The sequence below is a fragment of the Ursus arctos genome, unplaced genomic scaffold (assembly GCF_023065955.2).
Source record: "Ursus arctos isolate Adak ecotype North America unplaced genomic scaffold, UrsArc2.0 scaffold_11, whole genome shotgun sequence".
Classification (NCBI taxonomy): domain Eukaryota; kingdom Metazoa; phylum Chordata; class Mammalia; order Carnivora; family Ursidae; genus Ursus; species Ursus arctos.
The window spans coordinates 29,788,947-29,933,125 of NW_026622775.1; the positions used below are offsets into that span (position 1 = coordinate 29,788,947).

At 38.1% G+C, this 144,179-nt stretch overlaps 4 protein-coding genes across 7 annotated transcripts in view; 2 read left to right on the top strand and 2 right to left on the bottom strand.

Moving 5' to 3' along the window:
• Window positions 1-2,242: 2,242 nt before the first annotated feature.
• Window positions 2,243-13,827, bottom strand: MGARP (mitochondria localized glutamic acid rich protein). The gene is made up of 4 exons (XM_026499370.4): window positions 13,719-13,827; window positions 9,729-9,832; window positions 4,757-4,850; window positions 2,243-3,066 (listed from the first exon to the last, which is right to left on the bottom strand). Exons 1-4 carry the CDS (start codon window positions 13,798-13,800, stop codon window positions 2,615-2,617), a joined length of 732 nt encoding a protein of 243 aa, XP_026355155.2. The 5' UTR covers window positions 13,801-13,827; the 3' UTR covers window positions 2,243-2,614.
• A 7,267-nt stretch (window positions 13,828-21,094) lies between these two features.
• Window positions 21,095-26,317, bottom strand: NDUFC1 (NADH:ubiquinone oxidoreductase subunit C1). Its single transcript, XM_026499373.4, has 4 exons — window positions 26,142-26,317; window positions 25,510-25,613; window positions 22,754-22,833; window positions 21,095-21,236 (listed from the first exon to the last, which is right to left on the bottom strand). Exons 1-3 carry the CDS (start codon window positions 26,206-26,208, stop codon window positions 22,774-22,776), a joined length of 231 nt encoding a protein of 76 aa, XP_026355158.1. The 5' UTR covers window positions 26,209-26,317; the 3' UTR covers window positions 21,095-21,236; window positions 22,754-22,773.
• Window positions 26,318-31,217: 4,900 nt separating this feature from the next.
• NAA15 (N-alpha-acetyltransferase 15, NatA auxiliary subunit) lies at window positions 31,218-110,503 on the top strand. Of its 2 annotated transcripts, none has more exons than XM_026499371.4 (20): window positions 31,218-31,620; window positions 61,838-61,922; window positions 63,869-63,973; window positions 66,834-66,991; window positions 67,806-67,940; window positions 69,165-69,318; window positions 72,949-73,068; window positions 74,415-74,510; window positions 74,661-74,767; window positions 77,025-77,097; window positions 79,958-80,127; window positions 81,339-81,491; window positions 82,019-82,147; window positions 83,213-83,426; window positions 92,290-92,483; window positions 96,786-96,894; window positions 99,058-99,156; window positions 103,994-104,140; window positions 105,998-106,095; window positions 108,060-110,503. In XM_026499371.4, the coding sequence occupies exons 1-20, from the start codon at window positions 31,567-31,569 to the stop codon at window positions 108,258-108,260; spliced, it is 2,601 nt and encodes an 866-aa protein (XP_026355156.2). In that variant the 5' UTR covers window positions 31,218-31,566; the 3' UTR covers window positions 108,261-110,503. The 2 variants fall into 2 exon arrangements, with proteins under 2 accessions (XP_026355156.2, XP_026355157.2); XM_026499372.4 differs by having other exon boundaries at window positions 31,237-31,620; window positions 103,997-104,140.
• A 26,611-nt stretch (window positions 110,504-137,114) lies between these two features.
• Window positions 137,115-144,179, top strand: part of RAB33B (RAB33B, member RAS oncogene family) — a 19,659-nt gene continuing 12,594 nt past the window's right edge. Inside the window, exons 1-2 of one of the 3 annotated variants that reach the window (XM_044384329.3) lie at window positions 137,115-141,125; window positions 141,320-141,587. In XM_044384329.3, the coding sequence (XP_044240264.1) occupies window positions 141,339-141,587 (249 nt within the window). In that variant the 5' untranslated portion in view covers window positions 137,115-141,125; window positions 141,320-141,338. The other 2 variants (XM_026499374.4, XM_048212297.2) reach the window with 2 other exon arrangements.

Sequence of the window (144,179 nt, forward strand, 5' to 3'; positions counted from 1 at the left end):
CAACAGTGTGTTACCTTCCACCTAAAGGCATACGTCGTTTTATTGTGCTTCATGGATATTACATTTTTTACAAACTGGAGGTTTGTTGGCAACCCCACAACGAGCAAGTCATTCACCATCACTTTTTTTTCATTTTTCTTTTGTAAGATTTTAAAATTTTATTTATTTATTTGAGGGAGAGAGGGACAGGTCGCACATGAGCTGGGGGAGGGGGAGGGGCAGTGGGAGAGGGAGTAGCAGACTCCCTGCTGAGCAGGGAGCCCAGTGAAGACCTCGATCCCAGGACCCTGGGATCATGACCTGAGCTGAAGGTAGATGCTTAACCATTGAGCCACCCAGGCTCCCGCCACCATTTTTTTCAACAGCATTTACTCCTTTTTGTGTGTCTGTTCACATATTGGTAATTCTTGCAATATTTCAAACTTCTTCATTATTATTAGATTCGTTATGTGATCTGTGATGAGTGATTACTACTTATTGAAAGCTCAGATGATGATTAGCATTTTTTTAGCAAAAAAAAAAAAAAGTATTTTTTTAAAGTAGGCTTCCCACCCAACATGGGGCTTGAACTCACAACTCGGAGATCAAGAGTCACATGCTCTACCAACTAAGCCAGCTTGATTTCATGACCCTGAGATGAAATCAAAAGTCAGACTTAACCAACTAAGCCACCCAGGCGCCCCCAGACACAACTTTATATGCACTGAAACGCCAAATATCCATTTGACTTGGTTTATTGCAAAACCCACTTTATTGCAGTGGTCTGGAACCAGACCCCCAGTATCTCCGAGGTATGCCCATATATTCCATCCTAGTTCACCATGGGTGAAAATCTCGGCAATCACATTGCACAGAATGCCAGGAACCAGCAATCTTCCACCGACCACCAGTTTATGAGGTCCTTGTTACCACCTAGCTGAAGAGTGACACAATTCCTGAATCCTTTTCTTAGTGTCTGCTCCCTAGGACCACATCTAGTACCAATTATCTTAGGTGGAGTTCCCTAGAAACAGAGCCAGAATTTGGGGGCAAGTCATCTATTGAAGAGGCGCTGTTGGGAGAATAATAGGGAGGAAAGCAGGATAGGACAGGAGAGAAGAGCTAAGCAAAGATCTAATCTAGATTGGAAACCAGCTTCAACCTGAGCCCCCGGGGAGCTCTGGAGCATGAGTTGTTGCACAGAGTTGGCCCCACCTTTTGTACCACTGTGGCAGTCAGTCATTGGTTGTGAGCTGCTGGGGTGAAGGAAGGTGTGTGCGTGTGTACCACTCACAGAAGCTGGGACTAAAGGGCTCAGTAAGGGGACCCAGGCAGAGCATCAGCAGGATCCACTACAACACCCCAACTTACTCCAAGTAACAGCCCAAATAGTACAAGACCCTGCATGATACGGCCCATCCCTGCAGAACCATTGAATTCTTTCTGAGATCATCTCCAATTACTCTCTCTCCTTTTCACTTCACTTTAGCCACTTGGCCACCTTACAATTCCTCAAATTCTCTAGCATGTTCATGCTTCATTTGGATCCTTTGCACGTCTCAATTCCCTCATCTGGAATGACTCTTCTTCCCCTATCCCCCCATGTCTTCATGACTAGGTCCCTTGTACATCCTTCAGGTTTTTACTCACTAGACAGCTTCTTAGTAAGGCTGTCTCTGGCCATCCCATCTAAAATTACACCTTCCACCCCCAGCCAACACTTATAAATCCCTTCCCATTCACTACCTCTCTTTTTAAACACCTATCAGTATCTAACATACTATATAGTTTTCTTATGTAGCTTGTTTATTATCTGATCGTATTCTAGAATATAAGCTGGGAAGGTAGGATTTTTTTGTCTTTTTTTTTTTAACCTCAACACTTAAAACAGTGCCTTGTTGGTTATAGGTGCTCACTTAGTATCTGCTGAATACTTGAATGAATGAATGAATGAATGATTCCTGGCACTAAGTATAAATCCTCAGTAAACATTGTTTGAACTGAAATAAACTGAAATCAAAGATGTTGGCACAGTCCCCCATGCAATGTAGACAGAACAGACATGTCCATTGCTATAGGCAGAGCTGTCCATAGACGATATGTTTTCTTTGTTCATGCGCTGCTGTATGTTAATCTATAATCAATACTATAACATATTTTATTATATTATACATGATCTTTAATATTATAGACTATATATATATATATATATATATATATATTAGCAAATAAAAACAGAGGCACTACAGATTTTCCAATTTTATTTAAATGAGTTCAAAGCAAAACTCAAGAATCCAGATTACCATACACTAAGGTACAGGCGCAGCAAAATTAAAGTGAATGCAGATTGTACAGATAGCTCAATTCCTATGACATAAAACTTAAATGCAAAGATGGGACTCCGTAAGCTCTTTACCGCAAGGTCATAGTCTGACCTCAGAGAGCAGGAAACTATTGGGACATGTAAAACCTCAAGTCTCAATCCCCAAATCTATCTGTAGATACCAAAAATCTTCAAGGCACATTCAAGTTTTCTAGCAAAGAAGACCACTTTAAAACTACGATGACCGAAACTACAAAAGCACCTATGAGACACTCGATGGCATTTTTGCCTGAAGTGTCCATCAGCAAGACATTAGCCTTGGGCCGGGGTGGCGTCGGAAGCGGCGCTGGCTTCCTCCGGTAAAACACCGCCAGTAGAGGCTTCTGATTCCACGAGAGAATTCTTTTCTTCCCGTTCAGCGTTTGCACCAGGGCACTCCTCCTCCGCTGTCCCTTTGTCGTCATTTCCGGCAACAGCTTCAGCCAAAGCTGCATTCTGAGCCTCTGAGGGCATTTCAGGGCCCACGTCTGCGGCGGCGCCCAGCGCGGCCTGTGTCACCTCGGGCCCAACTTCAGCGCCCACGGCGTCGCTCTCGGCCGGGGCGGCCCCCGCATCCGCCGCACTGGCTGGAGCCTCTTCTCCCGCGGCCGCAACTGTAGCGACTGCAGTGTCTTCGGCATCGACCTCCGGAACTTCCGCGAAAGACACCGCGCAGACTTCGGAGGAACTTGCTTGCTCAGCTCCTGCCACGTTCTCTTTTTCACCTTTAAGATTTAGTCCATTAAGTAAAGGGTTAAAGAGCATGAGAATACAGTGGAAGTCTGCGCATTTTTAAAAAATGAGACAAATCTATCGGTACTGATACGAAATGGTCTTCAAGACAGCCTGTTAAGGGAAAAAAGCAAGGAAGAGAGCAACGTATGCCGTGTGGTCCTATTTGTGCTAGGACAAAAGGGGGTAAGATATACCTAGATACTTTTTATTTGCAAAGACTCCCTAGGAGGATACAAAGAAGCTGGAATTATTGATTGCCTCTGGCGAGGGAAAATGGGAATCTGCTTTTTCATAAATGCTTTTGAACCTGTTAAACTTAAAAAAAATTACAAATATTATTTATTTAAATGCAAGGAACATGAAAATAAACAGCCAACCTTGCATGTGAAATAGCATAGAAAAGAAGCCAACATACTAGTTGATGACTGAGCAATCACTAATCCTCTCGCAACCTCAGTTTTATCAACTGTAAAATGGGACTATTGATAATATCTGCCTCAAAGAGCTATTGTGAGGATTGATTAAAATCATGCGTGTGATAAGGGGTTTAAAACCAAAAGTGTGGGGCACCTGGGTGGCTCAGTAGGTTAAGCACCTGACTCTTGATTTTGGCTCAGGTCATGATCTCAGGGTTGTGAGATGGAGCCCCTCAGTGGGCTTGGGACTCCCTCTGCCCCCTCCACTCTAAATAAATACATACATACAAACATACATACATACATACATACATAGTGCTATGGAAATGTTGTATTTCGTTATTATTACAACCAGCCTTCTCATCATTATATTCAGTAATGTTTATTGATGGTATTCCATTTCTTACTATTGTCATGACTAAAAGGTTAAAATTGGTTCATAAGTAGCAAATATCTGTCCCTAAATAATGATCATAGTAATTGATAATAATGGCATTATAATTGAGATGGAAAAGCAAGCAGTTTAAGGCAAAAAACATACATTAGGGTGAAAATGTAAAGTTTCATGTCTAGTAGTTGCCATTTTATCAATCAGATCAACTGCGGGACTTAACAGACAGGATTGATTATGCTAATGTCAAGTGTGCTTTGGGCAAAGACACATGGGTGATCTTAGCCAAAACTGAAACAAAAATTAGTTTTATATGGGGTGCCTCGGTGGCTCAGTCATTAAGTGTCTGCCTTCGGCCCAGGGCGTGATCCAGGGTCCCGGGATCGAGCCCCACATCGGGCTCCTCCCCTGGGAGTCTGCTTCTTCCTCTCCCACTTCCCCTGCCCGTGTTCCCTCTCTCGCTGGCTGTCTCTATCTCCATCAAATAAATGAACAAAATCTTTAAAGAAAAAATAGTTTTATGATTTAAAAAAAATGAGGGAAATGAGAGGTGAAGCTGCTGAGAGAGACAAATACTAAATTACGCCCGCCTGAATGGAAGCCTGAGTAGGGGAAAAGTAATATTAGCACACAAAGACTTCAAAGCCACTGGTCAGCAGTACAAATGTAGAATGTTTCATTTATCTAAAGCACTCACCCAAAACATATAACAATGTTCTTTAGGTTTTGTTGGGATTTCCCTTTCTGAGTGAACTCCTGCCCAGAGCCATTCTGTCAAGTTAGTAAAGAAGCCAAAAGCAAATAGTGTTCATTGCTAGGCTAAGATCGTGGAAATCAGTGCCGCAAGGGAAAAAAATAATAAATTCACTTTACCTTGAAGTGGATGTAACTCTGCTTTGGTTTTTTCTTTCAAATTTGTTCTATGTTCCGTGTGTTTGGCTTGCTCTGATGTGACCGTCTTGTAAGTCTGAAAGTAAATGTGTGCTTAAGTTTATTTCTTGAGCTCTAAGACTCATCATGCCAAGTTCAAAGGCATATACAATTCAGGGGCGCCTGGGTGGCACAGCGGTTAAGCATCTGCCTTCGGCTCAGGGTGTGATCCCGGGGTCCTGGGATCAAGCCCCACATCAGGCTCCTCCGCTGTGAGCCTGCTTCTTCCTCTCCCACTCCCCCTGCTTGTGTTCCCTCTCTCGCTGGCTGTCTCTGTCTCTGTGGAATAAATAAATAAAATCTTTAAAAAAAAATTTTTTTTTTAAAAAGGCATATACAATTCAAAGACGAGAAACCAATGTATACCAGCTATTCTTCTGCTTCCCCTTTGGAAACTTTTGCTATTAAGTAGAACACTTTAAAAAGGAAAGAAACAAATGCTCTAACAGGAGTCAAAGATAACAGAAAACACACAGTAGATACAAAGATGAAGACAAGGAAGAAAAAACAAATTATGCTAGAATCAAAATATTCTGACAGGCATTTGCAGATATCCTCTGGCATTTATCCCAGAGAAATAGGAACACAAGAGTTCATGGTTGCTTTATTTGTAGTAGCCAAAAGCTGGAATCAGGCTGGGTGTCCCACAACAGGTGAATGGTTAAGCAAACTGTGATGCATCCGAACACGGAACGCTACTCGGGATTAAAAAGGAATGAACTGTCAATACAGGTGTAACAATTTGGATGAGTCTCCAGGTAATTATGCTGAGTGAAAAAAGCCAGTCTCAAAAGATTATATACCTTATGATTCCATTTATGTAACATTCTTGAAATGGAAAGTTATAGAACTAGAGAACAGATCTGTGGTTCCCAGGGCAGGAGGAAGGGAGGAGAGGAAAAAGAGACTGAAGGCAGTTATAAAGGGCTACACAAGGGGTCCTGAGTCTTGGCAGTGGTGGTGAATACACAAATCTACATGTCACAGAACAACCTGGAACTAAACACACACACACACACACACACACACACACACACAAGTGCAAGTAAAAGTCGTGACATCTGAATAAGGACAATGGATTGTATCAATGTCCATTTCCTGGTTGTGATATTGGATTATCACTATATAGGGTGTTAATCACAGGGGGAAATGAAGCGAAGACTATATGAGATCTCTCTGTATTAGCTCTTACAACTGCATGTGAAACTCAATCATCTCATAATAAGTTTAGAAAAAAATCTTCCAAAATAGCATATTTGTAGACCCTAATGAAGATTCCTTAAGTAAGCTAAGGTTATTCCTGCAGCACTATGACCTGACCATCGGTTATTTCAGAAACAGAATCGGGAATAAAGCTATCTTCATCACAGATCCAATGTGCAGGCTTCCTTTCATTTCATATTCAAGTAGTTGTCTCTGACCGATATGCATTTTAACCAATGATATCTTAAAAATGGAAATCTCACTAGTTAGATAATATTGTTTAAATTAGCTCAGCTTTAAAAAAAAATAGGTAGGGACTGATCTCTTAGTAGTAGGATTACAGATTTTTAAAATTTGTATATTTATATATAGTATTCTCTAAATTTGTAATAATCAAAACCCAAGCATCTTATTAAAAATTATACTTTGTAAATTATGAACCATTTTATACCATGTTAAAATTAAACTGTGAGGGGCGCCTGGATGGCTCAGTCGTTAAGTGTCTGCCTTTGGCTCAGGGCGTGATCCCAGAGTCCTGCTTCTTCCTCTCCCACTCCCCCTGCTTGTGTTCCCTCTCTCGCTGGCTTTCTCTCTCTCTGTGTCAAATAAATAAATAAAATCTTAAAAAAAAAAAAAAGAAATCTAATCTTAAAAAAAAAATTAAGCTGTGAAAATGGAAAATCTATAACCTCAGGGGTGGAAATGATAACGAAGCGGCCCTAACAAATCCCCCAGAGTTTGGTGAATTCAGACTTGAATCATCTGGGTTTGAAACCTGCAGAGCAAACAGAATCACCAGGAATGAAAGTCCCCATTTCTGAATAAGAGCAGGGAATACTTTTCTAGTAGGGTGGGAGCTCCTGATAGATTAAATCACTATGCTGAGTCGACCCCCTCCGTTCTCAGTACACGAAAGCTGAGTCTGGGCAGAGGTTCGCATTTCTGAAATGGCCATCCCAGCAGTGACATCCCAAAGAACGTTACTTTTTTTTTGTTCAAGGGGCTAAAACACAAGGTGAGAAGAAAGACTAGTTTAGGCAGAATCGAAGAGATGATATTAGAATGATTCATACTCGTGGCCGAAAGAGTCTAGCTTTTCCAAAGCTAACGTGGTCCAAACAGAGTAGAAAAAAAGGCCTATCAGAAAAGGCCTTTGGAAAGCCTCAAATCTAGACTTTGGAAGTTATTTCCAAATGATTTTCACTTATTATATTGTAAGCATTTTAAAATATCCCACAAATATCTCAGATCCTCAAAAAACTGACGTGACCTGGCTTCTCTTAGATTCTATGAGGCCCTCATAGTAGAAGATTTTACTTGGAAACGAAAAACTGGCTTATGAGCATCTGTGCATTCAATTCAGACAGATCTAGTGCAGGACTTATTTCAGTACAGGATAAGGAAGGGAAGGGGGGCTACTTGAATACAGGTTTTCAGGTGCCTCACATTCTGTATTTCGTCCTGACAAGAGCCTAAGATTCTTGGGAATTAAGGCTTCCACCATTCAAGAGTAAAACCACATATTCTTAGAGGTGGAAGTTTTGGAGATTATCGCCTTGTCTAACTTCCGCTCCCATGGTGAGACAACAAGGCCAGAAAGGGCTCGAAGGCACAGCCCATTTATAACCTTCCAGTTTACAATTGCTTTTGCAAAGAAAGATTTAGTGGACTGGAGAGGTTCATGTCTGGCAGTAATAAACATAATTATGGGTATAGTGAGTTCCAGATGAAATTCCATCTTCCAGCTCCCCACATAATCACTTGGCCCAGGCCAATCTCTGTTTCTCAAATGGCCTACATCCAACCATAGTAGCCCTGGGCCGTGAATTCAACATCAAGCAGTAGATGGTAGAAGGGAAGGAATCCGGGTATGAGTGAAAGCTGATGGATCAGTGGAGGACAATAATATAAGTGACATATTTGAAGTTTCCTAGTTTCTTGAGGCTGTTGAAATTCTGAAGATTAGAATAAGTTATTTTGGTTTGGCCATCTTACATAGAAACTGCTCCTAGTTATGCCTAAAATCCCTTTATGCATATTTCTGTAGGGTCTAACCAAAACGTAGTGACTCTTGTGTACAAGATCTTAGGGTTTCCAAAGAATTTATATTTATTTTGCTTTTATTCACAATGAAGATTAAATTTTGATTTAGAAAGTTTATGACAGGGGCGCCTGGGTGGCTTAGTCGTTAAGCGTCTGCCTTCGGCTCAGGGCATGATCCCGGAGTCCTGGGATCGAGCCCCACATCAGGCTCCTCCCCTGGGAGCCTGCTTCTTCCTCTCCCACTCCCCCTGCCTGTGTTCCCTCTCTCGCTAGCTGTCTCTCTCTCTGTCAAATGAATAAATAAAATCTTTAAAAAAAAAAAAGAAAAGAAAGTTTATGACAAAATGGAGAATGATTTAATAGACTTATCTTATTTAATGCACAAATACGTCATCATTTTAGTCCCAAAATTATACTATCAAAAGCTTTGTTTTACAGTGATTACCCGGGAGGAATGGGTAAAGAGACCAGGAAAGAAAACATTCTTTTAATTTTGCATATGTCTATTTTGAATTTTTAAAAAATATATGAATAAATATTACCTTTTTAAAATAATGAAAGTAAATAAAGATATATAAAACTAGTAAAAACTACGGAGACAGTAAAGAGATTCGGGAGGAAAGAATGAAGAGGTGGAACACAGGGAATTTTTAGGGCAGTGAAAATATTCTGTATGATACTATAATGGATAGATCATTGTACATTTGTCCAAACCCATAGAACGTAAAATACCAAAGGTGAGCCCTAATGTACACTATAGACTTCAGTTAGTAATAATGTATTGCTACTGAGTCATCAGTTGTAACAAATGTACCACACTAATACGAGATTGTTGATGGAGGGAATGTTGAGAGGAGGTATGAGAAGTCTGTACTTTCTGCTGATTCTTCTGTAAACCTAACATGCTCTAAAAAGAAATAGTCTATTGGGCACCTGAGTGGCTCAGTCAGTTAAGCATTTTCCTTCGGCTCAGGTCATGATCTCAGGGTCCTGGGATCTAGCCCCACATCAGGGTCCCTGCTCAGCAGGGAGCCTGCTTCTCCCTCTCCCTCTGCCCCTCCCCACTACTACTGCTCTCTTGCTCTCTCTCAAATAAATAAATAAAATCTTTTAAAAAATGGTTTATTAATTTAAGTTAATCTTTCAAAACAGTTCTTGTTAAATGTTAATAGTACCTACCGTACAGAATTGCTGTAATTATTAAATGAGCCATGAGTCTGTCATGTGATAAACACTCAAATGTCAACTATTATTATCAGTATTTATAATAACAGCATTTTTACTGAAAGTCACCTGTACTTGGCAGTGTATGTTGTATAAGAAATGCTGATTTTACTTAAAAAAAAAATCTTCATAGGGGCGCCTGGGTGGCACAACGGTTAAGCATCTGCCTTTGGCTCAGGGCGTGATCCCGGCGTTATGGGATCGAGCCCCACATCAGGCTCCTCTGCTATGAGCCTGCTTCTTCCTCTCCCACTCCCCCTGCTTGTGTTCCCTCTCTCGCTGGCTGTCTCTATCTCTGTCAAATAAATAAATAAAATCTTCAAAAAAAATCTTCATAATCTGGTATATTTAATTAATCCCATGTCCTGACCTTGATAATGTTGAATTTTACCATAGGTTGTAAATTATATGAATTCCTGGACATTATGGTTCCTTAAACACTTACGTAATATCCACCAGCACTGACTGTGACACCCACAACCAGATAATAGATCATATTTGATCCAGGTGATCCAGGCAATTTGTTAGACGACATCCAGCGAAGAGATGCTAGGAAAACAAGTTGAAACACAGTTAGCTACACCACTTAAGCAAAACTATTTAAAATAATTATATCTTCAAACATTTTCCCCTTCAGTGAACTTAGAGTCTCTTAACATCAAGTGATTTTAGCCTAAGGGAATACGGTATCACAAGGTAGGGTAATAATTCCATTTGACATTTTCCCAATCTCATTTGATTACTTACGAAACCTGTCACCTTCGTGCTTTAGCATCACGCTTTTCTTGGAAAGAGTGCAGGCGTGGGTAGGGAGAAATGACAAAGGCACTGAACAATTTTTTTTTTTAAAGATTTTATTTTTTATTTATTTATTTGACAGAGATAGAGACAGCCAGTGAGAGATGGAACACAAGCAGGGGGAGTGGTAGAGGAAGAAGCAGGCTTCCAGTGGAGGAGCCTGATGTGGGGCTCGATCCCAGAACACCGGGATCACGCCCTGAGCCGAAGGCAGACGCTTAACGACTGAGCCACCCAGGCGCCCCTCACTGAACAATTTTAATAGTCAAACAAGATGCATAAGAAATCCATTTGGTAGATGTACTCTACCACAGGATTCAGTGGAAAAGATTATTTTTTTTCCAAAAGTTGAATTAAATATATTTGTACTTAAAACTTACATGTTAAATAAAACGTGTTGAAATCCAACACATTTCTGTAAGTCTATAATACAAATGTATATGTAGGCAGGAATCTTAATTTTTCTAACAAAAGCCTTTAAAGATGGGCAGATATAAGCTTGTTTAAGACAAAATGTGACAACATGGTCATGTCTGAAACAGTACAATTCTGTACAGACTAATAGACATAGGTAAGAGTACTGTATTATTACATCTAAGTATATAAAACTTGTATATACCATATGCCCTGGAATTGAAATTTTTATAATAGACTCAGAGCTAGAAAGTGCTTAAAGTTCATATAGCTCAAATTCTTTATTTTAAAGATAAAAAAGTAGACACATTTATTTATTCAGTCAACAGAGTTGAGCACCTACTATGTGTCTGGCCTTGTTAGAATCATTAAGGATAGAACTATGAACAAGACATACAAGGTCTGTAGCCTCAAGTAGTTCACTGCCTAGAAGGTGGGAACAAATGTACAAATAATTGTAGACAAATTACCGCAACGCAGCGTGACAAATATTGGAACAGAAGCAAGTAGAAGTTGCAACAACAGCATGAAAATTCAGGGAAAAACCTCAGCTAGTTGGCCCAAGGGACCTGTCAGAATTGGAGAGACATGACCTGGGTTTTGAAGGAAAGTAGAGGAGACTGTCAGATAAATAAGGGGAGAGAAAACTGCACCGGAGGCAGAAGGCACAGCACTGCAAGAGCCGGAGAGCTGGACAAGTGCAAAGTAATTGGATGTGGCCTGACACAGAGGATGGGTGTGAGGACAAGGAAGACGTTTTGGCTTGCGGAGGGCAAATATCAAGACATTTGCACTGATTACAAACCTTTGTAGTAGCAATACTGGAAAGATTTCCTGTATGTGTTTCCAGTTTGGATATAAGGACCATCTCTGAGAAAAAATCTTTTTTCCCCATAAATGTACCCAAAGAGGCTATCGTAAGGGGGTATGGCTTTGACTTGTAGTGGGGCTTTTGTTGGTTTAAAAATACAGCCATTACTAAACAGGGAATATGTTCTGTAGTTGTCAACCAGACATAAATATCAAAAAGATTATTTTAAATAGGAAGCAAGAAAGAAAATCATCAGAGATTTAAGTAAAGACTTAAACACAAATACAATTATGATAGTTATTTAAAGGAGAAATGAAATGGGAAATAAATATTTAATAAAGATTAATTAGTTAAATTTGAGCATATCCACACAAAGTGAAATAGCTATTAGAAGTTTTGCAGGAGAATATTTACTTACGTGAGAAAATATTTACAATATATTAAATGCAAAGTTATAGCAGAATACTCTATACAGGACTATCTCAGTTTTTGGAAATAATGTGCATAAGAATAAAATCCAAGGGGGAAAAAGGTCTGGACCGTTACATACACTAAAACGTAAATGGTGGTACTCCCTGAGTGGTAGGATTACAGGTGACTTCTATTTTGCCTTTCTGCGTTCCTTCCAGTGATCTATTACGAACCCCAATTATGTAGTCATAAAAAGCTAGCTTTAAAAGCAAAAGCCAGAGAACACAATGTGATGAGGCACAGCTAAAATTTTACCCTTCAATAAAACTGAAAGTTTTCTTTTTCGTCAAGACAGAAAGCACCAATAAGAAGGTCAATTAATGTCCATGACCAAAGCCAGATTCCCGGTCAATAATAGTTCTTAAAATACACAAACAAACCAATGCTACGAAAAAAGTAATTAGATGAAAACTAGAGAAAGAACAGTGCTGCAACAGCCAGTATTGCCAACTACCGATTGAGAATTTGTAACCTACTCTTCCCTTACCCCAAGCTGGGGAAGAAATTATCTGAAACGCGTCGCTACAAAAGAGGTGTGTGCGTTTGCGCCTGAAGACCGCGGTGCCTGCGGGAGATAACGCCCAAGGCCACGGTCGCGGGCTCATCTTTCTCCCCTCCCCACCCCCAATCACAACGGCCTCGTTATCTTCAGAACCTTAAAATTAATGGCTTCTCTCTATTTCGTCAGTGAAAAAAAAAAAAAACTGCTCTCACTTACTCAGTATAAAGATCAAGGAAAACGAAGATGCCTTATTCTGTTACTAGTGAGGCAAGCATTTTCAGAGAAAAATAAAGCTAGCTGGACAGACCTTCCTTCCCTCCCACCACCACCATCACCGCCACAGGCCTAATCAAAGTGAATTAAAAAATGGCCCATAGAATTTTCCGCATGAGTGTTTCCCTCTCGGCTCGAATGCACGCTCTGGGCGAAACTAACTCACAAGCCTCAGGAAATGAGGCGAAGTGCAGGGAGAACTGAGAACTTTCCAAGAGGCTGTCGAAGAGCCGCTGGGCTAAGCAGGATGGAAAAGACAGGGGCGCCGGAGGAGGTGTGGGAAGGAGCCCCCGGGAGGGAACCGCGCGGGAGCGCAAAGCCGGCCCGCGGGCCGCCGGCAGCAGGGAGGACAAACACGCGTGCCCACACCTGTGAAGCCCCTACGACGTTCCAGGCACTACAGCCGGCGCGTTCGTCTTCCTCAAGTTTTAGCTCAGTAGCTTCCAGCTCGCACTGCAACTTCCCCTTTAGGAAATTTCTGAATACTAGCTCTCTTTCCATGCCTCCCCAATCTGAAGGCGACAGACACCGGGACGGCTGCGTGGAACCGCTGGATAGCTCCAGGTTTTGGCGCGGCCCCAGGGAAAGTGCTTCGAAGCTCAAGGAGTTAGGCTGCCGAGCCCCGGGCAAGCCTTGAGTTTATTTACTCGGGAGCAATTTACCCAACATTTACTGGGCCCGCACTCCCTCCCGCGCCCTGCCTGGCTCCCTCGTGCCACCCGTTTCCTCTGCCTCCTCGTGAAGCTGGAGAGCGCACGGGTCCCTGTACTAATAAAGGAGTAGGCTACGCGGGCGTTAGCCAGGCACTTTTCTAAGCGCTTTTAACTGCGTATTAACTCATTAAAATTCACAACAATTTCTGTCCCCAGTTTCGAGATGAGGACACAGGCGAAAGCACTTGCCCAAGACCAAGATTCGAACCCAGGAAGCCTAGTTCGGATGCCGAAGCCGCGCTGCAAAGGTTCCCTACTTCCCAAGACTTCAAGAACTTCGGGGCGTCTTCCCTGCGACTTTCCTCCATTTCTCCCCCATCCTCAATCCCAGGCTTCTGCAGCTCGGGCCGGTTCGGCCCACCGGGTGCCGGCAGGTACCGGGGCACCGGCAAATCCGCGCGCGAGGCGCCAGTCCTCTCCAGACTTGGACGCCCGGGTCCGCGCGGCACTCACCGTCCTTCCGGAGCGGCGCGGGGCCGGAGGGCACCCTCAGCGGCAGCGCCAGCGTTTTGGACACCGCCCTGCGCAGATACATCGCGCCCGCTGCCCGCCGCCCGCCGCGCTGAAGACTCCGCAGCCCCGCGCGCACTCGGGCGCGGGGAGCCGGGGCGACCCCGCCCCGGGGAGGAGCGCTGACCCCCGCCCGGCCCCGCCCATGTGTCCCCCCCCCCGGGGGGGGGCGTTAGTCGCTCGCTTCTTCCTCGCCTCACCCAATCTCCAGACTTTGTTGCTTTCTCCGCGGTCCGAGAAACTAGCTGATGGCGCCTTCTCAGAAAAGGAATCGGGAACCGAGAAGTCACCATCACCTGCCTGCCGCGTACTGTTCCACTGAGTGGAACTCCACCGAATAGGCCGGAATTCGCATCGTGATTCGCACCGTGAATTAGATAGATATGGTTCATGATGCTGGATGAAATCTGAACCCATTTTAAGTCGGACTCCCCGTTACCTTTCCTGGGAGTGGAAAGGGTAGCTGGAAGTTTCTTGGAGGTGGAATGAAGAGAGCAGTAGCCTCAGCCTTTCATTAGTGCACTGGGTGATGTTCAGAAGCGTATGAAAATCCCCAGGAAGAGTTGAATCTCTAGGCAATTCCTGTTACGAAAACTTTAAAAATAAAAAATGCTGTATATTCTGTACGGGTTGTGAAATTAGTATTTTCACATGAACTGAGAATGCTGAATTAATAGTTTCTTCCCCCAGATTTCAATTTCTTGTTTCATTGTGGCTACAAGAATTTGTCATGATCCGAATATGGAAACCAATAATTTATGCTTATAGCATTTTCTAAATGATTAATTTTTGGAAGGCACATTTCCTCCTATAATAATCCCTCATATGTGTTTGGTACTTGATAGTTTATAAAGCACTTGCACATATATTATCTTCTTTAATTCTCATTTCAACCGTCTGAGGAAGAGGGTAATTATTACCTTTAGCAAATGGCTTGGTGGTAGGGAGGAATGTCCAAGGACTGATGGTCATGAATTAAAAAATAAAGGACATGATCATAGTTCTTCTAGTTTCAAGTTCTCTTGGCATGATACAGGCACATCTGCACATTTGCTATGTGAATAAACACTACTCGGAGGTTCTACTTCTGCGCCCAATTCTAGTAATATTTAACATACTCCCACTTGAAGAACCCAAAGTCAATGGTTAGAACTGGTTTTTTGAGGGGTGCCTAGAAGTTTAGTCAGTTAAGTGTCTGCCTTTGGCTCAGGTCATGGGCTCAGGGTCCTGGGATCGAGACCCGCATGGAGCCCTCTGCTCAGTGGGGAGTCTGCTTTTCCTTCTCACTCTCCCTTTGTGCTCTCTCTCTCTCAAATAAATAAATAAATAAATAAATAAATAAATAAATAAAACCTAAAAAAAAAAAAAAGAACTGGTTTTTTGATATTCAGAGTAGCTAGCTATCTCTAGTGATTAAACACTTGAATAAGAGCAATTAGGTAATCTGTAGTTAATGAGCCATCAAATTTAGATTTCCAAGCAGTGCAAGAAGGGGCTAGGCCTCCACCAAGTTGGTAGTCCTGAAAGTAGTAAAATGTGGGTTAGTGCACTTACTACCTTGACCAGCATCAAGTATACATCTCTGGCAACTAGACATGGGCTATCTCCCTGGGGTGTAGAATTTTAATGAGCTGCTAGCAGCTAGGAGTAATGGACAAATCAAACCAAATCGGCCTTCCACTATGGCTCTTTCATTCCCTGGTGTACTTGGGGATGAATTTTTCCTTGGCTGCCAGGGAGAGGAAGTGAATGCATTTAAATGAATTAATGTATGAATTATACCGTTATTTAATGCGTTAGAAGCTCCCCTAAAAAGGATTTTTTCCAAGTAAATATTTGTAAATGATGGTGGCTCTTAGGACACTGTTCAAGGCTCCTTTTCGGAATCCAGTTGTATTCTAGTTCTGGGTGTAGTCTGAGTTCTTCCAGATCACCTCCAGGTTGCATAGTAGCCACCCAATCTCAGTCAGTTAAACTCTAAGTATCTGTCAAAATGCTTACAAGATGCTTGGGACCATGCTAGATGCCGGAGATTGTTATAATTTATTTCAAAAATATTTATCAAGTATCTATTATGTTAGGCACTGTTCCAAGGCATTCTCCAATGAACAAGATAAAATTTCTGCTATCATACGGTTGTTATACTTGCAGGTACATGAGACATGGGACCAACATCTTTTCTCAGAGGTAGGTACCAAGCCCACCATCAATGGGGCAAATGATCACAAACCTCTGATCAGATATTAATAATAAATGTAATCTAAGGCCTTTGGTTAAAACCAAACTAGTTTTAACAATGCAAACTGATTGGTTTAAACAATGCAAGCATAACACACATATACAGGCCTTTAAAAGCTTTTCCCAAAGTATTGTCTCATCTATTTTTATACTTTATCCTCTGAACAATCCCAAGGGATATTGGATAATGCTGATTACCCCTATAACACATATGAGAAAAACTGGGGTAGTATAGTACTATAGTTAAGAGCATGAATTTGGGAGCCAGATACCTGGTCTATTTAACTGGTCTGAGTAAAATACGGACAATTCCTTTATTTATAGGGTTGGTGTGAACTCTAAAGCACATTAGGTATGAAATGTGCTCCCCTAGTTGGAGGAGGCAGTGCAAGATTCTGACTTCCAGCCCAAGCTGGAGCTCAAGGTTCCTTTTACCATATTCTGCTGCCTTTCAATGCACACATGACAGGATCCATTGTATTCCACTCTCTTATCATACGGTAAGATCTAGTGGGGAGCCTATCATGTCCTCTAGGTTGGATGTGGCCATGCCAGCTGGGAGAGGCAGGAACTGTGAGTTAAAGAGTGACACTTTCCAGGTCGTATTCGTCTTAGTTAAAAGCTCGAAGCATTTCTTTTTTCCTTTTTTTCACATAAGCTCCGTGTGCAATGTGGGGCTTGAACTCACAACCCTGAAATCAAGAGCCTTACGCTCCGCCGACGGAGCCAACCAGGCACCCCAAGCTCAATGTCTCTTGGATCAAAGAGAATTTTCTACCCATTCTACTGCTCCTGTAGAATATGGGGCTTTTCATTTTGATGGCAAACTCTTCACATCTTGGTGAAACACTTCCCATAGGACATGGGAGGACATGCCCATGGGTTGTCAAATTCACTCTGTGGCAAGCTGTTTCTCCCAAATGCAAGAGAATTTTAACATAGGTCTTTGCTGTAGAAGACTGAGAAGCTCAGACAATAATTTCCCAGCTGTTGGTTACATTGTTTATAATACTGCCCTTGAGCACATCCTTGACATTTTTCTTGGTCTGGTTGGGAAAACAAGAATCAAGGGTCAGGGACAATTTGGCTTACCTAAGATGGACTCCACCTAATCGTGATTGCTGACAAAGAAGATATTAATCTTGAAAACATACTGTAAGGGTCCTCTACTGGCAATATTAATCATACTTACTCAAGGTTTAAGTGCTATAAATTAAAAGCAATTTTCAAAGACTAAGTGATTTTCTGGGCTCCAACAAAAGTTAGAAAAAGCTTTTTTTCTTTTTTAAGATTTTATTTATTTAAGAGAGGGAGAGAGAACACTAGTGGGGGGAGGAATAGAGGAGGAGGGAGCAGCAGACTCCCCGCTGAGCAGGTCCCAGGACCCTGAGATCATGACCTGAGCTGAAATCAGATTAACCGACTGAGCCATCCAGGCACCCTGTTGCTTTGTTTTTCTTAACACTAAATCCTTGGGGTATAATCTGTACAAATTTGGATGGCTTAGGACAACAGAAATAGATTCTCACAGTTTGGGGCACTCCAAGTGTGAAATCAAGCTGTCAGCAGGGCCACGCCCACTCTGAAACTTGTAGGGGAGAATCCTTCCTTGCCTTTTCCAGCTTCGGAGTTTGTCGGTAATCCTTGGCTTGTGGATGCATCACTCCAGTCTCTGCCTCTATCATTACATGGAGGTCATCTCCCTGTGTGTCTATCTTCTCATAAATATGCCAGTCATATTGGAGTAAGGATCCACTTTAGGCCTGTATGAGCTCATCTTAACTAATTACATCTGCAACTACCTTATTTCCAAATAAGGTCACATTCTGAGATACTGAGGGTTAGGACTACAACATATCTTTTGGGGGGACACAATTCAACCTATTACTTCCTATACTTGAAACTGAGTTTATATAGCCTGTTTTTTCCATGGCAACTTAAGAAAATAATTTAGGGGCACCTAGCTGACTCCGTCAGAAGATCATGCAACTCTTGATCTCAGGGTTGTGAGTTCAAGTTCCACATTGGGTGTACAGCTTACTGAAAAATGAATGAATGAATGAATGAATGAATGAATAACTAAATGACTATCTCACAGGTACTAAATCTGAAAAAAGGTCTACCTTTTAAAAAAAATTATTTATTTATTTGAGAGAATGAGTGAGAGAACATTGTGGGGGGGGGGGGAGTGGGGCAGAGGGAGAGGGAGAAGCTGACTCCAGGCTGAGCAGAGAGCCCAAACTGGGGCTTGACCCCAGGATCCCCGGATCGTGACATGAGCTGAGGGCAGATCCCAGGACCCTGGGACCATGACATGAGCTGAAGGCAGATGCTTAACCACTGAGCCACCCAGGCGCCCCTGATTTTGATCTGATAAAAATCTTGACTCTATTTGACAAAGGATTTTGTCTGCACCTTCTTTTTTTATGGAAACTCTCCTACATTATTACTAAAGAAACCATAATTTGGCCACAGTTCCTCTTTGGAATTTAGAGTCAGAATGATTCTTGTTCAGTCCAACTACACTCTTCAACTTAGATGTAAATCTAGGAACTATTGACTGTGGCCTCTTACAATGTGGATTGGGTTAGAAAAGAAAATTGTGTAAAGAAAACAGTTAGAGGGGCGCCTGGGTGGCTCAGTTGTTAAGCGTCTGCCTTCGGCTCAGGGCGTGATCCCAGCATTCTGGGATCGAGTCCCATGTCAGGCTCCTTGCTGGGAGCCTGCTTCTTCCTCTCCCGCTCCCCGTTTGTGTTCCCTCTCTTGCTGGCTGTCTCTCTGTCAAATAAATAAAAAAGAAAAAGAGAAGAAAGAAAGAAAGAAAGAAAGAAAGAAAGAAAGAAAGAAAGAAAGGAAGGGAGGGAGAAAGAAAGAAAGAAAGAAAGAAAGAAAGAAAGAAAGAAAGAAAGAAAGAAAAGAAAAGAAAGCAAGCAGTTAGGTAGCAGGGCTAAGAGCAAGAGTTTTGATAACATTTGAGTTCCAGACCCCTTATTACTGGGCTCAGGTGCATTCCTGTTCTTGGTGTCTGTGGGTCACTCTGTATGCTCATAACTTTTTTTTTTTTTTTTTTTTTTTTAGCTTCACACAGTTTGAGTTAGGTTTCAGTATTTAACTTAGAAATCATTTCCACCAGTGCCACTATATGCACAACTCTAGGTTACTCAAAAAATAATCTGCATCTGTGCTATCCAATAAAGCAGCCACCAGCCTCATGCGGCTATTCAAACTAATGAAAATGAAATATTCAAAATGCGGTCACATTAATCACATTCCAAATGCTCAATATCCACATGGGACTAGTGGATAGCAGAACATTTCCACCAATACAGAAAAGTTCTTTTGGACAGCCCGGTCTTCAGGAATGGCTCCCCCTGGAGTCATACAGGCATAGACAAGATGAAAGTCTGCACAGGGTAGCTATGTTTGCAAGGCCTGACATACAGTTGATATTGTTTATAATTTATTTTCAACTGAGGTTACCAGTTTCTGGAATTTCAAGTGTCTTGGAGTTTTCAATTCCCTTTTGGGAGCTGTATTTTTAAAAGTTTCTTTTAGTGGAATGTGCCTTGATTTGGGAGCTGATACCTGACTTCTTGTTTTTTGTTACCATGTGAGGACATTAGTCCCCTACTGCTGCTACAACAAACACTGTTTCAAAACAACACAAATTTATTATCTTACAAGTTTTGTTTTGTTTGTTTTTTTGGGTGAGAAAGCCAACACACTTCTCATTGGGCTAAAATCAAGGTGTCAGCAGGACTGTGTTCCTTTCTGGAGGCTCCAAGGGAGAATTTATTTGACTTTTCCATTCCTTGGCTCTTGGCCCCTTTCCACCTTCAAACCTAACAATGGCCAGCTGAGTCTTTCTCACATCACATCACTGACACACTCTTCTGCCTCCCCCTTCCACTTAAAGGATACTTGTGATTTCATTGGGCCCAACCAAATAATCCAGGATAATCTCACCCTCTAAATGTCAGACAGTGATTAGCAAACTTAATTCCATCTGTAACCTTAATTCCCCTTGGCTGTTTAATCTAACATGCACAGATTCCAAAGAGTAGGCGGCAGTCATCTTTGGAATCCAGCGTATCTACTACAGTGCTGGGGGGCAAATCATTCACCTCTGGTTTTTGCATTTGTATAATTGATGAGATTGGTCTGTATAACCCCTAAGGTCCTTTCCAACTCTATCAGCTACAGCTCCAAACTAACAAAAGTTCATAGTAACTATTATATCTCGCTTTTCACTGAATTTGCATTAAATAATTAATCTGAAATAATGTTAATTCTGAATTTATGTTCAGACGTGACTTCGAAAGTTATCAGGCCGTGAATCTCCCAGAGTAAGTGTTGGCCACAGGCCCAAACACACACAAAACCAATTCCAATGCTGTCTTTCCACTTAACATCAGAATGGAGACGTAAATAATGAATTTTCAAATGTGGGATACACTAAATGTTTAACTCACAAGTGAAGGAAGTGGCACATAAGTAAGTTCTAGCTGATACACAAGAAAGTTTCTTTTTCTCCCACAAGAAAGGATTTTAATCAGGGATAAATGAATTTTGTGTCTATTAACCCTCTCTCCCTTTTCTTAGGAGTTTGCCAAGTCGTATTTCAAAAAGGAATAACAAACTGGTGCTGTAACTGGAGAGTACAAAAGTCATCCAAACGACAATCCTTCAAAGTCAAGGAAATGGGGTCAGAACACACTAGAAATAAAAGTAAAGGATTCACCTTTCCTTTCTGACTTACCAGAACGGCTTCTCTAGAAGAAAACAGCATTTGGGTTCTTTAGTATTTTGAGTAATAAAGTAGTTCTATCACCCTGACACATTCAAGAATATTTGGAATAGAAATTAAACGTTGATACGAGGAGAAAAAAAAGTTGACATGAGGACTAAATCCTTCAGCAGTGATTTTAAATCCATCTCCTTAACAAGTTTTCTTACCGATGTGTCCTTAATTACCAGTGACCCTGTTATCAGATGGTACTTTCTACATCAAAATACTTCTGGTGATGCACTTCAGAACTGACATTTTCTACATAGTCACAACACATACAATCGGAAGAATACAGAAGTATTATTTTTTCATTTAATGATGCAAAACACAAACGCTGATTTGACATACATTCACATATAATTTCTTCTCTCATTTTACAACTCAACAGATTGGTGAATCCAAAGGAACCAGTATCATCACTATATGGAGCATACCTACAATGAAGAGAAAAAAACCGAGAACTATAGCATTAACCAGCAGAAATAATATTAAAATTAGACCATTCTGAATAATTCACCTTAGAGAATCTGGGAAAGTCTAGAAAACAAATCCACAAAGAGTATCAAGCCTTCATTTTACTCAAGTTTTAGCAAAAAATACTTCATGTGACCTAGAAGATAGTAGCAAAAGCATATCTATTTCATGTTTATCTCTTGCCTGGCTGACCAAAGTAGTGAGAGCAAGGTGATATTAATATGAAAAAAGAAATGAAAAATTTGGATAATTAAACCCTAAAGGGCTGAGTTTGAGAGTTGTTAAATATTTTTTAAAAAGTGTATGCTAGTGATTACTAATGTTACCTACTTTAATCAAACTAATCCATGAAAGCTAAGATTTATAAGTGATTTATTATTTTACAAAAGGATTAATATAGAATTTCTTTAAAAGGATTTTCAGAAATACACTATGTGTGCATATATATACATATATATATAAATATAAAATACACTCTTTCTTTTAAACCACAGAGCATGCAGAGTATAGTATCTTGTTCACAGCTAGACTTTACTAGGAATTATCCAATTGGGTGTTAGTTGTAGTGACAATCATAATGAAATGGTCATACAGTAAAAGATTTACCAATCTACTGCCCTTATACATTCATCCATTGTACAAATATTAAATTACCAGTAGGCCCAGGCACTGAGCAATTTGCTGAGTACATTATGATTAATAAAATAGACAGGGTTTCTGTTCTCTGGAATTTACACTCACTCAGGTGTCATTTATGACAAATTGATATTAAGAAATACATACACAAATAATGGTAACTTGTCTTCAGTGTTATAAAGTCACTGTGTAGAGTACCATTAGATTTACAAAAATGATATGATTTTGGTTTCATTCTTTTTTTTTTTTTAAAAGATTTTATTTGTCAGAGAGAAAGAGAGGGAGAGAGTGCACACGCACACATGCACGCGCACATACAAGCAGGGGGAATAACAGGCAGAGGAAGAAGCAGGCCCCCCCACTGAGCGACGGACCCAATGCGGGACTCGATCCCAGGACCCTGGGATCACGCCCCGAGCCAAAGGCAGATGCTTAACTAACTGAGCCACCCAGGTGTCCCAATTTTAGTTTCATTCTTAAACACAACTTTTTTTGAACACGGTCAAAGCGTAATGATTAAAAATGATGCTAAAAGATGATTATGCTGAGAGATGCTTCAGATAAGATATTAAAATTCATAAATTTGTCACAGACAGGAATATCAGTGCTAACAAGTACAAGCTCAATAGGGGTGCCTGGGTGGCTCAGCTGGAGGAGCATGCAACTCAATCTCGGGGTTGAGTTTGAGCCTGACATTGGGTGTAGAGATTAATTTAAAAAAAAAAAAACAAAAACCTTAAAAAAAGTATAAACCCAACAAAAAAACCCCCAAAATACATTATTTAAAAAGAAGTCAAATTAACTTGCATAATTAATTAATCCTATAAAATTGCTTACTTACCATATTAGTATTTCAATAGTTTATTCCAACCCATTTCTTCTTTTATACTCTAAAACATCTTCATTATGCTGTTTGATGAGCTAGAAGTAGGTAACAATTAAAATTAGAAATGTAATCTTCCTGGCAACTTAAAGAGGCTAACCAATGAAATTATATTTGGTATTAAAGAGGTATACAAGAGGAATAAGCATAGATTAAAAGAATTACAACTATTCTAGAGGTGAGGGAGGGCATGGGGGCACTGGGACCTGGATTTGCTTTTCTTTTTGTTTTAAAGATTTATTTGTCAGAGAGAGCGAGCGAGAGCACAAGCAGGGGGAGCAGCACACAGAGGGAGAAGCTGACTCCCTGCTAAGGAAGGAGCCGGATATGGGACTCAATCCTAGCACTCTAGGATCATGACTTCAGCTGAAGGTAGACCCTTAACCAACTGAGCCACCCAGGTGTCCCTCTTTTCCTTTTCTTTTTTTTTTTTTTTTAAGATTTTATTTATTTATTCATTTGACAGAGATAGACAGCCAGAGAGAGAGGGAACACAAGCTGGGGGAGTGGGAGAGGAAGAAGCAGGCTCATAGCGGAGGAGCCTGATGTGGGGCTCGATCCCAGAACGCCAGGATCACGCCCTGAGCCGAAGGCAGACACTCAACGACTGAGCCACCCAGGCGCCCCTCCTTTTCTTTTTTAAAGAGAGTTTTATTTTTTTTTTCAAGATTTTATTTATTCATTTGTCACAGAGAAAGAAAGAGAGAGAGCGCACACAGCAGGGGGAGCAGCAGGCAGAGGGAGAAGTAGGCTCCCTGCTGAGCAAGAAGCCTGACAGGGACTCATCCCAGGACCCTGGAATCATGACCTGAGCTGAACGCAGACACTTAACCAACTGAACCACTGAGATGTCCCTGGATTTGCTTTTCTAAACAAAGTTGGAAAAGCAAAAAAAAAAAAAAAAAAAATTACAGCTATTCTAGTTAAAAATAAAAGGCTTAGAGGTGCAAGTCCAAAAACTATGAATGGTATATACTAGTTCATTTCAATCTAACATACTAAATTTGAGAAGGCAGCCCTTACGAGTTTAATTAATTAGCCAATTAATTAATTAATTTTTAAAGATTTTATTTATTTATTTGACACAGAGAGAGACAGAGAGGGAACACGAGCAGTGGAAAGGGGGAGTGGGAGAAGGAGAGGCAGGCTCCCCGCCAAGCAGGGAGCCTGATGCGGGGCTCGATTCCAGGATCCTGGGATCATGACTTACACCCAAAGCAGACACTTAACTGAGCCACCCAGGCGCCCCCCCCTTATAAGTTTAAATTCAACTTCTGCCACATAAATTATTTCATTCAGTGGGTAATTAATGTAATAGAATAACTTACCATGGAGGAGCTAAACCAACACAATCAACCAGAACTGAGTTATTAAATGAGGTCTAAGCTGGTTGCTGGGTGTGTTATACTTCTATCTTTATGATACTGTGAGTGACCAACCCCATCCTCCAACTATGTGTATCAATTAGATGTCACGGGAGATAGACACTTTCTTAGGACCACTGTCTGACAGAATATGCAACCAAAACAATGGTTGATATGGGGTGACATTTGCTGCAATCAAAGATCCAATTTCAGTAAGAGTTCTCAGTAGCAATCAAATTTTTTGGGGGAAAATTTTAAATTAAAACTTCATTATGACAAATATTATTTTAAAAAGGATTAGTTACTGTTGTTGTTATGCTGTAAATGACTTTCGACATCTCTTGCTCCTTATCAACAAGACTTTTTCTTTTTTAAAGATTTTATTTTATTTATTTGACAGAGACAGAGAGCACAAGCAGGGGGAGTGGCAGGCAGAGGGAGAGGGAGTAGTGGGCACCCCGATGGGCAGGGAGCCCAATTCGGGACTAGATCCCAGGGCCCCGGGATCATGACCCAAGCCAAAAGCAGATGCTTAATGACTAAGCCACCCAGGTGCCCCATCAACAAGCCATTTTAATGAGAAAATCCAAAATAAGAGATCTAAGAATTAGAGGTGGGAGGCAATGGAGAAAGCCTCTAACCCATTAGATACAAAACAAAATAAATACTAATACAGCACACAGACTTTGAGTCAACTTCAAGAAAATTTATCTACAGAGAGGCAGTATTTCACAATGGTCTATATTGTAATTCTTTAGTCAGGGAGAACTGGGTTTAGCAAACTAATTTCTCCAAGCGTTTTATCTATAAAAAGGCAACAATAATAGTACCTACTACACAGTGTTGTTGAAAAGATTGAGTTTTTACATGTAAAGCATTTGGCATACTGTAAAGACGAAAAAAAAGCTGCTACATACTAAGTACAATTTCCAACAATGTATTTACGCAAACATTGATTAAAATCTTATGTTCTGGAAGTCTAGGGGACTTAATTTGTATAGCTTGTCCATTGATGGTTTGTCCCCTATGGCATTTGAAAAAAAGTGTCTTCATAAAACCCAACCAGCCTCCATCTTCATTAGCAAGTAAAGGACAATTAATAGTAAAATTGCCATTCATCACAAAACCATGCTCATTAACAACGAATGACGTAAGTTTCGGCCTCATCGTACTTTCTCGATGCTGCTGAAATCCTTAATATTTCTTTTTGTCTTTGGGATTTCCCTTATGTAACTAGCAATTACATAAATATCCAATTGGATGGGAGATTTGCTCAGCAACAATCTCACAATGACATTTCTCCTCCCCACGGTGTCGGGGTCGCACGACCTCAAGGGAGTAAAAACTCACATAGATCCATAAGAAGACGGAGGTGCCCAAGGTCAGCCCAACTTTCAGCCAGTCAGGTCTGTCATGTGGTGGCTCCCGAACGTAGAATTTCGATCGCGCGGAAGCTGAAAGCGGACAGTGTCTGTAAATCGATAACGTATTCCTTGTACTGAAAAACTTAACATTTACGTGTGTATTACTGCATTTAATTCTCCCTTCCATCCCTCCCTCCCCCCCTTAAACAGCTACGGAAACAGAGGTTCAGAGAGGTCAAGCTAACTCCCCCGGAGCCACCGGCACAGCCAGACCCAGCCGCCCCTGTCCTCCAGGACGCTCTCAAAGCCTCGTAAACTGGCTTTGCGGAGCCTCAGATGACTCCGGAGTCGGCGGGAAGCGGCCCCAAGAGGGTCTGCAGGACCAGCCTGCAGCGGGTAGAGTCCATTCGTAGAGACCAAGGGCTGTCCGCACTAAGAGAAGGGTCGGCGGCGGGTGATGGGGAACCTAGAGTCAGGGCTGGGATCTGGGACTCAGGCCGGCGAAGGTCACTACAGGACGGGCCCGGGCCCAGACGCCCCCTGCCCCCGCGGGCTGGGTTCATCCTGGTAGTGGCAGACAGGAAGGTCGGGTCGGCCTGAGCGGAGAGGGACACTCACAGCCGCTTGAGAGCCTGGTAGGAGCCAACAGCTTGGAGAACGGGCGCAACAACGCGGGCGGCGCCATCTTGCTGAGCAAAGCTCCGCCTTTCCGCAACCGCGTCTCCCCTGAAGTCGGCGCGCAGCCGAGCGCCCCCTTGCGGAACGAAGTGCGGGATTCGCCAGCTACCCAGCCGCGCTACTAAGAAAAGATGTTAACTCGAGAATCCTGGTTATTGCCTGGTACTCTAGCTCTCCTCGTCTCAGCCTTCTGTCTGTAAAATGGGGTTTGGGAGGAAATGATTAAAGGAGGAAAGAGGTAGTTTATCCACTTCACTGTCCCGTGAGAATTTCAGGCACCTCCTCCAAGGATACGCAAGAGATTTACTAAAATCTTGCTACATGAGCCAGAAAACTGAAAATATTGTGTTGAGTAACCACTAGAACTTTGAATTCTGCGTTCCAGACACTGTACACTATGTAGCATATGGTTTACATGCATCGACTCATTTCATCCTCACAACGACCGTTTGATATACCTTATTACCCTCAGTTTACAGATGAAGCTCAAAGGCAACTTACTCATCCAAGGTGAGATACCATATATTTGAAGAGACTTCTCAGAGTTCCCCAAGTCTGCTCACACACACTATCGTGGTAAATCTTCACATCGCCGTGAGGAAGAGAGAACCTTCGTGTTTTGGAAGTGCCCGGACCGGCTCACGCTCAGGATCCCACAGCTGGAGGAGGTGGGATTCAGACTGAGGTCTGCGGACCCCAGATCTAGTGATCCTCCTTAGCCCATCTAACAGACTTGGACAGTCCCCTGAGGCCATGAGCTTTATAACAGGGCACAAAGAGTCAAGTTTAAAACGCCATTCCTGTAGACCATCTTTCAGCTTTTGATTTTTAGGCAAATTACTTAATCTCTCTATACCTCAGTTTTATAGCTGTAACATAAAACCTATCTTTTTTTTGTTGTTTGTTTAAAGATTTTATTTATTTATTTGACAGAGAGAGAGAGAGAGAGAGACAGCCAGAGAGAGAAGGAACACAAGCAGGGAGAGTGGGAGAGGAAGAAGCAGGCTCCCAGTGGAACAGGGAGCCTGATGCAGGGCTCGATCCCAGCACCCTGGGATCACGCCCTGAGCTGAAGGCAGATGCCTAACGACTGAGCCACCCAGGCGCCCCCATAAAACCTACCCTATATGATCTTTGGGAAGCTTATAAATTGTCTGGTAGTTGTAAACAACTTGTTTTTGCCTACCAAAGACATTGTACTGACAATAGGTTTTATCTTTCGTAATTGAGCCAGATTTTGTGCCTTCACTTCTCAATTCAATCTGATGTCTAAGGACCATGTAAAAATATGTATATAAGTAAAAGAAATAATGAATTTTAATACTTTAATCCTTTAAACTTAATGCCATTTAGGATCATTTTAAAAGCACAATGAATGTTAGTAAATCTTTTTTCTCTATATATTTTCTTTTTCCTTAAAAAAAAGTTTCTTTTTTAAGTAAGCTCTATGCCCGGCGTGGGTCTTGAATTCACCACTCCATGATCAAGAGTCGCGTGCTCCACTAACCAAGCTAGCCAAGTGCCCATCTCTATATTTTCTTTAGCAATATTACTGGGGAAAAAAATTTAACCAAAAATTATTGTACTATGCTTTCTGGTTCATTTTTACATGCAACTGATGGCTAATTGGATTGCTAAACTGTGAGTCACATTATAGTTTGTAACCTAGTTTGAGCCTCCTGGACTCATGCTCAAGTAAGCAAACCACCCAACTAATATGCTGAGTCAGTTGTTGGTTCTCAACTTCTTGTCCACTCAGCAACCTGACAGTTGAATATTCTTTCTACATCATCCCTTGGAAGCTTGTCCTGACACAGCTTTTGCAAGTATACAAGTTGAAACAGAAGCCATGTTTAGTCAGAGCATACAGAACCAGTAAGCAAATTACTAATTTCAGTACTGCTGTTGGAAAAAGGCTGTTTTGTTCTTTTGGTCCCTGTATCCTTTTACTAGTGTATATTTTTGGAAAGTGGTGAAATAAAAGCACATTTCTTTCAGCATGTTAGAGCTGATGGAACCCTACACTTAGGGTAGCCGGCTGTAGGTGAAACTGCATCTTGAGAAGAATCCTGATGAAGTAATTCTAGCCAGGAGCTAGTAATGATATTTTGGTAGAAGTTGCTATATGACATTCATTTAAGCATTTCCAGAATCTGAATGCTAAAACTTTATGATATGACCCAGGCAAAAGGAGAGAGGATTTGAGTTAGCAGCTAGAAAACCACAGTTCTGGTCCCAGGTTTTCCCATGAGGCAACATCTTACTCAACTCATACTTCTCATTCCTAGGGAGGGAGAGCAAAAGTTGAAAACAGTATAAAATATAATGTCACTACATATATGTTTATTGATGTATGATGCATGAAAATATCATAAATCAAATTCAGGATCTGGAGAGGGATGCAGTTCCTGATACATCTGCAAAATTTTTTTTAAAGATTTTATTTATGTATTTGAGAGAGAGAGACAGACAGAGAATGAGTGGTGGGGAGGGTCAGAGGGAGAGGGAGAACTCCACGAAGAGCAGGGAGCCCGACACAGGGCTCATGTGGGGTTCAATCCCAGGACCCTGAGATCATGACCCAAGCCCAAGGTAAACGCTTGACTGAGTCACCCAGGCGCCCCAAGTATCTGCAAATTTTTATTTAAAAAAACAATCAGAAGCAATCACAAAATGTTAACATTTGTTAAATCTGGGTGACAAATATATAAATTTCTTTTATGTTATATTTCTATAAAATTTAAATACTTAATGATTAAGGCATAAACGTGTCAATAGAGAACATCTTACATATATGGAGAATGGAGAATTTTCACTCTACATATCCCTTTTGTAGAATTAAAGTTTGGAGGTTATTTATTTATATATTTATTTATGGTTAACTTTTTTTGGTGAAGAGGCACTTTGGCAATAGTTATATGCAAATACTGAGGGTAAGATGAATGAACTAACCATCATCATCATCATCACCATCATCCTCATCGTCTGTCATCATCCTAACTTCCTGCATAGCTGTCATTCACAGCACACAGGTTAAACAGGATCTGTTTGTCAAACAGTGGAGATCTGTGAGAGCAGATATTTTATGATTGAGTTCAGGCTATTAAGTCACGGACTGTACGGTCCAACTGTTATCTATAGGGGCATTTTAACTAGGAAATGACTCAGATAAATGTTGATGCAAACTAGTATTCACTGAGTCTTAAAATTTTATTTGTTATCAGCCAAAAAGAAGGTAACATTTGCCAGATTATATTGTTGGCTCATCTATTCAGGTACTTGGACTTTGGTGGGGACTACTGTTTTGTTTCAAACATCAGAAATTTTCTTCCCTCAAGGGGGAAATAGTATATTATTCAAAAGCGAAATTAAGAAAATCTTAGCAAATAATATTACTGTAGGAACTTTTGTATATGAAGCCAGAGATCTGGAAACCAAAGTTAGTAGTGAAGCTAAAATTATCACTGTAAGTAAGATAACTTTTCTACTTAATTGCTGAGATGGTTGAAAGAAAGACTTCTTGGGGGCAAGTGAAGTTCAAAGGTTATCATTGAATGACAACTGTTTTTATGAATTTTATGTTTGTTCTTAGTTTTATTTAAAAAAAAATGTTAAGGTTAAAAAACTGGCCGTATTCCAAAACTCAAACATGGTTTCCTGTAGATACAACGTTTTTCAATGAAACTTTTGAACAAAGATAACAGAATTTGAAGGAATTGCAGGATTTGATTCATAAAACCTTACTTATGACCCAGGCAAAAGAGGGCATTTGAGATAGCAGCTAGAAAACCCAAGCATTAGTCCCAGATTTTTACAATGGGAAACATCTCACTCACCTTACACCTTCTAGGAAGGGTTAAAGAAGAACAAGCTGAAACAGTAAAATATCTGGGTAAATACATTTAAAAGAGCAAAGTTACTGCACATACAATGCAATGATTCGTGATGCAGAGAATGCTACGGATGGAACTCAGCATCTGGAGAGAGATCATCAAAAATAATCAAGTGTAAAAGTGGCTCATATGAGGGAAAAATTGTAGATCATCAATGGAATGCCAGCTTTAAAATAGGTTTACTGTATATTTTAAATATTTTTAAAAAAATATTTTTTAAAGTAGACTCCATGCCCAACTTGGGGCTTAAACTCACCACTCTGATATCAAGAGTCACATGCTCTACTGACTGAGCCAGCCAGGCGCCCCTTTACTGTCAATTGTTAATGAAATTTTATATCTATACCTATATCTATATCTCCTTATGTGGAAAAGGTCCACTTCGGTATCTAGTTTGATCTACTGCAGCAGTTCTCTGGTATCCTTGCCTGATACTCTGGTGTTTAAGATTTGAGGATTTCTGGTGATGGGAGTTCAACACTCACAATATCAAGCACTAACTTTTAGCCAACTCCAGGGGAGTCAATGTCCCTGAACTCTACTCCAAGATGACTCGAACAGTCATGAACCCTTCATTGTATGGACTCAACAATGAAATAAAACACATTTAACTTTCAGATGCTTCTTTGGCAGCGCAAACATGGCACTTAGGATCTGGCTCTTTCCAGGCTCACCTTAAGTAATAAACCAAATCACCCATACTCCAGCCAGTCCATTTAATTGGTCAAACTCGTGCACGGTTTTCAGACTCCATTAAGCCTCTGCTTTCCGTATTGGTTTACAAGTCCTCCCTGGGGTGAAGTCTTCATTTCCCTTCCGCCTCTGCTGCTTAATTAGGCACTTCATCCACGATCAAACGAAGAACTTCTTGAACACCTGCACTTAAGCACTTCGGGCTCGAAACTGGGAGAATCTACCCAATGAATGAAAGGCCACTTTGGCAGCAAAGAGCAGAAAGGCTACTCCTGAGCTGGAGACCGCCGGAATCGCAGTTAGCTACCCTAACCCGGCGCCTCCAAGACGCTCTGCGACCGAGGGATGGGCGGGGCCTGCCGCGACCCTCGCGGCCTCCGCCCACCCGCTGGCCTCCAGGTTTCCCAGCAAGCTCTAGGACAGAGGAGGTGGGGAAAGGAGGTCATCGCGCCTGCGTGCTAGGAAGTGTGACCCGGGTGGGAAAGCCCTCTGCGTCCGCCATTTTGGCTGCCTCTGTCGGTCTGTTCAGTTACCACGTGAACCGCCGACGGAGACCCGTGGGGGGGGGGAGGCGGCGGCAGCGTTAAGTGAGAAAGGAAAAAAGACAACGAGGGGAAGGGGGTGTCGGGGTTGGGCGACGCGGTGACATTCGAGGCCTGGTGGCGGCGGTGGATCGGGGCAATCAAGGCTGAAGCAGCCCGGGGACGGCGGCGGCGGCGGTCGGACAAACAGACTGACCGAGCCGGGCGGTGGCGGGAGCAGCGGGAGGAGCCGGAACGATGCCGGCCGTGAGCCTCCCGCCCAAGGAGAACGCTCTCTTCAAGCGGATCTTGGTAAGTGTGAGACTCTGGGCAAGCAGTGGGGAGGATTTAGCCGGTACACGGGCCTGTCACCCCTAACCTCGGCCCGGCGGGCACCGGGCCACCTCCGCCAGGAACCCCGCCTTCGTACTCCTAGTCAAGCCGAATGCGCCCCCCCCCGTTCCCTCCCTGTGGTTACCACTTCACCCCGCGCGCCCCGGGCTTCCTCCTCCTGTCTCCACGCTTCGGAGGCCGTGGTTCCGGAGTAGGCCCCGTTTTCCTAGCTTCTAGACTGCGGGTTTTCATCCGGCCCGAGTGAAGGGAGGACAGGCCCGGCCTTTAGCAGGGAAGGGGGCAACACGGCAGGAGTCGCGGCGGGGGTGGTGCGGGAACACTGCCGGCAGGTCGGGGTGGCACCCTTGGAAGGAACAGGTGGTGCGGATGCGGCACAGCTCATTCATTGCCCAAGCGCGGCTCTCCCTCCATCGTCCGTCCCTCCCTCTTCCTCTCTTGATATTCACCTGTCCCCGCCCGTCCCGGGGTCACTGAATGACCTGGAGGGAGGGAAGGAAGGGGGTCAGAAGAGGAAAGGAAGCTTTCTTAACGACTACCTCCTTGTAGTTAGTTTCATACTTGAGACTGCAGATTCTCGGCCTCTCTTTTTCCCTCGTTTCTGGATGGAGTAGGGAAGGGACCTTTATTTCTTAGTTTCCAAGCGGGAAACAGCCCCACCCCATACCCTGCTCGGGAGGTGGGGCCCACTGCGAGGGGGCGGTCCGGTTGGAAGTGAAAAGTTTATACAGTTTCTGGTTGAGACGTTCTTGACACGGATTTTCTCAGAGACTGAAGTGTATTAACACTGATGCGAAAATTGAGCAGCAAAGACAACTTAAGAACTTTTGAGATGGATCTTATTGACACTAGCTCAAACTCATTTCCTACAGTTCAAACGTGTGCTGTTTGCATTTTTTTAAATACCATAAAATACAGTGATGTTTGGAGGGACTGTTTACATTGTAAAATATATCTTGTGGCCTTGGCGCTATTACTGATACATCATGGCACATTTTTGGTTTGGCATTTAGTGTGTGGGTTGCCCCTTCATGCAAATACTTCTTTATGAAAGAATTAACTGTTTGCCAAACTTAAAACTTTAAAAATTTTTTAAATTTGGAGTGTGTGCATGAAAGTGTTAGCTGTTGCAATTTTAATTTGCTTCACTTACTTGAAAAGTAGAACAATTTTGGGGATCCAGTCTTCTAGGAATAGGAAAGAGTAATCCAAGTTGAACTATGATTTTACAAAAATATCCATATGCCTTACAGATTTAGTCAATTTATGTTGAAAAACTCATGAGAACGTCACATCCAATACCACGTAACTCTTTTCCTTTGAAATCCTTATTGCCATTTTTTTGGTTTAAGAATAATGAGTGTAGATGGGACTATCACATAGTTTTAATAGAACAATTTGTTTACTTTTAAATCCTTTATTTATTTATTTATAAAGATTTTATTTATTTACTGACAGAGAGAGTGCGCATGCACACAAGCAGGGGGAGTGGGTGACAGAGGGAGAGGGAGAAGCAGGCTCCCGCTGAGCAGGGAGCTGGGACATGGGACTCACACAGGACTCGGTCCCAGGACCCCCGGGATCATGACCTGAGCTGGGCAGGGACCCAACCGACTGAGCCACCCAGGCATTCCTACTTTTAAGTCTTTTAAAAGACTAACTGGTGCGTAGGTTTGACTGTAACATAGTTTTAGGATAAAAACGTGTCTTAAATCTTACTCCTTAACTTTTTTTTGAAAAAAATGCAAGCAGAAAAGTTGAGGAAGAGTACAAGGAGCACGCAAATCCTTTACCTTAATTTAGTATGTAACATTTTGCCAGATTTGCTTTCTCTGTCTTGCCATACACATAAGAGTAAGTTACAGACATAATATTTCATCCATAAATGGTCCAGCAAGCATTTTCTGAGTATAAGGATATTGTCCTGTATATCTATAATACTGTTAACAGTCATTCCCTAATACTGTGGAATATCCAGTTCATATTCAAATTATCCCAGTTGTTAGGGTAGCAGTTTTTTAAAAATCAAACTTTTTATTTTGGATAACTGTAGATTCACATGTAGTTTTAAGGAATAATACAGAGATCCCTTGTACCCTTTACCCAGTTTCCCAGTGCTAACGCCTTGCAGAACTGTAGTTCAGTATCATAACATTGATACACTCTACCAATCTTATTCAGATTTCTTCAGTTTGCTTGTACTAATTTGTGTGTGTATTTAGTTCTGTGCAGTGTTATCGCAATTGTAATTACATAACCACCAGTACAGTCAGTATACAGAACGGTTCCATCAGCACAAGGATCCTTCTGTTGCCCTTTTAGAACCACACCTTTCCCCTGCTTTCCATCCCCTCTACCCCCAAACTCTGGCAGCCGCTACTGTTCTGTTCTCTATTTCTATAATTTTATCATTTTATGAGTGTTTACTGAAAAGAGTCATACAGCATATAACTTTTTAGGATTGGCCTTGTTTTAATGCAATATAATTTCCTTGATATTCATCCAAGTTGTTGGGTGTATCAATACTAGTTCCTTTTTTACTGTTGAGTAGAATTCTGTGATATGGATGTACCACAGTTCAACCATTCATAGAATAGCGTTTTTTGATTAATTGTTTTACACATTTTTTTTTCTGGTTGTGATAGTGGGGCAGAACCTTTAAGTTCATTGCTAAAGTGGAAGTGCTAAAGGATTTATTGTGATATATATGCAGAAGAAATGTGAAAATTACTAAAGAGAAGGGGATAGAATGTTCTTGTTGTTCTGTTACATTAGGAATGAAGAAAACTTTGCTAACCAAAGTATAGTTAGTATTTGCTTTTTCAAAATTGCTTCTACTTCCCCAGTTTTTATGGTATGTAAACTCTTTTGATTTTAAGCCTCCTAACTCCGAAAAGTTGGGCATACTTTAATGCCTGTAACCAAATTGTTGATGGGTTGGTAACTGTTAAATCATTCCAGTAGTAGTCACTTTTTGAGCTGCTACTTTGTTAGTTGTACCATACTCCTTTGTAGTAAATTCCTTTAGGAAATGAAGTTAGTTTGTATTTTTAAAATATTTGAAACCTCAATTTTAAAGTAATGAAATATGTTTTTGCCTTAATTTTTCAAAGGAAACCCAGAAAGTTTCAGTAGTGGATTTGCCTGGCTTGTTGTGGTTTAGTTGATATCTAAAATTCAGTTTTGGGGGCGCCTGGGTGGCTCAGTCGGTTGGTTAAGCGTCTGTCTTCGGCTCAGGTCATGATCCCAGGGCCCTGGGATCGAGCCCTGCATTGGGCTCTCTGCTCAGCGGGGAGACTGCTTCTCCCTCTCTGTCTGCCTGCCACTCCCCCGGCTTGTGCATGTGCTCTCTCTCTGTCAAATGAATAAATAAGTCTTCAAAAAAATAAAATTCAGTTTTGTTGCATATTGGGCCCTTTTTTTTCATATATTAACTTTTCTGACTAAAGAATTGTTATAAGTTGGTCAAAATGTCTACAGAATGTGTCTTGTCTATAATTTGTCTAGAGAAAGGGCAGGGCATGAATTTCATGTAACATATATTATGTAGGAGTTTAGTTTAAAGAAGAGTTATGTGTGTTTAACAGAAGTGGTTTCTTTGCGGGATTTTCGTTGTAATTATACACCATTTTAACAATTTGGAAAACTAAGTCATTAGAAAATTGTGATTTTGCCTACTCTTTTTTTTTTTTTTTTTTTAAGATTTTATTTATTTGACAGAGATAGAGACAGCCAGCGAGAGAGGGAACACAAGCAGGGGGAGTGGGAGAGGAAGAAGCAGGCTCCCAGCGGAGGAGCCTGATGTGGGGCTCGATCCCATAACGCCGGGATCACGCCCTGAGCCGAAGGCAGAGCTTAACCGCTGTGCCACCCAGGCGCCCCGATTTTGCCTACTCTTGATGCTATTTGTTTAAATAGTTTGAGGACATTACCAGATCTTTACACCACTGTTTTAGGATCTAGGTTAAGGGTAGGAAAAATGAGTTGCTGGAGTGGAATGAAATTCACACCTTTTTAGATTTTAGCCCACTTGCAGAAGTGGATATACCCTAATGCCTTGCAGTCAAGAGTTGCCAGGTTGGTCACTCTTGCTGCTCTTCTCTTCTTAGGTGGTAATGTGAGCTAAAAGGGCAAAAAACCTATGTTGGGAGTACTTAAAATATTTTACATCATTAATCTATTTTTGGACTTTTGCCTGACTGAATGTTTTATGTTGTTAGTTAAACGTGTAGATGGCAGAATTTTTCTTTCCTAGGAAAGTGGTAAGAGAAGTTAGTATAGCATGGTTATAATGTTAGTGATTTACTGAAAACTTACATTTGTACTATACAATAGAACTTTCTGTGATGATGGAAATGTCCTGTATCTGCTCTGTCCAATATGATAGCTGTTAGTCACATGTGGCTATTGTACACCTGAAATATGGCTAGTGTGATTGAGGAACTCAATTTATAAATTTAATTAAGTTTAAATTCAAATAGCGACATGTGGTGGTGTATGGTTGCAGTTCTGGACAGTGCACTTTGCAGATCCTTCTTTATTCTTAAAACTTCTCAGGGTGGGGACATTTTAATTAAGGAAACAGACTGAGATTAAAGTTAACAGCTCAGTGTTAGATTCGTTAGATTCAAGAATCAGTTTTTTTGTTTGTTAGCTCAGGGCATTTATACCGTACCTGCCTAGTGTTTATCTGTTCGGTGTTGGGGGGGAGGGGAAGCGGCAGCGGTTGTAGGGAGAGGGAGTTAGGTAAAGGTGTTGTAATAATTGTAGGTGGCTAGATGTATTGTAGGTAAATTATTTCATATGATTTATTGTGTTTGGGAAAAAAGTGCTCTTTTTACAGTTAGTGATACTTAGGTTTGATTTAGTTGCAGATGAAAGTAAGATTAAGAATTGTCAAGTAAATTTCCATATGTACACGAAAGCTCTGTTGACTTAAATTTCTATGTGACAATTCTAGTTTTGCAACTGAATGTGGACAGTAACCTTGAAATTGGTTTTAATATGCTTTTGCCTGCCCTGCATGTGTTCAGAATGTAACAAAAAATAAAGAAATGGAAACAAAGTTTTACCTGCTATGAAGTCCTTTTTCTTTCTTTCTTTTTTAAGATTATTTATTTGTGAAGAGAGAGAGGGTAGAGCGAGTGAAAGCATGAGTAGGGGGATAGAGGCACAGGGAGAGGGGCAGAAGGAGAGGGAGAAACAGGCTGAGCAGGGAGCCAGATGTGGGGCCCAATGCCAGGACCCTGGGATCAGGACTTGAGCCAAAGGCAGAAGCTCAACTGACTGAGCCACCCAGGCGCCCCTGAAGTCCTTTTCTTTGTACACTGTAGGTAATCAAATATTTAAGCTAGAATAAATTTCTTCCTGAAAGTGTACCAGAAAAGGAAATGGAAATTTGCTGTAATGTAAATATACTACATTATAAAATACACAAAATACTTTTTTTTTGAAAGTCCGTAAAAATCTTAGGAGAAAAAACCTTTTGATAATGTGGCAAATTCACTATTTCGGTTTCCTTTATACTTCTGCCCGAAATCCTTTCCGTAGTATGAATGAACAAACTGAGATACGTTTTTATTTAAATTGAAGCGCGCGCGCTTGCGTGTGTGTGTGTGTGTGTGTGTGTGTGTGTGTATTTTTCCTCTCTTTTCTTTTCTTTTTTCTTTTCTTTTCTTTTCTTTTCTTTTCTTTTCTTTTCTTTTCTTTTCTTTTCCTTTTGAGAGAGAGAATCTTACTCAAGCAGGCTCCATGCTGGACATGGAGCCATATGTGGGGCTCGATCTTAGGACCCTGAGATCATGACCTGAGCATGAAATCAAGAGTCGGTGGCCTAACTGCAACACCCGGGCGCCCCCAAATATTTTTTAAATCATTTATTGTATTAGAAACCTGAAATGTTTCAAAAGTGATTCTTTTGGATTGAGAGTAGGTTAAAGTACTTGTATGTACAGATTATTTGGAGAATAGAGTGCTTTGGTTAAAAAAAAAAAAAAAAAGATTAGGGTGCCTGGGTGGCGCAGTCGTTAAGCATCTGCCTTTGGCTCAGGGTGTGATCCCAGGCTCCTCCGCTGGGAGCCTGCTTCTTCCTCTCCCACTCCCCCTGCTTGTGTTCTCTCTTTCGCTGGCTGTCTCTCTGTCAAAGAAATAAATAAAATCTTAAAAAAAAAAAAAAGATCGACCACAGTTTAGTTTTTAATAGTAGTAGACAACACCATATATTCAGAAAAGCATACAAAACTTTAACAGGGAATCGAATTTAATGTTCGATTCTGTGGGTATTTTAAAGGTTTGCAGTCCTGGGTCATTATTGGCGATTATTACAAACTAAGTTATTTGATAGTTATAGAATTGCTATCCCAACTATTACTTTGAAGCGCTGGTTAAAAGACAGTTTCCACAGAGGGAGACATGGTGCCCTGTATGGCTGGAGGACTGGAGAACTACTGGCCAACCTGCTTCAGCTGAAGGGATCTCTTTGTTTAGTGTGCATTATTTCCTTTAATATTTGTGCTTCTGACAATGCAGTTCTCACAGAGCATTGATTCAAATATATATTCTTTGTTCATAAAAGTGGTTTTGGACATAAAAAGCTGGGTTATATAAGGGATCATATGCAAAGGACTGTTCAGAATTTTCTCCCCTATCAGATACCTGCATGGCACATTTCTTCTCTCAGAATTCTGTTCAGATGTGCTCCTCAGTTCAGCTTATTTTCTTCCTTACTTTATGTCTCTCTGTATCACTTTATTACCATATGACACATATGTGCAAGTAATTTATCACATGTCTTCTATAATTAAAATGTAGGTTTTATGATGATAGGGCCTTCTTTGTTAATTAGTGTACCCTCATTGGTTAGAATAATGTACCATAATAGACATTGTACTTGTTGCATAAAATGAATGTATAAACAGTGACAAGAGAGAAAGCTCTTTGGATTATGTTCTTATATAAAGATTTTTGAAAAGGGGAGTTACTGGGCCTTGGCATTGTAGAGTACGTTGTTACATGAGGTAATGGTAGGATATCAGGCAGAACCTGTATTACTCGGTAAGACCTTAGAAGTTTCACTTACGAATGAATCATAGTATTAGTTTGTTTACATTGCCTTTCTCCAGTCACAGAAGCATAATAAGAGGAAATTTTATTGTTCTGTTTTGGTTGTTTTAGCACTGGAGGAAAAAATGGCATCTGGATTAAATGAGGATGTTTGTCGTGAGGAGCCTGCTGCTGAATCAGATAGTAAGGCTCAGTCATCTGTAGTTTCATAAAGCTCTACGACTGATTACAACACAGATTTGAGGGTGAGGACCGGTGCATATGATACTATAAAACAGGAAGGGAAAATTTTGTAGATTAGAGTTGCTTCGTGAGTGTTTTACAGAAAATGTAAAGATCAAGTTGAATTTTTGGAATTGGAAAGGTATGCTGGGAAGCTGGTGTGGCAGAGCAAGCCACATAACTAATCATTGAGCCTAGCCAGCCATCAGCATTCACGTCTAAATACAACTTTGCTGTCTATTTATAGGTAGTAGCCCTACCGAAGGGAGAAAAACTTAGATTCTTAGTGAAAAATAGTTTTGAAAAAATGTCAGTTGCCAGTGCTAATGGTGAGAAGAGCAAGTGAAAAGTTTTAAAAGAGTGATGATTCTTAATATAAATATTAGGGTTTGAAGAGGAGGGAATTTTATACTGTGATTGTATTCTTGACTTTTGGGAATTTCCCTGGAATATCAGCTGTATACCTAACATCTAAGCTGTTTTTTAATTCATGTTGTACAAACTTGTGTTGAAGTTTTAACTTTCAAAAAACTAGTTTAACTTGTTGCTTATGGTTTTTCCCCCTTAAGTAAGATAGGAATTATATTGTTCACTACTAATTCGGAATTAAAACAATTCTTTAAAATTTTAATTTAATAAAGCAATCTTTTTGACTATTTAAAAGTAAAATAAAAATTGTAGTATAGAAATAAATGATGGAGAACTTAATGTTTTTGTTGCCTGATGTAGTCTGTTCCACTGAAATTTTCTTTGGTTAGTATAATAGGAATACATTTTCAGTTGAGATAATTTGAAATTTCTGTCAAAGCCTACTGGGGAAATTATCATCTTACTTCAAGCCAATGATTTTTTTCTTTTTTCTTTTTTAAGTAAGCCCTAGGCCCAACATGGGGCTTGAACCCACGACCCCAAGATCAGGGGTTGCATGCTCTACCCACTGAGCCAGCCAGGCACCTCTAGCCAGTGATATTTTAAATCTTAAAGATTCCATTTGAGTTTTTTATGTAGGAGGTTATTTAAATATTCCTGTGTGTTATCTGTAAGGGTTGTTCTATCTACATATCTTGGTATAAAAGGAGAAATGAAAGTTTGCTTTTGAAAGTATAGACCTAGGAAAAAAACCCTTAAGGTTGGTTGTTTATTTCCACACATGGTTGTTCCAGTTAAAAAATTTCTTTTCTCCTTATAATAATGGCTTCCACTTAATATGGTACTCTATTTTTCAGAGAGATCTCATTGGAGATTACAAGATATCTTTGATTATCAGTGCTTTGGAACTGAGTCAGAATCTTTTAGAAGAGGGGAAATGAAGTAAACTGGCATTTATTGAGTATCTATTTTGAGCCAGATTTTAGGCTAAGCTTTTCTTACACATTAGCTGATGTAAACGTTGCATCTCTCCTTTAAGGAAATTGTAATAAGTATTGTCCATACTTATTATTAAAAGTAGATTTCTGATTGCTTTATATACAGTCAGTTGTGCTGTATCAGGACAGATGGGTTCCTAAAACTCACTGCACTATGCAAAATCATACAATAAAAACCACAGGGCTTTTTACTAGGCACAACACTCAAAAATTTTGTTAGTGAAGGGTACCTGGCTCTGTCGGTTAAGTGTCTGTCTTTGGCTCAGGTCATGATCCCGGAGATTGGGATTGAGCCCTGCATTGGGTTTCCTGTTCAGCGGGGAGTCCGCTGCTTCTTCTCTCTCTCACATAAATAAATAAAATCTTAAAAAAAATTTTTTTTCACTAGTGAAAAAAGCAAAGGTAAGAACCAAATTAAAATGATAGCACAATTTTTACATATGTTAAATGGTTAATAAATACTATAGAATAAATACTGCACTTTACCATGGAAAAGACCAGAAGTGAGTGTCAGAAGGATTGCAGTTTGTGAATTGTTTTGAAGTAATGGAAGGAAAGTTATCTAAAGTCTGAGGGAAAGTTGTAACACCGGAGAGAGATGGGTGTGGCTCTTAACACGGCCAGAACTGATGTAGCTGGTAGATGTTTGAGGTGTATGTCTGTCCTGTACATTGCCTGTGTGGTTTATTTTAGCTGAGTTCAGTTTGTTCACCTAGTACTTCTAGTGGACAAAATTCCATAGAAACAATCATGAAATTTGAAATTTAGTGTGTTTAAAATACTCCTTACTATATCAGTGATATTGGAACAAACATGTGTTTTCCAGACAAGCTTTATAGCAGAACTGACTGTACATTATCTAACTTTGTGTTGTAATGATCACACAGCTGAGATTTGGGTAACTCTTCTTTACTCTGGCATGGGATTATGTAGATTACTAAACTAGAACTTCTTGAATTGAGGACCTGAGAGAGCGTCACGTTGTTTGCCATCTTAGTTGCCACTGCCGCTATGAAGACTTAAACTTCTTTCAGTGTTTTCCTTGTTAAAGAGAAGCTTTGTTCCAGACTACCAAAAGTTTCAGGCCAATTCATCTTAAAGATTTTTTGTGGGAAGACAGTATTTTAAAAACAGGAAACAAAATACTACACATTTCTTCAATTTGTGTTTTGAAACAATTTCAATGTTGAGTGGAGGGAGCCTGGTGTGGAAAGAACAATAGAAAGATTCTGGGATTGAATCCTAGCTCTGCATTGTTTTATTCCTTACTCTTTTTAAGACTCAGTTTGCAAATCTGAGTAAAAAAGATAAAACAGTACTTTTCTGACACACTTCACTGGTCATGTAGTGAGATATGTATGAAAGTGCCTGGCAAACGGTAAATCATGTGAATTAGTACTTGTTTTGTTGTAGGTGTCATCTGTTAAGAACTTTACTTTTTTTATTGATCTCATTTTGTTTTGTTATCCTTATCACGTGTCTTATATTCTGTTTGATATTTTTATTTTGTTTTGTATATTTTTTGGTATTTAGAAAGGTTTATATCTTGTCAGTTACCTTTATGTTTTTACCTTTAAAAAGTTACCTTAGTTTTCTTTTTTTTTTCTTATTTAGGCTTTTGCTATTTGATTTGTTAGCTGTGAATTAAATCCACTGAGTCTCATTTTCTTATGTGTGAGGCAATTTATGAGCTTATTCTGCTTTACATTTTTTCCCACGTCTCTTTTCCTTTGACATTTTAAAATTCTTTTTACTTGGTTGAGAGTATGTAATTTATGTACTATTCTTTCATCCTTATCAATACCTTTGTTTTAGATTTAGTTCTATAATTAAATATAGTTTATATTCACAAGGAGACTGTTAGCTGAAGTTTTCCCAATCATCCCTTGGTTGGATGAAACTCATTGTACGCTAGAGATTCCTCAGCAGTGCTTATGGAAATCTCTTAAATTCATACATGGTTAAACTGTTTTTCTATAGCCTTGATATTTGAAGGACAGTTTGGCTGAATGTAAAATCTTTGATGCATATCTTCTTAATTTTTTGAAAATACTGCCCTCTTGTTCTCTTGGTTGTATATTGCTGATGCCACCATGATTTTCTTTGTGGATGATTTGGTCTTTCTTTTTTATCTTTTCTGTTTTATATTTTCCTATTGTTTGTCCATTATTTAACATTTTTTAAAAAAGATTTTATTTATTTATTTGACAGAGAGAGAGACAGCCAGCGAGAGAGGGAGCACAAGCAGCAGGGGGAGTGGGAGAGGAAGAAGCAGGCTCCCAGCCGAGGAGCCCAATGCAGGGCTCGATCCCAAGACTCCGGGATCACGCAGTGAGCTGAAGGCAGACACTTAATGACTGAGCCACCCAGGCGCCCCCATATTTAAAATTTTGAACATCTGATTTGAGGTGTTCTTTTATGTCTTCATCTGGTATATAATTTTTTTCCAGTTATATTAAGAAATAATTGACATACCTCACTGTAAGTCATACAGCATTATTTATTTTTAATTTGTGATGGAGTTGTATTACATGTTTCTTTTTTATAGCTAGGCTTTTTGGGTGTCTTTTCATCTGCAACAAGGTTTTTTGCTTTTTTTGTTCCATGTAAGTAACCTGGTATAGATGCTGTGTTCTTTTTTTCTGTTCAGGTTGTGATGGATTTTACTAGACCAACACTATGGACCGTTTTATTTTTTATTTGTTTTTTATTTTTTAAAAGCTTTTATTTATTTGAGAGAGAACGGCCAGGGGGAGAGGGAGGGGGAGAAGCAGACTCCCCCACCCCCCCGCCAAGCAGGGAGCCTGATGCGGGGCTCGATCCCAGGACCCCTAGACCATGACCCGAGCTGAAGGCAGATGCTTAACCAGCTGAGCCCCTCAGGCGCCCCTAGACAGTTTTATTTTTGGTTTGAGGTTTGTGTGGCTTCCTCAACCTCTTAGTTCAAAAGAGCACCCTCTTTTGTTGCTACAGTGAATTGTTTTCAAATAATTATATCTCTTCTATCTCTTTCCAATTGTTCTATCATTATTTTAGTAGAGTCTTCATCTAAAGTGGCTTCTTTCTGTATCAGGCCTTCAAGTGTCAGTTCCTTCTTCTAAGGTGCCCCTTCTCCCTGAATGCTATGCCTTGCTAAAACTGCTATCTTTGGTCTTTTTTGTTTTTCAAGTTTTATTTAAATTCTACTTAACATACAGTGTAATATTAATTTCAGGTGTAAAAATATATCAATTCAGCACTTCCATACACCACCCTGTGCTCATCATAACAAGTACACTCCTTAATCTCCATCACCTTTTTCACACATCCCCCACCCACCTCCCCTCTGGTAACCATCAGTTTGTTTTCTATAGTAAGAGTCTGTTTCTTGGTTTGTCTCTCTCTCTCTTTTTCCCCTTTTCTCATTTGTTTCTTAAGTTCCACATGTGAGTGAAATCATATGGTATTTGTCTTTCCTTGACTTACTTCAGTTAGCATAATACACTCTACCTCCATCCATGTCATTGCAGGTGGCAAGATTTCATTCTTTTTTTATGGCTGAGTAATATCCCATTATGTATATATACCACATCTTGTCTATCCATTCATCAGTCAGTGGACGTTTGGGCTCTTTCTATAGTTTGGCTATTGTTGATAATGTTGCTATGAACATTGGAGTGCGTCTATCCCTTTGAATTAGTATTTTTGTATTCTTTGGGTAAATGCCTAGTAGTGTAATTGCTGGGTTATAAGGTAGTTCTCTTTGTAATTTTTAAACATTTTATTTTTAAGGGGTGCCTGAGTGGCTCAGTTGGTTAAGCGTCTGCTTTCGGCTGAGGTTATAATCTCAGGGTCCTGGAATCGTGCCCTGACATTGGGCTCTCTGCCCAGCAGGGAGTCTGCTTCTCCCTGTCCCTCTCCTTCTGCCCCTCCCCCATGCTCTCTCTCTCTCTCTCTCTCTCTCAAGTAAATATATAAAATCTTTAAAAAAACATAAAGATTTTATTTTTGAGTAATCTCTCTTTTTAAAGTAATTCCTACATGGGGCTTGAACCCACAACTCTGAGATCAAGAGTTGCATGCTCTAACAACTGAGCCAGCCAGGTGCCCCTATTTTTAACTTTTTTTTTTTCAAGTGGGCTCCACATGGAGCCCAGGATGGGGCTTGAACTCACAACCCTGATATCAAGAGTCAGATGCTTAACCAACTGAGCCACCCAGGCACCCCTATTTTAACTTTTTTTAAAGTATTTATTTATTTATTTATTTATTTGAGAGAAAGAGCATGCATGAGAGCGTGAGTTGGGAGGGCTTGCAGAGGGAGAAGCAGACTCCCCACCGAGCAGGGAGCCTGATGTGGGGCTCAATCGCAGGACCCTGGGATCATGACCTGAGCTGAGGGCAGATGCTTAACCAACTGACTGAGCCATCCAGACGCCCCTATTTTTAACTTTTTGAAGAATCTTCATATTGTTTTCTACAGTGGCTGAGCCAGTTTGTATTCCCACCGTAAGTGCAAAAGGGTTTCTCTTTCTCCACATCCGTGCCAGCACTTGTTTCTTGTGTCGTTGATTTTAACCATTTGGACTGGTGTGAGGTGGTGCTAGCTCATTGTAGTTTTGATTTGCACTTCCCTGATAAGTGATGTTGAGCATCTTTTCACGTGTCTGTTGGCCATCTGTATGTCTTCGAAGTGTCTTTTTGTGTCTTCTGCCCATTTTTTAATTGGATTATTTGTGTTTCGGTTGTTGAGTTTTGCAAATTATTTATGTATTTCGGATACTAACCCTTTATTGGTATGTCATTTGTAAATATCTTCTTCCATTCAATAGATTGCCTTTTTTGTTTTGTTGATTGTTTCCATCACTCTTCAGAAGCTTTTTATTTTGATGTAGTCCCAGTAGTTTTATTTTTGCTTTTGTTTCCCTTGCCTCAGGAGACATATCTAGAAGTTGCTACTGCTAATGTCAAAGAAACTATGGCCTGTGTTCTCTTCTAGTATTTTTAAGGTTTCATGTCTCACATTTAGGTTTTTCATCCATTTTGAATTTTTTGTATATGGTGTAAGAAAGTGGTTCAGTTTAATTCCTGTGCATGTTGCTGTCCAGTTTTCCCAGCACCATTTGTTGAAGAGGTGGTCTTCACAAGACTTTATAAGCCTCTTCTTCTTGACTCCCAGTAGGCATTAGTCTCATCCATCACGTCTCTTAAGTACTTCCTTTCGGAATGAGGCCTCTTCTGAGTAAATCCTAGTTAATATTACATGTATTCAGTCACAACTTCAACCCTGTTGTATTGCTCTTTTGGACAGTTCCCATTGGAGCTTCTGATCTTGGGTGTTTATGCACATATATGTAAGTTGGCATTTTTTGCTTACCTCATCTTCTTATGATGCTGGCTTTGAGTGATTTTGTTTGCTTTCTTTCTTGGCCTGTATGGTTTTTGTGAGGATTCGTGGAGTGTTTAGAAATTAGAAGGCAGCGATTATGCTATAAAGAATTTATTTTTGGTTTTGCAGCGATTATGCTATAAAGAATTTATTTTTGGTTTTATATGCTATGCTTGACAATAACGGTGTGTGTTTGTTTTTTTTTTATTGCAGTTCGGGTTTTATATATATAAATTGAGTAATTGGTTGTACTTCTGTTTCTGTGTCCTCATGGCCACTCCGTTGTTTCTTTTCAAACTCTCCTGGGAGTATTTATTATTGAAATAATTGAGGTTCTATTATATAATTGACTATCAAACGTGTATATACCTTGAGTTTTACTGAATTTTGTCCTACCCCTAGCATTAGAGCTCATAGCTAACAGCATTTCTTTAGCAGAGTTCTATTCGTATTAAGCAGAATCTGAAATCTTCAACTTTTTTCTCAAGTGACACAGTTTAATGCTGAAAAAAAAGTAAGATAAAACACATTTTACAATGCATTAACAGTGGTGTAGTATCCAGAAAGCAGATGGTGATTGTCACATTGAATTCTGCTTCTAGTAAGACCATGTCTAATTTTAACTTCTGGGTCCAAAACTTAGAGAGATACAGACCAGTGACTCCCACAGGCTGATATGCCACAAGGATATTGGTGTAAAATTCCCACAGACCTTTCTTTGTTTTATTCCGAGACTGTGTATTTGTTACTTTTAAAATACTGAAATGCCTTTTGTTTTGTGAAATATTAATAAGAGATTTTTTAAAAAATGGTTTATTTAGAAAAAAGAAAATTTAGCAATCTCATTTAAATGATCCTTTTTTGGGGGGGGGGGGAAATTTTACTAGTTTTGAGAAATTACACAGGTATGGAAACAATACTGTATCAACCTCAGAGAGTGGCCCAGGTTGTTAAAGGACGTAAAACCTTCCTATAAGGAACAGTTAAGGAACAAAAATGGTTAGCTTAAAAGAGAAAACTGAACTCTTACAGAGCTAAAATCAGTAAACAGAGGTTAGAGTGAGATAGAGTTTGGCTCAGTATATCTGAAAACATTTAACAGACTGAGCTGGCAGCACGCATGAGCTGTGTGACCACTTGCACCAGATGATGTTTAAGGTCTCTTCCAACTAGAGACTATAAAATAGCCTTGACTTGCTAAGTCTTATCTCAGTGGGTCTTAGTTTTTTTTATTGTAGAAATAAGAGAAACATCAAAAAAAAATAGTATAAAACTAGGAGGAGAAAAGTCATCCTTAGGATTTTTCATGGTTTTTGTAGTTTGCCAAAAATTACATGATATGAGAAAGACAACAGATTGTCTGCAGATGGAAGTTCCAACTAAAATAATTTTGGGAAAGGGAGGATATAGGTAGAGATCCTATGTTTTTTGTTTTTTAGAGATTTATTTATTTATTTGAGAGAGACAGAGAGTGCAGCAGGGAGGGGCAGAAGGGGGAGGAGGGAGAATCTGAAGCAGACTCTGTGCTGAGCGCGGAGCCTGACTTGGGACTCAGTCTCATGACCCCGGGATCACAACCTGAGCTGAAACCAAGAGTTGGATGCCTAACTGACTTGCCCATACAGGTGTCCCTCTATGTTTTCTTTTTAAAAAATTTTTTTTCAAAAATTATTGTATAATTTACAGTAAAATGCACAGGTCTTGAGTATACTATTTTATTAGTTGTCTTGAGGGTACTACTGTTCCTTTCATTTTGACAATTGCATATACCCATGAAACCTATGCCCCTTTCAAGATGTAGAACATTTCCGTCATCTCAGACCCCTTTGATTATATAATTTAATTTAATTTCTGCTTTCATATTTCTCTGCATTCAGCCAAGCTGGGTTAGGTCTAAATATTGTAAGCTGTAACTGATATCATTTATTTAAACTTAAAAAAAATTTTTTTAAAGTAAACTCTACCCCCAACGTGGGGCTGGAACTCACAACCCAGAGCTCAAGAGTCACATGCTCCACTGACTGAGCCAGCCAGGTGTCCCTATTTAAACATTTTTATTGAGTGCTTATTCAGGTTCTTTATACATGTTTGCATTCAGTTCTCACCTAAACCCTGCATGGTGGTTGATGATATATTTGAGGCTATAGTTAGGCCAGTGATACAAAGCTGTTTATTAAGTGGTTGCTAAGACTTGAACTCTAGACTGTTGTTGTCCAGTAGAATTTTTCATGATGGTGGATGTGTTCTATGTCTTGAGTTTCCAGGACATTAGCCAGTGTTCACATATAGCTGTTGGACACCTGGGATATGGGCAGTGTGACTGAGGAGCTTTACTGAAGAATTTTAATTTTTTTTTTTAAAGGGAAAAGCAGGGAGGGGCAGAGGGAGAGGGAGAGAGAAAGAATCTTAAGCAGGCTCCACACCCAGCGTGAGCCCACTGTGGGGCTTGATCTCACAACCCTGAGATCATGACCTAAGCTGAAATCAGAGGTCAGATGCTTAAGTGACTGAGCCACCCAGGTGCCCCTAAAGAATTTTAATTTTTATTTAATTATTGATGAACTGAAATGTTAAATGGCTACAGCTCTAATCTCTGACTCCGGAGGCTTTATGCGCTCTTTCTCCATACCTTTCTACTCTACAGAAGTAGAACCACTAAAGTAGCTCCAGTACATTGGCACTAAGTGCCAGTCAGCCTCCTGGTAAGTGAGTAAACGCTTCTTGATTTGATTTTGGCATACCTAAGACTCGTTTTCTTTTTAACTTTTTAATTGTAAAGTTTTCAAACATGTGAAAATAAGGAAAATAATATAATGAACCTATTTCCTAATTTTGACAGTTACCAAATTTGGTTCATTCTTTTTCATCTGTGACCTCTACCCCCTAGACTATTTTGAAGAAATCCCAGGTATCATTTCAACATGAGTGACTTTAAAAGCCAACTTTGACTTTTATCATTTAGCTTGATGTGAAGCTGCATTCTTTTTAATCATTTTCAAAGAATGAAATGTTTCTTGGCATTAGCTGAAGGAAAGCAGTGGAAGGATATATATAGTACTAAAGAAAATCATGTAATCTTAATGCCAAATCTAAATTGTATATACAGTTTTTGCCTAGTTTCTCTATTTGCCATGTCATAGTTCTCACTTCTAGGGAACTGTTTTTTTCTGTAACGAGGATTTGGAAAAGGATGATGAACTTTCTTTCTGCAATAGATAACCTTATGTAGTTTATCTGGGCTTTTCACAGCTTGTCCAGCTATTCTATTCTACTCTATTTTTGTTTATTTACTTTTAAAGATATATTTTAGGGAGTACTTGTGTGAATGGGGGAGAGGCAGAGGGAGAGCATCTTCAAGCCAACTCCCCACTGAGCACCAAGCCCCATGTGGGGGCTCAGTCTCACAACCCATGAGACCATGGGACCTGATCCAAAACCAAGAGTCAGTCGCCCAACTGCCTGAGCCACCCAGGCACCCCCAGCTATTCTATTTATATAAACAGCCACCTGTTTTGGAGATTTCTTAACCGCCTTCATATTCATTTCATTTTATTTTATATATATGTATGTGTGTGTACATATAAATTTGAGAGAGCATGCAAGTGGGGGGGGTGCAGAGGGAGAGAGAGAGAACCCCAGGCAGGCTCCACGCCCAGCACAGAGCCCGACACAAGGCTTGATCCCACAACCCTGAGATCATGACCTGAGCCAAAATAGTCAGACACTTAACCAGTTGAGCCACCCAGGTGCCCCAGCCTCCTTCATATTAGTCAAATTAGAGATCATTTTTCTAGGAACAGCAGTAGAATAATTTTCAATATTATGACAAAAGTGCTGTTACTTAACATCATGAGATTCATTTGCTATAATCTCATGGTACCATAGTGCCTCACATCAGGCATTGGTGCTGGGCCACTTAGAGAATCCCAGAGGATCCCCTCCTCTGGGATTCCTCTGGCACAAATGCCTAAGGCTATGTTCTTTTTTTTTTTTTTTTTAAGATTTTATTTATTTATTTGACAGAGAGTGGCAGCGAGAGAGGGAACACAAGCAGGGTGAGTGGGAGAGGGAGAAGCAGGCTTCCCGCTGAGCAGGGAGCCTGATGCGGGGGCTCGATCCCAGAACGCTGGGATCATGACCTGAGCCGAAGGCAGACGCTCAACGACTGAGCCACCCAGGTGCCCCTATGTTCATTGTTTAAAACTCTCTTTTCTCTGTTCTTCAGATTGGATAAATTTTATTTATCAATTTACCAGTACACTGATTCTTTCCTGTTATCTCCATTCTGGTATTGAGCCCATATGATGAGTTTTCTTATCTTCCCAAAAAAAGTGTTGCAAAGTGTTCAGTAATTGCTTCTTCTGGTATTTTTATAATAGCTAATTTAAAGTCTTAAATTTCTCTCATCTCCACATTGGCATCTGTAAATTGTCTTTTTCATTGCAAGTTGAGATTTTTCCTGTTTCTTCACATGCCATATAATTTTGGATTTTATCCTGGACATTTTGAATATCAGCTTATCAGAGTCTGGGACTTGTTGAGATCCTGTGGAAAATGTTAATTTTGTTTTAGCAAATTTGGTTAGTTTCAAGCAGCAAGTCTCAACTCTTTTCTTTGGGCTGGGGTTCTAATATCAGTTCAGTTTTTAAAATCTTTGTAGTCAGTTTTAAAATCCTGTTGATATGCTACCCAGTAACTAGTCTGAGTCCTGGACAGTGTATATGTTAGTTCATTTCTCAGTCTTTGATGTCGTGAATAGGATCAGATCTATGCGTGTGCAGTTTAAGGGTGAACTGTGGAGTTCATAAATATGTGGTTGCTTTCTCTAGTTCCTCCTTCTCTGTGATATTCTTGGCACTGTTTTCCTGAGTCTTGTCTTTTCATCCTTTGGCTAGAAAGCTGGGATTCTAGTTATTTCACTGTACTTCGCACTTTTGTGATTATGCCTATGTCTGGCTAGAGCTTATCAAATTCATTGATCTCAAAGAACTAGCTTTTGGTTTCAGTGATTTCCTCAGTTTTTCTTTTTTTTTATTTCATTGATTTTGCTCTTAACCTTTTTTGTTTCCTTTCTCTTACTTGGAGTTTAATTTGCTCTTGTTTTTCTAATTTCTTAAGGTAGAAGCTGAGATAATTGGAGACCTTCTTTTATAATACGGGCTTTTTTCCTAACTAGTTCCATAATTTTCTCTTTTGTTACTTTTCAACAGTTGGATTGTGATGTGACTCTTCTCCTCCCATCTTCTTTCAGTTTAATCCTGCTTGGGGTTTGTTGACATTCTTGGCTCTGGGGATTTAGAGTTTTCATCAAATTTGCAGGTTTTTAAAAAAATTAATTTATTTGACAGAGGGAGAGAGTGCACGCGAGCGAGCATACAAGGGGAACGGGAGAGGGAGAAGCAGGCTCCCCACTGATCAGGAAGCCTGATCAGGGGCTCAATCCCAGGACCCTGAGATCATGACCTGAGCTGAAGGCAGATACTTAACCTACTGAGCCACCCAGGTGCCCCAAATTTGCAGTTTTTTGTATTTATCCCACTTAAGTCTTCATTTTCTTTTGATGCTCCTGTTACATGTATGTGTTACACTATTAGACTACTTGATATTGTTCCACAGGTCTTTGAGTTTCTCTGTTTTCTTTCCCTGCCACCCCCTTCATTTTCCTCTTTCAGCTTCCATTTTGGATCATTTCTGTAATATGTTCTCACATCCACTGCAGCCACTTTAAGTTCTCTCAGTGGTTTTATGTTCACTGCACTGGCCTCAAATTCACTGTGGTGTCTGATATTTTAAGCCTTTATGATTAACTCTTCACTTTTTGGTATTTTTTATTCTACAGTGTCCATTTTTTTAAGTTTCCATTTTTCTTTTTTTGTTTTTTAAATATATATATTTTTAAATTTTATTTTTAAGTAACCTCTATACCCAACATATCCTTGAACCCACAACCCCAAGATCAAGAGTCACATGTTCCATGGACTGAACCAGCCAGGCGCCCCTCTTTTTTCTTTCTTTTTTCTTTTCTTTTCTTTTTTTTTTTGTGTGTGTGTTCAGGTAAACGCTATCCCCAATGTGGGGTTTGAATTCATGACCCTAAGATCGAGTCACATGCTCTGTTGACTGAGGCCAGCCAGGTGCCTCCCCCCACCACCAAGTTTCCATTTTTCTATTGAGATTTTCTGTTTGTTTTCTGATTGGGTCCATGTTTTCCTTTCAGTCCTTTGATATTACCTAATAGTTAACTGTTTTAAAACCTTTGCTACTTCCATCATCATTATTTTTGTATTTCTGTTGATTTCTTTTTCCTATAGGTCATGGGTCACAATTTTTGCTTTTTTACCTTTCTAATTTTGTTTTTTCATAAGATTGGATATTATAGACACACGACATTGAACATCTGGATCTTATTGTCTTTCTTAATAGAGTTTTGTTTTGACAGACTGTTAATTTGCTTGTGTATCAGCTTCTCTCCAGGGCTTGTTTTAAGGCTTTAATAAAAGTGGGTCTAGATTAGCCTTATTCCCAAAGTATTGGCTTTCTGGGTCTCTACTGAATCATGGAGTATTTAATGAAGTCTGTAAATGGATGTTAGGAACTCAGATGTCTCCTCCCATCCGTGTATGAATGAGCACCAATAGTTGTTCTGCCCATGCTAGTTGATAGTTGTTTTTGCCTAGCTTCTGTAGATTCTTTCAGTGAACCTGCTCAGCTTAATAATTGACAAAAGATTTCAAGGGCGCCTGGGTGGCTCAGTTGGTTAAGCATCCAACTCTTGATTTTGGTTCAGGTCATGATCTCAGGGTTGTGAGATCAAGCCTCATGTAGACTGCATGCTCCGTGCAGTGGCACTTGAGATTCTCTGCCTCTGCCCCTCCTTTCCTTGCCCGCGCATGCGGCTCTTTCTCCCTGGCTCTCAAATAAATAAATAAAATCTTAAAAAAATATATTTGAAGATTCCTATGCAGATTTCCAAAGCTTTGTCTTTGTACAATTCTCTTTGGTACCCTGCCTCATAAATTCTAGCTGTTGTATCCCTTTCTGACTCAGATTATCTGCTTGTATCAGTGAGACTGCCGTGTTCTGTTTGCCCTCCGCCTCCCATTCTACAGTCTGGAAAATGCCTCTAGGCAGAGAAAAGGATTTTCTTGGGATTTACCTTGATTCCCTTCTGAGATCACAGTCTTGTGTGTTGGCTCTCATCCGACATCTGAAAATAATTACTTCTTATTTACTTACTAGTTTTATGTTTGGCAGAAGTTTCATCTTTCTTTCTTTCTTGTTTTTCCAGAAGTATTATTTGTGTCAGTTATTCCTATACATTTGGAAGCAGGGATTTCAGAGTGTATGGTACCATCATTTAGCACATGGGGTTTTTTATCTATTAGGACAATTTATTCTATTTTAATTTTATCCTATTTTGCTTTACTATTTTTTTTTAAAGATCTATTTATTTATTTTTAGAGAGAGCTAGCACAAGTGGGAGGGGCAGAGGGAGAAGGAGAGAGAATATCAAGCGGACTCCATGCTCATCATGGAGCCCAACATAGGGCTCTTTCCCACGACCCTGAGACCACCATCTGAGTCAAAACCAAGAGTCAGAGGCTTAATCAGCTGTGCCACCCTCATGCCCCATGCTTTACCCTTTCTAGAACATAGTGTTAGTATTTTAAAATTTAACTCCTAATGGAAGGTAATCTACAATGTTCTAGTATTTTTGAAACTATTATGTCTAATTTTGAATTAACATATATCCATGTTATAGGCAAGAGAATAGAGCACTGTGGCATTCATCCCATACCAAGGGAAACCCTTGTAGTCCTGAAATTTCAAGAACTCCTAAATACAAGAGTTTTAGAGATAGAATTGTAGACTTCTACTTTTTTTTTTTTAAAGCAGTCTCCACGTTGGGCTTGAACTCATGACCCTGAGGTCAAGACCTGAGCTGAGATCAAGAGTCAGAGATGCTCAACTGACTGAGCCACCCAGGCGCCTCTGTAGACTTGTTTTATTTAATTGGATGATTCCACTGTAGAGTACTTAATATGTCTGTCTACCATGTTGTTTTATAAAACCTGTTTTAAATGAATTGAATGCAAAGCTTTTCTTCAAAGTATACTATAAATAGTATTTTGCATCCTTCTTTTCCTAAGTAAAAGTCAGTTCTTTAAAAACTTACTTTCGGCCTATGGGATTGGTTAAGGCATTAAGAATCTTGTCATGATGCCTTCCTTTTATATAGTTCTGCAGAATTAACTTTAGTGTTAGTGTTATGTGGGATTTTGAAAAATAACCAAATCTATTTTTTTTCATTTTGTACATCTCTTTTTGAATGGTTCAAAAAAGGACTTTTTATATTTTTATATTTGTTGTTACTTTTTCTATTAAACTAGAAATACTACTCTCTTGTTGTAGAAGTGGTGCTCTTTTAGGAGAAAAAGAGATTGGGATCCATTTCCTTAAGTACACACTGATTCTTGAGTTGAAGAAATGAGTTCTTAGCAGCTTTTTGGAGGAGTATGCCATTTTGAATTATTTTTACAGGTCACATTGACAGGAGATAATTGGTTTAATGACATTGAGTATAATTTTAATACGGAAGACTGCCAGATTTCATTAATTGAGAACATAATCATTAGGAATTGAAACTTAATTATTATTGGTCTGAAATGTGATAAAAAGCTAAGTAGTATAGTATTATCACATTCAAAGAAAGTGGAGTTTGTTTTTTAATTTTCTTTTGGTAAACTCAATTATTTGGGGTAATTATCCAATTAGTTAATTATTCTGTGTGTGTTCATTTTTCTCACCTTACTTTTGGCATTTTTATTGCCTATTTATTTGACTATAATAGTAAGTAAGAAATAAGGTGAGGGGTGCCTGGGTGGCTTAGTTGGTTAAGCCTCCAACTGTTGGCTTCAGCTCAGGTCAGGATCTCAGGGTCCTGAGATCCAGCCCTGAGTTGGGCTCTGCGCTCAGAGGGGAGTCTTCTTGAGATTTTGTCTCTTCCTCTGCCTGTCCCTCTTACCCCCCACACACCTCTCTCTGTCTAAAATAAATACGTCTTTAAAAAATAAAACAAGGTGAGATAATGTTTGAATTTGATTAGAAGATCTGTTAAAAGATTATAGGCTTTAAAAAAATTTTTTTTAAAGATTTTATTTACTTATTTGACAGAGAGAGAGAGAGAAAGTGTGTGCACAGCAGAGGGAGCAAGAGAGGCAGAGGGAGAAGTAGACTCCCCTGCTGAGTAGGGAGCCTAACGCGGGGCTTGATCCCAGGATGGTCCTGGGATTATGACCTGAGCCAAAGGCAGGCGCTCAACAACTGAGCCATCCAGGTGCCCCAGCTTTTTAATTTTTTATTTATTTTTTAAGTAGGCTCCATTTCCAGCATGGCACTTGAACTTATGACTCTGAGATTGAGAGAGTCTCATGCTGTACTGATGGAGCCAGCAGGCACCCCAAAACTATAGGCTTTTTTTTTTTTTTTTTTAAAGAGAGGGAGTATGAGTGGGGGTTCGGGAGCAGGGGAAAGAGGGAGAGAGGGAATATTAAGCAGGCTCCACACCCAGCACAGAGCCCAGCATGGGGCTCAATCTCAGGACCTTGAGATCATGACCTGAGCTGAAATTAAGAGTCAGATGTTTAACTGACTGAAATACCCAGTGGCCCCCCCCAAAAAACTATAGCCTTTAATAACATTTATGTTAATAAAATTTAATGAAATTTCTGTATATGATGGAAAGAGCTCTCACCTGGGCCTCAGAAGGCCTAGGATGTCTAAATTTTGCCACTAACTAGGTAAATTGCTTGTTTTCTAAATCTTACTTGTACAATAAGCATTGAACCTTTTATTCTTAGTTTACAGGAGTATCATGAAGATTAAATGAGATGCTAGTGTGCAATCCCTTTGAAAAATGTGGTGCTGTAAACAATGTAATGTATTTCCAGTAAGACCAAGAAAAAAACAACTGGAATCCTGAGTATTTTAAGTTCACCTATACAAAATAAAGTCACATTATGCATGTCAAGTAAGAATATAAATGTCTGTGATTTTCATGTGCTTGTTATCAATTATATTTATACAGGTTCACATTTATACTATGGAACAGTAGACTGTTCTGTAGTTTTTGGGTTAGACCTTGTTAAATAATCAGAATGTTAATAGCAATTGCCTCTGTAATGGGATATAGCTTAATTCTTTCTTTCTTTCTTTCTTTCTTTCTTTCTTTCTTTCTTTCTTGGCATTATATTTCTTCTGTTAGAGGTTTTCTTTCTTCCTATTTTTTTTTTTTCTGTGCTACACTACTCAACTGTAGTAGAAAGGTAGTTATAATGGCTAAGTGTAATGGCTCTGAATCCAGATTGCCTGGTTTAAATCTTTTTTTTCATCACCTGGTAGCTGTGTGACCTTGACCAAATTATATAATTTCTATGGACCTCAGATATCTCATCTAAAATGAGGATAAAAAGAATACTTACTTCATACCATTGTTGAGATTAAACGAGTTTTCCCTGTAAAGCATTTAGCACAGTACCTGACATTCACTAAATGCTCAGTAAGTATTAGCTGTTAGTATTGTTTTACATTAATAGCTCAATAAGTATTAGCTGTATTATAGTAGAGTTTTCCCTGTAAAGCATTTAGCACAGTACCTGACATTCACTAAATGCTCAATAAGTATTAGCTGTTAGTATTGTTTTACATTTCCTGGCAAGATATCTCTAGGATTTAAAGACTCTTTCTGATACTCAGCAAGGTACTTAAGACTATATAACTAGTTTGTTGTCCGAAGTTAGGGTTTAAAACCAGAGCTATTTGATTCCATAGGTAGCTTTTCACTATTTGACTAATTCCTTGAAGTAAATTTTTCCATTCATAATGTTACTAGTATGTAAAAATTACCTACAAATACAATGCTAGGATTATGTCATAGTGGTCACACTTTATATGATTTGTTTACTTTAGCAGAGAAGACCTACACTCCTTTTGTACCATATTTATTGTATTGGCTTTGGTAAATTTAAGCCTTAGGTATCAAAGCAATTTTTAATCCAAAGTAAGTTAAAAGAGATACTAAGTTTTTGCTGACTTACTACTGTTAGTTCAGGTAGGTTATTAATTTTAGGTATTTTTTTTGGTTTCATGTATTTTTTTTGTAATCTCAGTTATTAATATTTTTTTTTCTGTCTTTCAGTGAATATATGTTTTTATTTCTGTTTATTTTGATGTAATTAAGCACCTCTAATGTGTTTATGGGCTGTTAGTATAACCTCTTTTGGGTTCAATTTTTTCAAGACCCCTCCCCAATTATTTTTTAAATTTTTTTAAGAGATTTATTTGAGAGAGAGAGAGAGTGCACAGAGGGAAAGGGAGAAGCAGACTCCCTGCTGAGCAGAGAGCACGATGCAGGCCTGATCCCAGGACCTGAGATAATGACCTGAGCCAAAGGCAGATGCTTAACCAACTGAGCCACCCAGGCACTCCTCCTTGCCCAATTTTTTTAATGACCTGTCTTTTTGATATTGACTTATAGAAGTTTTTTATATATTCTAGATGTAGGATCTTTGTTGGGCATTGCATGTCTTCTCTGGCTTGCCTTTTTTTTTTTTTTTAAAGATTTTATTTATTTATTTGAGAGAGAGATAACATGAACAGGTGGAGAGGCACTTGGAGAGGGAGAGACAGATTCCTGCACTGACAGGGAGCCCAATGAGGGGCTTAATCCCAGGACCCTGGGATCATGACCTGAGCCAAAGGCAGATGCTTAACCAACTGAGCCACCCACCTGCCCCTGGCTTGCCTTTTTTTAATATTATCTTAAACATTTAAACTTTCCTGCTTAAGGAATAAAGGAGCTTATCAACCCAACATATAATGAAGATATTTTAAAATGGTTTTTTGGGAAGCTTTATTGTTTCACCTTTTTCATTTAGATTTGTGATGCTTTTGGAATTTTTCTTTTGTAAAGAAGGGTTGTTGTTTGGCCTCATGAAGTTTCACCGTACATATTTAAAACTTAGTACTCAACAATTTTTAGCAACAGATGCATGGGGACTCTGCTAATTTATTTTTCCATCTTTTTTCTCTATACTTCTATACTTTTTCTATACTTCAGTTTGTGTAGTTTGTATTGTCTGTGTTTCTATGTCTTCCGTTTCACTGATTTTTTCTTCTACAGTGTCAATACCTTTAATCTGATGACATTTTTTGTATATATTGTATTTTTCACCTCTAGAAGCACTATTTGGTTCTTTTTTATATGTTGTTTCTCTTTTCACATGTTTATTTTCCTTAAACTCTTGAGCATCTAGTTGTCTTGATATTTTGACCTCATTATTTCATCATTTCTCTAGTTCTCCTGGTTGTGGATCATGTTTTCTTGCCTCTTAGGTTATCTAATAATATCTTATTGGATGGTGGGTATTTATGAATTTTACATTGTTTTATGTGACTTAACTGTCTTTAAAGAGTGTTGGACTTTGTTAATAGCAGACAGTGAAGGTACTTGTATATCAGCCTAGGCCTTTGTTTAGATTGGGTCTAGAGTACACTTACTCTAGGGCTAGTTTTTGTCTTCTTCTGAGTAGACCTTTTTTGCAGTATTTACTCAATTCTGCAGGTGTTAATTGAAGACTTCATTCTGGCTATTTGGAATTCTCAGTACCATGTGAAAATTCTTGAACTTACTGCTTCCTGGTCATTCTTTTTTGGCCTCATGAAGTTTCCCTCTACATTTTCAAGACTTAGCACTCATAGTTTTCAGCAACCAATGCATTTGGACCCCCTGCAGATTTTTAAATTTCTTTCTCTGAATAGTTCCATCATCATTTGCTTTATCATGTGGTTGGCCTCATTGAACTTCATTCAGTCTTTGTCTCTTCAATTCTCTGTGGACTGTTGTGCTCTGTGAGATCCTTCTCCCTGTACTATGATCTATAAAGTAGGGGCATTTCTAAGTCTGTCATTTTTTCCCCACCTCTCACGGTTCACAGCCCTGTGCTCCCTATTGTCCAATGTCTGACAATAGTTATTTCATATGTTTTGTCTATTTTTGTTGTTTACAGTAAGTAGAAGGGCAAGTTCAACTTTATTTATTCCATCATGGCCAAAAGTGGAAGTTCCTTTACTGTATTTTAAAGAAATAAATTTTCAGAGGTGCACTTGGGTGGCTCAGTCAGTTAAACATACCACTTTTGATCAGTTCTTGATCTCAAGCCCCATGTTGAGCTCCACACCAGGCATGAAGCCTACTTAGATACAAATAAAAAAAAAAGTTTTCAGAAAGCTAATTGAGGATTTTAAGAACAATGCCCTTAAATTGTTCTTTGTATGTATATAGTTCCTGGAAAACATTGACACATACAGAGTGTCCCTCTTAACTAGTGTTTACATCATAGCTATACATAATTATTATAAGAAAAATATACTATAGTTAGGCTTTCTGCTGAGTAAATAGGAATATGAAATTTAATTACTTTGTTATGTTTCTTTGACTACATATGGTTAATGATAGCCCTAAGTTACTGCTGCTGCTTTCCCTTCCCTCTTATCCCCCAGATAACTGCCTGCCAAGTGTATAGTTGATTGTGGGGAAGGGAGGCAGGGAATTAGGAAGCTTTTGTAGAGAAATTGGGACTATTGTTACCTACTAGAGGATGGAAGTATGAGTGAAAGAAAGCACCAAAGATAAATAGTTTTGTTTTGTTTTGTTTTCCTTCACATCTGGTTGGGTGAGTTGAGGGGAAAGCATCTACTGAGATGATGAAGACTTGGTGCAGAACATTCTGGGGGAGGCAGATATTCAGTTGTGTTTGGGATACAATAAGTTTGAGATGAGAAGCAGCAAAGTAGAGATGATGAGTACGTAGTTGGTTATAGAACAGTTCTGTAGTTGGCTCTAGCATTGAGCTTAAGCAGTTGATGTCTTTGATGCCAAATGTAAAATTTTATGTTTTCATTGTTTTGTTTCTATACATTTTTTTCTGCGGTGATTTTGTCATTTTTTTCATTAAGCCTCCCTCCCAGATTTTGAAAATACTGTTTCAAAAGTTGTGAGCAAAATTTGCTTAAATTTATGACAGTGAATTCTGGCATAGATTATTATATGTTCTAGATGTAGGCTTATTTCTGTAACAAATAGAATGGTTTAAAAATTAATTATTGGGGTACCTGGATGGCTCAGTCCGTTAGGCATCTGACTCTTGATTTTGGCTCAGGTCTTGTTCTCAGTGTGGTAAGTGAGTTCAAGCCTTGCATTGGGGTATGCTGGGCATGGAGCCTACTTAAAAAAAAATTAAAAAATAATTATTATTAGTGAAACCACACATTGATACCTGAAAGTCAAATAGCACTAGAATATTTATGATGAAAAAATATGTCCCCTTCACCCCTACCCCCTCACCCTCCACCTTCCCACTTCAGAATCACGCACTCTCTTAGCCATATTCTTTGGTATTTCCTTTCTTGTTGCTTAATAATATACCACTATTTTTTGGTGCATGACTTTGAGACATTTGTTGACTTCTGGTTATGGAAAAAAAGGACTTAGAAGTTCATCATTCACATATTTGTCCACTTTCCTTTTCCTCATCACCCTGTCATAGTTGTATCACAACATTTTGACAAACCAGCACTGAATATTTACATTTTTATAATTATGCATGTATTTTTCACTGTTAAGGTAAATATTACACTAATACCATACTTTCTGTCTTACACAAGCCTTTATTTCTCCTAGAGATAATACTTGTCTCATTCAGTTGCCTGGTTTTCTGTAGAGCTATTGCTCATTTTTCCCAAATGTGTCTGAATTTCTGTCATTTGCTCATAAATAATAATTTCCATATTATGAAATATATTAGTTCCATTTTTGCCCTTACTGGAAACCTATTCCATGGTGGCCTTTGGCTTCCTTTTTTATTTTGAAGTGGTTGTTCTCTAGATCTTTTTTCTGCATTAGATTTATTTACCAAGTGCCATATTGTCTTTTTTGGTTTGTTTTGATTCCTTTTAATAGCTTCATAAGTAAAAGTGCATAGAGATAAATTTTTAGCTTTCTGAGAAGTCTCTAAGTCTCATTTTCACATACTTGATTGATAATTTGGCTGGGTATAGAATTCTAGGTTGAAACTTGATTTCATTTTGAATTTTTTTTTTTTAAGATTTTATTTATTTGACAGAGAGAGACAGCCAGCGAGAGAAGGAACACAAGCAGGGGGAGTGGGAGAGGAAGAAGCAGGCTCCCAGTGGAGGAGCCCAATGTGGGGCTCGATCCCGGAACGCTGGGATCACGCCCTGAGCCAAAGGCAGACGCTCAACGACTGCACCACCCAGGCACCCCTCACTTTGAATTTTGAACTGTGTATAGATGTTTTCTGGTTTTTAGCAGTATTCCATTATTACTTTGGAATAAAAGTTCAGTGACGTTCAAATTACAGATCCCTTTATGTGCCTTTTTCCCCCCCCTCTGGAAGTTTTTAAGGACCTTTTCTTTTTTTTTTTTTTCTTTTTTAAAGATTTTATTTATTTATTTGACAGAGATAGAGACAGCCAGCGAGAGAGGGAACACAAGCAGGGGGAGTGGGAGAGGAAGAAGCAGGCTCATAGCAGAGGAGCCTGATGTGGGGCTCGATCCCATAATGCTGGGAACATGCCCTGAGCCCAAGGCAGACGCTTAACTGCTGTGCCACCCAGGCGCCCCTAAGGACCTTTTCTTTATTTTCAAGGCTTTGAAGTTTCATTATGATGTGCCATGCTAAAGATCTTTTTTTTTCTTCTTCATTATTTTGCATGTAGTTTTTTGTCCCTGTGGCTTGAGAGACTTCTTTCCTTCAGTAAGAAGAAAATATTATTTAAAAATATAATTTCCATACCTTTATTTTCTCTCAGTTTTCATTTTCTATAACACTTGCTGGACATTTTAGGAGTGAGCTGATGATTTTTTATTTTTCCTAATCTATAGTCTGTCTCTTTGTCTTGCTTTTACTTTTTGTATTTGAATCTTCTGTATTTTTTATTGGAATTTTAATGGGATTTAGGAGAATATGGACATAATATTTGATCATTCCGTTGTATTTAGCAATCAAAATTTTAGGATTGAATTTAAAATTGTTTGCATTTCTTGCTAAACTCGATTTTTTCTTTTTTGTTTTGACAGAGATGTTATGAACATAAACAGTATCGAAATGGGTTGAAATTTTGTAAACAAATCCTCTCTAATCCCAAATTTGCAGAGCATGGAGGTAAGTATAAATACCATATACTTGTCTGTATAAGTAAATAAGCTGCTAACTTGTCTGGCTTCACTTATTTCGGTTCTGTTACTCTCAGATGCCCTGTTTTTCAGAGAGAATGGACCTTCTTTGACTGTTGCGTGAAGCTCTTTTAATACTGTAGTTTGAATTTCATGTCAAGAAAACTGTAACACTTTCTACTTGATTTCTGGTTTATTCCTGTTTTGAAGATTAGTGCTGTAGGAAAGGCAGAGGAGATTAGTGGGGACGGATTGTTTAAATTTAATAAATAAACTCATTTAAGATATTAGAAAATTTTGCTTTAGAACTCTGTTGAGCTGCAAAAATTTGATTTCTTACATTAAGCTTATTCAGAAAGTGCCTATTTGGTCCTTAGCTTATGAGCTAGCATCTTTTTATTCAACATTGTATCTTAGTTTTTCAAGACAGTCATGTTTAAGACTTGATCCGTATCATGTAATGTTCTGAAAATTTACATAGCTTTTGCTTATGTGAGGGTAGAAGATTGGACAGTGAGATGTTGGTAGGGTAAAAGGAGAGTGTGTGGCTAAACTTGTGAAGACGCATAGGAAAACTAAGCTTTTGCAAGTCTGATTTGTGCAGTTAGGAGACATGGCTCTTCAGTAATTAATTTGATAATCGCTTAGTATCGAAGAAGAGGGAGAGAGCAATAGTTCTCTTTTGGCTCTCTTTACTCCTACATATTTTTACTATAATAATAACATTGGAGGTGGAAAGCAGGGGACATAAAACCACCTAAATTTATCTCTCTTTTTTTTTTTTCCTTGTTAAAAAATATTTTTTTTTGTTAGGTGCATGGTATGTTGTAGGAAGTGCCATAATTTAATTGAAAGTATTTTAACGGTACGTAAAGTGATGGTTTGTCTTCGACTCACTGGCAGTACAGAGTTTCATTAATTAAGGCACTTTAAGATGTTTGGTAAAACTTGCGTGAATAGATTTTACCTATTTGACAACAAAGAACTGTTTTACATGGTATAGTACCTTGCAAGTTTGGCTACTTGCCAAATATATTTTGTTAGCTTCCTTTTCCTTTAAAGTTATATATGATTTATAATGATTTGTACATGATTTTTTCCCCTCTCTTTTCTGTTTCTTTATCTGTATTTTTCTAATAAATGTTGATTTTTTTCCTCAGGGTAATACCTTTCTTTAATCCTTGCCTTTTATTATTAATTTTTCTATAAATTATAAATTTTAGCCCTAAAAGTTAAGTAAATCATAATGAATATTTTTTATTCCTGTGTGCTTTGTAACATGCACATTATAAAATTAGAAATCTTTTTTCTTTTCCTTTTCTGAGAACTTAGTATTTCCCTGAACTCTGTTAATCTTTTGATTGTGAATGACAGATACCTGACATTTTCTTTGTTGTGTGTTTGGTAATAATCCCAAAGAATCTTTTAAAAATTTATGAAAATCAGAAATGTTAGACAATTTATTTGGATGGTTTAACCATTGAACAGTGAATTTAATCTTAATGTAACTGGGGTTCACAGAAATAAAGTCTGTTTTAAGGTAAAGTTTTCCGTATTTTAAAGGGGGATTTTAAGGATTGATTATTAGAGGTGAATTTCCTTGAAGAACAGTAGTAGAGTCACTGTATCTTGTTAGCACATGAATTACCAGATATTCATGCACTTTTGTATCTTTTTATTTAGAAAAAAAAAATTCTGGGATGCCTAGACTATAGAAATGTGTGTTTCCTTGGTTTGTCAAATTTTAAAATATTTTAATTCTGTAGAAGTCCGAAAGTTTTCCAGATAATCTTCTTGAAAGTTTAAATTCTTAGAATAATGTAACATTTGTTTTTGAGATTATGATTACTTTTTTGTTAACTATTTTTAATGTTTAATTACTTTCTTTTTTCTTCCTTTTCTTTCTCTTCCCCCCCCCTCCTTTTTTAAAAATAGAAACCCTGGCTATGAAAGGATTAACATTGAACTGTTTGGGGAAAAAGGAAGAAGCTTATGAATTGGTTCGTAGAGGTTTGAGAAATGACTTGAAGAGTCATGTGTGTATCCTTTTTCAGATATGTTTAAGGATTGGATTGGGGTGTCTTAAGCTAAGACAGCAATTTGGGAGTCAGAAGTCTTAGATTCCTCTTACTGTGTAACTCCAGGGTTATAAATTGAATAACAGCTGTCTTCATGGAACATTTTTATGTACTTACCCTGTTCTAACATTACTTCTGTTCAGATAAATTGGACTTTGCCTTTTAAAATACCGTGGTCCCACCTTATCCGCAGTTTCACTTTCTGCAGTTTCAGTTACCCGAGGTCAACTTCAGTTTGGAAGCACGATCCTGACGCATTGTCAGGTCAGTAGTGGTATTACACTACATCACAGTGCCTGAGTCATTCACCTCACTTCATCTCATCACGTAGGCATTTTATCACCTCACATCACAAGGAAAAAGGGTGAGTACAGTATAATAAAATAGTTAAGAGAAAGAGAGACCACGTTCATATAACTTTTATTGCAGCGTATTATAGTTCTATTTTGTTATTACTTATTGTTGATAATCTCTTACCATGCCTAATTTGTAAATTAAACTTTATTGTAGGTTTGTGTATATAGGAAAAAACATAGTTATATATAGGTTTCAGGCAGTTGTTGGGAGTCTCGAAACCTATCCTTCACAGATAGGTGGATACTATATTTATGAAAGCCCTTCCCTCGATTACAATAAAGAAGCACCCGCAGATTTCATCATCATTATAAATTTAGAAAAAAATATACAATAGGAATAATAGGCAAATAGTATACTGACAAAGAACACAAGCTCTGGAGTATGCTTCCCTTAGGTTTGAATTTCACCTCTTCTTTTTGTGATCTTAGGACTTAGTTTCCTAGTGTATGAAATGACGATAACCATACCCATCTCACTGTGGTGTTGTGAGGATTTAACGATGAGGTGTCGTAGATGTTTAACATAGTTTCTGATAGTGCCAAGGTACTGTACCAGATAAATTTTAAGAGTCAGGTGAAGTTAGGAGCAAATACAAATGTCTGAAGGAAGATAGAGAAAAAAATATGGGTTGCTCTTTTTTAAACCGTTTTTAAACAAATATTTCTTATTTTGTGAGCTGACACAATTTTTAGTGCTGAGACACTTTGAATTTCAGGTGTTTACCAGACCTCTGGCATACTACAGATGAAGAAAAGTTAGGGATTTTGCTGTCGAGGAATTTACAGTCTGGTGAAGGAAGGTACTTAGTGGATGCATATACAGAAACGTGTTTGAGTATTACATAAAGCATTACAGCTTGTTCAGAAACTATCACTAATCTAGTGAAGCAGAATTGAGTTGGGAGTAAGTAGAAACTCTAGAGTAATCAAAGGACTAATTAGTAAGACTGTTGTAGATACCTTTTCATCATTTTTAATGATTGCATAGTGTTCTGTAAGTATTTACTTATGATTTATTTGTGTTCCTCTTGATGGACATATGTTTCTTTAAATTTTTAGCATTGTTAAACTCCTTAAGTATAGATTTTTAGGGGGTGAAGTTTAGAGGCAGTTAAAAGATAGTTGCAGTGCTCATGAGAGGTGATGAAGTCCTGGTAATGGGGGCCAGATTATGAAGGGTAGTGTGTCTTAGGCTTTAAAAAAGGTGTACCAGCCAAATGAGAAGACTGTGTTAAACTTTACTTTGTCATTTTAGTATGAAAGCAAGGATTTTTCAAATAAAATTTATGGTATTCAATAATGTATTTTCAGTTTAACGTGTGCCATCCTGGGCATTATGTATTTAACTGACTCTGTTGAGGATCCCTGACATTCATAGATTGAAAAGTTTATATCTGATCTGAGAGAGAAACACTACAAGTTTCTGGAAAGGGAAGTGAATTATTTTCTTTTGATTTTACGTATTTTTTTTTTTTTTTAAGAAAGGTTACTCGGAAAGAATAAAAGCAGAGAGACTGTGAAGGTAGGAGGATGGGTGACTGTGCAGTACTCAAGATCTAAAGTGAAAAGGACTTGTATTAGGGGAGTGGGATTATTTATGTATTTTCCCCCCATTATAGCGTTTTTTTACAACAACTATAGTTTACTTCTCTGTGCTCTTACTAGACTTCAGATTTTTTGGATGCAGGAAACAATCCATTTTGGTCACCTACACCCTGATTATTAAGATATTTTAATAATTGCTAAATGAATTTTTATCTTATATGTGTTTTTCATCTTCTATGTATTGACTTTTAGGGACTTGTACTGCACTAAGCATTCTACACTAAGAATCTTGTTAGCTAAAGAAAATGTACATGATGTAAAATAATTATATGTTAAGTATATACTCATTCCCTCTTTTTTTCTTTTAAAAGTAAAGATAATTCCAGGGGCACCTGGGTGGCTCAGTCGGTTATGTATCCGACTCTTGATTTTGGCTCAGGTCTTGATCTCAGGGTCCTGAGACCCAGACCAGTGTTGCGGAGCCTGTTTGGGATTCTCCCTTTCCCTCTGTGCACTGTGCCCCACCCCCACCCCCAACTCATGTGCACTTGCGTGTTGTCTCTCAATAAATAGATAGATAGATAATTCGTAATATTTATTGAGCATTTATTTTGTACCGATCTTTTCCATTTACTTATGCAACTATGCTGTATAGACTTTCTATTTACATTTTATAATTGAGGAAACATATAAGACCAAGTAACTTACCAAGGTCACAGCTAATAAGACAGGTGAGACCCATTTTCTCTGGCTTAAAAAGCTGTGTTGTTTTCCAGTGTGTTAAACGTCTATCTTTATATTCTCTCCTTTTTTTAAAGCTTATAACTTTATAAATAGCTGTAGTTTTCTGAGTTTCTTGAGGAATGTTATTGGAATATTATTTCTTGACTTGTAGGTTGTGTCCTTAACAAAATCCTTTAGGTTGGCATGTTTATGGCCTTCTCCAGAGGTCAGACAAGAAATATGATGAAGCCATTAAGTGTTATAGGAATGCGTTAAAATGGGATAAAGACAATCTTCAAATCTTAAGGGACCTTTCTTTACTACAGATTCAAATGAGAGATCTTGAGGGTTACAGGGTAAGTAAAATAGCCAATTTTTTTATTCTAAGGGAAAAGTAGTATTAAAATATTTAAAACTTTTTTGAGTACTTACTAAAAACAAAATTTTCCATTCTTAAACGGAATTTAATTGAATCTTATTCATCTCCTCCTAGTAGTGATTGCGTATATGTTATGACTGGACTAATCAGATTTTTAAAATAAATTATTTTACTCTGAGGCAGAATTGGATTACTTTGTAGAATGGAGTTAATTCAGTGAAAATTAGCATTGAAGTTCCTCGAATAGACAATGTCTTTGTCTGCTATTAACATGTAAATACAACCTTTAGTTCTCACATTTTTCTGGAAAGCGTATTTGTTCTTCTTTTGACCTCCATTGAGACAATTCTTTGTACCTATCTTTTAACCCTTAAATTAGTCTATTAATTCAGATCTATAGAGTCCATGTAGTACCTCCTCAGTTGTTTTCTGTAGATCTTAACTCAGTAGTTGGGCCCTGTATTTTTAAAAAAGTTTTTCTTTTGTACTCTTTTCCATCCTGTCTCTCCTTTTTTTTTTTTTTTTTAAAGTAGTTCAGGAAGTAATAAAGCATATCTGGTCTTAAGTTTTAAAAAAGTTACAATATTATTTTGGAGGCTTCATTGTACTTCTTACCAAATATTGTTTTGCTCCTATAAAGCTACACAATATGGATGTCTGAAGCTATGTTCTATTATTATTCCCAGTATTGTGTTGCAAATTGCTCATCATTGTTGGGTTAATTAATATGATCTTTTTAGGAGCATTTGCTTTCACCGTAAACCTAAGAAAGTTTTTTTTTCCCTTGAAAGGAAACGAGGTATCAATTACTTCAGCTTCGCCCTGCACAAAGAGCATCATGGATTGGTTATGCTATTGCTTACCACTTATTAGAAGATTATGAAATGGCAGCAAAGATTTTAGAAGAATTTAGGAAAACACAACAGGTAACAACCAGGAGCCAGACCTAGTAAACTGGGTCTAATTCTAAGTGTAATGATGAAAAAGAAGTGTATATAGACTTACAAACTTTTTATTTTGAAATAGTTCCAAACTTGAAGAAAAATTGCAAGGAACTGCATTAGGAGTTCAGTCACATTAACTGATTGTTCATACTTGACACATTACTTTACAAGTTCTATTATCTATTTATCTTTTTAAATTTTTTTCCTGAAACATTTGAGAGTAGTGCAGACACCATGATCTTCTCCTAAATCTGTCAGTGTAATATTTTCTAAGACTAGCTCTATAGTTATTAACTCTATACACAGTACAATATAGATTATCAAAAATTAGGAAATTTAACATTGATAGACTGTTATTATCTAATCCACGACCTGTATTCAAAATGTATTAATTATCCTATTTATATCCTTTCTAAGATCTTTTCCCCCATTACTGGAATCATACTTTGCATTTAGTTATCATTTCTTTCCAGTCTGATTTAATCTGGAAGTTTTGAAGGCTTTCTTTCTATTTCATGACATTGAAATTTTTGAAGAGTACAGCAAGTGCTTTTGTAGAATGTCCATCAATTTGGATTTCTTTGATGCTTCCTCATTATTAGATATAGTTAAGAATTTTTGGCAGGAAACTATAGGAGTTACATATAGCCCTTCTCCTCAGTTCATCACATTAGGAAGCGCATAAGGTCTGTTTGTTCCATTTAAATACTTGGTTAATGTGGTGTCTGCCAGGTTTCTTTACTAAAAAATTGTTGTTTTTTCCTCTTTGTATTTAGTAAACAGTTTGAGATGTTATGAGTAGCCTGTTCTTCATCAAACTTACCACTGGTTTTAACATTCATTGTGATTCTTGCCTGAATCAACTGTTCTGTGATAGTTGCAAAGTGGTGATTCTCTAACTCTCTTATTTTTTCTAGATTTATTATTTGACATTCTACTGTTAAGTAAGAGCTTTCCTTTCTACCCTGTTTACTTATTATTATATGTAAGGACTTAGGGATTCTTACTTTATTCAATGGGTTATAAGTTAATATTGTCATTTTTTACTTAGTTGCTCTCTAGACAGATATTTAAGAATGTTTAGAAAATGAATTTTGTCAGTCAGTTATTATCCTTTGATTTCTTGTATGTATTTTGAGTGTATAAACAGTTTTCTAAAATGAAAACAAAATTCTTACTGTTAGTATTCCTTATATCCATATATAGACATCTCCTGATAAAGTGGATTATGAATATAGTGAACTACTTTTATATCAGAACCAAGTTCTTCGGGAAGCAGGTCTCTATAGAGAAGCCCTAGAACATCTTTGTACCTATGAAAAGCAGATTTGTGATAAACTTGCTGTAGAAGAAACCAAAGGTACTTTTAAAAATTTTATTTATGTATGTATGTATATATGTATGTATTTTAAAGAGTTCATTTGTTAGAGAGCCTGCGCATGCACAAGTGTGGGGGGCAGAGGGAGAAGCTGACTTTCCGCTGAGTAGGGAGCCTGACAGTGGGCCTCTATGCCAGGACCCTAGGATCATGACCTGAGCCCAAACCAAGAGTTGGACATTTAACTGACTGAGCCGCCCAGGTGCCCCAAAGGTGTTTTTTTGTTTGTTTGTTTGTTTGTTTTTTATTTGTATTTTATTTTTTGGTATTTATTTGTTCATATTTTATTTTTATTTGTTTTATTGTTTTATTTGTTTATTATTCTAGTATTTAGTTATCGCAAAGAGCAAGACTAAAAAATCTAGGTGCTGCTGATAATTGCATATAATTCAGCTTTTTTGTGATAGAAAATCTGTTTCTTGCACATACACTGAATAATTTGTAATGTTGGAAAATACGCATTTAAACAATGGCTATTAATATAGGAAAGAATAATTGCAAAAAATAAAATCATTAAATGAAGTGACTCAGAATATTTTTCTTTAAATAAAATGTTCTTGGCTTGAAAATATTAATAGGGTTTGATCAAAACACAGGAGGTAATTGCTTAATTTTATAAGATAGGAATAAATTTCTTAGGAACAGCTTATTAGCAAAACTGAATGTGTTACTGAGTCTTTACTGAAGTATATATGGGGCAATCGTAAGGTCTTTCTAGTTTATCTGGATGTCTTTCTGGACATAGAAGGAATATGAATTGAAACCAGAGATTTGGCTTTATATGTGTGGATTGTGATAAGAGGGGTGGATCCCTAAATAAAGATCCCCAACGCTGCCATTTATTAGAAGGCTGAGAAAAAGGAGTTTCAATTTTAAAAGTTGAGGAACTGATTATGGAAAATGAAAGAAGAATAACAAGTAACTGAAAATAGAAGTACTTTTCTAAGAATTACCGTCTGAAATGTCTCTTTGCCTGGGTTAGTCCAGGGAACTGATGTTTGCTGGTTTCAGATTCCTTTGGCTCCTGTTGAAGTTGAATACTAAAAAAGTGCAGTATTTGCTTGTATAGTGGATATAACCATTATTTGCCATATGAGCTTTCAGCAGAGGATAATGCTGCTGGCAAGAAAAAAAATGGAAGTCTCTACCCTGCTGGAGCTCATTTGTGAACTATAGATCCAGAACAGCCATCTTTCACTTGAATTGATCCTCCCTTAACCATCTGTTAGTTATAAAGGGAGGGGATTTCTGACTTTATGAAAGGATCACAAGATTGGAAAAAACTAGTTCAGGTTCTTTCATTGGCTACTATAAGTAGCTGTATGACCAGTCAGAAGGCTTGGACCTTTGTTTCTTTATCAAAATACATGATAGTTTTCAAAATACTCTTAAGTACATTATTTCATTTGATCTTTTTGATAACTGTATTAGCGATAAAGAATGACAGATCAAGTTAGGTGAGGATTCAGAATTGATCAGTGGATTTTAGGAATTTGGAAGTCATTGGAGAGACCTTAACAAAAGCATTTTCTGAACATTGGGAAGGAGGGTGACAAATCAAGTGGAATTAAATGACATTGGATGTCGAGGAATTAAAGATAGCATGCATGGATGACTCATAAAAGAAGTTTTGTTGTCTAGGGAAACAGATAAGTGGGGTGGTGCTAGATGAAATGGAATACAGAATCAAAAGGTTTTTTTTTACAGTATGTACTTAATGCTCACTGGAGAATGATTCAGTAGAGACAGAATATTTAATACAACAGAGAAGCTGTGATCTAGTGGATAAGTTGAAAGATGAGCTTTAGATAACAACATGAATAGTTCACAGTAGCAAGTGAGGGTTGAATACATAGGTAAGTAGATATATAGATGTAGTAGATATCTGGGAGTTCTTCTAATTGCTTCCATTTTCTCAGTGAACTAGGAAAACAGCCATCAGTTCATTCCACAAAGTATGTATTGATAGTTACAGTGAATCAGGTGGTGGGGACAGGTTATATAAAGAAAATAGAAAGGAACTGAGAGTAGAACATTAATCGTTGGAAATTCTAGTAATAAAGGCATTGTTACTGGTCTGAATAATTTGCGAACTTCTGGAGTGCGTGAGTGGGCATAGTTAAGCAGGAAGTTTCATTGTTAATTCTTTACACCACCAGTTCCTTCTACAAAGAAGAGGTGGGAGAAAATTAAGGAGAGGAAATGTTGGATGGGTGTAGTGTAGGGGAGAAAAGTTGCAGGATTTTTTTGTTCTCAGTGAAGTAGGCTTTTGATTAGTATAGAGCAGGTTTGTCAACCTTGGCACTGTTTTGGGACTGAGATGTTGGGGATGGAAGTTTCCTATATGTTGTAGTTCACTTAGCAGCATCCCTAGCTTTTACCTATCAGAATACCAGTAGCACTGCCCCATCCCTTATTGTGATAACCAAAAAATGTCTCCTGATATTGGCAAAAGTGCCCTTGGCTGAGAGCCGCTGGCTGATACAGACGTTAAAAATATGGGCTTTTTAAAGCCAGATTACTTGGATTCAAATCCTGATTCCAACAACTAACTATCTTAAAGTTCCTCAGCAAGTTTACTTAAGTTCTCTCTGCTTTAAAATGATGAAAATAATAGTAAACTATCTCATAGAGTTTTGAGAACTGAATTGCCTAATGCATGTGAAATGTTTAAGTCACTGGCACACAGTGAAAACTCAGTAAGTGTCCTTTTTTTTTTTTTTTTTTCTGATGAGAGCAGAGGGTGACAAGGATGAAGTCATGGTTTGAAAATAATACCTTTGGTGGATGGAAGCCCATTAAGGATAAGGAAAAGTGTACCTGAGCAGTGCTTGAGGCTTATTTGATTTTGGAGCTCATAGATTTCTAGGGAAACCAGTGCCTCTGTCTGTTCATCTAATGACCTGCTTCTTTTTGTGAGAAGGTGTATAGCAAACAAACATTTGGGAGCCTTAGGTTTTGAGACTGATTTTGACATTGGGGCTGTTAATACCATTTAGGGATGAGATTGGCTATGTCACCCAGAGAAAATCAGCAGTGAGTCTGCGAGTTACCGAAGGGTCTGAAGAAAAGGGAATGGTTTTTCTCTAAGATTGAAGGCTAAGTTTAGTGAGACAAGAATAAGCTAGACAAGACAATTAAGCTTAAAGCAAGATAGCTGCCCTATTTGGTAGACTGAAGAGCTAGAAAAAGCAGGTTTTGGATGTGGTCATGACCGTGGGCTGCTATAGCAGAATCCTTTTATAATTGATTCGGAGATCATAAGGTTAGAGTGTTGGATTGGGTCAATAATTCAGATGTGAAATTGTCTGTGTTATGTCAGGAATAATTAAGTAGTAGGTGGTGGCTTGGTGACTGTGTTTAGTGAATTTGGGGAATAGCCTGGAGTTAGACAAATACCTGAATAAATTGAGGATGTAGAGAGGATGGCATTTCTACATAAGAACTTCAGAAAGAGAGACAATAACATGGTAGTCTTGCTGAAGGGAATTAGGAATTTAAGAGGATACCAAATCCACTTCCCAACATTGAAGAGATTTTAAGAGAAAATTCAAGGAAAAGTTAAAGTTATAATCAGAAGATATTTAGTTAATTTAATTTGTTTTTCATCAGGGGAACTTCTGTTGCAGTTAGGTCGTTTGGAAGATGCAGCTGATGTTTATAGAGGATTACAAGAGAGAAATCCTGAAAACTGGGCCTATTACAAAGGCCTGGAAAAGGCACTCAAACCAGGTAGTATTGTTTAAAACTTTTTAAGTTTCAGTTGCTCCTTTTGTTGATAAATATTTTTTTAACTCTTTGAAAAGCTTAACTAGAAAAATAGTGGTTAAGAATTGGTTTCAAAATCTGAATACAAAAGTACAGTTGCAGACTTCCATTTAGTATGGCAGATTGAGCATTTTCTGAAACCTCTCTTTTACACGTTTATAGAAATAGTTGAGAAAAGAATTTCATAAACAACTTTTAATAATTTGCAAATGGCATGGCAGCATCAAAAATTGAAAGGGAAATTCCTCCTGACAGAAATGTCTCCTTACTTACAGAGATGTCTCCCTAAAGGAAAGAAAGCTTAACTTCTGTGGCCACAGCTGCATGGCCTGCCAAGGGCACATGAATGCAGCCGAGCTGAAAGAGCCGCACTGTTTCCTGTGTGGGAAGAGGGACTAAATTTCCATCACTTAAATGAACTTGGGTCCAGAGACTTTCCCCACAACTCCCCTTCACCCTCTCCCATGAATGGGACTCAAAGAGAATAGTAGAGAAGACCCAGAAACATGTCATCTACAAATAGGGTCCTTAGCGAAGATGATTTGATTTGAGGCTGTGTCTCACTCAAGACTGGTAGTGAGCCAATACTGATACACTGATATATACAAGAGAAACCTTGTAACAAAGAATATTTTACTATTCTGAAACACTGTCACAGGAATGGTAATCATTAGTACAGCAAAAGGGAGTAAATGGAGGAATCTAAGGTGAAAAAGGGAATTGCAGCTATGAAATATGAAAAGTTATGAGAAAGTACTAATTAGGAATCTAGGAAAAGAAAAGCCTACTTACTGAAATAAAAATCTTAATAGATTGAATGGAAGAGAGTCCACAACTGAGGAGAAATTAGTGAACTGGAAGATTGAACTGAGGAGAGCTCTTAAGTGAGAGTGAAAGAAAATACAAAAGAAATATGGAGAAATGGAAGATTAGGGGATAGATCCAAAAGCTCTAAAATAAAGGATAGGCTGAAGAGAATAGTAGAGAAGCTGTGGAAACGTAATAACCAAGCTTTTCTTAGAACTAAACTGAGTCCTTAGATTCTGAAAGATACCTAAAGCAGAAAGGATAGAGAAAATTATATATTTTAGATGATTACAGGCATTTAAAATATGAAAATACTAGAAAAATATTCTAAAATGATTGTTGGTATATTTAGGTTATTAGATTATAAATTTTGTTTTCTCTAATTTTTCTGCTTAATAAGAATTTATATAGACTTTGAGAAATTTATAATTTGCTAGAAAAAACATACAAGTTAGGATTAAATATAAAAAGAATTTTTTTGTTTTGTTTTGTTTTGTTTACAGCTAATATGTTAGAACGACTAAAAATTTATGAGGAGGCCTGGACTAAATATCCCAGGGGACTGGTGCCAAGAAGACTGCCATTGAACTTTTTATCTGGTGAGAGTAATTGCAAAGGAATGAAAGTGATGTTAGGATTTACAGTTTGTTTCCTTGGTTTTAGATATATGAGTGTGCATGTTAGTATTAAAGTATGTATTTTAGAGTTGTCTGGGTAAATGCAAATCAACAGATTTTTTTTCTTCCAAGGTGAGAAGTTTAAAGAATGTTTGGATAAGTTTCTAAGGATGAATTTCAGCAAGGGTTGTCCACCAGTCTTCAATACTTTGAGGTCATTATACAAAGATAAAGAAAAGGTAAAGCAAAATACCATTTTTTCCCCACTATCATTTCTTCACTCAGTGTTTGAAATCATTGATTCTTGATTATCTGTGTACATAGTACATATTTTGTGAATCTGGTATCTGTTTTCCTGTCTTGTGGTTTAAATGCTTCTGTACCTCTTACTTTTCATCCCTTTCTCTTTTTAATCAAGTAACTTATTATTTCCTTATTTTCTCTTTTATTTCTGCTATTTACTTTGAGTCAGTGTAGGTATGAAAAGTTGGTAAGGTAGTGATTTCTTCAATATTTTCTCTAATCCTTGTTCATGGTGAAAGTCAGAAGTAATTTTTTAAACTAAGGTTTAGCTTAGTAGTCTTTCTCCTTTTTTATTTGGTAGGAAAAACTTCTGTCAGCAGTTTGTTTGCTGTCCCAGTAAGTTAACTTTTTGAGCTATGTATAATAATGCTCAAATTGCTTATTAAGAGGGTGGTTTTTTTTTTTTTAAAGATTTTATTTATTTATTTAACAGAGAGACAGCCAGCGAGAGAGGGAACACAGGCAGGGGGAGTGGGAGAGGAAGAAGCAGGCTCCCAGCGGAGGAGCCTGATGTGGGGCTCGATACCAGAACACTGGGATCACGCCCTGAGCCGAAGGCAGACGCTTGCCCTGAGCCGAAGGCAGACGCTTAACGACTGAGCCACCCAGGCGCCCCAAGAGGGTGTTTTAATACTAATTTAGATTATTTTGCTTGCAAGTACAGTGACATCAAGGCATGCTGGTTGGATAAAAAGAAATCAGTTACAGTGAAGAATCAGAAAGGTGGGACAAATTAAACATGCTAAACACTTTAACCTAAAGCATAGAAGGTGTGCTTATTTTCCAGTCTTTTGTTGAGAGGCCCAAGGTATGGGCTTTATTGATGACTTTCACTCTTTTTTTAATTGCATAAATCAACATTCCTAAAATGTGGTCTGTTGTTTTCAGTATCAGTAGCATGGGAACTTGATGCTTACGAAGCAGTCTTGATTATAGAAGCCTATATATTACGATTTTCCCCCTTATCATTGAAACCTAAATTTGTTAGAAGTATATAATTTATCCTTGAGTCTCTCCATGGTATTCAACTTAAAACAGTTTTTTCTTTTGTTCTCATTTATTGAGTTTGCATAATATTGAATTAAATTCTGTTATGATGATAATAAATGCAACTGATTTAAACAGGTTTGGGAAAACAAAACTCTTAGTAAGCATGTAGCTCAACTTGTGGGAGCGGAAGAACATGGGCGCACCAGAATAACCTAGCTGTGACCATTCAGTCCTCACAATTTTCTGAGGTAATGGAGAGAGCTGGTGTTAATCTGTTGAGTCGGTTAAGTTGAGGTCATTCAGGAGAGCTTCTGTAGTAACAAATCCATTATAGATGGATTAAGTGAAGAAGGGAATTAATAAATTAAAGGTATTCACAGATCTCTTACAAAGCCAGGAGCAAGTGGTGTAGTCATGACTCAGGAGAAACCAGAACCCAGACATCCACTCACTATCCTGGATTTCAGAAATCCACCCACTGTTGTGTTTCAGTTTTACTAATGCTTTCCCTTTGATTCTAAAATTGAGAGTTGATGCTATTATGTACTTTTGGAATTTCTCTTTTCACATAGTTTTTAATTCTTGATTCCTGAAGGGCAGATGTTAATTGTGGATATTATTTATGTGAATTGAGATAAAAATGAACCAAGATAAGAGTCATCCACAATATCACCTCTTTTTATCTACTCTTTTCCTGATTTCTAGCTCAGCTTCATTCATATTCCCTCCTTTCTAGCAGGGAAAGGAGTTGCCAGTAAATTTTTAGAAAGTTGTATCTTTTTTTTTTTAACTTTATTTATTTATTTATTTATTTGAGAAAGCACGAGCAGGGGGAAGGGCAGGGGGACAGGGACAAGCAGACTTGCCACTGAGCACGGAGCCCAGTGTGCGGCTAAATCCCAGTACCCTGAAATCATGACCCTGAACCAAAATCAGGAGTCGGACACTTAACCGACTGAGCCACCCAGGCACCCCGAAAGTTATATTTTAATACCTCCAAAAATGTATGATTTATTTGCTTTTAAGTTTTTATCCATAGGTTAAGAGGTTTATAGAAGGGTGTGTGTGTCTGTGTGTGTGTGCGCGCGTGCGCGTGTCTTGGAATGTTGACGTAGCCTTTTAAAATAGTGAATAACATGTTTTGTACAAAAATGGTAACTGCATTTATATATATTAAAGTATGCTTGTGTGTTTGTACTCTAGGTGGCAATCATAGAAGAATTAGTAGTAGGTTATGAAACTTCTTTAAAAAGCTGCCGGTTATTTAACCCTAATGGTAAGTGCTCAAGTTTTATGTTTTAAAAATGTCTTGAAAATTTCTTAATCAGAAGGTCAATATTCATTACTTAGACAGTAAGCTTAGTATATTTAAATTTTTTTCTTTTTAAGGTGGAGATGCATTAATTTGCTCATTGTGTGAAAATATTTGGTTAAGAAGAGAATCATATTATCTTACTGGAAAAAAATGTAAAATTTAAAACATCTACAAAACTAGGCCTACTCATACAGTGATCCTCCATCATTTACCCAGCATCCATTTTCAGTAATTTTTAACTCATGGGAAAACATTTCATCTATATTCTTTCTTTCCTTTTTTTTTTTTTTTTAAGATTTTATTTATTTATTTGACAGAAATAGAGGTAGCCAGAGAGAGAGGAAACACAAGCAGGGGGAGTGGGGGAGGAAGAAGCAGGCTCATAGCAGAAGAGCCCGATGTGGGGCTCGATCCCGTAACGCCAGGATCACGCCCTGAGCCGAAGGCAGACGCTTAACCGCTGTGCCACTCAGGCGCCCCTATCTATATTCTTTCTTACTTCTCTCTTTTCCCATGTATTCTGAAGTAAATCCCAAACATCACATCATTTTATCCATGACTATTTCAGTATTCTAAAAATCATAACCATAATATCATCACCACACCTGAACATTAATACTTTATTAAGATCAAAGAAAAAAGTCCATGCTTACATTTCCAGTTATCTTAGAAATGTCATTTTTTTTCCCTCTTTGGCTTTGAAGTTTGTTTGAATGAGGCTCCATATGAATCTGTACTTCAAGTTTGCTATGCCTCAGCTCTGTTACAAAGAATCTATAGGTTTTCTGTTTGCTCTTTTTCCTGCAGTTTATTTGTATAAAAAATTCGGGTTTTTTTCTTGAGTTTTTCTACAGTCCAGATTTTGCTGAATGGACGCTCATGGTGTTGCTTAACATGTTATTCCTCTGTCCTCTGAATTTGTTATAAATTGGTAGTTGGATGTAGAGCTGTGCTATCTAGTATAATAGCTATTAGCCACATATGACTATTAAAATTTTTTAAATTAAATGAAATTAAAAATTCAGTTCCTTAGTTGTAGTAGCCATAATTCAGGTGCTGCTTAGTAACCATGTAAAGCCAGTTCCCACTCCCATATTGGTCAGGGCAAATACAGAACATTTCCATCCTTGCAGAAGCTTCTAATGGACAGGTCTGAGTAGAGGATTAATGAGATTCATTATTTTGTTTGTTTGTTTCCTTTTAAATATAGGGGGTGAACATGGTTATTTCATGGCGGGGCTGGTAGTATATTCTTCTATCAGGAGTCATTTAGTGTTTGTTTTGTATGTTAGCAACTGTCAGTAATTACAAATTGATAATAGTCTATCATTCGTCTTCTATTATCTTATAAGAGAAATTTCCCTTCATCTGTTACCTGTTTATCCAGTATTTTGGTTTATATAGGAAAAGCAAGATAAATGCTGCTTCTTTCCCCATATGTCCTACTTTTTGTTGTTATTCTTTACCAGTTTTCAAAATAATGAATTCATATAGTAGCGTCCTTCAAAGGTGCCAGTGCACATTTTAAAGGTATTATGAATTCATGGGTTTAAACATATTTCATGTTTTAAATCATTGCAGTTTCAAATGGTTCCAGCCTTCACATACCATGGTGTAGTAGTTGATAGCTTTTTGGCAGTTTGTTAATGACAAGATACTCCAGTTCATCTGGTACACTGCCCATAGCAGACCTGGAATCAATTGTTTTTCCAAAGGAGCCCTGGTTCTTACAGTGGGAAAGCCCAGTATGGGACCTGGGGTGCTCATTGCTATTGGGTTGATCATTGTTTCTAGGTCTCAGATTAATTTTAATAATACTTTTTAGAAGGCGGTACCATGGTTTCATTGGTTAATCATCATGATGTTCCTTTGATTATCAGCATTTTCCTACATATTTTACAAATGTGGAAGAGGTTCAATGACATGCCCAAGAATATGCAGCACTTTAGTTGCAGATCTATCAGATCGGGAGTTGGTGAGTTCCACTCCTATTGTTTGTCCACTGAGCCATCCTGCTTTTACGAGGATAAAAATAAGCAATCTATTGCTTTCTTTGAAAGCAAATAACAGTTCTTAGATTTTAGATATTGGTATTTAAAAAAGTATTTTATAATGTGTGGGTTGTATATTTAACTTACACATTTTCTTGTGAGTGTATAAAAATTAAATTATGAACTAAAATGTAGAGTAAGCATTTTTACTTATTTCATTTTTTGGGTATAGTTTTTATTTACCCTAAATTAAGCATCATTGCATATCAGCATAATATTAGAATATATTAATATAATCACCCAAAACTCAACCACATCACAAGTATATTTATGTATAGTTTAGTACATTAGCTAGAAATCCAATTAAGCAGTCAGGCCTTTTTTTTTTTTTTTTTAAACCTCACATTAGTGGAAGATCAAAATTTCTTCTGATACCTTTTTTGCCCCTCATAAATAACATCCTGATCTTTACACTTTTGTAGTACTAGCACAACTTGTCTCTCCCCACCCCTATTCCTTTCAGTTTCTTTTTTTAAGTAATTTTTTATGTCTTTGATCTCATTTATCTGCCATATTTATTATATGAAGTTCTTACTAAATTCAAGGTATCGTGTTAGGGGCTATAATGATAAAGAACAGACAACAGGGTCCCTTCCAAAGATCTTATAAATTTAAGGATGGTTTTATAGCTAGATAAATAAATAAATGGTTCAAATTACTTTTCCTTATTAATAAAGATAAAGCCATTTGGAGGTGGGTACTCTCTTAATATATGTAATGACTAATCTTGGTTTATTTCCTCTCCCACCCACCTACCCCACTTTTTAAAGATGATGGAAAAGAGGAACCACCAACCACATTACTTTGGGTCCAGTACTACTTGGCACAACATTATGACAAAATTGGCCAGCCATCGATTGCTCTGGAATACATAAATACCGCTATTGAAAGTACACCTACATTGATAGAACTCTTTCTTGTGAAAGCTAAAATCTATAAGGTAAAATCTTCCCCCCCCCTTTTTAATAAGGTAATGAGTCTTATAAAAACTTTTTTCTATAATTTGTAGATTCTGAAAGCTGTAATAAAAATGATACATTTGATGGCTCGTAAAACCTGGAATAAGTATGGAATATTTCTCAGTCTGGTTACTTTTAGATTTGTCATGGTCATAATTTTCTCACTTGTATCTCTCTATAAACACAGATATACATACATGCATATGGTTATTCAGATATGTGGTTATTCATATTACATATTCTTAAACATTCACACACGTGTCTGGTTATTTTTTTGGTTTTAAGTAGTAACAGTATAGATACTCAAAAGTAATTTGCTGCGACATATTTGTTTCTATTAACATTTGAGTATGATCAGGATCAGTATCTGGTAATCTTAATGAAATGAGACTGCAGATTTTACTATTTTACTTGACTTCTTAACTTCTTGGTCTCACTTGAGAATCTCCAGTCATATGTTTTAGCATCATGTTAAAGTAAACTTGGCTCTTCTCTTTCTTAATACAAATACAAATTAGTAATAATAGGTCTTAGGGAAGAGACTGAAAACTTACAATTTATTTACCAAAATATAATGAAATTAAGTATTATTTTAAAGCACTTTTCAAAGTCAGGTTATGCTCATTAGTTTTGTGGCTTTGACAGATGGACTAGTAATGTAAATTAAAATGCAGCATGGCATGTCCAGTAAGAGGCAGTAATGGTTCCATGGTTGCTTTAAGGTAGAAATTTGGCCATACCTTTGCTTTTTTTTTTATTTTTTTAACTCTTCAATGTTGAAGAATAATTTTTAAAATAAACATTTTTGTATGTTAACAGAATTTCCCTGATACTCAGCCATGATGCCTTTTTTGAACTTTATATTGTTCTGACTTAAAGATTTTAATTACTATTTATTCTTAAATTCAACTATTGTTTTTGAGTATTCATTATGTGCCAGACAGCTGATATAGTTGTATAGTGAGGTAATAAAGTTAACAATATTATTAAAACAAGTCTTTACTGTCAGAGAGCTATATTCTACATGGCCAGAAGAGTATCAGAATGTATATATCTACATTGATTAGGGTCTTAAGATCAGTCAGAAGAATACCTTTTTTTTCATTTGTGTTTTAAATATTTATCAATAGGTAACTAATTACTTGCATAGTAAAATTAGCATACTGACTGGTTTATTTTGCTTTTCTATAAGCATGCTGGAAATATTAGAGAAGCTGCGAGGTGGATGGATGAGGCCCAGGCCTTGGACACAGCAGACAGATTTATCAATTCCAAGTGTGCAAAGTACATGCTAAAAGCCAATCTGATTAAAGAGGCTGAAGAAATGTGCTCAAAGTTTACAAGGGTTTGTACAGCTAGTGTTCTTATGAATAAACAGTTTATACTTGTATACCTTGCTTATTTTTCAAAATTTGTTTCTAGTATTTTTAGTATCAAAATAGGATTTTAATTAAATTGCCTTAGGAGAAAGAAACGAATCAATATTAGTATAAAACATAATTTTCTTTTTAGTTGGTTGTACAGTGGGTTTTTAAACTCTGGTTTATACTGATGTATGTTCAGATGAATTTTTTTTAGGGGTGAAAGGAACTAATGTTAATGACTATCTGCTGTGTGCTAGTGTTGTCTTTCTTATGTTACTCTCCAACCCCAGTTACGTAGATCTTTTGATTATTTACAAAGGTACATTTTTTTTCAGTGATTAGAAATATAATTCAACTTCTTACACATAGTAACTGTTCCCTTTTATTCTGAAAGTTAAGTGATTTTGAAAAAATTTGAATCAGTTGACCATATTTTCCTTCTTAAATTCTATGGTGGAATGGCATATTTGGTAAGAAATGATCTTGAATGCATATAATTTTCATATAGGAAGGAACATCAGCAGTAGAGAATTTGAATGAAATGCAGTGCATGTGGTTCCAGACAGAATGTGCCCAAGCTTATAAGGCAATGAATAAATTTGGTGAAGCACTTAAGAAATGTCATGAGATTGAGAGAGTAAGTACCATATATATATATTTATATATGAGTTTCTCATTTTATTATATGTGGAAGGTTTTAGACAACTATAGTTTTTTTCTTTATAATTCACAGTAAGTGATTTCTAAATATCAGTGCTCACATTTTTTCAGTTTTTTATTGGAAATGTTATAGACTACATTTTCAGCAGACTTGATCCATTGTCTACTCTTTCAGCAAGAATTCATGTGAAAAACTTGATAGAAAGTTTATAGCTTGGCTGTTTTTATTGATTTTTGAATGTTTCAAATTGCTGCTCCACCTTCAGGAATACAAAGCTCATTAAGTTATCTTAGAAAGCTGTTTGTTAAGGGGTTGATTGGTGATGCAATATACCCTTGATAGTCATAAGGTACAAGCTTTGAATCCTTTTTACAGTATTTCTGTAGCCTATGTAATTCCTCATTTTCTGATACATTCATTGTTAGTCCTCTTCTGATTAATTTCTGTCACGACTGGTTAGCTTTCTTTTTTTGTGTTTTTCACAGATAAAGATAATTTATATAATTTCATGCTCTTCTCTTATCAAGTCCAGAACCCCAGAGCTTAGTTGAAATGTGTTAGGTTCTGGTTGCTTGACTTAAATGCTAATTGGTCTCTCCCACATACCAGCATAACATTGTGTAGAACTCAAATTTGTATTTTTAGAAAAATTACCAAAGACTACATATAGTCTTCTCAGGTCATTCTAAATATAAAAACTGAATGTTTAATATGTAAATGTACTACATCATTATGTATACTAATAAATTATGTTTGATTTGTCATGCTGGCTTTAAGTATGATTAAGGAAGGAATAAATACATATATTTCAAATCATGTGTTTCCTTTTCATTCAACAAATAACTCAGTACTTGGTGTATGCCATATACTGTGCTAGGGGATGGCCGATTGTATTTGATTATCTGATATGCAAAACATATGGGTGATTGTGATTTTTAATATCTTTATTTTACTAATTTTTTCACGCATAGGAAACAAGTAATTCTGAGTTTTCTTTGACATTATTACACTTCCATATAATAAAAAAGATAATTTTGTTAGCATTTTATAGAAATCACTGATGACCAGTTTGACTTTCATACATACTGTATGAGGAAGATTACCCTTAGATCATATGTGGACTTATTAAAACTAGAAGATGTACTTCGACAGCATCCATTTTACTTTAAAGCAGCAAGAATTGCTATAGAGATTTATTTGAAGCTTCATGACAACCCCCTTACAGATGAGAATAAAGAGCATGAAGCTGATACAGGTATAATATTCAAAGATTTCTTATTTGGTATGGTGTGTATGTGTGTCTTTGTATTTTTGTGTAGCATAGATTTTACTTGAGCTTTTTAGTAAGCACCTTGTGGGAAGATGTTATATGTGCTTAGAAAATGATGGACAATTTGTGGATTTCCCTAAGCAATAAAAGAAAAATACTGTGTATACTTTGAAAAGTTAAGCAGTAATTTAACGGATCGTTAGCTTTTAAGAAGTTGAATTTCATGAGTTTAACATTTAAAGTCTGGTTTACCCAGTACTGTAAATTACTATCATTAGCGTCGGCACTTTACATTAATGTTGACTGTCAGTATATCTAGTTATTCTTCTTTGTAATAGTTAACTTATAATTAACCTACTGAAAGGTGAATATTGCTTGAACATTAAAAGCTGGCTTGGAATTAAACTAGTAAAATTGCCTGGTGATTTATCATTTGGCCGGTTTTTAAAGTGCTATTTTTATACCATGATGACAAAATGTATAGTCTTCCTTAGATAATTATTTGGGAAAGGATCTCAGAATAAAAATGATACAGACATGTGGAAGGATATAAATACACATCCAAATATTTTGTGAGTTATTCATGGCAAAAATGTTACATGAGGTGGGTGGAAAAAGTGTGTCAGATTTTTTTATTCCGTCTGAGCTTATTCCTCTTCTGAAGTTATGGTTAGTTGTTTTCTGTATCCTTCTTCCTGATAAAGAGCTTTGGATCCTTTTGATAATTTTTATTAAAATTTAAAATCACACGTTGAAACCCTTGTATAGATTTTATTTGACCCTCTACCTGTTGTTGCTTCCTTAAGTAGAAAGAAAATGCCAGTAAGAATCTACAAAACAATTTATAGTTGAAGCTGAGAGCTGTGATCCTGTGGTTTCTTTTGTTTATCTTCCTGTTCACTCCTCCTGCCTTTCTCCACTTCTTCAAATTATTCAAATAATATATAATTAACTCTAATTATACAAAGTTAAAAAAATTCAGAAATACACTAGCAAATGTGAAAATCCCCTTTCACTATTCTCCATACCCATAGACGATCTTCTTTCAAGGTTCTTTGATAGACAATCTTCTTTCATAGGTTATCCCTACAAAAGGTTCAGTTGCCTTTATACACAATTACATATTTCAGTTTTATGTGTATGTAAACTCCACACACACATTTCAGGGCAGTTTTTTGAGGTTGTTTGGTTTTCATTTGTTTTATTTTTTTAGCCCCATAAATGAGTGATATTATCTTGAGTATTCTGCAACTTAGACTTGTTTTTTCATAGTGTTGCTTCATATCTGGACATGACTTACTACAATGATCAGTCATTTTTAAGGCTCTGTAGAAACCTATGTGGGTTTTTTTCCCTCACCATTACAGTGCTGTAGTAAATGTCCTTGTACGTCATTTTGTACTTGCTTATTCAGCATGGATTGTTAGAAGTGGAAATTACTGGGTTAAAGAATATGAGAATTTGAAATAGTGTCAAATTGACTTCCTTAAAAGGTTCATCAGTTTTTATTTCCACAAACACTTTTGAGCTTATCTTTTACTTCATTGCTAACATAAAAAATTACCCATCCTTTACATTTCCACTGTTTTGGGGAAAATACCTGATTTATAATTCCTAGATTATGTAAAAGTTTATTTATTTTGAGAGAGAGAGAACGTGTGTGCTCGCACATCTGGGGGGTAGGGCAGAGGAAGAGAAAGTCCCAAGCCAACTCAGCGCTGAGTGTGGTGCCTTATGCAGGGCTTGATCTCATGACCCAAGATATGACCCAAGCTGAAATCAAGAGTCAGATACAACTGGCTACACCACCCAGGTGCCCCCCTAATTCCTAGATTTTTAAGAATGGAACATCTGTATGTTTTCATGTGGCCTTTGGCTTTCTTGTATGAATTGCCTGTTCATGTCTTTTTCCCATTTTATTTTTCAACTTGGTTTGTAGAAGTTCTCTGCATGTTCAGGACTTTAATGCTTGTTTATGTATTGCAGAAAATTTCTTCCTCTTTTACTTTAGTCTTAACTTTATGGTAGGTATCTTTTATTATGAAAAAGTATTAATATTTATGAGATAAAATTTAGTCTTTTCTAAGTCTTGCATAGAAAGGCTTTTTTTACTTCAGAATTTAAAATATATTTTAGAGGTGCTTGGGTGGTGGCTCAGTCGTTAGCATCTGCCTTCAGCTCAGGTCATGATCCCAGGGTCCTGGGATCGAGCCCCACATCAGGGAGCCTGCTTCTCCCTCTCACACTCTCCCTGCTTGTGTGCCATCTCTTTGTCAAATAAATAAATAAAATCTTAAAAAATAAAATAGAATAAAATAAATTTATTTTAGAAGATATTTATCTTCTGTGTTTCCTTATAATATTCTGTTATGATTACAATCATCTGGAGTTAATTTTTTTAAAGGTTTATTTATTTATTTTGGGAGGGTGGGGGGAGGGGTAGGGAGGGAGAGAGAGAATCCCTAGCAGACATGGGGCTCCATCCCACCACCCCAAGATCATGACCCTAGCCAAAACCAAGAGTCGGATGCTCATCTGACTGTACCACCCAGGCATCCCTCATCTGGAGTTAACTGTTACATATTGATGTGAAGTTGAAGGTAGCTTTTTACCCCCAAATAGACTGCTGACTCCTCAACAGCATTTATTGGTAAGTTGTCGTATTCCCTGCTGATTTAAAAAGGGGTGCCTGGCTCGTTCAGTCTGTGGAGCATGTGACTCTTGATCTCTCGGTTGTGAGTTCAAGCCCCACATTGGGTGTAGAGATTACTTAAAAATAAAATCTTTAAAAATAAAAAAATAAATTGCCACCTTTATCATGAACTAAACTATGAAGTACAGCATAGGGAGATGTGGGTATGGTGTTTGGTTCTAACATACATCAAAACTTCTTGTAAAGACATTAAACTGTGGTATTGACATCAGTATATAGGTTTCTGTTCTTACGATCTCTTTGTCTCTTCTTAAAATCTAATGCTATGTCTTTAGAATTTTCTTGCTTTTATATGAACTTACTTTTATATTTGAACTGTAGAATTAGCTTGTCTGTTAGTAAGATTCTTTTGGAATTTTTAATTTGAATTGCATTTAAGATACAAATTACCATTTGGGGTGGGGATATCTTAATATCAAATCTTTGCATACTAGAATGCATTTTATGTCCTATTTATGTTTTAGTGTGATTGTCATATAACTTTGAATTTACTACTAGCATTATCTCTGCATGCCTTTTTTTCCATTATGATATTCTAAATGAATATTATTATAGTTTTTGTCAAGTTGGTATCCTTATTGAACTCTGATACTAGGTTTAGTACTTTTTTTCAGTTGATTTTTAAAAATTTTTCTATGTAAGCTGTTATATTAATCTGTAAACAGCAGTTTGTTTTCTTTCAGTATTTATACCTCTCTTTCTCATGCCTTATTGCATTGGTGAGGCTTGCTAAAACTGCTAATTACTGGAAACAGTAGTATGCTTGCTGCCTTTTTTAATCTTTAGACATAATGTTTCTAATGGTCCACCATAAAGCTTGTTATTTGTAGTAAATATCTGGTAGTTACCCTTTATTTGGTTGAGAAGTTATTTTTCGCTTCTTACGTTTTTATCTTTTCAGTGAACTTAAAGAGTCTTACTAGTGTGGCCAGATTTCTTTTATTTTGCCTTCCTAACGTGAATGTTGATTTGGCTGTATAGAGTAGTCTAGATTTAGGTGTTACTTGCTATGTATACACATATATGCATGCATACACATACGTATACACACAATTTTTTTTTTTAAGATAGTGCAGTATTCTAGGATAGTAGAATTTTCCTCTGGCTCCTCCTAATTGAAAATTCTGAGCCTCTATTATGTTCGCACAAATAATAGGTAATTCATGTAAAGTTGAGACCATTCTTATCCAGGTAACTAGTGCTGATTAAGTTAACAGGATTCGAACTCTTAATTTCTGTATTAACTTCTAATGTAGTTATTCCTTTCTCCATTTTTGTATGGCAGCTCTGTTATTATGAACTAGGTGAGTCATTTCAAGGCAGTGGTAGATAATATGGAATAAGATCACAAAAGAGCCAGTGGGCCAAATCTGTACTGTGGTTTGATTTGATAAATGAAATTTTATTGGGACATAGCTGAGCCTCTTCGTTGATGTATTATTTATGGCTAATCTTGTGCTACAACAGCTGAGTTTAGTTGGGGCACCAGAGACTCGTGGCTTTCAGAGCTGAAAATATTTAGTTATCTGGCCCATTACAGAAAAAGATTATTGACTCCTGGTGTAGCATAGTGGAAAGAAAGAGCCCAGACTTTGGAATCAGAATGAAGTGGACTTAAATCCTCGTTCTATCTTTTATTGTTACTTGAGTTAATAGTTTTCCTCTGAAACCTCAGTTTTCTCATACATAAAAATAGTATACTCTAATCCATGAGATTATTGAAGATATTAAATAAAATAATTATGCATGGTATCTAGTATGTAGTAAGGATGCAAGTGGTAGCAGTTATTTTACAAGTCATTAAAAGGTCAGAATTTTTGTGGTTACTCAATTTTAAATGTCTTGTATTTCCAGAATGTAATTTTTGGTCCTTGTTTCAAATTTTCTTTTTTAGTAGTAAGGCTACTAGGAAAAAGAGAAACAGGTGTGTATTTATTTTTGATGGTTGTTGTCTATTGACACATAATAAATTTCCCTAAATTTAGCAGCTTAAAACAACTATTTGCATAGTTCAGGAGTTTCGAAGCATCTAGGTTGTTCTAGCTCAAGGTCTCTTACAAAGTTGTAGTTAAGGCGGGGGCGGGGGGTGGGGAGACACTTGGGTGGCCCAGTTGGATAAGCATCTGCCCCTTCAGCTCAGGTCATGATACATGGTCCTGGGATCGAGCCCCACATCGGGCTCCCTGCTCAGCGGAGAGCCCACTTCTCTCTTTCCCTCTCCCACTCTGCCTGCTTGTGGGCTCTCTCTCTCTTTTAAATAAATAAATAAAATCTTACTAAAAAAATGTTGACTGGGGCTGCAGTCATCTGAAAGCTAGACTAGAACTAGAAGATCCATTTCCCAGATGGCTCACTCCATGGATTTTTGGCAGGTGGCCTTAATATGTTAGTCTCTCTAGAGGATTTCTTCAGTTCCTCAAGGCATAGTAGCTAGCCATGAGAGCAAGGAAGAAGCCACAACACTTTTAATGTTCTGTTCTCTTGACATAACACCCCATCACTTCCTACATGTTCTGTTTGGTAGAAGTGAGTCACCAAGTATAACCTATATTTGAGTGGGAGAAGAATCAATTTGTAGACATATTTTTAACTGCCATGTTCTGCATTCTGGACACAAATTTTTACAGTATTCTTTTTTTCTTCTTTTTTAAAAAGATTTTATTTATTTATTGGAGAGAGATAGAGATAGCTAGAGAGCAGGAGCAGGGAGAAGAGAGAGAACGAGGTTCCCTGCTGAGCAGGGAGCCTGATGCAGGACTTGATCCCAGGACCCTGGGATCACGACCTGAGCAAAGGCAGATATTTAACCGACTGAGCCACCCAGGCACTCTGTTTACATTATTCTTACATGCAAAATACACTTGCCCCTTCCAAGGCCTTCAAAAGTCTCATTCCATTACAGTATTAGCTCAGAGTCCAGAATGTTCGTTATATATGTATATGATGTGCTGGTGCTGATGAGATTTCTTTAATATGGTTCTTTAGTGTAGCTCTTCAAGTATATATAGTTCTTGATATGAAATCCTGTGCGAGGGGTACCTGGGTGGCTCAGTCTGTTAAGCATCTGCCTTAGGCTCAGGTCATGATCCCAGCATCCTGGGATTGAGCCCTGCATCACTCCCTGCCCAGTGGGGAGTCTGCTTCTCCCTATCACTCTTCCACTCTCCCTACTCATTCTCTCTCTCTCTCTCTCATTGTCTCAAATAAACAAATAAAATCTTAAAAAAAAAAAAATCCTGTGCCCAGTGCATGTCCACTATAAATTGATAGCAGAGGAAAAGAGTACCCGTTGTCGATATTCTTGGTCAAAAGGGGGTGGTTAAGGGGAAATGGGAGGTGCACAGGACTTAACTGGTTATGTTGTTCTCAAGTCCAGTTGGGTACAGGATAGCAGTTCTTCGATTAGGACTCACGATTTAGGACTAATTCTCTAATGGTTCCTGGTTCTGTGCTCGCTTTCTTGGTTCCACCTTCTGCATCTTCTTTCCTTGTTCTTAAAAGTTAGCGTTCGTGGGGTGCCAGCCAGCTCAGTTGGAAGAGCTTGCAACTCTTTTTTTTTTTTCTTTAAGATTTTATTTATTTATTCGACAGAGATAGAGACAGCCAGCGAGAGAGGGAACACAAGCAGGGGGAGTGGGAGAGGAAGAAGCAGGCTCATAGCGGAAGAGCCTGACGTGGGGCTTGATCCCATAACGTCGGGATCACGCCCTGAGCCGAAGGCAGACGCTTAACCGCTGTGCCACCCAGGCACCCCGAGCTTGCAACTCTTGATCTTGAGGTGTGGGTTCAAGCCCCATGTTGGCTGTAGTAATTACTAAAAAAATTAATTAATTAAAAAAAGTTAGCGTTTGTTTACACCAGAGTAGTTTTTCAGTCTGCTTCCAAAATTTGGGGGGTCTTTTATACGATCTCTGTTCCTTTCAGTCCAAATTTGCTGTTTCTGCCCATAGAATTCTTGTTTTTTTTGTTTTTTGTTTTTTTTTTTAAGATTTTTAAAATTTATTTATCAGAGAGAAAGACAGCCAGCGAGAGAGGGAACACAAGCAGGGGAGTGGGAGAGGAAGAAGCAGGCTTCCCAGCAGAGCAGGGAGCCCAATGCGGGGCTCGATCCTAGGACCATGGGATCACGCCCTGAGCCGAAGGCGGATGCTTAACTACTGAGCCACCCAGGCGCCCCAGCCCATAGAATTCTCTTAAAACCTTTGTGGATCTTTTGTGAATCCAATTGGAAGCCACATGTACAAATATCTTTGTCTGCCTTGAGCTTTTGCTGAGAGGACAGCATCCTTGAGTTTCTTAGAAGCTCTGTTATTTGAAAGGATCAGTGAATCATACCCTGAAAATTTTTAACAGAAAAGAACCTTTTGGGTGACCAGTAACTGAGGCACCATCTTTCTGACTTCTGAGTTTAAAGGATTTTAAAACTCCGGTTTCCCTGTTGATGTATTTTCTTGGAAATTCTCTGAATTTGACCTTTGCTCAGCAGCCAAGAGGTTGAGAATTTTCAAAACTGTCAAGTCCTTGTTCCATTTGTTTTTTTCTCTTGCATTTTTATTATAAGCTACAAGAGGAATCAGTTGCTACCTTAACTACCCCCTTTTTTTTTTAGCTTGGAAATCCCTCCAGATTTCCATAGATCACTCATTTCATTTGATATGCCTCTACATGACTATAACATGTTTCACTTAAAGCCTCTTCAAAATCCAGACTCTATTAAATAGTATAGGGTCCTTCAAGCTTCCATTAATGCTTTTTTCCAAGTCTTCCCACCTTTTGCCATGCTTTGGAACCAAAGTCAGTCCTACATTTTAGATTTTTATTGCAGTGGCACCCCACTTCCAGGTACCATAATCTGCCTTATCTATTGCTGCATAACAGATTGCTTACACATAGCTTTAAATAATATTTATTATCTCAGAATTCCTATGGGCCAGGAATTCAGAAGTCACTTAGCTTAGCTGTATGATTTTGAAAGATGTGGGGTCTCTCAGGAGATTGAGGTCAAGATGGCAGCCAAAGGCTTCTGAAAGGTTGATTTGAGTTGGACAGTCTGCTTCCAAGATGGCTTACTCTCATGGCTGGAGGCCTTTTCTTGGCCACGTAGGTCTTTCCATAAGGTTGTTTGTGTATGTTCACAACATGGCATTTGGTTTCTCGTGAGTGGTGCAAGAGAAAGTAGGGAGGAATCCACCATGCTTTATGTTCTGATCTTGGATGTCATACACTTTGAATTCTAGCATATTCCATTCGTTGGAAGTGAGTCAAGTATAGCCCGCAATTAAGGGAAGGGGAAATAGGCTCTACCTTTTGAAGGAAAGACTTTATGGGCATATTTGAAAATCACCACTGTGATGGTATATTTTAAAATGACCTTTTTCATTTCTCACTATCAATAAGTATACCCAAAGTTACAGTTGCACATGTAACTTTCAGATTTATTGCTTGAAGAGGAAACGATATAGATTTTTTACTTTATTATCTCATATTTGTGATTTCTGGTCTTTCTTTTGAGACATTCCATAGTTTGTACCAGAAGAGCTGTTGTTAATTTTCAGTGTCGAGCTTTTAATTTACCATATAGTTTTTTATTATTCCATCAACAAATATTTGAGTATTTTTTGTATATTCTGCTAGGCCCTGAGAATACATAAATTACAAATAAGACAGGGTCTCTTCCACCAAGGAGTTCACGGTCTTAAAAGAAAACCACATATATAAACAAAGTATTGCGACAAGCAAAATATATGTCATAGTGGCAGCACTGAGTAGAGAATGAATAACTGACAAGGTTAGAGAGGCATAACTAAGAAAAAACATAGTCTAAGGCCATAGAAATATCAAACAGCTTGTTATTTCTAGAACTGCAAGTATAATATTGCTGGAGGAACTCTTATGCTTTTATGTTTTGCTGTGGTTGTGGCACCAGGTCTCCACCTGGTTTCAGAACTTTTTTTTTTAAGAGATCACAGTGTTCTCTATCGAATGTGGAACCATTAAATGGCTAGGTACACATAGACACATGGACATGTATAACATGTAATATTTTTTATGGGAGTTTTAATGGGAATGTTAAATTAGTGATCATTACTAACCTGATTAATATGCTTTAAATTAATTAATCCATATTGTCTACAGCAAACATGTCTGACAAAGAACTAAAGAAGCTACGTAATAAACAAAGAAGAGCTCAAAAGAAAGCCCAGATAGAAGAGGAGAAAAAAAATGCAGAAAAAGAAAAGCAGCAGAGGAATCAGAAAAAGAAAAAGGATGATGATGATGAGGAAATTGGAGGTCCAAAAGAAGAACTTATCCCTGAGAAACTGGCCAAGGTACTTAATAATAGTGTTGAGCACAATTGAGTGAAATTTTGTGGCCAGTTATTGTCATTTTATACTGTCTTATTCGACCAATTTGATTATATATTTTAGAATGAAAAATCATTTTAAATCTTAGCCTGTTATCCTTCCTTCTTTTGCTCTTTCTTTCTTTCTTTCTTTCTTTCTTTCTTCCTCTCTCTCTTTTTCTTTCTTTCTCCTGCTCATATTTCACATTTAAAACTTGGAATAATGATCCTGATCCAGAGTAATCTAGTATGGTATAGAGGAAAGTTTTGGCTTTTGAGTCATTCTGATCTGGGTCCACATATATCAGCGCTTATACTTCACTGTGTGTCTTGGACACTTCGTCTAACCTCTCTGATGGTTTTCTTATGAATAAAATGGGACTTGGAAAAAATCCCTACTAGGCAGGATTAAAGGAACTATATGTACAAAGAATGAAGCATCTGTTATAAGTGGTAACATGGAACTTTTTATATTTAGACCAAATTGAGCTTAATAAAGGAAATGTATGTGTATATCTCTCACCCATGTGTCAGTTTACAGTATTTCTTTATTGTACTTTGCTATTTTAACCTAATCTCTTTAAAAGTCCCTAAATATTTTCCCCCAAGCCAAAAATCATATCTGCTATTTTTAATCATTAAGCTAAAACCAAGGTATTCATTGTCAAATGAACCATTTTGATTAGTAACGTACTTGTGCACTTTTCTTCTGACCCTTGGTGTTCAGCTACTGCATGTGAAAATAATTTTATAGTTTATTATGTTAAAGCAGTAAATATAGTAAGCACATTGCCCTAGAGTTCAGTAGTAGCCTCACTAGTAGCTAAAAAATCAAAATCAACTGCCTTATAACTAAGAAAAATTATAATACCTAATAAGTAGAGTTGGAAAATAGTTTTAGGATTATATCAGAGCAGATGGACAATAATATCTCATAGCAGTATTGCTATCTAAGAACCAGAGAAATCTAGCTTGGATTTCAAAGGATATATTGACATCTTTTCACAGATAATTGTATAACTTCTAGGAAGAAAGATACTACCTTTTTATTGTTGGGAGTTTATTGGAAGAATACGCAGAGTAGTGAAGAAGCACAGAAAATTGCCTTTTAGGCCTCATGGAAAATTGGAGTGTTTTTCAAGGATAGTATCAGCTTTAAGGGCCTTCCATCTTTATGCTTCAGCTTTATTACTACCACTTTTAATCACTGTCAGTGACTGTCTGCCACTACCATTCTTTCTACATGCTTTCTCTATAGCCCATGACTTTTCTTAATGACTTTTTTCTTTGTAACACTTTGTACCTTCCATTATACTTCTTAAAGAGAGAATTTACCCCCACAGAGCAGAATTCTTATACCAGGCCTCCTTATGACTATTGGGTTTTTCTTGTGTCCAGCTTATCATGGCTTCGTTTGGGCCAGATGCCAAGTTATAGTCTAATTATTTATAGCTAGAGGTTTGTAGAGTCTCAGAAGAAAATAATGCCTACAGAAAGTGCTTTATTTGGAAAGAGCCCAGTGGAAGGTACCCACTTTCATAGGCTGCTATTTAATATATACTGTTCTTACCTGTTAGGCACATAACACACTTCTCTTCCTAGGGTAACTGCCTCCAGGATGCCCCCTTCTAATAGTATCAACCCTTACTTATATCCCCAGTGTGGTGGCAGCATTAGATTACTCCAAGCCATCATAATAAGGTATGACATTGTAGGCAGTTTTAAAAGTTGCCTGCCAAATCTGGATTTACAGTCTCTAGATTCTGATTTTTTGTGATCCTGTATTTTATCATTCTTAATGTTATAAATGGTATATTTAGTGTCACTGATTCAGGATTTTATATATGTAATATAAAATAAAAGCATTATTATGTTAGCAATAATTCCAGTTGAAAAAGGAAAATAGGAAGAGGTTTAGTGAGTTTAATATTCAGTTAACTGAGTATAAACCTGAAGTCTTTGTTTCTCCAACTTATCATGAGGCAGTAATTGGTATTTATGAGTTCCTTCATGTACCACCCATCCTATGTTCCTCCTTGCGTTCAGGTAGTATTCATCTCAGCTGGATTATTTTTTTCCTTCTGTATACCCATATGTTCCTCCTTACATTGTGTTCTTAGTATTCTGTCTGTATAGGGTTTAATAGTTTTAAACTCTCTGTTGCTATGCTGGGAGTAAAGGGAAATGTATTCTTATACAACATATTGTCATACGGATTAGACTTCACATCAGTTTATAAATTTAAAAATTACATATGATCAAAACCACCCTTGTAAATCTCTTATATTGCCCATCAACACAATGCAGTCCCATTCTGCATCTCTTTAAACTTAAGTAAATTAAAATCTTCATGACTAGATGTAATTTTTTTTTTGAGAGACAGAAATGAATATGCATAATTCTGGCAATTTCATCCAGTACTCCATTCAGTGAACACAGGACCCCAACTGAGTATGAGACTGAGGAAGTATGATTACCATTTGTTTAGTCCATGTCAGTTCCTGTGTGCCTCTCCCAGTGTGAACATTTTGCTACTATGATTCTCATTTTGGTACTTAATATGGTTTTCATGCACAGAATGCAAACTAGTAATATATATTCATTTCTATACGTCTATCTCTACAACTTTAGGGATTTTTCAAGGGTAGTTTTGATGATACTTTTTTCCTTTTTTTTTTTTTTTTTATCTTAAGCACTGATTTTAGAACTCATCCCTGTTGATATGCTTTTGTATATATAACTCCATACTTCATTATGTATATGAATAGAATGTAGTTAGCTTTATTGTGGTTATGTATATATGTTTAAACACTTAGATTTAGTGTGACAAAAATCTTACCTACGCGAGGCACACAAACGTGGGGATAACAGATCCAGATTTTTTGTGGTGGCAAATGTTCTCATTTATTAGAATTGTAGGCAGAATTTCTCTTTTCTTTTTCCAAGTTTAAATACTTGATTTCAGTTAAGTATAATGTTTGTATTGACTTAGCTTCCCTATATTCCTTGTTTCCATTTTGTAACAGCAGCCATATCTCCCTGGTAGTAAATTACCCTGGTCAATACAGTGATCCTCATTTCAGTCTGTACTCTGAAAGTCTTGAAAAACTTGATACAGTTCCATTACAGTTTCAGTTTGCAGTTCTTTACCTTTCCCTGGTAGACATTTCTCCCCTGTATAACACAAATCCCAACTCGATAGGACATAGAATCGTGGGAATAAGAAGCAAAATATTTACAAATGTGTGAGAAATGCATACTTAGGAGGGCCCCTCTCTCCCCTTTGTCTCTTGGTATCTACAGCTAGTAGAGTGACAGCACCATATATTGATTTCTTGTTTAGAGCATGTGTCCTTCAGAGTAATGCCAGCTCTTTTACATGCTAGTATAAGGTAGCTTTGCTTAAGGTTTTTCTTTTGTTTTTTTTTTTTTTAATGCCGTGAAATAATTTCCTTAGCCATAATCTGTGTTGGTAAAACCACAATTACCATATTAGCAGAGCCATGTTGGACAGCTATGGCAAATCTAAATTCCATCAAGGATAAGTTGTTAACTGCCTCTGTGATGAGACAAGGCAAATACAGGCATGGATGTTCAGTGCCTTTCTGATAAATCTGATATTGCTCCCCACCCCGTCCCAGTCTACAGGGAAGAATTTTGTCCAGATACTCAGTGTAGGAATGTAACAATAACACAGTTGTGTAGTAAACGTGCCTGCCCAGGAATTAAAATAAATTTTTTTAAATGCCATCTCACCATTAGTATGGCATTGGAATAAATATGGATTCTATAGAATTTGTATTAGAACAAAGCAAGATAGAATGGATATTGTACTGCTTTTTTTTAATAGCTTGATTGTACTTCACTTTGAATTTAGAAAGAATGTTGACTCATTTTGTAGTATTCTCTCTCTTCCTTAACCCCTCTTCATCCTGTTTAACATCCTCCTCTGTCCTCCCCCTGCCCCACCCCTTGTCTGTCTTACCTGTTCATCTCACTGTCTTTTCCTGGTTCTGTTTTATCTTTCTCTTTACTTGTCAGATAGTTTCTCTACAGAGATAATGTAATATCTATGGTTAAAAACCAGTGAAGATTTCTAGAGTTCAAAATCCCCTTCCTTTAGATTATGGGAGGTTAAAATATGACGGTATTTCTGGGTAATGGGTAAGTGATTTTTACCAAAAAGAAAAAAAACCCAGAAAGGGAAGTGTTTTTAATAGAATAAGATCACATCCTTCCCCCTCCCCCACCTTGCTTCCATTTGTATAATATCTTTTATTTTTGTTAGGTTGAAACTCCATTGGAAGAAGCTATTAAATTTTTAACACCGTTGAAGAACTTGGTGAAGAACAAGATAGAAACGCATCTTTTTGCCTTTGAGATTTACTTTAGGAAAGGTAGGCACTTAGGGTATAGTGGCCCTGATAAAATTGATCACTGTATTTCTTAGATATAGTCACCCAAATCCAATAGTCTCACCACCGTAGGATTTTTCTCCCAATGCAGCTTCTCATAGAAATGCCTGCTACGTGTACAAGATACTATGGGGAGGTATAATGATACTGTTAGCTCTCCTAAGACATTAAAATCAACAGTAGATACACATACGTAACTAAGATTAAGGTCAAATATAGTAGTTACCATGTATGGGTGTGAATAAAATTAATGATACAGAGCTTAGATTAGTGCCTGATACAAAGGGAGCATTGAATAAATGTTGGTTATTATTAGCTGTTGTTAGAAGGTGTGGTGGTTAAGGTTTATCTTGAAAGATGGATCATATTTCTAAAAGAAAAGATGCATAGAAAGGAAGAGGATGCATTAAGAAAACACAAGTATGCTTAAATAATGTTGAGGTTGTCTGTCTTGCCTGAGTCAGGTAAAAGGTTAATGGAAGGTCTTGGTTGTCTTGTTTAGAATGCCTAGACTACATATAGATACTAAGACTTTGTGGTATTGAATTGCTGTAATCCAGGTGGTTCATTGGAAAAAAAAAAAAAGTATCATTAGGGTGATGCATATGAAGGAAAGAGAAATCAGTAAGATCTGAACAAAGGTTGTTGGCTCCAAGCAGTGTAACTGTTCTAAAAGAGATTGAATAAAATAGTATCTCTATAGAGTATCCATTAAAAAATCATGTTTGTCCAAAGTAATTAATAATGTTGGATAAAGGTTGCTGTATAGCATTGCTTGGAAATATGACACAAAACTATAGTTTGATTTTAATTTTTACTAAGATATTTACATGGGTATGTAAGACAGAAAAAGGGCCAGGAAGAAATACATAAAAAAATAACAGATGGTCTGTTAATGGATTTGAGTGATTACAATGGTTTCCATTGTATTTGTTTTTCAAAATGATTGTGTTATAATTTGTAAAAGAAGTTTATTAAATAGTCCAATAATTTAGAAACTTTTAAAGAAAAGTTAATACAACTTCCCTTTTCTTTTTTTCTTTCTTTCTTTCTTTCTTTTTTTTTTAGAGTGTGGAAGTAGTGGGGGTTTGGGGGGGGGAGAGGGAGAGAATCTTAAGCAATGCATGGCTTGATCTCACGACCCTGAGATCATGACCTAAGCTGAAATCAAGAGTCAGACACTTAACTGACTGAGCCACCCAGGCGCCCCAATACAACAAATATTCTTAAATGGAATCCTGAAGTATATAAAACCTGTTCTGCTTAAAGTGGGGAGGGCAATCTAAATTCCTTACAATTGGCTTCTTGGTTGTGTTCTAACCTCTGAAGGGCTCTTCAACATTTGAAATTCACTGTAGTCATGTGAAATGGGTAGTAACAAAGGGTATGGCAGTATTTTTAGCTTTGTGAGTGTTGGAGTAAGGGGAAAAGAAATGTTAGAGGAGCCTGGAGTTTTGAATTTTGTTATTTGGAGAATGGTACCAAATTAGGGAAGTCTTAAAGAGGTGATTTTAGATGGGACTTGGAAGTACAGTGAGTAATCAGGTGAAATTTCCATTCAACAGGTGGAAACACTACTGAAGCTTGGGAAACACGGGGGTGTGAGTGTGGGGATAGTATAGAAAGATATTAGAAATCACTGAAAACATAACCTTGGTGAATATTTTATCTTTCGAGGAGGAAGAGGAACCACAGATTGATTAGGAGAGGACACAAGTAGGAGGGAAACCATTTCACATGAATGTCACAGAACCCAAGAAGGGAGCTAGTTTGAAGTATAAACGATGAAGTTTTATAAGTAGTGCGAAAAATCCCTTTGTTTTGATTAAAGGAGGTTAAGAAATGAAATGGCTTCAAATTTTGTTTATATGGCATTAGTTCAAGTATTGTTGAATGCTGTCTAAATTTTTTGTACTTCACAAAACATTTTTTTCTTAAAAACATTTTTTCTTAAAGAATGTTGTGTGGAAAATATGAGCTAATATTGCTAAATCTGAGGAAATCCTTTGCTTCACTCCTGTTGCAGTTCAGTTTGATTGACTCTAAATTCGTTTCTCTATTTGTAATTCTCTAAATTAGTCCTCCAGAGGAGGGCAGCTTATTTTATCAAATGATCAAAATATATCTTACTTTTTCTTTTTATAGAAAAGTTTCTTTTGATGCTACAATCAGTAAAGAGGGCATTTGCTATTGATTCTAGTCATCCCTGGCTTCATGAGTGTATGATTCGACTCTTTAGTACTGGTATGTTTTGTTTTACATTACTTAAGTATTTGATTACAGTAGTTGATAGTGACTGTATAAGTGATCTATATAAGTTTGTCATAAACTCATTCATTTTAAAGCTTGCATTTTAAATTAGCTAAGGGGAAAAGCAAGGTTTTTTCTTTGTGATAAAGGTCTTTATTTTAAGGTAGAAATGTTACTTGATTCTGATATATAGAACTATTCAGTCTGAATATTTGAGAATCACTTCTGTTTCTAAAACGTTTCACGTAAGTTGGAATTTTGAATCATACTCGTGTAAAACTTTTTAATTGTTCTAAAATTGAAAAATCTCTGAAATTGTCTAGCTATCTCCTTGTCTGTCTTCAGAATTCTTGCAGTCATAAAATTTTTGCTAACTATAGATTTCAAAGAACTTTAAGGCAATCACTACTTTTCAAATATTTTCATTGTAAGATCCATATATTTTAATGTGAGGTAGAATTATAGAATTTTAGAGTGTAAAAGGTGGAATTTTATGCTAATTATTTTTCATTTTATAGTTGAGAAATCTAGGACCTTAAAAGCTTAAATAGGACTTATTTAAGGTCACACAAATAGTAATGAAGCAGGGATGAGAGCTTGGGTCTTTATATTGTTCTTTCTACTACAAAAGCTTTAAATTTAGAGTAAAGAACTCCTATAGTCAAGTGGTGGTTGTGGTTTGATTTTTAAGTGACTGGAGAAGGGAAATTGAATCTTTATAGAACAATCTGCAAATACAGTTAAATTATCTATCTCATTGCTGAATACTCAGCCACATATGAATCCATACATATCTAAATAATGAGGTTAAAACAGTCATCCCAGTCTTTTGAAAAATGCTAAATTGTCCTGATTAAGAACACTGTTTTGACTTCTAAGTAAAACCTTACTTAAATTATATTTATGCTTGCCAAAAAAAGTGATTCCTGTTATAGACACTGAATCATAGAGATGTTTTTCAATTTCTTAAATTATGATAGTAATAAATAACATAACCACCTTATAGAAAATAGAAGAAAGAATTGCTGTATTTAGAGAAAATTCAAAAATTTCTAGTCTCTCTTTTTGTATTAAAATTTTTTTGAAATCATGAGTCAGAAAATAAAGGCCAGGGCTAATGGCTTTTAAAACCATTCTTGGTTAGGATGGAGTGCATTTAAGCTGTTTTCAAAATTAATATACACATTTTGTATAATCAATTCTTTCCTAAAAGGTAGGAAAATAATACATGTAAATCCTATGGATTTAGAGATTTCTCTTTGAAATAGGAATTAAAAGTGGCATATCTAAATATATTTGTTCATAGTATGTGCATGGATTGATGAACATATGACTGTTTTCTTGAAACAGTTGTTTCAGGAGTTAAAATGCTCATGGACTTCAGAAGAACAAAGGCAGGATGGTCCTGATGTAAAAGTAGAATTATTTAGTGTCCCTGTTAGCTATGCCCCTTGCTCCAGATGTTTAGCTGACAGCATTGTTAGGAAGAGAGTTACAAAGTAATTCTTATTTTGACTAAATTTAGGCAATAAAGTGGTAATTTGGAGTGATAAAGATGCACTGTCTCTTTAAAAAACCTTCAAGAAATTGGGTAGACCACTTATTACCTTTGTTAAGAACAGGTGTGTACTCTATAAAAATACTTGTGAGACTACAGAAACACAGAGTAGGGGCATCTTTGATATACCCCACAGGGTTCCTTTAGTATATTTGGTACTTAAAAAAAAAAAATTAACTTTGAAGTAAGTTTTCAAGAACACATTTGTCATGTCAAGTTATACTGTACTAACTCCTTCTTTACAAAGAAATTTTCACATAACTCTTTTCTGGGAAGTATGGGGTTAAAAGGTGCGTTGACACCTATTTTATTATGGAAACTTCTCTAAGTAAATATAGTTATATTAGCCTGGTTATCAGTACCCTCCAAATCTTCAGAATGTTGTTAGACTCCCAAAGTAATTAGTATCTGCTACATAAAGTAATTTCCCATATAGGTCATCTTCCTCTCCCCCTTTTAATTATGAAGATGATTTTCAGGTTTTTCTTCTTTCTTTCTTTCTTTCTTTCTTTCTTTCTTTCTTTCTTTCTTTCTTTCTTTTTAATTTATAGGATTTAGAGCAATTTAAAATACACTTCTGCTTGGTGCTAAGTAAAAGATAGGAGCTTAGACATTGAATTGTTCTGTTATTCGCTTACATGCTTTTAAAATCACTGGTCATCTTGTTCTACAGTGAATCTTTTGTCTTTTCCTCTCATTTGTACAAACTCCTTTCTTCTTTTATCTGCAGATTTTCTTCTGTACTTATGTATTTCTCTCCTAAAAACTTCGTTAATACTCTCATTTACCTATTCTCCTGTTTTGAGTGGTAATCCCTTAGTAGGTTGTGCTTTAACCTAGTAGTGAGTATACTGTCTTTATCTCACACAAAATATGAGCATTTTCCACCCAAATCATTACGAAAATGCCAGCTAGCCTAGGAACCCAGGGAAATTCTTTTTGCTAAGAATCCACCCCCTTTTCAGTGTGACTTTTAACCATTGATGATTACTAAATTTCTTTAATCTGCTAATAAGCTAATAGCATGAACCAAACATTATTTTAATTTTAAGATGTCAAAAGACTCAAATCAAAAGCCTCTTAGATAAGGTTTTATTACCCTTCCCTCATTCAAGTATTACTTTTCCGTGATTCACAAGACATTATCAGACGATAGGAAGATAAGTAGTCTGGGATTTTTTATTTTCCTGGGACTTCAGTATTTTTTTTGTTAGTTTTAATCACTTTCAAAGGATGTTTAGATTGATCCCGCAGCCCACTAGTCTTTAGCAATAAAAGCTTATCTAATAGATGTGTGACATTTGAGGTTGCCCCTTTCCTTAAAGATACAAGTAAAATTCCATTCTATAGAATTCCATATAGCATTCTAAGTTATACTGCAGCAGATTTTTTTTTTTTTTTTTGTTATTAGTATCTTCCTGGAAATTACAGTTCCAATCTGCATAATGTAGGGGAGCAAACAGAGTCAGCCTCAAACATTTTGTGACTTAGTGAGGAAATGTTTTTGGAAATAGCTATTAATGGAAGTTGGGAGTTATATAAATATTTCCTCTTTATATATTCCGAGTATATGTATATTTGTTTTTAATTGTGTGGACTTTTTAAAAAATCAGTTTTGATTTTTCTGGGGACATCGTTTTAATCTGAGGAAAACAAATTTAATAAAGGTAGTAAAAAAACATGAAAAGCTTAGCTTCCACCTATAACCAGCTCTAATGTTGGTTACTTTCCCATCTGTATATGGTGTCTGGAAAGCACTTCATGCAAACCAACAAAGCCCATGGAAATAACATATTTTATAGAAAACCTGTGGTTTTGACATAATGTCCATTGTAATTGGCTATAATCTATTTTACCAACTTTCTTTTCAGTTCTCTCTGCACTCCTGCTTCCCCTGAAAAACAAATACTGATAAATTGCAAAAGCCAAGTTGAAAGTACAGCCATAATGGAGGTTAAGCTAAATTCTTTGTAACTCATTTAATTGAAAAAAAAAAAAAGCCACATTTAATTGAACCACTAATTTCTGTAGAATGATAGAAGAGATGTTATTTAACCAACAAAGCGCATATCAATTATTCAGGTACTATTTATGTGTAAAACATTTCATACAGATGTTTACTACTCAAGAGTTCAGTGTTTTTTAATAAAGCTTACGGTAGTGATCCAGGGTAGTGATCCATTAGGGAGATAATGAAGGCAGTTTAGTGAGTCATTACTACCATTTGACTAAAATAGAATGGAATAGAAAATAGCAGAATGCATAGCACAAAGTTAGGGTTAGTGTTCTGTGCAACTTTTGCTTCACATAATGAGCTATGTATATAGGGTACATATTCCTCAGTACAACATTTGAAAGTGACCACCATAGTTCCTAACCATAAGGAAAATATATTTTCAATCTATGACAAAAGTAATAACAGTTTATTGAATTATATATTTACCTATTATAAGTTCTTTTATATATAACTTTTCCTTACTGTGATCATTTTAGGTTGGGTATTTCCTTAATTTTACAGGTCAAGAAATAAGTTCAGAGAGGTTGTGACTTGTCCAAGCCTAGATCCATACCCAGGTCTGTCTGGCTCAAAGCTTCAGACTATCTCTCTATACCAAAATAATAATGAAGAATAAGCATACTGAAATTCAGTCAGAGAGGTTGGGGGGTCAGCTTTTCCATTTCTAAATTCCAAGCCCTGGGAATATGATTACTAGCATGTATTCATTACAGGAAAATACTTTGGTGGTCCTTTGGAATTTATTATACAGTGATAACTCAGTTTACATACATGAAGTGAATCACGTTTTCTTTTAAAATTGATAAATTTTGTAATGGCCTTATTTGGGTATGGAAGATGGAGGTGAGGAAAATTCTGTTGTATTCAGCACTGCATAATTGCTGTGGCAGTATTTATCAGGTAGGTGTCATCAAAGCCCCTATTTGACAGACTTGATTTAAAGTTGAGGGGGGCAGCCCCTCGGGGCTTAGAAGGCTACAGAATTACATCCTTCATTTTCTATTTTGCTTTGTTTTTTTCTGAAAATGAATCATTTATCATAATGAAATGTCTTTGAATGCCATTAGAAAATCATATTATTCTGACACACATTCTTTACATTTATATAATCTCTTTAAATGTTGAATTATAAGTAGGTTCATCTAGTTTTTACATATAATTGCTTTATTTATTAGACTTTTGAGGTAGATAATTTTTTAACTTCTGCAAACTATATCGGAGTATCTATTAATTGAGTTTGTTTTTCATTTGTTCAGCAGTGTGTGAAAGTAAAGATTTATCTGATACAGTTAGAACAGTATTAAAACAAGAAATGAATCGTCTTTTTGGAGCAACGAATCCAAAGAATTTTAATGAAACTTTTCTGAAAAGGAATTCTGATTCATTGCCACACAGATTATCAGGTAATCACATTACTTTCTTTTTATCTTAGCCTCCTCCTTCTTCTTTTTTTTTTTTTTAAGATTTATTTATTTGAGGGGCGCCTGGGTGGCACAGCGGTTAAGCGTCTGCCTTCGGCTCAGGGCGTGATCCCAGCGTTAATGGGATCGAGCCCCACATCAGGCTCCTCCGCTGGGAGCCTGCTTCTTCCTCTCCCACTCCCCCTGCTTGTGTTCCCTCTCTCGCTGGCTGTCTCTATCTCTGTCAAATGAATAAATAAAATCTTTAAAAAAAAAAAAAAAGATTTATTTATTTGACAGACAGCCAGCAAGAGAGGGAACACAAGCAGGGGGAGTGGGAGAGGAGGAAGCAGGCTCCCAGCGGAGCAGGGAGCCCCATGCGGGGCTCGATCCCAGAACCCTGGGATCACGCCCTGAGCCAAAGGCAGATGCTTAACGACTGAGCCACCCACGCACTCCATCTTTTTATCTTAGCCTTCTAAAACAATTTCAGTTTTTAGCTAATGGATTAGTGACAAGGTTACACATTTCTCACATGGAAGGGGCATTATGATTATTTCACATTTTAGTCTTATGAAAATAGGCAGCTCAAATATGCTTTCTATAGGGGCGCCTGGGTGGCTCAGTCGTTAAGCGTCTGCCTTCGGCTCAGGGCATGATCCCGGCGTTCTGGGATCGAGCCCCACATCAGGCTCCTCTGCTGGAAGCCTGCTTCTTCCTCTCCCACTACCCCTGCGTGTGTTCCCTCTCTCACTGACTGTCTCTCTGTCTATCAAATAAATAAATAAAGTCTTTAAAAAAAATTAAAAAATATGCTTTCTATAAATCTTCAAATTTTTTAGACAACGTTATTGTTGTGAATCAAGGTCAGTAGTTTCTCCTGGTTCAGCATAGTCTTTACAACAAAGCAAGTATATTGCTTTTATCTGTATATTACATATAATGAAGGAGGGTGGAGCTTTCTGGTTTTTTTTCTTTCTCCCTTCAACATGCTCTTAAAATTCACTTGGATGTGACCATAATCTTCTATTTCCCACGCTTGTGTAAAATATTAAACCGAACAATGCAAAACACCTGAAACCATTTCACAGGCAGTAGTCTGTGCTAGTAGTCCAAAGTCTGGACTTGATGGGACCATGTGGGTAGTGCTTTAGTAGGATGCTTTTAGAAAACCTGGCTAAGAAGCCCAGCAGCTTTGTATGCCTTTGTGGAATTCTGAATTCAGCTTTTTGGCTCATACCATCAAGGTTGGGTATCTCCCTCCTCCCACATCTGCAGCCCCACTTCATTAAGTGGTGTATTCCCCTCAGCCCCAAATTATGTTCATTTTAGAAAGAAGCAAACTATCCATAGTCCCCCTACACAGAGACAGCTATTATTAGAATATTTTATTTCTTCATAATTTTTTTTACTTTAATCTCAGTTAGGCTATTTTTGGTCTGTCCTCTCAGGTTTGTTTGTTTTTAATTTTAATTTTATTTTTATTTTTTTTATTTTTTAAAAGATTTTATTTATTTATTCGACAGAGATAGAGACAGCCAGAGAGAGAGGGAACACAAGCAGGGGGAGTGAGAGAGGAAGAAGCAGGCTCATAGCGGAGGAGCCTGATGTGGGGCTCGATCCCATAACGCCGGGATCACGCCCTGAGCCGAAGGCAGACGCCCAACCGCTGTGCCACCCAGGCGCCCTGTTTTTTTTTTTTTTTTTTAAACAGTGTTTCAAATGGCTATTCCCATTTTTCTAATAAAGTGCCACACTCTGTGTGCCCATGTATGTTACATTTTATATTTGAAAGGATAGAGGATAAGATGCTGGTTTTACTTTGGAATAAAGCAGATTTCCTTTTTTCTTCTCTTTTAGCTGCCAAAATGGTATATTATTTAGATCCGTCTAGTCAGAAGCGAGCTATAGAGTTGGCAGCAACACTTGATGAATCCCTCACGAACAGAAACCTCCAGGTAAGGAGTTTCTCATAATCTTTTTTTTCATAATCTCTGTTACAGTACCTGACTACTTTCTGTTTCTCTTTTCACAAAGAGAAAAATTTTCACCAAATAATTGTTTTTTGTTATTTATGCATACTGTTTACCAAACCGTTATGAATCCACATCAGAAACTAACCTTATCTTGAATTTATTTAGGATTGTCTGTGTGCACACATACACAGCAGGCTACTTGGCATCCAAGAACTAGTTCCACATCTATTACTTAGAATAATTTTTTCTAGAAATGTGTTTTAGTCAAATCATATATATGTGTTATATATATATATATTATATATATATGTCCGTAGTTAATTTTAGATTTCAGTTCATTCATATCTGTGCATTTTTTTTGAAGATTTATTTATTTTAGGGAGAGTGAGAGAGCGTGCGCATAAGTGGGAGAGAGGGGCAGAGGGGGAGGGAGAATCCAAGCGGACTCCTTGCACAGGGCAGCTCAGTCTCACCACTCCGACATCATGAACCAAGCCAAAATCAAGACTCAGATGCCCTTCTAACTGAGCCACCTAGGTGCCCCCATATCTGTGCATTTCTGAGCAAGCAATAGTCTCTGTGAGGATTTTTTTTTTTAAGATTTATTTATTTACTGAGAGACCGCGTGCGTGCATGCACGCAGGAGGGGTAGGGAGGAAGAAGAGAATCTTAAGCAGAATCATACTGAGCCCCATGCAGGGCTGGATGTCACCACCCTAAGATCACTACTTGAGCTGAAACCAAGAGTCAGTCACTTAACTGACTGTACCACCCAGGCACCCCCTCACAGTGAAGATTCTGACATTTTGAAGATGTATGTGCCAGGGGTCAAATTAAAACACTCGTTTTATAACTTATTGTAACATGAGATTAAGTGGAATAAAAGATATATGGGTGTGTTGCAAAATACAGATTCTAGTTTCAACTAAAAACAAAGGATAGGGGGCGCCTGGGTGGCACAGCGGTTAAGCGTCTGCCTTCGGCTCAGGGCGTGATCCTGGTGTTATGGGATCGAGCCCCACATCAGGCTCTTCCACTATGAGCCTGCTTCTTCCTCTCCCACTCCCCGAATAAATAAATAAAATCTTTAAAAAAAAAAAAAAAGATAGTGCTACTTCCTGTGATAATTGGCCAGATAAAGTAAGCATTTGATATATTCCCTTAATAGCATATGAAGGAAATATCTTGAAGAAACATTTGAATTATTGATTGCTAATTAATACGTTATTTAGATTAGAACATCTCTAGACAGGCAAAGTTGTTGGATACTATGTATCTACAAACTACGTAATGTTTTCCAAGTGAAAAGATGAAGAAATAAAACATGGGAAATGCAAGTCAACATGAAATATTTTAAAATATAAGAAGATATACTAAGATATACTAAGGGGTTTGGTTGAAACAGTTACCAGTTTCGTGAACAAATTTTTCTTGTGTATATGCTCCTTTGGTTTGAGACTTCTCCTGCTTAGTTAGTGGAGAAACTTACAATTTGATTACAGTGGTGAAAAGCAATGTTTGGTATTGCCAACTGTCTCTGAGCCTCTTTAAAAAAAAAAAAACTGTAAAAGTTGTAAGTAACCAATATTAGCATGGAAATTTTGACATTCATACACAGGGCTATCCTGGGCTGAGGCAGGGTTGCCGTCTGGGGTCAAGCACTTGTTAAGAGTGGGTGTGTCTTTAAATGCAGCCCCCTACACACTTTGCTTGCCCAACATTAGTCCTGGCCCTGTTTATAAATTCATCCTTTTGTATAAACCCTGCAACTCCAAAGAAATGAATTCTTACGGAATGTGTATGTGAGAGTAAAATGCTTTTGTGTATCTTAAATGTGTACATTTGCCCTTCATTTAGAAAATCTGTGGATAACGAAATGTCTAATGAATTCACAGTGAAAACTTCTTTTTTGACAAGTTATAACATGACCTTTTCTCTTTCTTTAGACATGTATGGAGGTATTAGAAGCCTTGTGTGATGGTAGCCTAGGAGACTGTAAAGAAGCTGCTGAAGTTTATAGAGCAAATTGTCATAAGCTTTTCCCTTATGCTTTGGCTTTCATGCCTCCTGGATATGAAGAGGATATGAAGATCACAGTTAATGGAGATAGTTCTGCAGAAACTGAAGAACTGGCCAATGAAATTTGAACATCATTAAACAAGCAAATGGAATGACTTTGGACCATATCTAGTGTATAATATTTTTGTCACGCACCTGCTGCATTGCTCTAACTTACACAGAATGAGAAGAGTAAATGTTCTTGCCTTCAAATAGTGTTTTACTTTTTTTATCCTGCTGAAAAAGTATATATAAAATATCTAACATATTACAGGATATAGGTTCAGTTTCTTAAAAAATTAAAAGCTGCTAAAATTGAGGGATTAAAAAAAGATACCTTATTCTATTCCTACCTACCCACCCATGTTTTTTAACTAATTTATATAAAATCTGGAGGCTGTTACAGCTAACAAAGCAGGTGTGTGGCAGAAATATTACTTTAAAATTTGTCTTGTGAGATTTTACTATATCTCAGACAGCATAAACGCTGTTTTAGCACTGGATTCTTTCACTGAGCACAAAGAGTTGTTGGGGCTTTAGCATCTGACTGATTTTGTTACGGGGTTGATTCTGACCATAGGAAGTATGCAATGTGAATCACTATTTACAGAGAAAACCTACAACAGATGCTTGATGTTGTAGAAGCTGGGACATATAGATACCAAGCAGAATTATAAGCAACCTAGAGGGTGTTCAATACGCTTGTTGTGTTTCCAAAATTCACTGTACATGATCAGTTTGGTGTTCTTGTACCACAGTTTTTAACTGAAGGAACCAGTTGGAACAATCTCAATTTTAACTAAAACTTGAAGAACTAAAATAGCAATGCAAACCTTTCAGCATTGTTTTGGCCAAACTTGTTAAAACTGTAATGCAAGAACCAAATGCACTGTGATGTGGCACCAACTAATTAGCACGCATGAATTTTTTCACCCAAGAGTGAAAAAAGAAAATCTACCATGGCTTGAAGTTAAAGAGCAGAACTCCTGACTACCATTCTATGACTGATCAAGAGACTAATAGTTAAAAACCTCAGCAGGCCTTGTTCACGATATGCAGAAAAAAAAGTGCTGCAGTTTAGATACCTCTGGAATTTTTCCACAGTGTCACAGGTTTGTAATACTTGAAGCCCTACATTTCTAAGAATATATTTCTTGCTCAGTTGTTTCAGGCAAGCCCAAGACTTTGTAATTTTTAAAGGGCCCAAGATTTTTTTTTCAATAACAGACCAGCTTCTTTTTCCTGCAGTTACAGATGTAATTTCCTTTTTGTTGTCAAACATAAGGTACCAAATATGATGCAATAAATTGTTTTGAAAAACAGTTGTGTGAATATTTCAACTAATCTGTGTTGGGCTTCTGTGAAAATACACAGGTGGAAACAGAGGTGCAAGCCAGAGGCAGTGTAATGTGCTGTACAACTAGTGCCGATGGGAGCGTTTAGAATGGGCCGAGTGCCGATGTCAGGGAACTCCGTAATGCAGGGGTAGTGCTGCTCCTGCATTCAGATTTCAGTGAGGGCCAGGATGGTGGCAGGTACTATGAATGTAATTCCTAACTTATCATTTGAAAGGAAAACTGAAAACTGCAATTTTGATGGAGAAAATGAGCCTTAAAATGTTAAACCTGTATACTGAGAACTGGCCTCGGGCTCAATATTCTCATTACATTTGCAAGATTTGAGCAAATTAAGTATAAAGTGAATCAATTGTATATATAATTGACCTTTTTGTGGTACTTTTAGTTTATAGGAAGTATATTCTAAAGGGAATTTTCAGGAGACCTTGTCCTTCTACTGATTGAACAGTTGTGCTAAACTCAACCTTTCATAGTACGTGACCTGCATTCCGCGTCCCAGTCTAACGATTTAGTGATGTAAAGAGAAGTACAAACTGAACTCCAGTGCTTTGTTATGTTTTCTTAACTGGCCCTGTCTCAGGAACATCTTAACAGATGGCAAAAAAAACAAACAAACAAAAAACAAACTTTTTTTCAACTTCTCCTATGAGTGGCAACTGAAGTTCTTATTGTTGGGAAAGAACACTAGTGCTACCTCTGCCACTACTGAGGTGTTGGGAGGAGGCACCAGCCATATAATAGGGGGTGTATGTGTGAATTATGTTTAAACTCTACTGTATATTGAAATGAAATTCATATATTTGTCTTGATAATGTTCAAATGATGTAGATTGTCTTAGAATGAAAATTCATAAATACTCAGAACTCTTGATGCAGATGCCACCCGTGAGGAGCTAAATTCCTAACATGTATATTGTACTCCAACCCAATTTTACTGGAACTATTGAATAAATATTTTATTTTCTTTCAGGTTTACTTGATAGTGGATACATTGTCTGGTGTCAGAGGACCTTGACAGGGTTCATTTTATGTCCAGACAGCACCCCTACAACATTGTACTGTACTGTCTTGCTCTGAGTAGTATCAACTGGATCATCTCACATTTGCCTCATTCACTCTATTAATTCCAAATGATACTGTGGGGGAAAACAGGGTTAGAAAAACAAGTGGGGAAAAAATGCAGTGATGTTGTATTCTAAACAAGTGCCTTATGTTTATTGCTGAGAACTGGTGTTATCAACCCTTTTCAGAAGAAAGGGTCCCTTGACCTGTATTAACATAGGAAAGTAAAGTTATTTTTGTTTTTCTTTATATTTACTACTCTTGTCATTTCTCATTTAAAAATTAAATTCTGACTAGGTTAGTTTATTCAGCTTTAATTAGATAGTTGAGTCCTACATTTTCAACATTTTTCTGTATTTATTATGCACAAAAATAAAGTGTGATCTATAATAGCATGGCTAAAAGTAGTCCCAATATTAGTGAATAGCTTTTCCATGGGTTTTATCAGTCCCTTGTTTTCCAGTGATGTTTGTACTCCATGGTGTGTTGCTGTTAGAGCTGTGAAATGAAAGCTGTGATTGTAAGAAGAGGCCAGAAAAGTGTGGTCTAGTTTCAGGTAGGTGGTGATAAATTCAGGGAAGTCTCCTGCACAATTTCTAGGAATATTCCAGTTGCCGCATGTAGCGTCTGTTTGGGAAAAGGTAAAAAATGAAGTGTTAAATTTTCTTACAAGATACATATATACGTAGTAATTACTAGCCTTAAATTTTAAACTAGCTGAAATGAGTTCAGAGAAAGACTGACCTGTCAGATGGAAGGTGTAGTCTTCCTGTTCTGGCTCATGCTCCACTTTAAGTTACAGGCAAGGTTTCTTGATGCCATCCAGCTACCATCTAAACTTTGTTGAATCCACTGATGAAACTAAATTAAAAAGTCACATGAAATGGCTGTATTGCCCCATAGGGAGCTGAAGCCTTAAGTTTTGTTTCAATTTTGATGATTAGAAATCTCACTACTTGTAGCAATAAAACATTTTTGGAAAAGGTTATTGTTCTTTATTGAATTGCACCTTCACCTTTTTTAGTATGCAACCTACAGGGTTAAAAGTACTGGTAGTGTGCAGGAGGTTCTGGAGAAAATGCACATTTCAATAAAGCAGGAGAGTATCTTACATACGGTAGGTTATACAGCTGAGTTAACACTGCTACCTCCGGCAAGACCTACTCCTTTTATGATGACATAAAGATGGGCAGGAGAAAAGGGAGCAGTATGTGGCAGAAGGCAGGTCTTCAAGGTTTCCAGCCTCAGTTTATCCAGTTGCCTTGGAAATGACACCATCTTGGGATTGTAGCCAGAAGAAAAAATTGGTACTGTTTAACATAGAACTCTTACTAAATTGTCAATGATAGTCAAGCTTGCAATATTAATGTTCAGTGCTCTTTATAGAGTTCTAGATGCCAAAAACAGAATATGGACTTTGTTTCAAGGTGGCTTGTAAAGTTGATGCTTGGCAGTCTAACAAAGACTGTAATGTAGTTCTTAAATTTTTATATTAGGCCTTGTGTCTATTTTAACGGTCTATTATTTCACCCAAGTGGTATAATTCTTAACAGATAATGATCTTGATCTTGAATATGTGATGAAAAATTTCCTGTGATATATAAAGACTCTGCTGTTGCTAAGTCAACTTCGTCTCAATAAGTACAAATTATCCTCTCGTTTAGAAACAACATAGCAAAGAGACTTTTGGAATATGATTTAGGTCCCCTGGCTTGCTTTCAGCTAATAATTACGTCTGCTTTCTATATCTAGTTTCTTGTGCATTGTCTAAACAAACAAGAAGCCTTTCTCCATGCATTTTATGTTTCTAGTCTACTATAATTTCCTAATGGGCTTTTATGAACTTGCCACTTGTTTACTTTTATCTGCAAGTTTATCAGGTCCATTGCCTAGTGCTTGATACTTTATCACAATTGAGATAGGTGCTGAGTTTCGAAAGTGTTCTTCCAAAACTCAGTGTTTCTTCATTAATAATGAATAATTAAATTAGCTACCACTTTTTGTCTTTCAAATTATTTTGCCTTCAAGTAGTCAGACTGCTGGTTGATACCTTTAAAAGTGAAAAGGGAGCCCTTTAAAGAAGTAAATAATAAACATCTCCCAGATCCTTTAAGTTCTGAACTGTGGAATACAAAATACTAATTCTTCCCTTCATTAACTTAATTAAAAATTTTACTATGCCTTAATAACAGTAATAGGTATTCAGAAACATGTATTCAGCCAGCATTGTTTACTGTTGGCATAACTTGCTTAGATCTGACTTAGAGTATTCCCGTTCACCTTCTTGTGCCTGTCTGTTGATCTTCTGCAATTTCCTCAAAATACCACAGATCCATTATATTTTGCCTAAATGTTGAATACATTTCTCACGTCTAATTTTTGTTTTTTTCCTATAGTTTGTCAATGGAATGGTTGTGACTGGCCTTGTAGGAAGCAGATGACTGGAGGACCATCCTCTAACTTTTTCAGTTGCCTGTTCATTGTCGCGTAAATTGGCAGTGAATCTACTCACCTTCATGTCTTTAGCAACCAGCCACCCAGGTAACATCACATCCAGTGGAATTAAGCCGCTACGGAGACTGTCATTCAGTAGTTGCTTCTCATCTAAAGAGCATGAGGGGATTGGTAACACACACACCAACCACGTACCTAGGAAGCTCTGTTGTCGGTAGCCTATCTCTACTTTTAATCAGTACGAGTAAGGAGACGCTGGGTAGGCTCTGCAATGGTTATTTCTAGACACATGACCTATAGCCAGTGTTCATCACAACCAGAAGCTGTGCTCTACAGTTGATCTTTACGTAGGCGATTGAATCCTTTTACGTCATTAACTTAACCCTGTTTATTAAAATCCCAGGGGAGCTATTTTAAAAAACAAACAACCTTCAAAACCTGGGCGTACCTGCAGAGATTCTGATTTGAATGATCTGAAGTCAGGCCTGGGCATGGGTGGTCATCTCCTCTTCCCCTGTACCCCCAGGGATTTTAAGGCTTATCCAAAGTTGAGACCCATTGTCCTTGATGAAATTTGAAATATTTTATAGTATTGACTTTTTTCCTTAGATTGAAGAAGCAAGCAACTATGTAAGTGCAAAAAGATTAACTTTCCCCCATCTTAACATTTGGGGGAAGAACTTAACGTTTGAACTTTCTGTCAAGACTTTCTGGTTATTTTCAAAGTCCATGCTTTTCCCTACTTAAATCATGCTGCTACTATACTATCGGATATGCTGGTGTTCAAAGAAAAAAAAAAATCACTTCATAGATTGGTTGGATGTCATGATAACTTGTCTCCATTGAAGCAACTTTTCAAATAATATAATTGTCATGGATAGATAGATGCTCGAGTTTTTGAGTAGATGAGTACCAAAGCAGAGTATGGACTTTTAAATAAGAATGGGTGCTAGATAGTACTCCCTGGAAATCCATGCATACCTAACTCCGAAATACATGTTTTTTCTCCCTAAAGGACTGCATTTTACATAAACAAGTAGATTACTGTTACAGATCTCAGATGTGAAAGGAACCATGATTCTTGGACAGACAGAATTCAAAGCTTAATGTTGGCCTGTTAGTGTAGAACCTGGAAAGGAGATTTACATAATATACAGTCCTATATCAAGCTAAAACCTGCTTTGTGAGATCTGCTAAGTAACATTCTGGGTAGATATCCCAAATCTATCCAGTCTGGTGTTTTTCTTTAGTAAAATAAGAGTTTTATAGACAAGCCTCTATTCTGTCTAGCTCGTTCTTGGCTGGTGAAAGGATTTAATCAATGAGTCTGGTTTTGATAGTGTTCTTACCTCACCTTGGCAAACTGGAAAATCTAAATTGTTTTAGTTTCTTCACATAGAAGCCTGGTTAGTTACTTTTCTCTGATCCCTGTGACTAAATGCCCACTTTGTGGCTTGGTTCAATAGTGTGATGTAGTTGAAAACATAAGCTTTTAGGTGACAGAACTAGGTTTAACTCCTGGTTCAGGTGCCTTAGGATAATAAGAATTTCTAGTTCATAGTTCTTGGAAGGATTAAGTAACGTATATACTGTATAGGAAGTGATTAGCACAAGGCCTGACACATAGTAAGCATTCATTATAAATACTAGTATTTGCAAAAGGATATTCTTTTCTGTTTGTCAGTATTTGACTTGGTTGTCTTTACTGACTGCAGTACAGTGGGCCAGCATATTCAGGAAATAGTTTATAATCTTTTCCTAGATACTAACAACTCAGTGTTTTTCCCCCTAGTATTTTACTTCACACTTGTGAGAACTTTACATTGTTTTGTCTTTTCTCACGGTAGAGAAAACCACCTTTAATATATCCATCCTTCGTGATCATTTTTACATTCATGGAAACTTGTACTAGTGTTAGCGAACTTGACAGATTTCTTGCTGTTGCAGTTTATTTAGAAGATGTGAAATTAGGCCAGTCTCAGTGTCCATCCTTCTGTCCATCCAGTAGTTAATGAATGCGTGTTACCCCCAGGAACTGTGCTTCGTATTGGGAATAGATGACATAGTCCTTGCTCTCACATTTTTTACAGGCTAGTAAAGAAGACAGACAAATCAAGAAATGAGTGCAGCCGCAATTTATAAACCCCTAGAGTCAGTACTCGTTTCTTTTTGGATGGACTAGGAAAAGCTTGACAGAATATTCACTAGAGCTTGGAAAGATAAAGACCAGTTTCCTAGACAGACAGTAGGTAGCACGTACCTAAAGTCACAGATACATGGAACATATATCCAGGGACTATGTAAACCAATGAATCTAGGAAATGATGCTAGGGCTCAGATGCAAGTGTGTTAGATGACTTATTAAAAGACTGGACTTGGCTTTGTGTAGACAGAGGCCAGTTATTGAAGAAATAGGGAAGGGTGGGAGAATTCTGCTAGCAATGTAATCATGAGGGTGGGGAGCAAGATTGGAGGCACCAGAACTAATCACAAGACTCAAATTGAGCTAATGAAGAATAGCTATTACTGAGCTTTTACTGTGTGACAGGCAGTGTAGTGAGCACTTGGCATTTGCTAGCTCATTTAATCCTTGAAGAGACCACATGACGTAGGTATTGTTCCCATTTAACAGAAAATTTGAGGATCATAATTTGCTCATGGTCACACGGTTTATAAGTGATAAGAATCTGCATTCAAGCCCAGGTGTGTCTAACTCCAAAGTGCTTGCTTCTGATCAATATAACCTCTGGCAAAAAGTGGTAAGGACAACAACATTAAGTATGGGGAGGAGAGCAAGATACAAGAGATGTTAAGAAGGTGGGACCTAGAACAGCTGACTTGGAGGGGAGAGGTCAGTGCATGGAGAAGTAAAAGTTAACGATGTCCAGGGCTTGGGCATAAAACACTTGTCTTTGACAGTATCATTAAACAGTAAGAGTTGGGAAGAAGAAATTGAGGGAAAAGAGAGGTCTTTTCAGAATGAATTTTAGATGTTTGTAGGACATGTAAGTCCCATAAGATTAATAGGCAGCTAGGCATATGGGTCTGAAATTTAAAAGAGAGGTGACTAGTAGTTTTTGAAAAATTAGCTGTGAGTAGTGTAGCCTGGACAAGACTGCTCAAAAGGGAATAAAGTTGATGACTTGCAATGCCGAGAAAAGTGGGTAGAGGAAGAGAAGCTAGCAAGAGACCAAGAAATGATAGAAAGTTAGGAGAAGTAGAAGATAAAAATATTGGGGAATCTAAATTTTTCAACAATTAGGATCATTGGTCAAAATCAAGATAGAATTCACGTCAGTCAAGGTGGTAGGTAACATTTTAGCAGTTTGAATATCAGATGTTGGCAAGGATGTTGAAAAGCACCATAGGACTCTCAGGTACCGTCTTTGGGAGTATAAATTGGTATAATCATCATGAGGGCAATTTGGCAATATTCATTTGCTAAAATTAGATATATGCATACCCCTATGAACCAGCAATTCCACTAGGATATATATATGCCCTGTAAACGTTCCTACATATTTGCCAGAGAGACATGGAAGAATGTTCATCACAGTATTGTTTATAATAATGAAATTTGGAAATAAAGTGTCTGTGACATAAGAACGGATAAGTTGTGCGATATTCATTTAATGGAATGCTGTACAGTGAATAAGCCAGCAGTAAGTGAATCAAGAATTACCCTCCAAAACAGGGGTGATTTACAAAAAAGCTAAGTTAAATGGCATATTATATTTCTTGTATGTACATTTATTAATGTAAGACCATCTTGTGTGGTTTATGGATATATTCATTTAAAATAAAGGTTAAAAGGGGTGCGTGGCCAGCTCATTCAGTGGAGCATGTGACTCTCGATCTTGGGGTTGTGAGTTTGAGCCTCACGTTGGGTATAGAGATTACTTAAAATCTTTAAAAACAAAATGAAGGTTTAAAAACAGGTTTGGGAATTATTAAGATTCAGGACAGAGGTTCTCCTTATAGGAGGGAAAGGCACATAGGTAGCCTATAATTTTTATTTCTTAAAAAATAGTCTTAAATGTGGCAAAGTGTTAATTAAGATTTGATGTCTTTGTTAATTTGGGGTCTATATAGGTTACTTTTTAAAGTTAAATAAAACAATTTTATTTTTTTACCCCACTAAAAAGATAGATAAAAATGCATCTACAATTGAAACAAAATTTCCTTTATTTGTTTTTAGGGTGGGAGGGGTAGAAGGAAAGGGGGAGAGAATCTGAAGCAGGCTTATGCCCAACACAGAGCCTGACTTGGGGCTCGATCTCACAACCCTGAAATCATAACCTGAGCTGAAATCAAGAGTCTTAACTGACTGAGCCACCCAGGTGCCCCAGATTTTGCTTTGGTATTTTTACTGAGTTACCAAGAATGATGAGAAAATGAAGGGAAGATCACCAGGATGTGTGACATAATTTTTCAGGAGGAAAAGTAGCTCCCATAATATCTAAAACATTATTACCCTTTGTAATTACTTATATGTAGGTATTATACCTTCTTTACAGATGAAGATACATGTCTCAGAGATGTTAAATGACTTGGTAAAGAGCACCCAGCTAGTAGTAGTGCGAGCACTGAGTTAGATGTTCAGATTACAGACCTGTAGATGTTAGAACCGGAACTTGAACCCAGGTTTTTTGTTTCAAGGCAAACTAAACTATGTATGGTGCGTTCCTGGGTCCTGCTGTTTTGCCCAGAGAGCAATTAGTGAAGTCTTGTGCTATTTAGAAACTCCCTTAGAAGAAAAAATTGTTGAAATGAAATATGGGTATTTTTCTAAACTATGCATTTGTATGTAGTATCTGTATATCCCCTTTGATATATACAACGTACTTCATGCTGACAGTGCTTTATGTTTCAAACTTCTCTCTTTTTTTTTTCATAAGCCCCTGTTATGCTGGCGTTTGGATTTCCTTTTGCAGTGAGGAAGTGCATCTTTAAGATGGTAAAGATAAGTGTTTAAGATCTCTTACCAATTCCATGAATTAGAACAACCTACCATCCCTGTATCCCTCAAGTGAAATAAAGTGTTCTCCAAAGGAAACCACTCTAGTGGATAAGATGCCAGTAGTAAAGTAGCCAAGAACTGTATGTTATAGATGTATTGATTATCAGAGATTGCCAGGTTTTCTTATCTTTGTACCTGGATCATGTTAACCCTTCAGATCTCAGTTTATTTCATCATTTTCTAGGAGATGTCAACATTCATGTGGGTGGTCTGTCAAATACCCAAGTATCACAGTTCCAAGGCCACTTCGACCCATCCCTTGGCCATACTTCCCACTTTGTTATAGAATAGTTCTGAGTGATTTCAGTACCCTTCTCCCATCCATATTACCCCCAGTATGCCTGATCCAGAATCTCATCAAGAGCTCTATTCCTGTAATATTGCCTTCCAGTTTGTTCTTGGTCCCACTTCCTTCCATATCTGGCCTTGAGCTTTTAATTGGTTACATGAGCTGTTCTCTCACCAGTGCTTTCCATCCCCTTCCATATTTTTCCTTTCCTGGTATCTCTCTCCCAAAGCACATTTCAAGGACAGCGCTATGTTCTGCCTGGCATCAGTGCCCTCAACTCCATCCTTTTTTTCTCCGCTGTCTGTCATCCAACTCACAATTCTGGATCAGTCCTATAATATGCCTGGTCCTATAAGCCGTTCAGCCAAGATACTAGAAATAATCATAAAACCGCCATACTTTCATGATTTCCAAACTCAGTTTAGTAGTTAACACCACAGTGAATGCCTTTGCCTTAGTCAGTGATCTATTTCAAACTGTCTTCATTCTCTTTAATGTCTGTTTTCACTTCCTCCTACTTCACAATAACATCAGTTATTACTTCCTACTTCACAAAAAATAATGAGGCCATATAGTAAAAAACCTCTCCTCTCACAGCTATAAATTTATTTATAACCATTCCCTTACTCCCTTAGTTTCTGAGAAAAGGTATTTTTGTCAAGGCCCACCATTTCAGTCTCCTTTGGGACCTTGCTCCATCAATTGTCTTTCTCCTTCTCTGCAAGTTCCTTTTCATTCAAATTGCAGTCATGCTCAGATCTGTCAAATATCATGACCCTTCTCTTCTTACCCTTTATTTCCTTCTGGTTTCTGCCCTCCATATCTCCTTTCCATCTTACCTCCAAAGCATTTTGAAAGAGTGACATTCTCTTGAAGTTTATGTCCTCATCTCCCATTCGTTCAACTTGTTCCTTGGCTTCAATTCCCACTACTCTGTGAGACTAGTTTTACTAAGTGGTGAAAGACTTCTAATAGCAAAATCTGAAAACTTTAGAATTTATGTTTATAATAGTTTTCAGTATGTTTTCCCTCATTTTACTCATTTATTATACCTAAAGTTTAATATTGTAATTGGGGTCTAAGGTAAGTGCAGATAGACCCTCTATTCTTGGTTTCAAATTATAATACTTCAGCAAGAAAGAAAGCCTGGCAATTCTCATCCCTTTCCAAAGCCCAGTGTATTTTTCACTTTCTTTGTGAAACATCCCTTGCCATTTTAAGCCACAGTGATGCTCCCTTCCTGGAAATTCAACTACTGTCTTACTACTCACATGAGAACATCTGATTGTGACAGCTCAAATTTGTATTTCGTTCTCGATTTAGCTTTGCTACCAAACTGGGTTTTGCACCTAGCACCATGTATTTTTCTTTCTTACATACCTTACTACCCCGACCATAAGGCCTTGCACAAAGGAAATGCTTGCTGAATATTTATTAAATGAATGAGTTTTATCTCACCTCGAAATTATTATGAACACTTCATATAATTCACACAAACATCTGAATAAATTAGACTGCCAGCTTAAATGTATTAACTTACCATAAGAAAGGTCATCATACAGGGTGACTAATCTACTTTAAACAAGCCATAGGTCAGAAGATGGCTCAGTGAGCCAGATTAAGAGACCAGAAAGTGCTCAAAAAAGATCACCAGTCTTCAATTTGCATTTTGGACTATAGGAGCTTTCCTGCTGGAGCTTAACAGCTGGAAAGTCTTTTTTTTTTTTTCTTTAAGATTTTATTTATTTATTTGACAGAGAGACAGCCAGAGAGAGAGGGAACACAAGCAGGGGGAGTGGGAGAGGGAGAAGCAGGCTCCAAGCAGAGGAGCCTGATGCGGGGCTAGATCCCATAACGCCGGGATCACGCCCTGAGCGAAAGGCAGACGCTTAACGACTGAGCCACCCAGGCGCCCCAACAGCTGGAAAGTCTTAACAGTTGACATAAGGTTAGAAATTAGATAAGTTGTAAAAGAAAAAGCTCATGCTTTTTAGAATTTGCCACAAAGTCAAGCGTATCATGGGCCATTAAAAATTAAATCAATATGTGAGTACTGCTCTAGGCCAGACATTTAATTGGTAATTCTCCATCCCTACTTGTAGTAGCTGTATGTCATGGGCCATGGATCCTACAACCTAGAGGAAACCCTGTGTTTGCTGAGGAGCAGTATCAGCGGCATATGTGGTGTTTCTGTAGTCTCCAAGGCACCAGTTGTTTTGTTTTTCATTTTGAATTTGGTAGTTGTGAGAGAAATTCGGAGGCTATTGGTTAGGTTCAGTGAAATTTTTAAAACAATTCATGGTTATAGGATCTTTCCAAAACACACATCTTTACTGCTGTTTTCAAGTCCTTACAGACAACTCGAATTCTTCTATTATGTAATAGCCAATGCTTGGAAATGGCGAGAACTGAATTCAAACCTCAAGGACCAGATGAATTATATCCCAGGGTTCTGAAAGAATAATCAATCCAGTAGGACCACCAAGGAGGCAGTGGAAAAGGTAGTCTTCTCAAGGGAAAGCAGTTTTCTGTTTAAAGCCAGGAGATGGGAGGAGTATTTTGTTGCAAGGATGAGAAAATAGGTGAGTTTGTTTCGAATACTCAGGATTTCCATAGGACACAGGGAAAAAGCAAGAAGAGGAAGGGTTTGGGAGGATCGCAGAGCAGAATGGGAGAGGATGGCCACCTGGAGAGTCTTGTATTGGGGAAGTGCTGAGTATGATAGGGAAGTGAGGACTAATGGGCCTTACAAGTCTCAGGAAATTCCTGTGAAGTGATATTTGAGAACTGGCCCAAGCGAAGGCCTAGGAGACATCAATTCTGAGGAAGGGAACAATTGGCAACTAAGTCTGGGGATGCATCTCTTTCCACCCTAGCTGGTGTTAGAGTCATAATGCTACTAGCAACCTTTAATCAAGTTTCTTTCATTTATTCAACATATACTGACTGAGCATCTCTTATGTGCCAGGCATGAGGCTTGATTCTAGGGATGGGGTTACAGTGGTCTGAATGTGTTCCACCCACATTCATATGTTGCAATCCTAATCCCCAAGGCGATAGAATTTGGAAAAGAAGCCTTTGGGAAGTTATTACTCGTGAGAGTAGAGCCCTCATGAATGGGATTAGTGCTCTTACAAAACAGGCCCTGGAGAGAGCTTGCTTACCCTTTCCACCAAAGTGAGGTTACAGTGAGAAGTCTGCAACCCAAAAGAGGGTCCTCACCCACCGCTGGCACCCTGACATTGGACTTCCAGTCAGAACTGTTAGAAATAAATGTCTGTTGTTTACAATCCACCCAGTCTGTGATGTTTTGTTATAGGAGCCCAAATGGACTAAGAAAAAATATAAATATAAGACAATTATGTTTTATGATAGAGGAAGTGCAGGGAGGGTGTAATGGGAATATGAGTAATTGGGGTAGGACACATACCCCTGATTTAGGAAGATCTAGGAATGCTTCATGGAGGGAAAGCTGAATAAGCTGGAACCTAAAGTGTAAGTGTGAAGCAGGCAGATGAGGAGAGGGGGCAAAGAGCAGGTGAAGAGGAAGTAAGATTATTTTAGGCAGAGGACAGCATATGCAAAGTCCCAGAGCAAGAGGGAAAAAAGGCTGAGACATCGAAAGAGGCTTGTTCCTGTCTTATAGGGTTGTCGTGAGATTTAGCTGTGCCTGAACAGAGAAGTGTCCAATAAATACCAGAAATTATTACTGTGCCTAGAGCATAAAACCAAGGGTGAGTGTGAAAAGAAGTGAGAAATAAAGGCTACGTGAATAAGCAGAAACCAAAGTGGAAGTCCTGTAAACCATGATACCAGGCATTTAGACTTAATCCAAGAGTCACTGGTAAACCACTCACAGATGGTAAATAGGAAGGTACATTTCATGCATTTTAGAATGATGGGCCAAGACTAGCAGCAGGGAGACAAGGCAGAAGATTGTTGCAATTGTGGCCTGAATTAGATAGGGGCAGGGATGATGGAGAAACATGGATGGATTTCAAGAGATAATTAGAAGGTAGATATATTAGTTTTCCTAGGACTACATAACAAATGACCACAAACTTGGTGGTAAGAACAGAAGTTTGTTCTTTCACAGTTTTAATGGCCAGAAGTCTGAAATCAAGGTGTTGATAGGGCTGGCAGTCCCTGGAGCTCTTTGGCCTTTGGCAACATGACTCCGGTATCTCCTTGCATCTTCTCAGGGTCCTGTACAGGGCCTTCTCTCCTGCTTTTGGGTCTCCGTTCTCCCTCTCCTTCCCCCTCCTCTTTCTCATATAAGGATACCAGTCATATGATCTCATCTCGAGATCCTTAATCACATCTATAAAGATCCTATCTGCAAGTAAGTTCACATTCACAGGTACCAGAGGGTTAGAACTTGGACATCTTGGGGGGGGGGCACAGTTTGAGCCAATATAGAATTAATGGAACCTGATGATTGGCTGGACTGGGAGTGGGGAAGTTGAAGGAGAAACCAAGAGTAAAATCCACGAACACCTGGTTGAGAGTGATGGTACCCATTCACTAAAATAAGTTAACAATGGAGGAAAAATAAGTTTGGAGAAGGAAGATGACATCTTTATTTTAAGGCACTTGTGGAAGTCCCAGTGAGCATCAAGTAAGCACTACGTCATGTAAACTGTGAGCCCAACAGAGGGAGATGGGGGCTGGGCATGCAGATTTGGGTGGTAATTGAAGCTATGGACATGGGAAAGATTGCCGCGGGAGAATGTGTAGAATAAGAAAAACCCAGATCATGGGGCGCCTGGGTAGCGCAGTCGTTAAGCGTCTGCCTTTGGCTCAGGGCATGATCCCGGTGTTCCAGGATCGAGTCCCACATGGGGCTCCTCCGCTGGGAGCCTGCTTCTTCCTTTCCCACTCCCCTTCTGTGTTCCCTCTCTCACTGGCTGTCTCTCTGTCATATAGATAAATAAAATCTTTAAAAAAAAAAACAAAACCCAGATCAGAACCCGAGATACACAGAATTTAAGGGTGGGACAAGAATAATAGCAGGGAAAAACAATGTCTTGAAAAAGCTCAGGGAAGAAAATTAGCAAAGCAGGAATGAGCTGTTTCTAAGGACTTCTGGAGAAACCAGAACAATTGAAAGATGAGGCAATGCAAAGATGGTAAAGAAATATTTCAAAAAGTTTGGCTTTGAAAAGCAGGGGAGAGAGATTGGCGGCTGACTGGTGATGCAATACAGAGGATTTTTTTTTTTCTTCTGAGTTTTATTTAAAATGGGAGAGACTTGTGCCTTCTAGGAAAAGTGTCTGTAGTCAGATTTGAATGTAAAGTCTAAGTCAAGATCATTAAGGAGGCAGAACATACAGGAGACAAATTCAGACAGGAAAAAAAAAATCATCTCTTAAAAGGAGGAAGGGGGAAAGGAGGGCTCTAGAAGTGCTAATTTCATGGCAGGAAGTTAAAGGTTTTTTTCATGTATTCATCCAACAAATATTTTTGAATGCCTAGCATGTGCCAATCATTGTTCTAGATGCTAGTGATACAAAGAACAAAACTAAGTCTTCATCTTCTTAGAACTTACGTTTTAGGTGCGAAGACAGAATAAATACATATGTATGTGTGTGTTTTACAATGCCAAGGTATGATAAATGCTACGAGGAAAAATGAGTATAAGGAGAGAGAGTTTTGTAGGGGTATCTGTTTAAATAGAGTGCCTAGGTTCAGCCTCTCTGAGGTGAGAAATGAGAAAGGAAGCCATGATAGATCTAGGAGGAGCATTCTCGGCAGAGGGAACAACAGATATAAAGGCCTTGAGGAAGGAGTGTGCTTGGCACCGGCAAAGAACAGCAAGGGTGCAGCTGGAGCACAGTGAGGGAGGAGAGAGGTACAAGAATGGTAGGCAGGAACCAGATCACAGAGGTCTAGTAGCCTTTGGTAAGGACTTCAGATTTTTAGTCTAAGAGTGATGAGGATTTCTTGTAAGATTTTGAGCCAAGAAGTGACATGATACAGTTTTTGAAAGAAGAATATCTACATGTGTAGAGGAGATGGTGGTAGGAGAATGGAAGCAGGGAGTCTAGTTAGGAAGTTGTTGGACCAGTCAGATGAGAGATGAGGATAGCTTGGACCAGGGTGGTCATTACAGAGGGATAAGAAATAGTTGAATTTGGGATCTGTTCTGAAAGTGAAGCCCACAGGACTCACTGATAGATTGAAAAAGGGATATAAAAGAAAAGAGTCTCCAACACCTCAAATAGAACATTGGCTAGTATATAAATGATTCCTTCACATAAAGCCTAGCACAGGTGTGTGAAGAACATCTGGACTGGAGCATAATGCAGGAAGAAGGGAAAAAATTGTATACCTGCTAGATGCCCATATGTCCTAGTTTTTTATGTCATCTCTTTTAATCCTCTCTATCACCTTTGGTGATGTTATGATCCTTAATTTTAGAGATAAGAACTTTAAAATTAAAATTTAATCATTTAGTCAAATCATAGTTATTGTGTGACAGCTAATATGTGAATTTTAACTCGAGACTGTCTAACATCTAAGGTCTTTTCACACACTGTCCTCTAAAAATATAAAGCAGAAAAAACACTTTTACAATACTTGTACAAATTTTAAATTTTAATTTATTTTCAAGCAAGATGGTACTTGAGAAAAAGCAGCTTTAATTAGATGATAATTCAAAAGTATATATTCATTTTGGGAGCAATTCTGAAAGATCTTTGGGTTTTCATAGGGCTTCAGAAGGTAATGGCCCTATTTATTTCAGACTTTCAATTTCACTTCTAAAAGATTTATCAGTAAGTACAATTTTCCCACTTATTAGCACTTAATGCTGTTTGGTTTTGAGCACATAGATAGACGCAGAGCTGGAGACTATTTTCCCTGAGAATTTGGGCAAGAGCTAAAAGAGAGGGGAAAAGTTCATGAACAGGGTACCTAGTGATGTTAACTCTAAGCTCTGGTAGTCAAAAACTTAAGCAGGGAGCATAGCATGGATAAAACTGGAATGGGGGAAGCCAAGTAAGCCTGTCCGTAGTCCCAAATCTGACTGAAGATTCTCTACTATCTGGGCCCCGGGACAATTCAAAGTGAGTCTGGACAAGATTCTTTACAAGGTACTGGGGGTGAAGTTACTTTGTTTCTTAATATTCCTCTCACTTAATGTTTATACTTTCTTGTCAACCATGAGGAACGTGACATTGGGGATATGCTAAGAGCTGTCACCAAAAGCACTGAAGACGAAGCACTGAGGTGTAGTAGGATGGCACAGTAGAGGAGCCTCAGGTGGACTCAGAATGCCTGGCTCTGCCCTGCCTCTGTGGCTCACTCACTTTCTCTGAGCCTCAGGATCCTCATACGTTAAAGGGGGATAAATGAGAGTAAAAAGGACCTACCTCATAAGTTCCTATGAGAATACTATGGGATAATCCATGTAAAGTACTTAGAAAAAGGGCTCAACAAATGTTTGTTACTATTAATGAGTTTCATCAGCAGCGTGACTTCAGACAAGTGGCTTAAGATTTTTGCTTTTATTTCCTCAGCTATAAAATGGTGGATAGAACTAGGTGATACTGCAGATTTCCTTACAACTTTATCATTATGATGTGTGCATTATTTCTTAACGTGATAGAAAAGAAATAGGAAACCTCTCTGGTAGCCACCAGGTGGCAACAGTGAAGAGTTTAACTGCTATCCCATTTTGGGGTAAACCTAACTAATTTTTCAGTATACAAATTCAAAAAACAAACAAAAAATTGTTTAATCATCCTTAATTCTTTTTTCAAGGGAACTACTGTTAACATTTTGATTTATAACTTTCCATCCAGGTTATTTTTTCACCTATATATGTAAATTATTATTTTTAAATTTTACATAAATGCGGATACTATTAGATATACTGTTTTATAATCGGCTTCTCCTTTAACATGGATTATATGCGAACACCTTCCATAGTAGTTAATGTCATTCCGCACCACATAACTCTCAAAGGCTCTGGTATTCCACAGGTATCTGTCTAAGCCACGATTGTCTGAGCCACCCTCTACTTGTGAAATGCGGATTGTTCCTGTCGTTTTAGCATTACAGACATTGCTTTGATAAACAGCTTCGCCATATTATCTAACTATTTCTTGGGAAAGATTTCTAGAAGTGGAATGACTAGGTTAAGGATATACACTTTTTTTTTTTTAAGCTTTTGATAGAATTTGTCTTTTCCTATGTTTTCCTGTCTGGTAGAGCAAGGTCCCTGATCAGTACCTGTCTTGAGAAGTTAATTTACTATTCTACAGCATTTATTCTTCCTGGTGAAATTTAAAATCTTGTCAAGTTTTGCCTTTCTCTTTTCCCGAAGACTTTAGTTGGGATTTTGATTGTGTTAAATTTATAGAATGACTTGGGGCAATTTTGCATCCTTACAATAAGCTTTTCCATTCAGCAACATGGTATGCTTCTTTATGTATTCAATTCTTCTGTCAGTAAAATTTGAATGTTATTTAGTTTCCATTTAGTTTACTTCTGGATATCTTATATTTTTTGTTGTTATTAATAAATATGATCTTTTCCTATATTTTTCAAATGGCTTTTGCTGTATATAGAAATGCTATTAATTTTAGGATTTGTGAGTTTGTAATTGGCCTCATTACTGAACTCATTTAATTGTCCTAATATTCTTCCATTTATCCACTCATTCATTCTATAAATGTTTATTGAGTGCGTACAGTGTACTAGGCACTATTCTGGGTCCTGGAAATAAGCACAAAAAAAGTCTGTTCTTAAGATCTTTATACTCTACTGAGAGGAAGTACTAAACAAACAAATATATGACAGGGTGGTAAGTGCTAAAAAGTTGGGGGAAGCATAGTAAGGGATGGAAAGTGACCATGAAAAATACTATTTCAGATAATGTGTTCAAAAAAGCCTCCTCTGAGAAGTTCAAGTCTGAGAAAAGACCTAAAATGATGTTGCTTTTCTTGGGCTTTGTAGGTAGATACTTATATCATTACACATTTTCTCGCCCACAGCAAGAGTTCCATATCCCTGGAAGACTGTCCATCAGCAACACCAAAGAGGGAGCCTCCAGGGTTCCCAATATTCCTGGATTTACATAATACCTTCAGAGATCCTTTCAACCAAAATCCCAACCAGATTTTAGAAGCACAGAGTTCAGTGTGCTCCTGGTAACTCTGCTCCCCTGTACCCCCCAGATCTCAATATCTTCCTACCTTGCCAATATAAACTGCCTAGGAGAACAGTCTCAAGAAACTAATTATAGGCTACAAACTGCTTAAAGAACAATCTTAACAAGCTATAATTAGACCTTCCTTTAAAAAAATTATAAATAACCACATCATATCTCATAAGCCTATTTGCCTCTTTTTATAGGTCAAGTCCATATACAAATTCTTTTTTTTTCTAAGATTTTGTTTATTTATTTGACAGAGAGTGAGACAGCCAGCAAGAGAGGGAACACAAGGAGGGGGAGTGGGAGAGGAAGAAGCAGGCTCCCGGCAGAGCAGGGAGCCCGATGCGGGGCTCGATCCCAGGACCCTGGGATCATGCCCTGAGCTGAAGGCAGACGCTTAACAACTGAGCCACCCAGGTGCCCCCATATTCAGATTCCTAACCCCAAAGTGCCTTGCTCTAATCTAGCCTAACTTCCCATTTCTTTTAATCTACTTGATTCTTTAGTTGTGCTGAGATCAGTCAAATGCCCTATATCTTTAACAGTTTTTCTAAACATTCCCTTTATCTTCTTACTCTAACCAAAAACCTAGCCATCTCCGGAAAACATGGCTTCCTCTCTAGTGCTCTTAAATTGTGTGTTTTGTTTTGTTTTTAATCCCTCATTTCACTAAACAAAGGGCCTATAGATGAGGTAGGTGGCTTGCCTCCTCCCTATTGCCAATTCCACACCTTTTCTCTTCCTTCCAAAATCCTAGTTCCCATAGGTGCCTACCATTATGCTACATTATCCATTCCCCCTTCTTGTGACAGTCACCTACTGCCCTGGCAGTCCCTTTGCTCTTATCACAGAAGAGTTCAGCATGTGCTGTCCTGCCCTTCTCTCCACCACTACTCCTGTCATTATATTTGACATCAGCAATCCATCCAGTACCTGATCTTTGGCCCCCACGTGATCTGGCCTCTGCCTACTTCAACTTCTACGTCCTGCCACTGAGTGTCTGCATCTGAACGGAAGTGTCTGAGCGTGTATCCTTCTTGTGAGCTAGAAGGTTGGCCTGCCACAGTTTTATACATATACTGACAGAAGATAGCAAACTCCTGGGCCAGGGACGTAGAGGATTGGTTATTCATAGCAAACAGCATTTACAGCAATAGCTTAGGTCAGTTCCTCATGTCTCAATCCCCACAGGTGACAGGATGATGCCAGACGTATGTGCAATGGGCTATATCACAGGAGAATACTCTGAATTTAGGAGGCTAAGCTTTTATCAAGGCTGCTGGTTACTGGATCATTCCCCCCTCAGGAGAGATTACTCATTATCTTGAAACACAAGCAAATTTCCTCTAGAGGAGAAAGGTTTATTATCCTGGAATGTAAACATTGGGGGTTTTTTTGCTAGATATTTATATTACTATGCCCTTTCCAGCCCACAAAAGGCTACTCTTAACCTACCCTGGTTGATTGACTGCTAAAACCAAATCACCAGCATTCTCAATAGAATTTAAACAAGATCTAGAGTCTCAAAACAGAATATTCAAAATTTCTAGGATACAATCCACAATTATTAAGCATACTAAGAACCAGGGAATTTTCGATTTACATGGGAAAAAAAGATGCCAACATTGAGAGAACAGAGATAATGGAATTATCTGAGAAAGGCCTTAAAGCAGTTATTTGTTGGGACATGATTCTCCATTGATCTCTCATATTTCCACATGTCTTTTTGGGCAAAGGCCTTAACAGCTTTTTTCCTGGACTGTCTTTTCAGGGATGCTTGTAGAGCAAACATCCTTGGAAAATAGAGATAATATCTTCCTCTGAGGATAAAAGGAGATTTGTTTGCTGTCCAGGATTAAAAAAAAAGATCATGTCTCTCTCCAGGGTGCAGTTGGATAGGTTTGCTAGCCCCTTATTAGGGGAGTTTCCCATAGAGTTCCTCTCTTGTAATGCAACTCACTTCATGTACAGGCATCACCTTGTTCTCAAGGCATCACTCTGTGCAAACTGGGACTCAAGAAACTGGCATAAATGCTGATACTTTGCTTCCTGCTACGGCTGTGGGTAATAGATTGTTCTTTGTTTCTGACCCAGGAGACTCATGTCTTCTGCCACTATCTATGAAACTATGGGCAGCCTAACTTTTTAATTTGCAAGTAAGGTAAAACCTCAGGCCCTTCAAAGTTCTTGACTATTATAAAAATTCTCTTACAAGCGGGGCGCCTGGGTGGCTGAGTTGGTTAGGCGTCTGACTTTGGCTCAGGTCATGATCTCATGGTCCTGGGATTGAGCCCCGCATGGAGCCCCCAGTATTGGACTCCGCACTCAGCAGGGAGTCTGCTTATCCCTCTGCCCCACCCCAACTCATGCTCTCTCTCAAATAAATAAATTCTTTAAAAAATTATCTTACAAGCAATCAAAAGCACTTTTGAAACCAATGAAGAAATATAAAGTATCAGCAAAGATATGAAAAATATAATGAAAACCAAATTATTATTTTAGAATTGAAGACTATAGTAGCCAAAATTTGAAAAACTCAATGAGGTAATCTCAGGAGCAGAGTGGAGATGACAGAAAAAAATGTCAGTGAAACTTGCAAATAAATCAAGAGTAATTACCCAACCTGAACAACAGAGAGAGAAAAAAATACTAAACAGTGAACAGAATCTGAGGGATCTGTGGGGCAATAGCAAAAAATGCTGAAAATAAATTTGTATAAATAATTAATGAAAAGTCTTAGATTTGGCAAAAGACATAAATATAGATTCAAGAAGTTCAACAAAGCCCAAACATGACGAATATGAACAAATCTCTGCCCAAACACATCATAATCGAAATGCTGAAAAATAAAGTCTTGAAAGCAACCAGAGAAGTACATGTATTATCTGCAAGGTAACAATTCGCAGATTTCTCATCAGGAGTCACGTAGTCCAGCAGAAAGTGGCACAACTTTTTTAAAGTGCTGAAAGAAAAGAATGGTTGACATATAATAGTATATCCAGTGAAAATGTCCAGAAATTAAGGCGAAATAATGGCATTCTCAGATGAGGAAAACCGAAAGAATTCATGGCCAGCAGACCTGTTCTAAAAAAATCGCTAAAGGAAATTCTTCAGACAGAAGAGAAGTATACTGGAAAGAAACCTGAAACATCAGGAATGCAAGGAAGAGCACCAGAAATGGTAAATGTCTGTATAAATATAGTAGACCATTCTCCACTTGAGTTCTTTAAAATATGTTTGACATTGAAAGCAAAAATTACAACATTGTCTCATGGAGTTTTCAACATATGCAGATGTAACTGATGACAACTGTAACACAAAGAGGAGGTTGTATGGGCCTATTATGATGGTAAGGTTTCTACGTTTCCCTTGAAATGGAAAAAAATATATTAATTCTAAGTAGTTTTATAAATTTAAATACATATATTTGCATTCCTCAAACCTTGTTTTTGTGTCAGGGTCTTCGTAGTTGCTTCTCCCTTTGCCTGAAATACCATTACCCCATATATATGCATCCCCTGCTCCCTCACCTACTGGTGCCCCTGCATGAATACCAGTTCCTCAAAGAGGTCTCCCCTTAACCACCCACGTGAAACAGCCACCTCTCCAGTCACGCTCTCACTTCTTCTTATCTTGCTCTATTTTTCTTCTTTCATTCATCGTTAGCCAAAATTTATGATAGATGTATTTTTTAAAGATTTATTTATTCATTTGAGAGAAAGAGAGGGCGGTGGGGAGGGGCAGAGGGAGATGGAGAGAGAGTCCAAAGCAGACTTCCCGCTGGGCTTATCTCAGGACCCTGAGATCACAACCGGAGCTGAAACCAAGAGTCAGACACCCCAACCACTGTGACGCCCAGACGCCCCTTATGATATTTTTGTTAAAATGTTTATTTCCTCCTGTTGCATACAGGCTTTCTGTGAAAGTCATGTTTTACCTCACTGACTTCAGTTTACCCAGTGCCTAGGCCAGTGTACTGATTTTTCATTTGCTTAACCTGTCAAGAACTGAGAATGTTGCAGGGAAATTTGCCACAAGAATCTGTAGTGGTTTTTTTTTTTTTTCCTGTATATATTCCAAGTCCATTTTATTGGTTACAAACAGGATTAGAATTCTTTTATCTTTCTGGTGAATGAAACCTTTTTTCATTAGGTAATGATCCTTTCTATTTCTAATAATGTTTTTTGTCTTAAAATTTTTTTCTCTGATATTAATATAGGTAGGTGAGTTTTCTTTGGATTAGGATTTGCCTCGTATGTTTTTCTATCCCGTATCTTCCTTTTTGGTCCTTTATGGTTTTTGTTGTTGTTGTTGTTGTTGTTGTTGTTGTTGTTTTAAGATTATTTATTTGAGAGAAAGACAGACAGGGAGAGCACAGCGGGCTGGGGCCGGGGGCGGAGGCAGAGGGAGAGGGAGAAGCAGACTCCCCATCAAGCAGAGAGCCTGATGCGGGGCTTGATCCCAGAACCCTGGGATCATGACCTGAGCCGAAGGCAGATGCCTAACTGACTAAGCCACCCAGGCGCCCCTGGTCCTCATGTTTTAAGTGTCTTGTACATGGCAAATAACTAGATTTTTTCTCTTTATTTCAAACTGACAAATTTTATCTTTTAATTAGTAAATTTAATCAATTATGTCTATTGTGATTCTTGATATATTTGGACTTGTTTTTACATCTTTTTTATGTTTGCCTTCCTTTTTCTAAGCAATTTTTTTCACCCTTTTATTTGCACTTTTTTAAATTGAGTTTTTGGTTAGATTTTTTAAATTCCATTTTTTCCCATTTATTAGGAATTAATACATTCTATATTTGTTCTTTTTTAGAAATTTTCTTATACCTCTAACTTTAAAAATATAAAGGTAAACAGTATATTAATCCTCCTTCCAAACAAAACAATGATCTTAGAATAATTTAACTCCTTTGACCACTCCTCCTCTCAACACCTACATGCTATTGATAGTTAAGATATTAGTTTTGTTTTTTAAATATCATAAATCAGACCTTTTTTTTTTTAGACAATGTTTGGACTGACAAGCCTTTTTACCATTTGATTCACTCACCGTTCTATCTTGTATCTCAAACATTCTTCTAGGATAATTTCCTTTTTAAATTTTTTTAAAAAGCTCTCACAAAGTATTTATGTTTGGCTTTATACTAAATGCTTTATTTTCTACTAACTAATCCTCATTTAACAATTCCATGAAGTATATACTATTATTGTCAACATTTACAAATGAGAAAACTGAAGCCTAAAGATGTTAACTCACTTGTCTAATGTCCTACAACTAGCAAATGGCACGACAAGGATTTACATGTAGGCAGTCTCCAAAGTAAATGCTGTTAACCTCTAGGAAATGCTGCCTCTCAACTCCATCATTTAGGAGTTCCTTTAATGCAGGCCGCTGAGGTAAACTCTCAGTTCTCACTTATCTTTAAATGTTTCAGTTCCAATCTTGTTCTTGAAAGATAGTTTGATACAATTTAGGTGTTCATTATTTTCCTTCAGCACTTGAAATGTATTATTCCATTAACTTCTGGTTTCCATTGATGCTGATGAGAATCCATTGTGGTTTTAATTGCCATTTTTTGCAAGTGATCAGTCCATTCTCTCTGGCTGCTTTTAAGATCTTTTCTTGTGAGTTCTTCAATGTCTTTACAGTGTGTTATTATGCATTTCTTTTTATTTATTCTGTTTTGGTTATGTTCTGATTCTTGAACCTCTAGGTATTTTTCATCATTACTGTAAAAGTCATGGTACTATTTCTTTAAATATTGCCTCTTATTATAGCAATGGTTAACAGTGGGAGGTAGGGGACAGGGTTTGACTGACGAGGGACATGAGGGAACTTTCTGGGGTGATGGGTATGTTGTTTTTTGTTTTTTTTCTTTCTTTCTAAGTAGGCTCCACACCCAGTATGGAGCCCAACACAGGGCTTAACTGAGATACCCAGGTGCCCCATATGTTGTATTTTTTGACAGGAGTTTGTGTTACACCAGTATATGTACTTGTAAAAGCTCAGTGAATGATGCATTTAAGATTCATGCATTTTACTGTACAAAAATTTTACCTAGGGGGAAAAACCCTATAAAACAACATTGGACATCTTAAGTTAATGATAAACATCTTAAAGGTGATGCCTGCAATATACTCTGAAACGCATCAAAAAATTTAATGCATTGGGGCGCCTGGGTGGCACAGTCGTTAAGCGTCTGCCTTCGGCTCAGGGCGTGATCCCGGCGTTCTGGGATCGAGCCCCACATCAGGCTCCTCCGCTGGGAACCTGCTTCTTCCTCTCCCACTCCCCCTGCTTGTGTTCCCTCTCTCACTGGCTGTCTCTCTGTCAAATGAATAAATAAAATCTTAAAAAAAAAAAATTTAATGCATTGATGAATGGGTAGAATGAATAAATGATATAGTGTATGAAATAAAATGTTAATTATAGGATCTTGGTGGAGGATATGAATGTTTGCTGTAAAACTTTTTCCACTTTTCTATATGTTTGAAGTTTTGCAAAATGTTGAGGAAAAATATTGCATCTCTTTTATTCTGCCCTCCTTTGATTCCAATTAGTTATGTGATAGACTCTCTCATCCTAACCTCCATCTTTTTTGTTTTTAAAGATTATTTGAAAGGCACCTGGGTGACTCAGTCGATTAAGGGTCTGCCTTGGCTCAGGTCATGATCTGGGGGTCCTGGGATCAAGCCTCACATCGGGCTCCCTGCTAAGCAGGGAGTCTGCTTTGCCCTCTTCCCTCTGTCCATCCCCCCTGCTTGTGCTCTCTCTCTCTCTCTCTAATAAATAAATAAAATCTTTTTTAAAAAGTTGATTTATTTGAGAAAGAGAATGAGCAGCTGGAGGGCAGGGGCAGGGACAGAGGGAGAGGGAGATACAGTCCTAAGTAGACTCTGCACTGACCATGGAGCTGGAGGTGGGGGGCCATCTTGCAAACAAGATCCTGAGCTGAGCCAAAACTGAGTTGGACGCTTAACTGACTGTCCCACTCAGGGACCCCCTACCCTCCTTTTTAAAATATCTTTAACATATTTTTAGTTCCTTGTTTTCTATATTCTAGATAACTTCTTCAGGAATATTTTCTCATTTATTAATTCTCTCTTCATCTGTATCTGATTTATTCTTTAACCTTACCACTGAGTTTTGTCATTCTAATAACTATATTTTTAATGTCTAGAAAGTCTCCCCTCTCCTACCTGCCTCCCAATCTGCCTGTACATTCTTGGTAGACTCTTGCTCATCTTTGTGATTACATCTTGTACTTTTTGAAACTTTGGAACATAGATATTCTATGCTCTGTATCTGTCAATTCCACTATCTATGGGCCTTACAGTTATATATCTACTGAATGTTATCCTACAGATACTCATAATAGTTGGGCTTCTTGGTGCTTGGCATTCTTTGATTGTGAGCTTATTGCTTGACCTTAATTTTGAAAATCTTCTGGACCTAAATTGGGTATGTTTTCTTCCAGAGAGGTTTTGCTTCTGTTTCTGCTTGTAGCCATGAAGCAACACAGACTTCATATTAATTCAGTTCCTTATGGGAGGATGAGGAAATCCTATGTATGGCTTTTCCACTTGGCTCTGTATCTGGATTGCAGCTGCTATAGACACATGCCCTTCTGTCTGCTTGCTGATCAGCCTGGGCCAACGGTTTGTGTGTCTGTGATGGTAGTAGGGATTCCTTAGGACTTTCTCAGTCTCTTGGGGACCAATGATGCCCTTTAGAGCATGTCTCATGCAGATTATAGCTGTCTGGCAGTAGGGTTCCTCAAAGAACCTTACCAGCCATCCTTTTAGGAGAAAATGTTTGATATCCTTTATTCGTATCCTTCTAGTCCTAATTTACCAAGGATTTTTACATTAGACATGGATGTTAAATTCTATATCAAATACCTTTTTAGCATCTGTAGATATGATGACATATTTTTCTCCTCTAAGCTTTTATTAAGAATTGTTCTATCACCTAGATTCATTAAATATTTTTCCTTTGCCAGCTGGCACAGTGTTAAGCTATGTCAGTAGAGGACGCTGGAAAGAATTTTCCTTACTAGTTCTTGCTTTCTTGGCTGGCACCTGCAAACACATAGCTTCTCTAGCACCCCCTATCCTGCATTGCCTACAGCTTTTCCTTGCCTGGCTCCTACAGTACAGGCGGCTTCCTAGTGCCTGGCTCTTGCAGTGCAAGTGGCTTCACCAGCACCGGGCTCCTGCAGTATGGGCAATTTCTCCAGCACCCAGCAGCTTCCCAGACCCACCTTCAGACTGTTTTGTAGCAAAATGGCTTCTGCAAGATACCTACCCACGAACAGTTTTCTCTGGCACCCTAGAGGGTGGACTTTGAGCAAGTTCCAAAGGGTGGATTACCGTCATGTTTCATTGGCACAGTACCACAGCAAATCCTTTACCAATCATTAAGCCAGGGCCTTGCCCTCTGTAACATGGTCTAGATCTCAGCCTGGAGCTGGGGGCAGGGTGTGTGTGTTTGTGTGTGGGTGGGTGCTTTGGGGAGTCCATCTCTGCTTGGGGGTAGTAACTTCTTCTTATACCTGATATCCCTATAATGTTTAGAGTTCTCTTTACTTTGTATCAGCTAATCCCTTGTTACCTCAATTCCATCATAGTTAATAATTGTTTATATTAAACATTACATGGCCAAATTACTACATGGTTTCTATTTCCTGACTGGACCTCTACTGATACAATTTTCAATTATTTTTAAATTTATTGAAGATTAAAAAAAAAATCTCCCAGTTTGTGGTCTATCTTGGTGAATGTTCCATGTGCGTTTTGAAATAAATGTATATTCTGCCATTGTTTAATGTAGTTTTCTCTGAATATTGGGTCAGATGGATGGGTTGATAATATTATTAAAGTCCTCTTTATCATTACAGATTTAAAAAAATCTACTTGTTTATCAGATACCGAGAAGGAAATGTTGAAATCTCAGCTATAATTTTGGATTTGTCTATTTCTCTTTTCTGTTTTGTCAGTTTTTACTTCATGTGATTTTAAGCTTTGTTGCTCTATCTTCTTGATGAATTGACCTTTTTATATTATTAAATGTCCTCTTTATCTCTTGCCCTGAAGGTAGGCCAAATTCCTTTTCCTGAAGTCTACTTTGTCTGACATTAGTAGATATTCCAGCTTTATTCTGTTTGCTTATCTTTTTCCATCATTTTACTTTGAACTCATCTGTGTCTTTATGTTGATGATGCCTTCTTTTTTTTTGGCAAGCATTAGTACATAATTAGGCCTTGCTTTTTTATTTAAAGAGGTATGTCTTCATTTTATTTATTAAAAAAATTTTTTTTTAAGATTTTATTTATTTATTTGACAGAGAGAGACAGCCAGCGAGAGAGGGAACACAAGCAGGGGGAGTGGGAGAGGAAGAAGCAGGCTCATAGCGGAAGAGCCTGACGTGGGGCTCGATCCCAGAACGCCAAGATCACGCCCTGAGCCGAAGGCAGACGTTTAACCGCTGTGCCACCCAGGCGCCCCTATGTCTTCATTTTAATTGCAGTGTTTAGACAATTTACAATTAATTTAATTTTTGATATATTGTTCACTATTCAATCTACATTTTGTTTCTTTTTCCTCTTGTCTTTTGGGCTAATTTGTGGTATTCCATTTTAATTTCTCTGTTGGCTGCTTAGCTATGCTTCTGTGTTTTATTATTGTAGCTGTTGTTCTAAGTTTTACCATATGAATCTTTAACTTATCACAGTTTACCTTCAAGTAATATGATACTACAACACATATAATGTAAGATATACAGTGGAAACTCAAACACTGCAGGGGTTAGAGATGCCAACCCCCTTTTTCTCTGGTATTCTATTAAACAAGTTCCACAAACTGGGTCTTTTTATTAACCGCAGTATCTTTAGCAACTCATATAGCGCCTGTGTTTCATGTGGTAGGTGCTCAACTAAATATTTTTATGAATACATGGAGTTATATATAGTATTCTCTTATATTTAAAATTCCTGGGGTGCCTGGGTGGCTCAGTTGGCTAAGCGTCTGCCCTCAGCTCAGGTCACGATCTCAGGGTTCTGGGATCATGTTGAGCTCCGTGCTCAGCTGGGAGTCTGCTTCTCCCTCTGTCCCTCTCCCTCCCCCTGCTTGTGCTCACCAGTGCTCTCTTTCTCTCAAATATATATTAAAAAAAATAAACTTCCCTTTGGGGGCATCCGGCTGGCTCAGTACAGCGTGTGACTCTTGATCTGTGGGTCATGAGTTCAAGCCCCACACTGGGTATAGAGCTTACTTAAAACAAAAAAATCCCTTTGAATCTGAGCTTAACTTTTTCATTCTTAACATCTTCTGATTTAAAAATATTTGCCATTTTTATTTTGACACATTTATTTTATTGATCATTTCAAAGAACAAGCTCTTTCCTTTTTTGATCTGTTTTGTATTTCTGGATTTAATTCTAAAACTCCGTAAGCTAATCTATAAAATTATAGTAGCAATTTACTGTTTAGGTACTAAAATAAAACTCTGCTATTTATACTGTCATATCTCTTTTATGATATTTGGGGTTACTGTTAAATACAGTGGTATGTTAATCTGGTGGAGGCCAATAAGACCAATGCTGTACTTTTCTGGGAAATTAAGAGATCTGTCTTTAAGGGAGAGGTGACTCCCACTATCACCTGGGATGGAGAGGTAACCAGAATTGTGAGAAGAGTCCCGATATAGGCCAGTGATTTTCGATGAGAACAGGGAGGGGGCACAGATTTGCCCCTCAGGGCATTTGGTAACGTCTACAGAGGGTTTAGGTTGTTACAACTAGGAGTGGAACACTACTGGCATGTATCTGGTGGTAGCCAGGGATGCTGCTAACCATCCTACAATGCACAGGTCAGCTTCCCACAACAAAGCATTATCTGGCTCAAAACGTCATCAGGGCCGCAACTGAGAAAGCTTTATCTGGGCAAGCAAAAGAACTCTCCTTTGTCCTCTGTGCTCAGTCCTGACCCATGAGTGGAACTGCCTAGGAGCTATTCCATGGTAAGATCAGTTTAAAAATGGCTTCTGTGACAGGGAGGTGGCTTCTCTGCAGCAAACAGAAGCTGAAAATAAGTAATTACACTTTGTACGTAAGATTACCCTTATTTTATGTTTCTAATATTCATTCAGTTTTTTCTATTAGAAAAGTATTTTTAAATATATATCTAAATCCCTAAATATATTATAAATCTACACATCTAAACAAATCATTTATAATGTTCCAGTTTACGTCGTATCGCTAAAAGTTCAAATTTAGTCTCTTCTCATCTATGTTGCAAAGTACTAAGAAAAAGTTACATGCTGATACTTTGAGGTCAAGTGGTAGTGACAGCAAGGAGTGAAGAATTCCAAGGACAAAATGAATTCTCAGAAAACAGGGCTGCATAATCTATCCATTTTTCCCAATAGCAGAATCTTCGAGTATCAAACCTGGAGGTTCTGGGATCATTCAGTTACGAAGAGTGACATACTTCAGTCACACAGGCTCTCTCGAACTGCAAGCTGAAAATACAAAATGCTTCTTAACAGTGTCAAGTGTCGATAGTATTTCTTCTATTTAAGTAGTGCTGAAATGTGTATAATTGGTAAAGGGTTCAAACTGACAAACTTTATGCAAGAAATTTTCTCACTTCATTAATTTATTCATAATTTGCTGCAAAACAATAAGCCTTCCATCAGTAGTCAAGAGCTGACAATCTGGCTGGTAAGACACAACACGTAATTATGAAAGTGAAGATAGCATTCAAACACTAAAAAAGCAATACCCCAAAAAGCAAAGAGCATTCTGAACTGAAGTAATCAGGAAAAGTTTCACAGAGATGAAACTTTTGAAATATGAATAGGATTTGGATAAACAGGCAAGAAAATTAATTTCTGATACAGTTTAGTAAGAGCTAAACTGAAAAAGCTAGAATACAAAAGAGCAAGGGTCTTAGGGTGCAAGGAAGCGGATGCTTTTTTTTTACTCCTCCTTTGCAATTACTGATTATCCAGAGCTTTGAATTCCTCAACTGGTTTTTGTCCTGTATCTCCAGCTTCTTTGAATGGGATAGGTAAATTAGAGAAATATATTCCAAGGCCCTCTGGAATGTATCTGGGATGATTAATCTTCATAGAAATAACCTCACAGATACACAGAATTTTCCAGCCCATGTTTTAGTTTCTCTAAGAGGATACTGAATAAATGTAATCGGCAGACAATTCAACCAGGTGAATAAACTTCTTTCCTTGGCTAACATAACTTGGTATATTAGTGACCGTATAGTTTTTCTACAGCAACATAATTCACTGTATGTTAAGGCTATTGCAAACTCCTGTTAATTCTGGTCAGCCTCGGGTTCTACCACTAATTTCCTCTGACTACATTTTCATTTTACCTAATGGAATGAGCAATTTTTCTCCTTTCCTAGAACGTTTAGTGCTCTCCTATTCCCCTCACTCTATTTAAAGCCTTCCATGTCCTCCTCTCCATAGCCCTTGACTTTACAAGCGGCATGACCATTTGCTCAAAAAGAAAAAAAATGCAGTCTTGTCATTGCAAAACAAAACAACTTTTCACAAAACACAAAGTTTGCACATTTTGGACTTTTTTGTGTGAGTTAATGTGTGGTAGGTTTCATCTGAAGAATTCACGGTAATCCAGAGAAGATTCTTTAAGGTTGGGTGGTCTCGTCTATTAATGTTTTTCTTAAATGTGTGCCAAGACAACTTCTGCGTGCGCTCAGGAACACGGCTACATCATCGTCACCCAGGCATTAAGACATAACTAGGGCATAATGGGTTTTATTTTCACAAGAGAGGCCGTCTGGAAAACAACTCCCGGTTCAACGCTATGTGGCCCACATGTGATCGGCTCTACTTCTTGGGCCTGGGGCATCAGCCAAACGAGCCCTGGGCACCAGAGTCCCGCGGATACCGTCACATGGCCTAGCTGGCGTCTAGGAAATTCTCCGTGCCACGGCGGTAGGCGGCCTCGAACTCCCACCCGCTCACTGCCAAGACTGAAGGCGGCCGCACTCCGCGAGGCCCGGAGCTCGCCTCTCCCGGCGTCCCGCGCCTTCCGGCGGCGCCTCACGCCCCACCCCCTATGGTCCTTGTCGCTGTCCCAACTCCCGGGGTCCAGAGAGCCCGGAGGAGGCAGGGAGCACAGCTGACTCCGCAGTCCTTGGCTGCAAGCCAAGGGAATCCTCTTCCATCTGCAAGTTCGGGGACCCCCCGACAACGTCGACAACGGCGCCGAACCCTACATCCCAGCCTTCCGAACCTTAAGACCCCTCACCAGGCATACGCCCCCGTTTAAGGCGGCTCTTCGGCCGTCTCGCGAGAGACTGCCTAGCGGTACCTCCTTCCTTCCAGCTGCCTTTCTCTCCCCGCCCCCAGAGTGACTGCGCGGCTTCCTTCGGAGGGCGGGAGCCTTGGACGTGGCGAGGCCGGGCCAGCCGGTGTGCCGGGCCTGGGGCGCTCTGCTTGGCCGCTCTGCAGGCGGGCCGTCCGCACCCGCCGTCAAGCCCCCAGCAGCTCCGGTGCCTTTGCAGGTAGCCTGGTGCGGCCGGGAACGACGGCGGGGTGGAGCCGCGGGCCAGGTGGGAGGAGCGGCGGGACGCGGCTGGTGGGCGCCACACCTGCGCGACGCGGGGGCGGGAAGGTGCGCACGCGCGCTGCGGGGCTGGAGGGCGGTGGCTCCTGCAACATTGCGCAGCCGAGCCGGCGGGCCGGGCGCGCTCGCTCGAGGTGGCGTAATCTTTCTGTGTTTCGCGTCTCCTTTCCTCCGCCTCAGTTTGGGGCGGGTCCGGAGAATGGCTTCGGAGATGGAGTCGTCTCTCGAGGGAAGCTTCTCATCTAGCGGTGCGGTGTCAGGGGCTTCCGTATTTCTGCCTCCGGCTCGCTCCCGTATCTTCAAGATAATCGTGATCGGTGACTCCAATGTGGGCAAGACGTGCCTGACCTACCGCTTCTGCGCCGGCCGTTTCCCTGACCGCACCGAGGCTACTATCGGGGTGGATTTCCGAGAACGTGCGGTGGAGATAGATGGGGAGCGCATCAAGGTGAGCGGAGGGGGGACTGTCAGGGGAGGAAGGATGCCTTGGGATGCCGGGTCCCAACCCCGCCGTGGGTTAATCGCTGGCCCTGTACAACGTGTGCGCTCCGTCTTTTCTCAAGCTGATGTAGAGATTGGAGCTGGGGATTGGAAGGATTTATATATAGCAAACTTAAAAGACAGTGCTCCACAAACTTTAATGTCCCGCGATTTATCCGGGCAACTTGTTTGTTGTTGTTTTTTAAATGCAGATTCTAATTTCGGAGGTCGCAGGTGATGCAGACGCAACTAGTCCGTGAACCACACTTGGAGTAGCAGAGTGTGGAAGGTATCCGGACTCATTGACAGTGTCTCATGTGTTAGGAGTCAGTGAAGTAAGGCCGAAGGAAAAAACAGTGACATTTCTCAAGCATGGAAAACACTTAATTAATATTATTTATTAAACAATTGAGCACTGCCCTAGATATTGTGAAAGTAAAACCTTACTCCCTCTGAGGAAGTAGTTAGGTGTTCTCTTGCATGCAGTTTTGCTACAGAAGTTTCTGTATGACATGAGCTGTTTAGAAAAATCTGTTTTCCTGCAGAAATATTCTATACATGATAGTTCCTACTTGGTTTGCCGAAAGCACATTCCTAGCACCACCCTCTCCCGATTCTTAATTCTTATTGGTGGCTCCCGAGACTAGGGATGCAGTAATAGTGGAGAAGGTAGTAGGCCCAAGGCCAAAATTGGGGTTCTGAGGGGTTGGAATGGGTACATTGGAAAATGAGGAGCAATGACAGGACTGAGACCTTCTGCTGGTATAAACCGTAGACACACTTCTTCATTCCAGGCCACCACTAAGTCTGTAGCCATTGGCTAATACCCGTTAAAACACGCAGACCCCAGGAAAAGCTCTGCCTTATACTGTGTTTACTTTTTTGCTTTAAATTAGGAAATTGTGGGGGAAATAGCAGACTCATTTCTTCATTCCTACCCTCACATCCTTGAGGCAAGAACGATTTATTTTTTAGTTCTCCAACCACCGCCCTCCCCTCCCCATCCCCAAAGGGGTTTAAATGCTAATGATGTAAAGGAGAAATAGGATTGAAAAGAAATCAGCCTTCTATAGGCCCTTTTGCGGCTTAGTGTTTATTTTAATCTTTTATCATTCCATTCAGGCTGCCAGTGGTGGTCCTTTGGGTACTCTGTATTAGGGAGTTAAGAAAGATCTGTATATTATTACAGAGGAAAAGATAGATAAGAAGAGACTGAATCTTTTTCATCAGAATTAGGTTAGGGCCAGAATCCTTAAGGTGAGGGAAATAATGGGGCTTCTGAGGTTTGAGAAGGAGGTTAGTTTGGGAGAAGCAGGAGTCCTGGGAGAAAGTGCATGGGCTTTGGAGCCCAACCGGCTTGGCTCAAATTTGAACCTATGAAAGGGTAAGGATGGGCTGTGTGTCTTTAGATGGGTGACTAATTTTGCCCAAGACTTTCCCAGTTTTAAAACTGGAAGTCCCATATCCCAGGCACCCTCTCAGTCTTAGACGAATTGGGGTTGTTGGTTACTCTAGTCCTAAGGCAGGTTCTTTACTCTTTCAGAGACTCTTTTCTTTTGTGAAAAAATTGGGATGATAATACCATATGAGATTAGATGAGATTAACTGAGAGGATTACATGAGAACATATATGAAGCACCTGGTTCATAATTGGTGGTCTTAAGAAGATTCTTCTTCGTTGGTGGCTCAGCATCATTATTCCTCTTTGGCACCATTATTTCTGTGGCTGTGCACCCAGAGCGTCAAGTAGAGATAAAGTAGGGCATAAGCAGACAGCCGAAGGTGAGAGAAATTACCCTAAAAGCATGATTTTAAAGAACTAAGTAGAGGTAATGGAGGCAGGGGAGAAGTTGGGATTTTCCTCCTTTACCTACTTCTGGGTTGCCATTTGTATTTGAACATCTCAGATGTATCAGTTGCAAATTTAAGAGATACCTACATTGAAAAAATATAAAACATGTCTGATATCTAAGCTGAATACTTAACTACTGGGGTAAGTTCTGGCAGTGATAAGTAAGCCAGAACCATAAGTGTGATGAATCTGGGAGCACAGAGTTCATTCTTCTGATTGAGAGCAGTAAGGAGAAAACATTTTTTCCTGGGATGATTCCTCCTAAGCTTTAGACCTAACCTGTTTGGTTGGTAGAGACTGGATATTGAGTTTCTTTTTCTTGTAAGGCCTTAGCCATTGACTTGTACCTCCAACTTTTAAGACTTGAAAGATTTCTATTGTTTTTGAAAAGACTCTAACAGAAATATTCTGAGATTTCTGTAGTAGAATGGATATGACTACATTGGACATTGTTTTTGCACAAAGTTTTAAGAAACTAAAGCATTCCAAAACAACCATACATTATGTATTAGACTTTTTATTTTAAAGATTTAATTATTTATATAAGAGCAAGTGAGTGGGGGGAGAGGGAGAGGGAGAGAATTTCAAGCAGACTCCCTGCTGAGCGCAGAGCCTGATACAGGGCTCAGGGCTCAAGGCTGAATCTCAGGACCCTGAGATCATGACCTGAGCCGAAATCAAGAGTAGGGTGCTTAAGCGACTGAGCCA

Coding starts and splice junctions, on each gene's coding strand:
- MGARP (XM_026499370.4), bottom strand. CDS start 13,800: ATGTATCTGCGCAGGGCGGTGTCCAAAACGCTGGCGCTGCCGCTGAGG. Junction 4,851..9,728: donor TCAGTGCTGGTGGATATTAC/GTAAGTGTTTAA, acceptor ATTTACTTTCAG/ACTTACAAGACGGTCACATC. Junction 3,067..4,756: donor AGAGTTACATCCACTTCAAG/GTAAAGTGAATT, acceptor TAAATCTTAAAG/GTGAAAAAGAGAACGTGGCA.
- NDUFC1 (XM_026499373.4), bottom strand. CDS start 26,208: ATGGCGCCGCCCGCGTTGTTGCGCCCGTTCTCCAAGCTGTTGGCTCCT. Junction 25,614..26,141: donor TACCAGGCTCTCAAGCGGCT/GTGAGTGTCCCT, acceptor GTCCGCTTTCAG/CTTCCGCGCGATCGAAATTC. Junction 22,834..25,509: donor CCGTCTTCTTATGGATCTAT/GTGAGTTTTTAC, acceptor ACCTACTTCTAG/CTCATCAAACAGCATAATGA.
- NAA15 (XM_026499371.4), top strand. CDS start 31,567: ATGCCGGCCGTGAGCCTCCCGCCCAAGGAGAACGCTCTCTTCAAGCGG. Junction 73,069..74,414: donor GGAAAAGGCACTCAAACCAG/GTAGTATTGTTT, acceptor TTTTGTTTACAG/CTAATATGTTAGAACGACTA. Junction 83,427..92,289: donor AGAGCATGAAGCTGATACAG/GTATAATATTCA, acceptor TATTGTCTACAG/CAAACATGTCTGACAAAGAA.